At 43.1% G+C, this 108,871-nt stretch overlaps 1 pseudogene; it reads left to right on the top strand.

Moving 5' to 3' along the window:
* Positions 1-24,035: 24,035 nt before the first annotated feature.
* Positions 24,036-89,245, top strand: LOC141576079 (trafficking protein particle complex subunit 9-like; annotated as a pseudogene).
* The last annotated feature ends 19,626 nt before the right edge of the window (positions 89,246-108,871 follow it).

Genomic DNA, 108,871 nt, shown 5'->3' on the forward strand with positions numbered 1-108,871 from the left:
GATTGCCAGGAGGACAGATCCCAGGTCTCAGTCTCCCCTCCTGTAAACTGAAGAGGCAATACTGGATTCTTTCCTCTTCTAAAATGAGTTTCCATGAACTTATGCCTTTTGTTTATATTCAGGAGTATTTACAATTTCAGATTAAATGCTGAATACCACTCCCTTCCCCGAAGCAGAAATCAATATGTGCTAGATAAGCTTTTAGTTATCTGATTCTTCTTTCTTTTTTTTTTTAATTTATTTTCCTGAGTTATAGTCGTTTATAATGGTGTACCAATTTCCAGTGTAGAACACAATTTTTCAGTTATACATGAACATTCATATATTCGTTGTCACATTCTCTTTCACTGTGAGCTACCGCAAAATCTTGTATATAATTCCCTGTGCGATACGGAATGTTCTTGTTTACCTATTCTATATATACCTGTCAGTATCTACAAATTTCAAACTCTCCGTCTGTCCCTTCCCACACCCCTCCTCCCTGGCAACCACAAGTTTGCATTCTATGTCTATGAGTCTGTTTCTGTTTTGTATTTACATTCATTTGTCCTTTTCTTTTCTTTTTAGATTCCACATATGAGTGATCTCATATGGTATTTTTCTTACTCTTTCTGGCTGACTTCACTTAGAATGGCATTCTCCAGGAACATCCATATTGCTACAAATGGCATTATGTTGTCATATTTATGGCTGAATAGTATTCCATTATATAAATATACCACATATTCTTTATCCAGTCATATGTTGATGGACATTTAGGCTGTTTCCATGATTTCGTTATTGTAAATAGTGCTGCTATGAATATTGGGGTGCAAGTCTCTTTTTGAAGTAGGGTTCATTCTGGAGAAATGCCCAGGAGTGAGATTCCTGGGTCATATGGTAAGTCAATTCCTAGTCTTTTGAGGAATCTTCATACTGTTTTCCACAGTGGCTGCACAAATCTGCATTCCCACCAGGAGTGTGGGAGGATTCCCTTTTCTCCACAGCCTCTCCAGCATTTGTCATTTGTGGACTTTTGAATGATGGCCATTCTGGCTGGTGTGAGGTGATACCTTACTGAAGTTTTGATTTCCTTTTCTCTAATTAGTGATATTGAGAATTATTTTCATGTGTCTATTGATCATTTGTATTTTTTCCTTGGAGAATTAGTTGTTTATGTCTTCTGAGCATTTTTGGATTGTTCCTTTGTTTGTTTGATTTTTTTTATATTAAGCTGTATGAGCTGCTTATATATTCTGGAGATCAAGCCTTTGTCGGTTTCATCATTGCAAAAATTTCTCCCATTCTGTAGGTTTTCATTTTGTTTTCCTTATGCTTTCCTTTGCTGTGCAGAAACTTGTACGTTTAATTAAGTCCCATTTGTTTATTCTTGCTTTTATTCTATTACTTGGGTAGACTGGTCTAGGAGAACATTTTTGAGATGTATGTCAGACAATGCTTTGCCTAGGTTTTCTTCTGGGAGGTTTATTGTATCTTGCCTTATGTTTAAGTCTTTGATCCATTTTGAGATTATTTTTGTGTATGGTGTAAGGGAGTGTTCTAGCTTCATTGCTTTACATGCTGTTGTCCAGTTTTCCCAACACCATTTGCCGAAGTTGCTGTCATTGTTCCATTATACGTTCTTGCATCCATTGTCAAAGAGTAGTTAATGAAAAGTTTCTGGGTTCATTTCTGGGCTCTCTTTTCTGTTCCATTGGTCCATATGTCTGTTTTTGTACCAATACCATGCTGTTTTGATTACTGTAGCTCTATAGTGTTGTCTGAAGTCTGGGAGGGTTTTTCCTCCCGCTTCTTTCTTTTTCTTCAGTGATGCTTTGGCAATTCTAGGTCTTTTGTGGTTCCTTATAAATTTTATTATGATTTGTTCTAGTTCTGTGAAATATGTCCTGGGTAATTTGATAGGGATTGCATTAAATCTGTAAATTGCCTTGGGCAGTGTGACCATTTTAATATTGATTCTTCCAATCCAGGAACATTGGATATCTTTTGTTTTTATTTATTTCAGGCCCTACTGGGCTTAACATTCCTTGATTGTTTTTCCCCAATACTATAGCAGGCAGGTAGCATTGATGTGCCATCACTGCTTGGCTTATTTGACTAGATTGGGAGAGGAATGTAAATTTTAGCTTTCCATTGTTTTAATAAGTCTTTGCCCCATAGATTTATCAGCAAGTCAGCAATATAAAGTTGTATCTTAGCTGTCTGACCATCAGGGCCTCGACAATCAAGGATCAGACTGCTACATTTTAGTCCCTGGGTTCTCCCTAGACCCACAACATCAATATTTGCTGGCTGCGTTGGCCATCGACTCGGCAGTGAGTAGAATTAATGATAGAAATGTCCACTCCAGAATCAATTAAGCCTCTGAAAGATTTTTCTTGTATTTTCACCTTATGGACAAGATGTGAATCCAGAATCTTTTTGGTTAAAAACACCCCCACCTTTCCTGTCCTTCCAAACCCTTCGTTTCCTCGCACATTGTTGCCGAGACCTGCAGGGTAGTGTGGCAGCAGCGGCAGCTGAGCGGCTTTATTTCCTTTTTCTGCTTTTCATGGCTTTGTAGATGACATCATAACCTTAATTTCTCCTGTATAGTCACTATCTGTCACCCCAGTATGAACCCGGACACCTTGAGAAGTTAAACTCGATTTTCCTAATAACAGGCCCACTCTTCTGGGAGGAAGAGGTCCACACATTTCTGTTTCTATTAATGATGGTTCCTCTCCTGGCATAAGAATCAGTGAATTTAAACAGGGGGTATCGACTGAGGCACTCCCTGTGGTTGCTGGGGATAATTCCATGACATTGGGCTGTAATCTTTGTTCATGCTGGTATGTACAGGGAACGCTCTCTTTTGTCACGGGGCTGAGAGCAAGCCCCTTTTGAAGCTTTCCTGAAGCATTGTCCCATCCTTATGCAACAGAGACCTACATTGATTTGCCCAGTGATTTCCTTTTTCATATCTTGGACAGACTCCAGGAGATTTTTCCTTTTTATTTCTCATAAGATTTTCTGGTGCAGCCTTTTGTTTTGTATTTCTTCATTCCTTTTTTGTATGACCAATTTTTCCACAATTAAAACATTTGCCTTGAAAATTTTTTCCTTATTTCAATCCTGCCATGGCTTGCAACATCATACTGGCCTTAAAATTTCTGTTCCCACTCTCTGGCACAATTTTATATATTCAGTCAATGAAGCCTTCCCTTTAAAGGGACCGATAGCCTTTTTGCAGTCCTCCTTAGCATTTTCATAAGCAAGAAGTTGAAAAGTTTTTTTAGCAGTCTCCAGGCTAGTCTGCCAGGGAGATGGGAACAAGGTGACTAAAGCAGAGCATCCTGGGCAGGTCCCATACACCTGTCTCTGACACTGCCCCACCCCCAGATCCCTGACCTCACCAGGAAACCCTCCTGGGAGCAAGCTAACCAGGAGACTTCCATCCCTTGGACCTGGGGAAGCAGATGTTGACCCCAAGCCAGGCCTCATGGGAGATGGAAACCAACCCAGGAGCTCACACCTCACTTCTTATGCACATACTGAGAGTCCCTGCTGTGATAATGATGACAGTGGGGGTTGGAGCTGCCCAAGACCAACTGGGCACAATAATCAGTAATTACTTCATTTACTTTAACCCTCACAAGCCCTTTATGAAGTTGGTGCCTTTACTGTTTCCCTATTGGACAAATGAGGAAGATGAGGTTGGAAGAGGAGTGACTTTTCTAATACTAATTACCGATGATGGAGGTGGGGCCCAGGTCATCCATCTCCAAAGCACAAAGACCTTAACACACAGAGGATCCAGGAAAATGGGCATAGAATCTGCTGGGAGACCCTTTTCCAGTTGGTTATTTCTTCATCTGGTTTACCAAGGTGTTTTCAAGTTTTTACTTGAAATGTTAAGACTATCTTGACCTCCTTGCAAACTACCAACTGGATAGAAGGTCAGATACCAGATGGTCCCATGGTCCCTCTGACTCAGTGACATTGTGAACTGCTATAAATAACAGCCAGATACCCTTCAATCTTCCACTTCAAGAGGATAAGCCTGCACGTTATGTTCAGTCATTGACCCCTGAAAGTATAGGCTGTCTTCTCCCAGCTCCCCCCCCTTTGGTGGATATGTACAAAAATGATGCACATCCAAAACCAGGAGCTTGTGCTCCAATAATGACATAACTTATATGAATAGTATTTACATATTTTACATGCATTTCAGTAAACTGGTGAGTTTCCTAAACTCCAGGTGGTAGAAATGAAAACTTGCAACATAATGGAAAACTTTGGCACTGAAAAGTTGACTCACACTCCCTGTCCTACATAAAACTCTGTGCTTCTCAGGACACTATGAGGAAAACTGATGATGCAATAAGTGTAGTTCCTTCCCTAAAATAACTTGTGACTTCATTGATGAGATCATATATAAAGAAGGAAGCAAAACGCCAGCGTTAATACTTGAGTGCTGTGATAAGATCTGTAGGGATTGTCTCAGGCTGAGCTCCCCAGGAAGCAGACCCTCAGACAAAAATTTGTGTGCGAGCCTGTTTGGGGTATGTTCTTAGGAAGCTCCCTGGGGGAGGCAAAGTGAAAAGTGGAAAATGCTATTTCAAGTGAAGACAAATAAATTCACCAGCCCCCACTTAAACCATGTGGGCAGGCAGAAAAAATCCACTTTTTATATGGTTTCATTCATAGGGAACATCCAGGAGACGTAAAGACACCCAGAGAGGAAGAGGACTCGTGGTTGTCAGGGTCTGGGGGAGGGAGGAAGTGGAGTGTGTGCTTTGGATCCAGGATTTTACTTTGAGGAAAGAAATAGTGAGAAACTAGATAGTAGTGATGGTCGCACAGCATTGTGAATTCACCTAATGTTCCTGAACTGCACAATTCAAACGGGAAAAAGTCTATATTTTATTGCAAGGAACTAAAAACATAAAAATAAAGGATATCATAGAGGATGTGAGAGAAACAAAGGAAACTAAAGAGAAACCAAATGAAAACAACTCCAGGGGAAGGGAAATCAATTTCAGGTGGGGAGGGGATTGACAGTGGGAATTTGGAGAAGGTGTGGGTGGGCGCAGAGGGGGCTCAGCCCCAGGGGGTGGTGATGCCTGGACTGGTTCTCCATTGCCCAGCGGTCCAGATGTAGGTTCGGGAGGAGCAGGAGGAGCTGCAAGACGGAGCTTGGGGTCTCCTGTTGGGTCCAGATAATCCTTTTTTTGGTCTCTGGCATCTTCCCCTGCCCCTCCTGCTCTCGATCTGTAACTGTTGGACTTGGAGAGAGCTTTGAGTCTTGTGGGAGTGCTCATGCTGTGAGAGAGGAACAATTTACCCACGTAAAACCCTTTCCATGTGCTTTTTCAGGAACAAAAATCTTCCCAGAGCTTTTAAGACACGTCCCAAACAGGAAGTGCCCACAGGATGTCTTCTGTGACTGAATTCTTCCAGACAGGTGGTCTGAGGCCAGTGTTTGCTCTGGTCCCAACAGCAGCCTCTGGGGATGCCTCCCTGTGTGGCCCACCCCTCGGCCCTCCTTCACCTACACACATACACCCAGCCCTGACCTTCTCACTTTCGGGCTTGGCCTCAGTGGGTTCCTGGTCCTCCACCTGCCCCATAGGGAGGAGGGTACGGTGCTCCAGGTCGGAGCCGGGTGTGCTGAGCTGCCCGTCAGCCCCGGGCAGGACCCTGGTGAGAGGCCCGGGTGGTGTCTGGGCAGGAGGCCTGCCCTGTTCACCTATGGGCCGTGGTAGTGGGGACACCTCCATCTCCAGATCCACCCGGAGCCTGTGCTGGCTCTCAGAAGTGTGGCGCACCAGCCCTTCACTCGGGGATGTGGAATGGGTGTCCTTGTCCACCAGCTCCTGTGGTGTCTGGCTCTGCAATGACAGTGATCAGCAGCCACCCTGGCCCGGAGCTATCAGAGCCTTGCCCGGCCAGGACCACCCCTGTTTCTGCCCACTCGACCCTCTGCTGCCACATCAGACTGGGACCTTGGTCAGCTCAGACAGTCACCCGGGAGGGAAGAGACACACCCAGAGGGCATGGGCTCCACTGCGGGCATCAGGGCCCTGCCCCGGCTCTCCACATCCCAGCCAGCCATCTTGGACAAGGGTTGTGGACGTGACTGGCCTCACAGGCCTCTGACTCATCCTCAGCCTGCTCTCGCTTGAGGCAGGACCCTCCCACCCCAACATGACGGCCCCATCTGCACCAGCCTGGAAAGGGCTGTGGGGCTACCCAGGTGGGATCTGAGTGGTCCAACGGCCTGGGTAAGCCTGCCCTGGGCCTCCCTGTGTTACCTTTGGGTCCATCTGGCCAAAAGGCCAGGGGCGCCCGGGGTGAGGATTCACCCAGTGTCAGCACCGATGATACAGTCCCTCGCTGCGGGCTTTCCACTGGCCGCGGCCTTGGGGTGTTGTGATGCAGCAGAACATCTCTGAGTTGCACTGAGTTGACCACCCAAGTGAGCTGAGTAGGAGGCTCCTCTACAAAGTTGGTGTCTGGAACTTGGAACTAGGTTCCAAGTTCTGTTGAGCTCTATTGTGAGGTCACTTCCTGGGGTCCCCTTCCCCAAGCTTCCTCCTTAAAGCTCCCCAGGGACATTTCTGGGTTGCCGATGGCTCACTTCCCACCTCATGCCATGTCCACACACAGTGACACCAACTCAGCTCAGCCCATAGCCCTGGGGAGGCCTGGATGCAGCCAGGGCACCAGCTTTGGACATATCTCTGAGGACACAGCTGGGGTCAGACCCGGCTCCCCCCTCAGCAGTGCTATCACCCTGGACAAGCCACGTGCCTTTCAGTGTCTCCCCAATCCCTCATCAGCATAGAGGGCATCATTCTGGCCCCTGCTTCCTAGGGAAGCCATCCTGTCTATAGACCCTTGAATGTCCACTGCATATGTCATCCCAATGGGCTGGCATCACAGGGAGCTCCTTCACAGACCTAGCAAAGGAAGGACACCTCACAGGGCTGGCAGAGAGCAGAGCACACGCTACACTGGCTGGGGTCTGCCCTGGGGAATTGGGAAAGTCACCCTTCTTTCCGCCTGCTTCCCAGCTCCCTGTCCCCACGTTGAAATTAAATACAATTCTGAAATTGTCCACTCTGGCATACAACCTCCTAAGTCATTCTGTCATGTTCAGATTCAGGTTCAGAGTCTCATCTGGGCCTCTAGGGTGAGCTGCCCCACAGTGTCTTCCTGCTTGTTTGCCTTCTGGTCACACGTCCTTGTGTGATCCCCACACCCTCCCCTGCAGGGTGGATGGACATTGGGACCAGGTTCTGACATGTAGACTGACTTGTGAAAACGTGCATGACTTCCACACATTCCCAGCTCCAGTGTTCATTCTTTCTCTGTCTCTCAGTTTTTCTCTGTCTGTTTTGTCTCTCTCTCTTTCTGTTTCTCTCTCTCCCTCTACCTCTCTGTGTTTCAGCCTGTCTGTCTCTTTCCTGCATGTATGTGTGCATATGTTTACGTGTATATGTGTGTATTCATGTGTGTGTATTGTTAGGACCCAGGGCAGATCACTTCTGAAAATGCCTTGATGACATATTATGTGGTATTCATGTTATTGAAGAAAAAAAATCTTTGAAAGTTGTATAAACACTTTGGTGGTATCAGCTCTAAGGATCAGTACCGCTGGGGAAAGGATGCACCTGTGGCCCTTTGATGCGTCCTGCACACTGTTCCCCCAAAGAGGAGCGTCTGTTCCCTCTTCCCTCCAGGGGACCTGCTGGGGCCTCTGCCTCCTCACGTTGTCACCAGGCTAAAGGCCTGCCAGTGCGATGGTGACCAGTGCTGCCTCCACAGTGTGTCCGTCTGCCTGTGTCCTCACCTGAGATGTTAAGCATCTCGAGCACACTGGCCACCTTCACTGCCTCTTATTGGAACTGCCTGTGTGTGTTCTGTTTCTTTTTAGAACACTGGGTTTCATGAGGTTTTTGGTCCACAGGGATATGAAACCTTTCTCTGATCTTGGGTCATGAGGAAAGCTTTTTCCACGTTGTGGTTTGGCTTTCCAGCTGTCTTTCTTGGCCTTTGTTTGTTTTTTGGTTTTGTTTGATTTGTTTTGCCACAGGAAGACCTAAGCATCTCCCTTTTGGCTCTGGTTTCATAATTAGAACAGCAGTGCCTACCCCCAGACAATGCACAGAGTTATTAAAAGGGCTTTATTTTGTACATATCATCTTTAATTCATGTGGGTTTCTCCTTTCAAAATACAAACATGCTAATTCATGTAAACACAGACAAAAAAATCACCAGTCCCCTCTTAAGGTATGTGGGCACACACAAAAAGCCACCTTTTATATGACTTCATTAACAGGGAACCTCTAGGATAGGTAAAGACACAGAAAGAGAAAGGGGATTGGGGTTTTTCATGGGCTGGGGGAGGGAGGATGTGGGCTGTGCTTTGAATACAAGTTTTTACTTTAAGGAAGGAAATAGTCTGAAACCAAACAGTGGTGTTGGTCTCACAGCATCATGGGTGAACTTAATGCTCCTGAATTGCAGAATTTTAAATGGGAAAAGGCTAAACTTTATTCTTGTAAACTTAAAACATATAACTAGATGTTACTCTAATAGAAAAGAACAAACCTGACTCCATATTAGATCTGTTCTTTTGTCTTTAACCCTGTACCCTGTCTTCTAGGCTCAGTCTTGCTGGCTCTGCACCTTTTGTAAAACATTGTTGCCTTTAGCCTCTCTGGTAAATGAAAGAGATTGTTCTCAAGGCTCTGACCTTTAAGCATATTAACACTTTTGCACTGATATAAAGACAATAAGTTGCCAAATAGAAAATAACTTGTTTTCTTAGATGTTTTGCAGGGGTGGCATGACCTGACCCACGTGGACAGCTATAGACCAAGAGAATGGTAGACTACTTCCTGGAGAACCATCTTCCCCATGTCAGACTTCAGGTTCCTTTTGTATTGAAAAGGGGAGGGGCTGTGGTTCGTTACTGCAAACTTCTTGGCGTAGGATTTCTTTGTTCTTGGAATCCTTTGCAGCTGTCCACGTGGGTCGGATCATGGTATCCCTGTAAAACCTCGAAGAAAGCAAAGGTTATGTTCTATCCTGCAACTTGATATCTTTACAGGAGGGCAAAAGTGTTAATATCCTTAAAGGTCAGAGCCTTGAGACTAGGCTTTCATGCATATTTCAGGCTAAAGGCAACATTGTTTTACAAAAGGTGCAGAGCAGGCAAGAATAAGCCTAGATAACAGAAGACAGGTTTAAAAGAAAAGGAACAGACCTAATGTGGATTCAGATCTGTTCTTTTCTATTACAGTGCCTTTTGTTGAGAGGTAAGAGGATGTTTACAGGTGGGTCCTCCTCTGCCCCAGGCTGGGGTTCAGGCAGGAGTCCTTCCAGGTTCACCATGAATGTGGACTTGATCTCCTGCAGAGAAAGTAACAATTATTGGTGATAAAAATTGCAGTGAAAGTCCCTTCAATTGCCTGTAAACCATACCATGGCAAGAGACATCTCATAGGCCAGTCAACGGTCAGTCTCCCCTCATGCAAAGTACCAGCAACATGGCGGATTCCATGGTGGCCTGGCCATCGAAGCTGCCTGCTTTGTTCTCCAGCCTTGGCTTCCTAACATGAACACTTTAAAAGCTCACATCCCTCTTCCCTTTGGCCCAATGTGAATGAACAAGGTCTCTGCACCCACATGGGCTGAGCCCACGCCATGCACACAGCCCTGTGCACACAGCCAACTGCCTGCTCTTCATCTCTGAGCTTAGCTGCACCCTCCAAACTCCCCAATCCCTGCAGGTCCGCATTCCCAGTGCTTCTGCCCTAGGGGTCTGGATCACCATCAGGACCATCAACCACCCCAGGTCCACAGGCGAGTTGCGGCAGCCAGAGATCACCCTGACACTCAGACTCAGATGAGGCACAGCGCGCAGGGTTCAGTACACCAGGGCGGGAATTGTATCTGCCTCCAGTTCGGCCCGCCTCACCCTGTGGCCTCAGACACTAGCTATGCAGGTGCACACTAGGCCAGAACCCTCGCTGGTGGCAGTCACCATGGGGACTGGAGTCCGGACTACCAAACCCCAACCACGGGGTGAGTGGTGAGAGAGTCATCTCCAGGTAGGGATGCACTAGGAGTGAGGGGGGAACCCGCGGTGAAGGGGATACAGGCTGAGAGGTGACGGGCTGCTCAGAAGGAAATGACCCAATTGAGGGGTGAGGGGGACCACTTCGGGATGTTGGAGGTCCTGTGGTGAGGCATGAGGTTTGAAGTTGGGGTGTAGGGGCCATAAGTTAGGACCTAGCAGGATGGAGTATGTGGCAGGGACCTCGGTGTGAGGAGAAGGAGCCCCATCTTCGGGGTCTGGTGGGAGACTGGGCCTGTGCAGGATGGGAGGATAGTATCGGGAAGGGAGAGGCTAGCAAGGGGAGTGGGGCTGGAGCTGTGGCCCGGCCCAGGGCGGTCGTGGTTTTGAGCGCCAGGACCCCATTGGTGGTGGTATAGGGGCACTGGGGATGGAGATCTGGGTAATGGCGGGCAGCAGTGTGGCGGGCAGGAGGGTAGGCCCGCAGGAGAGTGGGCCTGCAGAAGGGTGGTGTCCCAGCCCACCGCCCCACCGCAGGGCCCCACCCAGGTCCTTCTGGCCCCAGGCGCCAATTCCGGTACAGCAGGAGCTCCAGCCGAAAGTCCCCTATGCCGGCGGGGCGGGGTGGGGGGGCGCGCATGCGCAAACGCACAGACGCGCGGACAGCGGAACCCGCGCAGAGCGTGTGGCAGGCAGGTGGGAGCCGGGCGCTCCTGGAGCAGCTCCCTGGAAAGGAGCGCGGCCTGGAGTCTGGGCCGACGCTTACAGTCTCCTCCGCTGCCGCCGCCTGGGAAGTGAAGGGGCGCTGGATGGGGCACGGAGCCGGCGAGTGCGGCCTGAGCTGCGCAGCTGGGGAGGTGCATGGGTAGGGGTTCTTAGTTGAGTCCCGGGCCACGAGGCCCATTAGGACCCTGAGGAGGGTCTGAGGCCGCCGCCTGGTTCGTGGTGCTGTCCCCTCTCCTAAGTGGTCCCTGAACCCCGCGTCTGCCCTGACTCTTATTCCCAGGTTTGGGAAAGCGGGTGTGGCCCCGGAACATCTCCAACCGGCCCTCAGACCGTGGCCTGCTCCCTGGAGGCTGGTGCGGTGCAGTCAGTGGGCGGCGGCTGAGAGGAGGGGTGCCTGTCCTCAGGGGGAGTAGGTGGACTTGCTCCCATCTCCTCCAGGGCCTGTTCTCGTGGCGGCCTCTGCTGCCCCGGGTTCAGAGACACATATTCATACCAGCCCGCTCCTGGGAGGAGGGTGCAGTGCTGTGTAGGGCAGCGTCAACAGCGGGCAAGGACTTGTGGAGGACCGGGCTCTAGCCCAGGGTAACTCAGTCTGCTTTCTTCTCTTGCTTCCTCAGGTGGTGGCAGTAGCGGCTTTTCCAGTATAGGTTATTGCCAGATATTGAATGTAAGTTTCTGTGCTATAGAGAAGAAACATTTTTTTAAAATCTATTTTCATATAGAGTGGCTAACATTTGTAAGTCTCAAACTCCTAAATTTATCCCTTCCCACCCCCTTTCCCTGGTAACCATGAGATTGTTAACTATGTGTACAAGTCTATTTCTGTATTGTAGATGAATTCATAGTGACCTTGTTTCTTTCTTCTTTTTAAGATTCCACATGATATCATGTGGAGTGATATCATGTGGTATTTTTCTTTCCCCTTTTGGTTTGCTTCACTTAGAATGATATTCTCTGGGTCCATCCATCTTGCTGCAAAGAGCATTATTTCATCCTTTATTTAATGGCAGAGTAGTATTCCAATGCATAAATATACCACAATTTCTTTTTCCTGTCATCTGTTGCTACATTATAGGATGCTTCTATGTCTTGCCTGTTGTATTTAGTGGTGCTGTGAATATTAGGGTACAGGTCCCTTTTCGAATTGGAGTTCCTTCTGGATATATACCCAGAAGTGGGATTGCTGATTCATAGTGTAAGTCTATTTTTAGTTTTTTGAGGCATTTCCATACTGTTTTCCATAATGGCTATACCAAACTGCATTTCCCAGTGACAGTGTAGGAGGCTTTCTTTTTCTCCACAACTTCTCCAGCATTTCTCATTCATGATGGCCATTCTGACTGGTGTGAGGTTATACCTCATTGTAGTGTTGATTTGCATTTCTCTGATAATGAGAAGTATTGAGCATTTTTTCATGTGCCCATTGGCCTTATGTCTTCATTGGAGAAATGCTTGTTTATATCTTCTGCCCATTTTTGGATTGGGTCCTTGTTTTGTGTTATGAACTTGTGTGAGCTGTGTATATACTCAGGAAATTAGGCCTTTGTCAGTCGCATCATGGGCAGATATTTTCTCCCATCCCATAGGTTGCCATTTTGTTTGCTTAAGGATTCATTTGCTGTGCAAAAGCCTGTAAGTTCAATTGGGTCCCGTTTGTTTATTTTTTGCTTTTATTTGCATTGCTTGAGTAGACTGCCCTAGGAGAACATTGCTGAGAAGTTTGTGAGAGAATGGTTTGCTGATGTTTTCTTCTAAGAGGCTTGTACTATCTTGTCTTATATTTAAGTCTTTAAGCCATTTTGGATTTGTTTTTGTGTGTGGTGTAGGGGAGTGTCCTAACATCATTGATTTGCATGCAGCTGTCCAGTTTTCCCTGCACCATTTGCAGAAGAGCCTGTCTTTACTGCAGTGTGTGTGCTTGCCTCCTGTGCTGAAGACTAATTTACTGTAGGTCTGTGTTTATTTCTGGGCTCCATGTTCTGTTCCATTGATCTATATGTCTGGTTTCATGCCAGTACCACACTGTTTTGATTATTGTATCTCTGTAGATTCATCTGAAGTTGTGGAAGGTCATTCCTCCAGCTTTATTCCTTTTTTTCAATATTGATTTGGCAATTTTGGGTCTTTATGACTCCATAGGAATTTTAGGATTATTTGTTCTAGTTCTGTGAAAAATGTCCTGGGTAACTCGATAGGGATTCCATTAAATCCGTCGATTGCCTTGAACAGTATGGCCATTTTAACAATATTGATTCTTCCAATCCAAGAGCATAGTATTTCTTTCCATTTCTTTTAGTCATCTTTAATTTCTTTAATCAGTATTTTGTAGTTCTCCATTTATAAGTCTTTCACCTGCTTGGTCAGATTTATTCATAAGTATTTTATCATTTATTGGTTGTGATTTTAAAGGGAATTGTTTCTTTACTTTCTTTTCTTACTATTTCATTGTTAGTGTAAAAACTGCTACTGATATGTTCATGCTAATATTGTATCCTGCCACCTTGCTACATGTTTTGTAGTTCTTTGTCCTTCTTTCATAATCTTCCCTTATGTGTAGTTGATTTTCTTTGTTGTTACATTTGTGCTTCTCACTTGTTTTTGCATAGCTAATGTACGTTTTTGATTTATGGACACCATGAGGTTCATATAAGTTGCTTTGTTACAATATCTGATTGTTTTAAAGTGATTGTCATTTAAAGTTATATAAGTTCAAAAAAGATCTGCTCTTTTACTCCCTCTCCACTCCTTTTTTGATTGTATTTTTTCCATCTTCATATGCATCCTATAAGTGTTTATTGTAAGTGTAGTTTTTACAAATTTTGTCTTTTAGTCTTTGTAGTAGCTTGTTTAAGTTTTTGATTCACAGCCATTGCTCCATTTTTGCCTTTAAAGTGCGATTTCCCCCTTCACATAAGTTCTTACTTCTTGTTCTTTTTCACATAATGAAAACTTTTTAATACTTCTTGTAATGTCAGTTTAGGAATGATGAACTCTTAGTTTTTGCTCATCTGAGATGATTTTTAATTCTCTTTCAATTCTGATTAATAACTTTGCTGAGTAGGTGGCCTAGATTCCAGGTTTTTTCCTTTGAGTACTTTAAATATATCATGGCTGTTCCTTCTGGCCTGCAGTGACTCTGCTGAAAGCCAGCTGATAGGCTTCCACCATTTGCCTCTCCTCATGACTACAGTGAAACCACAACTGACTGCCAAACAAGCATCAAAAAAAAAAAAAAAGACTGAATCCTAGCAAAAGATCTTCAGTGGAAACACAGAGATGGAACCACAGCAGTATGGTAGGTGGGGCATTCTCATGATATAGGTGGACCCCATATCCCTCACTGTGGGCAACTCACAAGGTGAAGAATAAGTCACAACGAACCTCCAACAGGAGTGTGAATTATAAGCCCAGCATCAGTTTCCCCAGCCTAGGGTTCTGGCATTGGGAGGAGTAGGGGACCCCAGGACAACTGTTTCTTTTTTTTAAAAATTCTTTTTATTTTATTTTTTTATTGAGTTATACTCAGTTTACAATGTTGCATCAATTTCAAGCTTAGAGCACAATTTTTCAATCATACGCTTATTCATTGTCACATCCTTTTCCACCATGAGCTACCACAAGAACTTGTATATATTTCCATGTGGTATGCAGTATAAACTTGTTTATCTATTCTATATATACCTGTCAGTATGTACAAAATTTGAACTCCCAGTCTGTCCCTTCCCACCCTCCTCTCCCCTGGCAATCACAAGTTTGTAATCTATGGCTGTGAGTCTATTTCTGTTTTACATTTAAGTTTATTTGTTTTTTGTTTTTTTAAGATTCCACATATGAGCAACATATGGTATTTTTCTTTCTCTTTCTGGCTTACTTCATTTAGAATGACATTATCCAGGGACATCCATGTTGCTGCAAATGGCATTATATTGTCATTTTCATGTCTGAATAGTACACCATCGAATAGGTATATCACAACTTCTTTGTCCGGTCATCTTTCTATGGACATTTATGCTGTTTCCATGTCTTGGCTATTGTAAAGAGTGCTGCTGTGAACATTGGGATGCAGGTGTCTTTTTGATGTCAGGTTCCTTCTGGATATATACCCAAGAATGGGATTCCTGGGTCATATGTTAAGTCAGTTCCTAGTCTTTTGAGAAATCTCCATACTGTTTTCCACAGTGGCTGCACCAAACTGTATTCCACCAGCAGTGTAAGAGGGTTCCTTTTTCTCCACAGCCTCTCCAGCATTTGTCATTTGTGGACTTTTGAATAATAGCCATACTGACTGATGTGAGGTGATACCTCACTGCAGTTATGATTTGCAAATCTCTGATAATTAATGATATTGAACATTTTTTCATGTGTCTATTGATCATTTGTATTTCTTCTTTGGAGAATTGCTTGTTTAGGTCTTCTGCCCATTTTTGGATGGGATTGTTTTTTTTTTTTTTCATATTAAGTCGTATGAGCTGCTTATATATTCTGGAGATCAAGCCTTTGTCAGTTTCATCTTTTGCAAAACTTTTCTCCCATTCTGTAGGTTGTTGTTTTGTTTTGCTTATGGTTTCCCTTGCTGTGCAAGAGCTTGTAAGTTTACTTAGGTCCCATTTGTTTATTCTTGTTTTATTTCTATTGCTTGGGTAGACTGCCCTAGGAGAACATTTTGAGATGCATGAGAGATAATGCTTTGCCTAGGTTTTCTTCTAGGAGGTTTACTGTATCTTGTCTTATGTTTAAGTCTTTGATCCTTTTTGAGTTTATTTTTGTGTATGGTGTAAGGGAGTGTTCTAGCTTCAGTGATTTACATGCTGCTGTCCAGTTTTCCCAACACCATTTGCTGAAGAGCCTGTCTTTGTTTCATTATATGTTCTTGCCTCCTTTGTCAAAGATTAGTTAATGAAAAGTTTGTGGGTTCATTTCTGGGCTTTCTATTCTGTTCCATTGGTTCGTATGTCTGTTTTTGTACCAATATCATGCTATTTTGCTTACTGTAACTGTAAAGTATTGTCTGAAATCTGGGAGGGTTATTTCTCCAGCTTCTTTCTTTTCCTTCAGTAATGCTTTGTCAATTCTAGGTCTTTTGTGCTTCCATATAAATTTTATTATGATTTGTTGTAGTTCTGTGAAATATGTCGTGGGTAATTTAATAGGGATTGCATTAAATCTGTAGATTGCTTTGAGCAGGGTGACCATTTTAACAATATTGATTCTTCTACTCCACGAGCATGGAATATTTTTTCCATTTTTTTAAGTCTTCTTTAATTTCGTTAATCAGTGTTTGTATAGTTTTCCATGTATAAGTCTTTCACCTCCTTAGTTAGATTTACTTCTGATAGTTTATTAATTTGGTTGCCATTTTAAAGGGAATTGTTTCTTTACTTTCTTTTTCTGTTGATTCACCATTAGTGTAAAGAAATGCAACTGATTTTTGAATGTTAATCTTGTAACCTGCTACCTTGCTGAATTCTTTGATTATTTCGAGTAGTTTTTGTGTGGACCTTTTAGGGTTTTCTATATGTGGTATCATGTCATATGCATATAGTGACACTTTTACCTATTGTTTTCCAATCTGGGTCCCTTTTATTTATCTCTCTTGCCTGATTGCTGTGGCTAGGACTTCCAAGACTATATTGAATAGGAGTGGTGATAGTGGCCAGCCTTGTCTTGTCCCAGATTTTAGTGGGAAGATTTTGGGCTATTCACCATTGAGTACACTATGCTGGCTGTAGCTTTTACTATGTTGAGATATGTTCCCTCTATACCCACAATGGTGAGAGTTTTTATCATAAATAGGTGTTGAATTTTATCAAAAGCTTTTTCTGCATCTATTGAGAAGATCATTTTTGTTCCTTCCTTTTGTTGATGTGAGTATTACATTGATTGATTTGCGTATGCTGAACCATCCTTGTGTCCCTGGGATGAACTCCACTTGATCATGATGTGTACTCTTTTTAATGTGCTGTTGGATTCTATTTGCTAGTATTTTGGTATGGATTTTTGCATCTATGTTTATCAGTGATAATGGTCTGTAATTCTATTTTATTTTTGGTGGTGGCATTGCTGGTTTTGGTATCAGGGTGATGGTGGCTTTATAGAATGAGTTTGGGAATACTCCCTCTTGTTCAGTCTTCTGAAAGGGTTTGAGGAGGACTGGTATTAGTTCCTCTTTGTATGTTTTTTAGAATTCCATTTTGAAGCTGTTTGGTCCTGGACATTTATTTGTAGGGAGGTTTTTTATTGTTAATTCAATTTCTTTTCTAGTGATCAGTTTCTTCAAGTGGTTAGTCTCTTTTGATTCAATCTTGGTGGACTGTATGTTTCCAGAAACTTGTCCATCTCCTGTAGGTTATCCATTTTGGTTCCATACAGTTTTTCATAATATTCTCGTATGATACTCTGTATTTCCATGTTTATTGGTTGTAATTTCTCCATTTTCCTTTCTTATTTTGCTTATTTGTGCTCTCTCTTTTTTCTTCTTTGTAAGTTTGGCCAGAGGTTTGTCAATTTTATTTACTCTTTCAAAAAACCAGCCTTTGGTTTGATTGATTTTTTTCTAGTTTTTATCTCTATTTTATTTATTTTCTCCCTGAGTTTTATTATTTCCTTCCTTCTGCTGACTTTTGGGTGTTTTTGGTCTTCTTTTTCTAGTCCTTTTAGCTGGTGGATTATATTGTTTATTTGAGATTGTTCTTCTTTTTTAAGGAAGGCCTGTATTGCTGTAAATTTCCCTCTTAGCATTGACATTGCTGCGTCCCATAAGTTTTGTGTGGTTGTGTTTTCATTTTCATTTGTCTCAAGGTATTTTTTAATTTCAACTTTCATTTCCTCAGTGATCCATTGGTTTTTTAATAGCATGTTGTTTAATTTCCATGCTTTCCTCTTTTTCTTCTTTGTTTCTCTGTAGTTGATTTATAGTTTCAATGACATTGTGGTCAGTAAAGTTGCTTGAGATAATTTCTTAAAGTCGTTGAGGCTTCTTTTGTGCCCAAGTACATGATGAATCCTAGAAAATGTTCCATGTGAACTTGAAAAGAATGTATATCCTATTGTTGGGGAGTGCAATACTCTGAAAATACCCAACAAATCTAATTTTTCTATTGTATCATTTAGTTTCTCTGTTGCCTTCTTTATTTTCTGTCTGGAAGATCTGTCTAGTGATGTTAATGTGGTGTTAAAATATTCCAACAATGATTGTATTCCCATCAATTTCCTTCTTTATCTCTGTTAGTAGTTGTTTTACGTACTTAGGTACTCCTATGTTGGGTGCGTATATATTAAAGATTGTATTGTCCTCATCTTGTTTTACTCCTTTAATCATTATAATATGTCCTTTTTATCTTTCTTTATGGCCTTTGTTTTAAAGTCTATTTTGTCTGAAATCAGTACTGCAACACCTGGTTTTTTTGGCTTTTCCATTTGCATGGAATATCCTTTCCATCCTTTCACTCTCAATCTATATGTGTCCTTCTCGCAAAAGTGTGTCTCTTATATGCAGCATATTGAAGATTCTTGCTTTATTATCCAGTCTGCCATTCTACGTCGTTTGACTGGAGCATTTAGTCCATTAACATTTACAGTAATTAATGATAGATGAGTATTTATTGCCATTTTTAACTTATTTTTGCATTTGATTTAGCATTTTCTCTTTGTTACTTTCTTCTTCCTTTTGTGATTTGGTAAGTTTCCTGTGTATTATCTTGGATTTCATTTAGTTTGTTTGACTCACTTGTAAGCTTTTGGCTTGTGGTTACCCTTTTTTGTAAGTCTATTAACCTATTACTGTAAATGTTTGTACTAAACAGATAGTAATATTAGCTCAAACCCATCCTACCGAGAACACATATTTTTTTAAAGAAGAAAGAAAAACAAAATACTGTATGTTTTCTTGCTTCCCTCTCCCACTCTTAATGATTTAGATGTCTTCTTTTACAATTTTATATTTATTCTATTTGTAATTCATGACAGTCATCTCCTTTCCAGTTCTGAGTTTCTCATTTTTGTAGCATCCTGCTTCTTTTCTATTTAGAGTAGACCTGTCAATATTTCTTTTAGCATGGGTTTAATGTTGTTAAACTCTTAGTTTTTGCTCATCTGTGACGTTCTTTATCTCTCCTTCTATTCTAAAGGATAGCCTTGCTGGATAGAGTATCCTAGGCTGCATATTTTTTCATTCAGGAATTTGAATATATCTTGCCACTCCCTTCTGGCCTGTAGTGTTTGTGTAGAGAAATCAACTGAGAGCTTTATGGAGGTTTCCTTATAACTCACATTTGTTTTTTCTCTTGCTGCCTTTAGGATCATTTCTTTATCCTTGACTCTGGCCATCTTGATTAGGATGTGTCTTGGTGTGAGTCTGTTTGGGTTCTTCCTGTTTGGGACCCTCTGAGCCTCCTGTACTTAGATATCTGATTCCTTCTTTAGGTTTGGGAAGTTTTCAGTCATGATTTCTTCAAATACCTTTTCAATCCCGTTTGTTCTTTCTTCCCCTTCTGGAAACTCTATTATGCATAGATTAGTGTGCTTTTTATTATCCCATATGTCCCTTTATTGTTTCCATTGTTTTTTATTTGTTTTTCTCTCAGCTGTTCTGATTGGGTGGTTTCTGTTGTCCTGTCTTCTAGGTCACTTATTCATTCCTCTGCATTATCTAGCCTGCTTTGTACAGCTTTTAGATCACTTCTCATTTCAGCCAATGAGTTTACCAAATATACTTGGTTCTCCTTATAGTTTCTATTACGTTTTTGACATATTTTATATCTCTAAACATTATCTCTTTTAGTTCCTTCAGTACTTTGATCACTTCTTTCTTTGAAATCTTGATCTAGTAGGCCATCAATGTCTATTTCCTTGATTGTGCTTTCAGGGGATTTCTCTTGCTCTTTTAATTGGGAGTGGTTCCTCTGCTTCTTCATATTGCTCATACCTCTCTGGCACTGTGACTTAAGGAGTATCAGTTATCTATTGTGGTCCATAAGGAGTGTATTTATTTATCTACCTAAAGCCTAGGCAGGAATAAAACAGATTATTTCACTTCTTTGTCTTTCGAAGAAGGTGATGTTCTGTCTGCGTTAAGCAGGTGCTCTGGTTGGCTGAGTGGGTCCGTAGATGTGAGTTTTGGTGTATTTGTTGGAGAGAGTGAGCTCCGAGCATTCTTCCACTCCTCCATCTTGCTTCTAAACTCCATTATCATGTGTTTTTTTAGCGAGAGGTATTACAGTGTTGAAAGCAGGGCTTGGTTCAGTTAAAAATGAGCTGAGGGCATGAGAGATGAGACATCCTCCATCCTCTCCCCTCCTAGGGTGAAACATATGACTGTCAATTTTGAAAAGATAGTCACAGTCCCTAACTAGCCCAGCTCAACTAGTGTATGTTAACAGGAGCAGCACCACCAGAGGCATTGGAGACCCAAGAATATTGCAGTCTTAAAGATCTCTTGGAAAATTTTTGTTCGGTTTTGGTTTTTTGTTTTTCTTAAAATGTGGGGCATACTACTAGTATAGAGGGAAAAATAGTTGTCAGGAAATGTTTTTTTCATATAACAGTTTCATTGCAATTTTGTTCACACACCATGAAGTCCACCCATTTAAATGGTACAATTTGGTGGCTTTTAGCATATTCACAGTGGTGCAACCATCATTATTCCAGAATGTTTTCATTGCTTCAAAAAGAGCTGTGGAAATGAATGACCCATCCAACCCTCCCCAGTTCTAAAGAAGTTTCTTGGCTGTTCCTGAGCATATATTAACTTGTTACATTCCATGAAAAATCTGGGGGGAATTCTAATCAGAATTGCATTGAATCTATATATTAGAATGGGGAGAATTAATGTCTTTATGACATAAACTTTTTCTATCCATGAGTATATCTGGGACCCTATCTTTTTATCTCTGTAGAGCATGGCTCATGGGAAGTCCTTACTAATTGTTGGGTCTGTGAATGATGAGATTATATACATCATTAGTTGTGACTGTAGCCTTTCACAGAAGAGAAAACTAACCTCAGTGAAGCCAAGTGCCTCCCTGATGGTCAGAAGGAGTGACAGCCAGTGCTGGAATGATCCAGTGGACATGGTGCTTGCAACCATTGTTCTCTCCCTCCTACAGCTAAGGAGATTACAGAGTTCTTTTAATTTTTTTAATGGTGTTGCTTTTATTTTTATTTATTTATTTGTTTCTTAAATTCTTATGTTTTATTGAAATGCAGTCAATTTAAAATGTTTGTTTCAGGAGTACAGCAGTGATTCAGTTATATTTATGCATATGTGCGCATATAATTTTCAGAGTGTTTTTAGTACAACTCATTACAAGAAATTGAATATAGTTCCCTGTGTTATACAGTAGGTCCTTGCCATTTATTTATTTTATATATAGTTATGTGTACCTGTTAATCCTAAACTCCTAATCTGTCCCTCCCCCCTTTCCCACCTGCTGACCACAGTTTGCTATGCCCATGAGTATTTCTAGCAGCATCCTTTTTGCTAGTAATATATGCTGGTTGGCTGCCATCACTTTTGTTATTCCAACTTATCTGTAAGTGTTTTTCTTCTGGTGGGCCTGCATGTGGTTTGCACACGTGTTCATAGAGATCTGTATTTGGAAGAACTCCAGGCCTCGTGTAGTGCCTGGCATGGAGCTCCCGCTGAGCTCATGCTTCAACTGGGAAAAAACATAGTAAAGTTTGGAATTTCCAGTACAATTTAGACTTCTGGGTTTCTGTAACCTACGCTTAGCCCACCTTAATGTTGGCTGCACCTGTAGTGGATCATTTGATGGAAATTCATGGTATGGTGGTGTAGAGACAGGGCTTCCTTTTTTCTAACACTCACTCTCCTGGGCCTCCCAGATCCTCCCCCAGCAGCGCTCAGGGCTGGCTTGGTGCTGCACTGAGGCAATATTTGTTAATAAGTCCCTTTCCTCATCTCTTCTGAGACTCCAGTTCCTTCTCTGCACAGTGAGAGCTTGGACTAGATAAGTGCTTTTTGGTTTCTTTTAAACCCATGTCTCCTTTTGAGAAACCAAGAACTCAAATCCCTCCCCTACCCTAACTCTTCAGATTTTGATACGTCCTCCAAGGGGTGACACAGCTATTTGTGGAAAGTTGATATGATTTTGGTTCTTTCCAAGTGGTGCAGAAAAGACTTCAGAGATTTATTTCAGGGAGGGGGCAGGAGAGGGACAGTATGTCAAACTTTTTGGTATAAGTGCTGGAGCAGGGGCTTTGGTTTAAATACAGCCTCTGACGTGGCCTCTCTCTAATCTTGCACAATGTGATAAACCTCTCTTTTCCTCCGTTTCTTCATGTGTCAAGTTGGAATGTTATTATTTTAGGGTTTTCATGAAACAATATACACAGAAGTCATTAGTTTCTCAGTAGAAACATGACCTGTTAGGGAGTCAGGGATTTCTTAAAAAAAAAAAAAAAAAAAAAGCCTTGTCCATAGCATGCTGTCTATGTGTATTTTGAAGTTCCTGGAGGGTGAGGGTTGAGTCTAAAGTCCATCATGGGACAGGTGGCCCCTGGGTCTGTGTGCCCCAGATTGCCCCCTCCTCCCCAGTCCTCTTCCTCTCAGTCCAGGATGAAGTTTCTGCCATTAAAATTACACAGAGTTCTTGTGGATATGGTTTTTAATTTTATTGTTTCACTGGGGAGGGCTGCTGTCATGATTTCCGTGGTCAGGTTTTGGTGACCTGAAGGCTATGCAATTGGGGGTTCGTATTTAAGTATAAGAAAACAAAGTTACAAATACAAAATTAGACCTAGGGTGGAGGCAGGGACTCTTGGAAGTGGGGACCATTAGCTCTGTTAGCTTCAGGTGCAGTGGCCTCTGGCCATGAGGACCCATCCTTGTGCTCTGGAGTTGGAGGGACCAGTAGGTTCAGTGGGAATGTTTACTGAGTGTATATCATAAGCTGCGCATTGTCCTATTTGTACTGTGTGTTCCTTATTTAAGAGAGTGAGCTCATTTAATCTCAATAGCCTCTTTAAAAAATTAGACTTTTTATCTTGAGATGTAATGAAGATTCCCATGCAGTTGTAAGAGCTGATATGGAGACAGCCTATGTACTCTTTGCCCAATTTTCCTTAATGTTTCCATCTTGCAAGGTTGGGGTACAATTCATTATTGACTCACTAACCTTTTGAGGTTTGTGTTATTACTCCCATTTCTATTCGTGATTAAAGTGGGGTTTAGAGAAGCACACAGGCTTTCCCAGGTCACCCACATGGTTAGTGTAGAGTCGGGAGGGAAACGGCTTGGGATTTCCAGACAGTACCATTATGATTGTGGCAGGGAGCAGCATTCACTTGCGTGTTTATTCATTCATTCAACAAACATTTATTGAGTACACTCTGTGGGTCAGATGCTTTCATACGGTTATCTAATTCTTCAGCAGTACTGAGAATCAGCTAACGTTTTCTTTTTTCATGTGTGAAAATTAACTCTCAGAGGTCATAAAACCTCCCAAAGGAAATACAGCTCATAAAGGAGGGATTAGTGAATTTGTACATCCCCCCTTTTTATGCAGGTGGTAACCTAGGCGTTTTGCATTTGCAATCTGCCTTGATCTAGATATATTCTTGTAAGGCAAGGTTTGTTTTTTGTTTTGTTTTGTTTTGTTTTGTTTTTAATTGAAGTATAGTCAAGTTTAGAATGTTGTGTTAATTGCAATGTTTTTTCTTTTTAATTTTTAATTAATTTTTATGGGGTAATTAAGTTTATTTTTTGTTTCATTTTTTTATTGGAGATACTTGGGATTGAACCCAGGACCTCGTGCATGCTACGTATGTGCTCTACCCCTGAACTGTACCCTCCTCCCCAGGGCGAGTTTTCTTATCCATTATTTTGCAGCATAGGAGTTCAAGTAAATTGGAGTTGAAATCCAGATCTTTCGATCCCACTGTGGTTCTTTTCATTATATTCTGCTGAGGGGTTTGGAAGCAGTTCCTTTGTTCATTCATTTATTCAGCATTTTTGAGCATCATGGCCTGGCTAGATGTTGGAAACAGAAAACAAGAAATGACCCTTTTCTGCAGGGGCTGGAACTTAGACCAAGAGCAGGATAATGTGATCCTGGCTACGGTAGCCATGTGCAGACTCTGAGGACAGACTGTACCCCCAGGTTTGTTTGGGCTTCCCTTGCCTTCTGGCTGGTACACACAGGTCACCGTATCCCAGAGGGGTCTGCAGCCCACAGCATAGCGTGTACCTCAGTGTCCTCTCCCCTCTTGGCGAGCCTGCAACATGAGCATTGCTGACTATGTGCAGTGTGCTGAGGACCACCAGACTCTCCCCATGGTGGTCCAGCACGTGGGGATTATCTTGCAGAAGAATCTCTTATGCATCTATAAACAGATATCCTCAGTGAGCCAGGTCAGGCTGTGCGGCTTCCAGCAGTCATTCTGTATCTGCTACAGGTACCACTACCCACACAAGAACGAGTGGGTAGACTTCAAGACCCACCGAAGGGTCATGGGCCTTGTCACCATCACTGACCACTTGGCCAAGGACTGGCTGCAGATCGAGGAGCTCCCTGTGCAGAGGAGCTGTGTGGCAACATGCAGGACGATTCGTGGCTCTTCATCTTTGTGCTGAAGGGCGAGCTCACAGAGCAGCTGCGCACTGATGTGGCCTTGTACCCCAGCTACGAGGACTGTGGGACGGTGGAGAAGAGGATCAAGGACTTCATCGAGTCGCTCTTCATCGTGCTCGAGTCCGAGCACCTAGACAGGGCCACCAACAATTTTGGGGACAAGATCCCCCTCCTCTGCATCCCATTTGAGAATAAGGACATGGTGGGACTGCACACAGCCAGCAGGTAAGCCTACGTGGAGTCCCGGCCGCCCTGGCTGTGTGCCTGGGTTGCTTCCCTACGTCCAGAAAGGGATCAGCAAGAAGGGGAGCTGTCTTGCAGCCAAGGGGGGAGGGAGATGCAGCCTGACGGCTTTCACAGTTTTAAAAATGAATTCATCTTTAGTTCAGAGAGATCCATTTAGGGTTAGTTTGGATACTTACTCCCCCTTTCCAACCAAGACCCCTGGTGGGACCCCTGGAGTTGCTGTCCAATAGGGTAGCCACAGCCAAAGAGGCTGGGAGTGCTGGGGAGGAGGCTGCTCTAAGCTGAGACGTGCAGAAGGTCAAATGGACATCAGACACTGAGACTTGTCTAGAAAAAAGAATGTAAACTATCTTGATAATTTCTATATTTACTACATGTCAAAATGATACTATAATACATATTACATTAAATTAGATCTGTTCTTAGAATCACTTTAAAGTGTTTGTTTTCCTACTTTTTTAAATGTGGCAACTGGAAAACTTTCTTTGTGTGACTCTCATTGCATTCCCGTTGTCCTTGGACAGTCTCATCCATTTGATGTATAGATTAGGGGCTGAATCCCTAGACGCAGCAGATCGAGGCACTAGCTGAGCTGGGGCTGGAGCCCATGTCTCCTGCCTCCCAGGCTGTTCTTCCTGCCCGACAGCCAGCATGTCAGGTAGGACATCAGAAACACCGCCAGGGATTTCCGAAGGAGCTCCTTATGCAGGGGAAGGCGTGTCACGGAGTATGGGACAGAGTATGGAAAAGTTCATTCTTACTTTGTCCCTGTGATTAGGTCAGTGGCCCCACTTTGCCCCAGAATTGCAGACGAGCTCTTCTGGGCCATCTGCCCCCTCCGCCACCCTCTGCTCTGCTTCCCTGTGTGGCCATCGTGCCGTCCCTCGGGCAGAAGAGGGCGAGATGCCTTTGCTGAGAGGTGGTCCCCTTTGCTGCGGAGAGAGAGGGAAGCTGTGTCCTCCGGCCTCGGGCCTCGGGCCTCGGGCCCTGAGTCTGCTCTCCCCGTGCTGGAGAGCACGCAAAGCGGTCTCATTAGGTGACAGTTGGTGGTCCTTGCACATCCTACCGGGCCAGCTGTAGAGTCGAGGCTCCGTAATTCTTGGACTTATCTAAGGTCAGACCATACTTTCTGGGTTTTGGTAAGTTAGAGGAGAAGACACCAGAGAACTGACAAAAAGAATGTCCCAGCCAGCCCTGCGAGTGAAAGGCACAGGGGACTAGAGTCCCACCTGCGTGTGGTGCCTGGCAGGCTCTGGATGAATTTTCAGTTCCTCCCCGGACATGCCTCTATGGCTTAAGGAAATGGTGAGACATGTTGTGGCCATGATGTGTTCTTGTCCTCGCAGGGCTCTGTGATCTACACACCTAACTCCCTCTGCTCCTTGGGGATGAGGTGTCACATTTAGGGTCCTGGGAACTGCTGAGGGCACAGCTGCCAGCACCAGGCCACTAACAGGCTGGCTCTGTTCACCTCACCTCTCACCTCCTGCTGAGCCCCCAGGCGTTAGGTGAGAGAGGTACATTGGTGATGCACTAAGGTGGGGCTGCTCATGCGCACAGTGCTGCAGCATCAGCAGGGACCATACTCTCCCCATGGACAGACTGGTGGGTGAGCGGTGGAAGCCTGGAACCCTGCTCAAGCCCCCTGGCCAGTGCCTCCTCTTTTGTCATAGGAGGCACTGGTGACATTTTTGCTCAGCAACTGCTTGGCTATGAGTCTGCGGACCCACTGGAAATTGCCAGCTTGTTTTTGCCTTTTGAAGTCTGTCCTCGGGATTTGGCAGAGGAGCTAGTTTCAGGACAGTGTGCTTAGTGCATAGTGATTGACACTGTCACCATTGTTTACCCAGAACCTCGTCTACCAGACACAGCTCTGGGCATCAAAATACAGCAGCACATTAAACCTCCCTCCTGTTGGATCTGTCTGTTCTGGTACCAGAAGCACTCGGCCAGCATCTGAACGTCAGTGAGGTAACGCAGCCAGTGAGCTCCAGTCAAACAAGTTCTCCTCCCATCACTTTTACTCCATTGTTGCTTTTATTCCATAGTCACCCAACTTTTAAAACAATGCTTTGTTGCAGGAGCAGAGCCTAATCCTCTCCTGCTACTCTTGGTGGGAGTGAGCAAAACTGTCAAGCCTGAAATGCGACCAAGTATTGTAGATCAAAAGCTGTCGAGGTGCATGTAGGTGGAGTTTTGGTTTGGGGCGCTGACGACGTTGGGGTCCCCATGGCAGTGACGCTCCCCTCAGGCCTCTGCCTTCCCCGGAGCAGGAGGTGAGGGTGGGTCTCTCTCTCCCCCATCTCTAGCCTCATCACACTCACGTAAATTCTTATATTCATGCTGTCAAAATTATTTTGGTTGTTGTGTATTTGTAACTTTTGCTTGTTCCTCTTTTCCTTTTACTCTCGTACCACCCTGTGAGCATGCTCTTTGGTCTGAAAAGGTGGGTTGTGCACACCCTGCATCGGAAATACCTACATTTCACTTCGTGCTGCCTCCATCACTTTAAAAAGCAAAAACTTAACAGCTGCCTTGATCCATTTATTATCCTAGTCATCCTATTATTTTCTAAAATTTTGGAATTTTTGCTTTGTTAACCCATCACGCACTGGTGTTTGATACCTGTTAAAATCCTTGCTTGGAGGAGCCTGTTTGGTCCTCCTTATATTGGTGACAAATGAGCCATTATTAATTTTGCTTATTTGTGTGTTTTGAGGAAGTGAGATGCGAATTGATTTAGGTGGCTTCTGAGGGAAGTTTTTCATGGGTATTTTCACTTGGAAAGTCAAAGTCTGCAGTACCTTGCTTGATTCTGTCTTTTACTCGCACGCGGTTCCTGGCCGTCGCTGTGTAATGAATCTGACTGGGCTTCTGGGCCGGCGGTCACAGGGGAGGACGTGGCCGGCTAGGGGGGTGAACAGCCCACAAGGGGCGCAGTTGGAGGAAGCAGTTTTCTTTTGCTTTTGCCTTCCCCATCCCATTTATTTTACTTTGCCTTCATAAAGGAGCAGAAGTGGGTCTAAAATCCATGTCACTCTTTTGTTCCCTTTATGACACTGGTTTCTCTGAGAATCAGGAAAATGTGGCCTTCTGCTAAGTAGCTGGTTCACTTGGATCTGGTGGACACAGGGACCGCTAACGGGGACCGTAGCTTCCTCTCTGCTTCAGCCAGTGGGCATTCAGAGCAGGGTCTGTGGTTTGCTTAAGCAGCTGTGCAGGCCTCCCTGCACCAGCCTTTACTTTTAACCCATGTTGGCAGTAAATAGCTGACTCCGTGTCTGTTGCAGTTGACGTCCCCCACTGACGGCCGTGTCGTTAGTTTGCGGTAGTGAGACTCCAACACCCAAGTCAGCCGTGAAGGGAGATGCTTTGTCCGACCTAGGACCTTGCATTTTCACCCCCCAAGCTGGTTCATCTCACCCGGGGGAAGGGTTGGGTTTGGCCACCACCGTCATGCTGGCCATGAGACCTTGTTTCTCCTTTCATGCTCTGGTCCAAATGTGGACACCTCACCCTTCACTGACTTGGTCTCACTTGAGACAGGCCAGACTTTCTGAAAGAGTCCATCACATTCTCGGGGGGAACAGAACAGAAGTAAGAGTCGCAAGTAGAAGGAGTCTAGGCTGTCCGGGTTGGCAAATGCAGGCTGGGATCTGTGATTCCCGGGCTGTGCCCTGGACACAGGCCTTTCTCGTGGCTCCCAAGAGCCCAGGGGTCAGAGTGAGGACAGCCTTGCCTGGGTTCCTCCATCCTCATCTGTTCACTGGCAAGTGTGTCTGCTTATTAGGAGCTCCCCCAGACCTCGGGGCCTTCAAAACTCAGACCATTGGAGAACCTTGAGTCCCTTATCCTGGGCCTCCTGTGTGAGAATCCAGTGCCTTCTGAGGTGACCGGCGGCAGGAGATGCCTCCCCCTCCAGGGAGCACCCTTCGGAAGTCTGTGACTCAGTGCACCTTGCTGTGAGCTTGTGGGGTTCCGGCCGTGGTCTCTGCAGAACCACACTTGAGATGGGCTTAGCGACGGAAATGACAGGACTAATATTCCAGGCCAGGGCTGGAGGGAGGGAACAGGTGAAATTGAATGTGACTTCAAACACCTAGGTGGGTGCTGGGTCTGTTACTAAAATGGGGAGCCTCGGAGGTACCTGCCAGGAATAGAATTCCAGAGTAAATGGTGGACATGAGACATTTTTAAGATGCCATTTGTCATCGAAGTTAGGACTTCAAAGAGGCACTGGGGTCTATGAGCCTGGGTCTGAGGTGAAGGAGCTGGACTAGAGATACACGTTGGGAGTTGTCATTCTTAGCTGGTGTTCACAGCCGTGCACGTGGATTAGCTCATCTTGAGAGATGCAGGCTAAGGCTGAGGGGGGACAGGGCTGTGCCTCGGTTGGAGGAAAGCCCAGACCATGCAATTTTGTTGTGTCAGTCAGCGGCGTTTGTGATTTTCAGAGCAATGCCATTTATCCTTAAGGGGCCGGGGGGTGGGCAGGGCCAGCCAGGAAGAAATCTGAAGGGAGGGTTGTGGCCACGTGTTCGCGTCTTGGGACGATGTAGAGGCTGCAGGGTCTGGGAGGGGATACTAATCAGAAGCTAGAGTTGGAGTGGGGAGTGGGGAGAAGGTAGTCACACTCACCTGTGAGGGAGGGAGGGAGGCCTAGGGAGTCCCCACCCTACCAGACTCGCTTTCCAATGAACAGAAGGCAATCAGACAGAGGATCTGAGGTGAGAAGTTATGGGCGCTGGGAGAGGAGCCAACCTGGAGAATGGTGCTTGGACAGTTCTGGAATAATCTCCCTGCAAATAGAGTTAAAAAAAAGTCAGACTCTTAAGAACAGTGATAGTGACTGGGGAGGAGACAGTTCTTTTTCTGGCCTCCTAAAGGTAAGGCATGTATCCGGGGATATACAGAAGATTCGGGCAGTCTATTCTGGGGGCTTGATCCTTACCAGGGTGAACAGTGCAAGTTTAAAGTTGGAGAAGGGCAGCGGAGGGAAACTAGCCAGGCCCCGTGTCAGGTACCAGTTGGCAGCCCTACTTGCGTGTTGCATTCACCCCCATGCCTCCCAGGTGGGCGGTGGCAGCACCCTTTTGCAGATTGGGAAGCCTTCTCAGAGGGGTTAAGGAATTGGTCCGTTTAGTGGCTAGTAAATGCTGTAACAGGATTCAAGCAGGGCCTTGTCAGACTTCAAGGGCATGTTTTCTCTACTAATTCTGTACCTCCATGTTGTACGTGGAATGGTGAAGTGGGTCAGTTTTGGAGCCTTTCAGAAAAAGTGCGATTTAAGTGCCTCAGGACTGTTTCACAAAGCTCAGTGTTATTTCACGGTTCGGAAGCACCACAGTGCTTTACGCCCCACAGAGGTAAGGTCTTACTCCTTTGACGATGACGTGGTTGCAAATGACGTACAGGTGCAAAACCAGAGTTAGCAGCTTCTGAAGGGAAACTCTCCAGTTCTCCCTTTCTTCCACGGGATGTAACTGTGCTGCAGCGTAGGCCTGAGCTTTCCATATGGACTGAGTGTTTGATATCCGAAGTTAGCATAAAAAGGTCAGATGAAGAAAATCGAAGTTGACAATTTATTTTTGGGTTTCATTAGACAAGATATACTATCAGTTAATGGCCCATATAGCAAATGAAATTGAGTACAGAACATTGCATTTCTTCCTTTCTATTTAGAGTTCTCTTACAGCATAAGGCTGCCTGCTTTGGAACATCAGCTCCTCCACCAGGGTGCTGTCTTTGTGTTGGTGTGATTGCATTTACACAGTGAATGTAATCTTGGCTTCCTCAGCCCCAAACACTCCAGTGCAGAATCACGGGCTGTAGCCATCTCTTAGTCATGCAAATACTTCTAAAATTATATGATGCCAGAAAAGAAAGAAGAGAGAGAGAGATTGCCTTTATCAAAATTCCTTTCAATTCTAACTGCAAAGTGTTGTTGAGCAGCTCTGGTTTCCTTTGGATATGAATATATACATTTCTTTGCATGTAACCTGGGTTTTGGACTAGAACATCAAGCTCTTGCTGTCCACAGGCCACAAAAATAGTAGCCAAATTGCACACGTGTGAAATATTTTATTCTTTTTCTGAGAAATAATCCTTGAATTTGGGACTTCAGATGTGATTTTTGCTTTTTGCTTCTCCCACCCGTCTTGTAATCTCTCACTCCTTCCCACGTGGACTCCAATAGGTCGTGGTCCCAAAGGAGCAAGCAAACACCCAGTTGGTCACCATGCAGTGGTGCTGTAGAGGGAGCCCTGCCAAGACCTAAAGGACATCATCAGAGAGGACTTCCTGGAAAAAATGGGCTCTACATTCAGTTGTGAAGACAGAGTAAGGGTCAGCCAGGAGAGGGAATCAAGAGGATGGCTCAGGTGGCAGGAGCAGCCAGGCAGAGGCCTGGAGGCTTGTGGGTGGGGACCCGGGGAGAGTGCCCTGTGTGGTCCAGGGTGGAGGGTGCCCTGCTGGGGAGGACACTGGGGAGGGCCTGGGGTGGAGGGCTTTGGAAGAGCTTGGGTTTTGCTAGAACTGACACAGGAGACAGTGAAGTGTGTCAGCAGGAAGTGACCCTCAGGACTGGTACTCCTGGTTTTGCTTCTGATGCTCTACAGAATGAAGGGTTCGGGATGGGAGATAGCAGCTCTGTCTGTCCCTTTGAGACCCACCCCTTCATTAATTTATTCATAACTTGTGCCCTTCTGAGTGTGTAGGGGAGAGGGATGGACCCACTGTAGTAAGCAAATCGTACTTGCCTCTTGCGAGCTTAGCTGTTTCAGAAGTTGACCCAGCGTAAAATGTTCTAGGAACACAGCAGGGACACCTAACTAAAAGTGTGGGGGTTGGAGGCAGGGAAGGCTTCCTTTACATACAGTGAAAATGAGCCTGGAGGCAAGTGGGAAGAAGCAGGTGGTCAGGGGGGCCCTGAGGTCACTGGGGACCTGGGTACTGCAGTGATGCTGGGCAATTAGGGGCAGGGGGGCTAGAACTCTACTAGGGAACCCCTGAAGGGCTTGAAGCAGGGGAGTGATGTAATCACATTTGTGTTTTGGGAAGGCTGCTCTGGCTGTGTCTGTGTGTGTGTGCAGTTGGGAACAAGGGGAGGGTGCCACTAAGTGAGAGGGTCATTAGAATACATTTCACAGGCTGGGAGATGAACAGTGGGAGACGGGCTTTGGGGCTGCCTGGGGACGGCAGGGGCAGTGCAGATGCAGTATCTCCTTATGGGGAAGGCTTGTTAGTGGGGCCGCCCTAGCGGCACCTTGTGGCTGGAAGAAAACAGATGGAGGCCTCCAGGTGGACTTTTCTCTTCTCTCCTTCCCTGTCTTTTGTGATGATCTTAGCTTAGCCAACATTTGGAACAGAAGAGCTAAGTTCCAGGGTAGCCCAGGAGTTTGTTGAGCTCGTTCGAGTGAGATCTGATAGGATTTATGTGTGTGTTGAGATCTGCACGTTCAGTTAGCTAGAAATGCCCCGTCTTTTGCATTTCCATAGGGGTTTTTATTCTTGATATAAATTGCTTTCTTGGTGAGAGGAAATTGAATACAGCTACTGTTTTTCTCAAAAACAAAATCTTATCTTTAAAGAAATTTTATATTCAAATAATAGGAATATTTAAAAATGGTAAAGAAAGGTTTTGGTGTAATTTCTTTGGTTTCTGAGTTAATGTGGTGTTAGAGCCTTTGCATTACTTTATAGCACATCCATGTCAGTATTTAAAGAGCTGTTAGTGAGCGCCCGAGGCCCCACCTCTCAAAGCATCACTAAAGCTTGCTCTGAAATAGTGAGGTCATAAAGGTCTTTTTTGCAGAATCCAAAAAGTTGGTTTATAATATGCAGCATAGCTCTATTTAGAAAATAACAAAAGGCTCAAAATTAAGAAATTGGAACATACTTGATTTTTTTTTAAAGCTGAAACATAAACATTTTTGTGCTAATGTTGCGACTGGAAATTTTGGAAAGAAAACTCCTACAGTAATATTATGTATGTGAAATACATATATGCCTTTCATGTTTGAAAAATAACTACGCAGTATTTTTCGAAGTCAGGACCATTCCAGCTCAGATACTGGCAGTGATGGTTGCTGGTTTTCAATGGCAGAGTCTAAATTTGCCTTCTTTGCTTTTTTTTTTTTTTTTTTTTGTAGTGAGAGGGTTGAGTAGTGCTTTGCCAGCATGCTTTCAGGGCAATTTTGGGGCCGATGTCGTGCACCAGCAGTGAGACATTTCTGTGCATTTTACTTTCTGGACATCACCTGGCCGGGACGCTTTAGGACTCCCTGGTCCATCACCATTTGTCCTGGAGCTGTCAGAGACAGTGAATGACTTTCTGTGACTTGGAGGTAAGGTGATCTGATGCAGATGATCAGATGTGTAGTTAAAGTGCTGTTACTTGAAATAAGAGGAAACCTAGAAAAATGGCTCTAAAATACAGGATGAGGGAGGAGAATTGTCTGAGCTGCCTGCAGTGGGGAAACTTCTCAGGTGACTCCCTCACTGTGTATCCTGTCACACTCCCTCACAGCCCTGCACAGCAGTCCTTCTGAAGCAAGCATGCACTTTCTAAGAAACGTGCTGAATTTCTTTGTGCCTCTGTTTGTTGGCCTTTTTTAAAAGCACATCTTGCCCTTTGCTTAAATGCCATCCCTGCTAGTCACCTCTGACACATATTGTTCCGGACCTCATCCGTATATAGCTGCTAAATTGATGAACAGAATGTAGTATCTCCATGTAGTGGAATATTATTCAGATATAAGAATGAAAAAAATGAAAAAGAAAAAAAAGGGGAAGATGAAAACAGCCACCTGCTCTTGGAACTCCACCCTGACTGCTCAACCCGCCCTTTTCCCTTTGAATCCCCACCACTTATGCTCCACTCTACTCTTTTTGATAGTACTTACCACCTTCTGATAAACTTTAATATTTAAAAAAAAAAACAAAGAAGATGCAGATACCACTTCAACATGGACAAGCCTTGATAACAGCATGTTAAGTGAAAAGAACCAGACACAAACTGCCACATATTGTTGATTTCAGTGATCTGAAATGTCCAGAATAGGCACATGCAGAGGCAGAGAGCAGGTGTTGGTTGCAAAGGGCTGGGCGGAGGGGGGGTGGGGAATTACTACTAGTGGACAGGGGGTTTCATTTGGGACGATGGAGTGTTCTGGAAATAGATGGTGGTGTGGACTGCACAACCATGAGTGTGCAGCAGACTACTTAGCGCTGTCTCTGGGAGTGCCTGTTGTTGGGGCGGCTTTATTTTGTTCTCACCTTGCAATGTGAAGAGTCTTCTTGTGCTGAGGCCGTTCTACTCGTGTGAGTGGTGAGACTCAGAGACTTTGCAGAGTCATGTTTCTTTTTCCCCCTTGCTAAGCGTAGGCAAAATAGGTTTAAGCCTGAGAAATTGCTCCATCTGCAGAAATGTCTTTCAGTTTGTATGGCGTAAAAGACTTGAGAGCTTTTTAATCATTGAAGACAGTCTGTGGAGGGAAACAGCCAGTGAAGCCTGGGTGAGTCCCGGAAGAGCCACGCTTCCCTCCCTGACACGGGTGGGGATTTCACCCCCGTTCAGGCATTGAAGGGCCCTGACCCGTGAGCGGAGTTGACAATCGTGAATATTTATGTGTATCTGCTGCTTCATCTTGGATATTAATTACAAGCTGAGTCAGTTTGTGGCGGCAGCCTCATCCTACATCAGGAATTTATAGTATCTGCTCTTTGAGGCGAAGACCGGACAGACTTGATTATTTAAGTCTCTCTTGAATTGTATCTCAGATTACTTTGTCAAAAGCAAAACAGCAGAAATACAGATGTCCTTTAATGCTGATGTGACCTGAAGTAGGTTTAGTCTCTGTGCCTTAGTGGCCTTATCTGCGGGTGGGGAAGATGATAACAGTGCTTCCCTCAGAGGGGCTGGTGAGGGGGGAGTGAGAAGCACAAATGGAGGACTTACACAAGATGCTCATGAATGACTGGATTTAATGATCTCAGCCTGGTGAGGCCTCAAGGGCAGAGATGTCAGAACAGAGTAGTCCCAGCCAGAGCTCTATCCATGTTGGCAGCTGTGATTATGATCCGTATCACCACTGTGGGTTATCAGGTAGTTTTAAGACTTGGTAATATGAATTCATGAATAATGTTAAAAGACTAGACATCTCAGATCTGGTTTACATAGTTTTCAAGATTTCCTCTGAGAAAAGGGTGTCTTTTTTCCCCAACTTAAATCTGAGTTGAGTCTGCAAAAGAATTCTGTAGTCCTCCATCTTTGTGCTTTAATTCTCCATTTCTTCAAAAAACGTTTTTAAATGGAGTTACTGGGGACTTAACTGAGGACCTCATGCATGTTAAACACGTGCTCTCCCAACTGAGGTATAATCTCCCCCCTATTTTTTTTAACTTTACTTTGTTAGTATTCAGAGTTTAGAGGCCTCTAATTCTTTTTCTTGAGATTTGTTCATGAACCTGGAAGTCTATAAATAATGGGCAATACTTGGCTTTTTAAAAAAATCAATAGAACATTCTGCAATCCATCCAAAAGGAAAAGCTCATTGACTTAAAATGTTTCTCCTTTATGGTGATTTCTACTTTTTAATCTAGCTTAATTTGTTAACAGCCGTCCTCATCATCATAATGACCAAATTCGCCCTGAATGGGCACCGACCAAAGACTAAAATGCTTTCCTCATGTTTTACTTTATAGCAGGTGTTTGGGGGTAGGTATCTGTGTCTCCTTTTTCGCAGCTGAGGGATTGAGATATGGGGCAGCTTGTCCCAAATCACATGAAGCTGGTGGTGGCAGGCTCAGAGCTGGAACCCAGGCTGCACAGGATGCCTTCTCAATTGCTCCTCTAATCAGCCTCCTGATGAGTGGTTTCCCAAACCCCTGTGAGTCCATAAATGACCAATTTTAGTGATCTCAGCCTGATGAGGCCTTCAAAGGAGAGACATCAGTGAGAATGTGAGACAGAGTGGCATAAATTAAAATTATACATTTTCACAAATGTTTTATTCTCGGCTAATGACTTAAAAAGTTTGTGTTATTTATTCTAGAGTTCTGCAAGCACTAAAAACAAAATATTAAAAATGATTATAATGCAAAAGAAAAGTGAGCTCTGAAAGTCCAACCACTGCTAATGACTCATTGATTGTTTTTCTCTAGTGGTGCTTATTGAGAGAAAAATTTACAAAGTCTGAATTGGTTTTATGTAGTTTTAGTATGAAAGAAAAAATTGTCAGTGAATATTGAAAGTAAAATCTTGACTCTTTTCTTTCCTGATGATGTATATGTAAGTTGTTTTTCATGGCTTAAGTACATTTCCTCATTTGTAAAATTTGAGTAATGCTGTTTAACTTGTCTTGACTGTGAGAGTTAGACGCCTTGTATACAAAGCACCCAAGAGGTGCTCAATAAAAAAATGTGCTGTCACAATGACAGTTTAGGAGAATCAGCTCTGAATACTAAAGAGGGTGGCTTATTTCTGATACATATTCGATATGTATATATATGATATATATGAATATTATTTACAGTAATAAATATTCAGTTGTTTTTTAGTGCAGTATGAAGTTTTGATGAAATGAATGTCATTCTTGTAAGATTGTGACTAGTTACATTGCCTTAAACAGACAACCTTGAAGATTATTTACACTGAATGTGTATTTTTACAACTCAGAATTCATATTGCCGTGTAACCATCCACTAGAACTTTTAAATTTGTAGGAATATGACCAGAACCATTAATTTAGAAAAATCAACATTAAATATTTTCAGGAAATAAGCTTATCTCTGTTGAGATTGAAGAAAATTTTGATTTTTTTCTGTACTCTTAATAGGTTTTAAAATATCAAAACATTGATTTGACATGTCACTTTTTAAATGGAGGGAATAAAGCTCAAGCTGTTTTAATACACAAATTAATCTTTTTGCATTTCAACAAAATGATATGATTTCCTGACTCTTTGGGAAGACTATTTTGCAAGACACTTAGATTACCTACTTTTGGAAAAATGCAGAAGTGACTTTTATGAATATAGACCTAGTACAGATATGTTGGCATCTGACATAGTGCAAGACATGAGGACTAGGAGAGCTTTGTTGCTGATTGCCAGGAGGACAGATCCCAGGTCTCATTCTCCCCTCCTGTAAAATGAAGAGGCTGGACTGGATTCTTTCCTCTTTTAAGATGAGTTTCCATATGCCTATGTCTTTTGTTTATATTCAGGAGCATTATCAATTTCAGATTAAATGCTGAATACCACTCTCTTCCCCGAAGCGCAATTCAGTAAGTGCTAGATAAGCTTTCAGTTATGTGATTATTCTTTATTTCTTTTTTTAAATTTTATTTTATTGAGTTATAGTCAGTTTACAATGTTGTATCAATTTCCAGTGTAGAGCACAATTTTTCAGTTATACATGAGCATGCATAAATTCGTTGTCACATTGTTCTTCACTGTGAGCTACCACAAGATCTTGTATATATTTTCCTATGCTATACAGTATAATCTTGTTTATCTATTCTATATATACCTGTCAGTATCTACAAATTTCAAACTCCCCATCAGTCCCTTCCCACCCTCTTCCTCCCTGGCAACCACAAGTTTGTATTCTATGTCTATGACTATTTCTGTATTGTATTTATGTTCATTTGTCCCTTTTTTTCTTTTTTAGATTCCACATATGAGTGATCTCATATGATATTTTTCTTTCTTTTTCTGGCTTACTTCACTTTGACATACTCCAGGGACATCCATGTTGCTGCAAATGACATTATGTTGTCATTTTTATGGCTGAATAGTATTCCATTGTATACCACTTCTTCTTTATCCAGTCATTTGTCAATGGATATTTAGACTGTTTCCATGTCTTGGTTATTGTAAATAGTGCTGCTATGAACATTGGGGTACAGGTGTCATTTTGAAGTATGATTCCCTCTGGATATATGCCCAGGACTGGGATTCCTGGGTCATAGGAAGTCTATTCCTAGTCTTTTCAGGAGTCTCAATACTGTTTTCCACAGTGGCTGCATCAAACTGCATTCCCACCCCAGTGTGGAAGGTACCCTTTTCTCCACAGCCTCTCCAGCATTTGCCATTTGTGGACTTTTGAATGATGCCCATTCTGACAGGTATGAGGTGATACCTCATTGTAGTTTTGATTTGCATTTCTCTGATAATTACTTATACTGAGCATTTTTTTCCTATGCTTATGGATCATTCATATGCCTTCATTGGAGAATTGCTTGTTTAGGTCTTCTGCCCATTTTTGGACTGGGTTGTTGTTTTTTTCTTACTAAGTCATATGAGCTGCTTGTATATTCTGGAGATCAAGCCTTTGTCAATTTCATCTTTTGCAAAAATTTTTTTCCCATTCTGTAGGTTGTCATTTTGTTTTACTTAGGTATCCTTTGCTGTGCAAATCCTGTACAATTAATTAGGTCCCATTTGTTTATTCTTGCTTTTATTTCTATTGCTTGGGTAGACTGCCCTAGGAGAACATTTTTGAGATGTATGTGAGATAATGTTTTGCCTATGTTTTCTTCTACGAGGTTTATTGTATCTTCTCTTATGTTGAAGTCTTTAATCCATTTTGAGTTTGATTTTCGTTTCTGATCCTACAGGCAATTTTTGTGTTGCATCTTTCCCAGCAACCTGGAAAGGCTTTTTAGCCATAGGTGGCGCTGTTGCACCTTCTTACAGTCTTAATTTTCCTGTTTGTAAAAGAAGGCTTAAACAACGTTATTTTATTTTGATTTCTTTGCTTAATGCTTCAGGATAGCACAATGTCCATTGTGTCTGTCTACCTGGAAAAATTATTCTACTTAGATCTTACTTTTATTCTGTCATCTCACTGTGAACATTTCAGTCTTGCTGTGCAAAGAATGGCAAAATCGGACTTTTTTTCCAGTGTTAGAAACCAGTGAGCCAAGATTTTATTAAACACCTAGAAAGCGGCCTCTGGGGCACCTTAAAGCTGAAAAGTGTACTGAGTTCCCTGAGTATTGACCCCGCCACTGTGTGTTAATTGGGAGGTGATTTGGTATATATAGGAAGGGGTGTAGATTTGTTTGCATGCACGCGCTGCCATTGAGCTACGTGAATTCGAGTCAGTTCGTTCTGTTTTTCCCTCGTCCGTGTGATGGGGATGCTCATAACTGCTTTGTAGAATTGTGAGAATTAGAAATTATGTAAAGAGTTTAGCACAGTGGGTATCTCAAGAGGGCTCATAAACTTTAGCTCCTCTTTTGTATGAAGCCATCATTTTATAGTCTTTGGCAATTTCTAAGAAATAGGAAAATAAGAAAGCTGGTTTTATGATGAAAGATATTTGAAGAGGTTCCACAGTTCCTATACTCATAATTTAGCATCAGCAGAGTCAGGAGCATTACACGGTCACCCTGAACCAACATTAAGCCACAGAATTTTTTGTTAATTAGTATACATTTGGGCTTAAGGGGATCCAATACTTATACACATGTTTTCTCCAGCAGCCAACTGAGAGATGACACAGAAAAGCAGGCAGGCGATTAACATCTCCTATATTACTGAGGAAGCCATGTTCTCCATGACTTCAGGGCTGTGGGAAAATGGGTGTCATGGTACTGTGTCCCAGAACTAGAGACTCAACCTGTCCCAGGTAGCTCTGGGCCACAGCGAGCCTTCCCTTGAGAGGATCTGCCCCATCATGCACAGGGCTGTCCTGCCTTGGAGCTGAGCATCCCGGGTGCTTCCCGAGGGTGGCCAACAAAGGAGAGAAAAGAAGGTTTTCACATGCCCTGCTTGTCTCCCGGATTCACAGCTCACTCTTTTAGTGTGACAAAGCCTAGCTGTGGGCCAGGGGTCAGGGGTATGAAGGGAAAAGCACTCTCCATGGCCCAGTGGAGTGGGGAGGAGGCATCCCCTCCCTCAGTTTAAACAGGTGGTGGTATGGAACAGAAGGGTGCTCCCCAACAGTTTATAAAAGGAGAAATAAGGATTTCCTTTGGGACTTAGTTGAGCCGGGAAACACTGACGATGATTGGAAGGAAGACTTGTAAATCACTTTAATATTAAGTTAACATTTGTTGAGCACCAAAAATACGCTACATTCTTTTCTGAGCATTTTATAGAAATGAATCCTTCAATCTTCAAAACAAGCGAGTAAAAAAGGTTTGATTGTTATCCCAGTTTTACAGTGTGGAAATTGAGTCACACAGAGGGTAAGTAATTTGGCCAAGGTCACAGAGCTTGTAAGTGGCAGAGCTGGCATTTAAACCCTGGCTGTCTGGTTTCCAGGCTCCCAGAGATGGGCTGTGAGTGTTTAGAAGTATCTGCATGCCTGGGTCTCTGTAACTCTGTACATCAGTTACCCCAGAAAAGACAGGGGAAGTAGAGTTACACAGGGGCTCACAGTTGTGTCTCAGCCACTGTCCAGGAGAGTTCACCGTGATTAACATTGTTTTCCAGGCAGCATGTCTGTTTGTATAACATTGAGTTAACCTAGAAGCCCTCCCTGCATTGCTTCTGTCCATGCTTGCCATATGACCAACTGCCCGTGATTGAGCTGTTGAGGAGAAAATGTACTGATGGTTGAACTCTGATATTTCAGTCTGGTTCATAGTTTCATGTCTCCAGTTACATTAATAAGTTAAACGTCTGGTTTTCTTGCATCAGTTTGGTTAATGTGAGACCAGTCCATTGGAGCCCAGGGATGCTGATGGTATAATTTCTGAGCACGATGTGGCACTTCTACCCATGCAGACCTGGCTGGAGAATGTCCCCCTTCCTCACTGATTTCTCCCGACAGCAGCGTCCTCTCCCAGGCCTGCACGTGAGGCTGGGAGCTCTCTGAGTAGGCCAGTCAGAGGCAAACTCTACAAATCAGAAAATGATGAAGTACCTGGAAGTGGGTTTAATAGATGAAAAGGGCTTCCAGGTCATCCGATGGACTCTTCGAGGCCGTTTGTTGAAAAGCTGTCCACTGCTTGTGGTTAAGCTACCTCTTTGTTGTTGAAAAGTCTGGATTAGATGAAAGGATTATAAAAAGCAGAAAGGAGTGATTTCAGGTGGTCCATCCACACTGGTGAGAAGTGATGGTTGACCGCCTGTGTGAGGCATTAACAGAGTCTTACAAGCTTCATAAGACAGCTTTAAAAGCTCTGCCATCTGAATGCACTTCATTTGGGGTCTAGTTCATCACTGGTAGCGCTGAGAGAGCAAAGAATTGATGATGGCAGAAAGGACATGGAGGCATCAGAAAGGTCTCAGTCGTGTTCCCTGTTTAAAGGATGTGGCACAGTGTAATATATTTCAGCTGGTTATTCACTGAACAGTTTTGAGTGTTTTCTGGGACTCCCCAGTCCCCCAAGGTTCCATGCAGCTCGGTGTCCCCTCAGTGCAGTTCTGTCAGTGCTTGCCCTGGGCTGAAGTGGTGTCACGGGGAGCAGGACTGTCAGCATCCCCGGCTCCTCTGAGCTCCGTCTCCTCATCCGCAGTGCCGGGTTGCTCATCCGTGTCTACTTAGTAGGGTTGCTGAGAATCACATGTGATGGTTGTCAGGTGTGATTTGTGGTTGTCCCTGTGTTCGGCATATAGTCAGTATTTGATAGACACAATTGTTTTTGTTTTTTGTTTTTATTATACTTGTGGCTCCTAGATTGCAGTGGTTTTTAATCTGCATTTTTTTTATAACTTTATTCTTATATATAAATAAGCACTTATTTTTATTTATTTTTATGTATCTACTGGGGATTGAAGCCAGCACATTGTGCATGCTAAGCAGGTGCTCTACAACTGAGTAATGCCCACCCTCCTTGTCTGCACTTAAAAATAAACATTGTAATACACAAAATAGCTCTTAAACACCATCATGGGACCTAGTCTCTGTATAGACAATAGAACACGTATTCTATTTCAATAAGGATAAATGTTGGGGCATATCTTTCTGAATCTGTTAATGGGCTTAAAAACGATCATAGCTAGTGATAAACACGAGTCTTGGATCCAGTACTTCTTAGGGTCTGCTTTGCCATCATGGGAAGTTACATTCTACAGAGAAGGCAAATTGAGTCTCATTGATAATTGGATGATTTAGCAGATGATCAAGGCTTTCAAAACCTGACAGTTTTGTATTTTAAACTAACTGCAAAGTTATCTTCAAGAAGTTGGAAGTCCTAAGCTTGTGAAGTGCCCAGTAATTCAGTGTGTATGTGTCTGTGTCAGTGTCTGAGAGAATGTGTGTGTGTGATTTCAGGAAGGTAGAAATAAGTTCCATATTGCCTTCTGATACATTTCTTCTCCAGTTTAAGGTGTAGGCATATATTTACACAAATAAACTGATATTCTATTTTTATTTGGCATATTGGTGAGAATACGAGGTTCTCATACTTGTTTCAGAAGGGTTGGGGAGCATGAGCTTAGGAAATGGGAGGAGATAGAGGCAGGGAGGTTCTTTACTCTTTGTGCAGGATGAGAAACAGTAGCTTTTCTTTTTTCTTCTAAAGCAAACTGGCACTGAATTGTAACATACTATTACTCAGAATTGCTTTTCTGATCAGATACGAGTGCCTCAGAGTTTTCAAGGCAACATGAATGATGAAATGTGTTTTAGCAGTTATCTTTAAAAGTAGTTTTATTTTTCAAGTAAAAGGCTACATCCTGTTCCTTCTTCCAGAGGTACAAGAAGTTCTCATTGATCTATGTACATAATCTATGTGCTTAGTTTCTTTGGGTTTTTTTTTTTAAGTGCTTGTTTCATTGTGGTTTGAATGAATGTTTAAAATTTCTGAATTTTTATCTTTAGAACATGCTGATTTATCAGAACTGTTAAAAACCTGATTGGTCTTTGGTCCTTGTTTGGTGGGGCTCCCTGTTGACTTCTGTTGTCTGTTAAAGAGGGAATCTCTTCCTCTAGCCTGCAGATCATTAAGTGAATGGTTTGCAGTGTGCCTTTAAAACTCTTTGAATGCATTGAGCATGTTTGTCCAGTGAATTTTGAGTTGACTCATAGTAATGACTTTGCATTGATTCTTTGGCTTTTCCTCCTCTCCACAAGAATTTGAATTCTCTGTTGCATTTTGTATATGTGTTCTTCACAGGGGAAGAAATTTTGCTTTATTTACAGAGGTGAATTTTATTATTCCCTCTGAATGCCTTCTGTAATTAATACAGCAAAAAATCTGTTATTGCAGTGCTTAATTATTTCATAAACTATTTTTTGTCTTAATCAGAAACAATGACAAAGAGTGATAATAAAAAATATGAAAACCTTCCTTCCTTTGAAGAATAGAAATCAGGTGGTCAGGCTCACGCATGCTTTGTGCCTGACACACTCTCATGTCTTTGTGTATCATGATTCGGAGATGGAGCTGCTTCAGGTTTGTAGATTTTTGTTTGAACATTTTTGTTGAATTCTTTCTCCAGGCTGATGTTTCCTGTTGGGTTTGTGGAAAGCGTAGAAGAAGGGAAACAAATGCTTTGTTTTGTTTTCAGGAAGCCTGAGTTTCTGATGAGAAAAGAGTTGAGGGTGGTCTGAGGAACAGATACTCCCTCTCCTCCCAGCTGAAATCGATGAACAATGAAATCAATTAGGTGTATCGGTATTTGACCAATAGATTTCAGCGAGCCCAAACTGGCTAGTTATGCCCAATGGAAAGTACTGAATTCACCTGCAGAATTAGGTGCTTTACCAAGTAGAAGCAGCTTAGAGGAATCAGAAAAATCAGTCCTATGATGAGATATAAAAAGAACATAATATCTTTTATTTCTGAAACTTTTCTATGTTAAGTTGTGTAGAGATAAAATTAAGTTTCAAGCACCAGGAGTTAAGAGTGTGAGTGGTTCTGTGGAATCGTTATTCAGGGATGTGCCTAGACCCTGTTAGAGTGGCCGAAGCTGGCAGGAAAAGACCCAGACCCAGGATTTGTCATCCCAGGGTGTTCTCCATAATGGTTCCATGTGGGAGCCCATGATTGGTTTAACAAATTATAACAGACCCCAGCCGCCTGTCAACTTTAAGAAGAAAAAACTGTGCTTAATAACTGCTTTGCAAGCAGGCGCCTGTGCATCCTCATTCCTGTCTCCTTGACTTAAAAAGAAGAGACAATTCTTTGCTTGCATAGTTGAGGTTTTAGATAGCATGCTGCTCGTTGCAAAGCAAGGACCCAGGCCCTCAGCTATAAACGCTGCGCTTGTGTGCTGTTAGATATTCAATTATCCCCAAAACAAGGACCTGGCTGGTCTGGTGGTCTGCTTTCTAATGAACATATTTAAAGAATGTATCTTGTCCCCTTCACCCCATGACTTCCTTAAAGATAAACTAAGCCTTTGTACTCAGTTTGGATTCTACAATCTCTATCTCATTCTGCCTTTCCCCAAGATCCTGCTTACTATCACACAACTCTTAATGACTTTTTCCTTTGATTATACTCAATAAATATGAGAGCACTTGAGAGGCTCATGGAGTTGGCTCCCTACTCCCTCTTGCTCTGTTAACTTTTTCCACATTGTCTTGAGTAATTCATTCCGTGTCGGTAAGACTTCTGCCAGCCAGTAGCCACAGTTCCAAGTGAGAAGGATGCAGGCTTTATCTCTCCTACCCGAGGTAGTGAGAGGAGAGAATTGAGATTTGCTCCCCCGTGGTCCCTTCCTGCCCCAGGGCCACTCCAGTTCACCTGCAGCCTTCCGGCCTCTGCTCACAGAGCCTCTGTCCCAGGACTGACTGCAGCCCGTTCTTCCCTTGTCAACATTTCCTGTGCCTTTCAGAAGTTGGTCTCTTCTCTGCAATTCAACCATGGCAGATGTGATGGTGGCCAGCGTGCTGGTGGGCAGTCACCTGGGGACAGCCAGGAGCCATGCTGATTCTCCTGAGTCTCTCATTCGGGGTTACAGAACTGTCGAGCACCGGAGGAAGCCCATTCACGTGAGGCCAGCACAGCATTGCATCACTTTCATTTTATTTTTGAAATTTCAGTGGAGAAATTATTTGTAGCAAACTGTTCCAGATTTTCGGCAGCCTGCTTTCCTCACCACTGTCTCCTTGTTGGCTCTGGTGCTCGTTTTAAGAACCAGGTTTCTTCTCTAGTCATTTGTAGCAGCTGGGCTTGCCGAATCCTTGATCTGCGTTTGAAGCAGAATTCTTCTTCGTGATGTCAAACTGATTTCCCTTGTCATTTCTGAATATTTCGTGTACACTCAGCAACTGTTTCAAGTGAACTGCTCTTGTCCAATTTCGGTTAACTCACATTTGCTGATCTGCTGCTTTCATGCTGAGGGCAGTTTCTTCTTCCTGTAATAAAAGTTAGCAATTTGCATTTACTATTGGAAGGTACTGGTCCAAGGTGCTTTTGTTCTTAACAGTTTTAATACAACTCACCGATTAAAATGTACTGCGGTTTTTACTCTATGCCGAGAATTGTGCAACCCAGTCAATCTTAGAACATTTTCATCCCCCCATTAGGAAGCCCCATACCCATAAGCAGTCATTCCCATCTTCCCCATCCTCCCCCATCCCCAGGGAGCCACTCTTCTCTCTCTGTGGATTTGCCTGTGCTGGACATTTCATGTAAATTGAGTCACTTCATGTAAGTGGAACCATCTATTGTGACTGACTTCTTTCACACTGAGTAACATTTTCAATGTTTGTCCACGTTTGTCCACGTTGTGGCCTGTCCCAGTACTCCTTGCTTTGCTATTGCTGAATAATATTCCACTGTATGGCTGGGTCCCTCTGTTTACCCATTCATCACGTGATAGACATTTGGGTTGTTTCTGCTTTTTGCCTGTGATGAATAATCGTGTCATAAACATTCCTGTAGGAGGCTTTATGGGGACATTTGCTTTCAGTTCTCTTACGTGTGTCCCCAGGAAGCAGAATTGCTGGGTCATTCAGAAACCAAATGTTCAACTCTCTGAGGACCTGCCAGGCTGTTTTCCAAAGTGGCCACTCTATGTTACATCCACACCAGCAACTGCTGTGAGCTCTGCTTCCTCTGTGTCATAATCTTTTTTTGATTATAACCTATTGTAGTGAGTGTGAAGCAGTTTCTACTAGTGGTTTTGACTTGGTTTCCTTTACAACTAATGATATTGAACATCTTTTCTTTGTGCTTATTGGCCATTTTTACATTTTCCTTTAAAAATAACTTTTCAGATTCTTTATTCATTTTTTAATTGAGTTGCGTTTTTATTGTTGAGTTGTTGGAGCTTTTTTTTTTATCTTGGAATTACAAATTCCTTATCAGATAAATGATTTCACAAAATTTTCTCCTGTGTGTTGTTTTTTCACTTTCTGGATGGTGTCCTTTGAAGCAAAGTTTTAAATTTTGATGAACTCCAGTTTATCTCTGTTTTCTTTGTTCCTTGTGCTTTGGGGTCATATTTAAGATATGAGGTATTTTATTTAAACTTTTATATATAAAATAACTGAATTCTTAGGACCATTCTAGGGATGGGTGTTGTTGTTGTCCCGAGTCTATGGATGAAGAGACTGAGATGCAGAAAATTTCCGTGAATATCAGTGTCACAGCTACCCAGTGGTGCTGTGGGATTTCAGACCCTCTTGTTTGTCCCCAGCATCTGTGCTCTTCACCACCATGCTCTACTCCTTCCTGGAATCGTTAATGAAAGTATTTCGTTCTTTGATTTCTTGTTAGTTTTTTTCTCATTGGGGACCTCATCTTCTCATTTTACTTGCAGAGCTCAGTGTAGGTTTATTTTAGGTCTCGTATAGGCAGAAGCATTGTTATCAGGTAACATTTTTATTACTCACTCTGCAGTGATGGCTGTTGCTAGTTGACCTAATCAAGTCATGCTTAAGTCTTTCCTGCTCATGACACTAACAGCAGAGCCATGACTTACAGAATGCTCAAAGAAGAAAGTACTTGATTGATTTTATTTTGCTAACCAATCAAATAAAAACCCCAGAGTTGCCATAGATTATAAGCCCTCCAGAATAGGGTCAATTGTCTTCCTTGTGTTTCATTTGTTTGGTCACAGTGTCTGGTTAGTGCCTTGCTGTCCAGCAGTATTGTTAGGATACGGTGCTCGTGAATTATTGTAAGGACATACTGTGTTGTTTTCCTAATTATTGACAATAGACTGTGTTGTTCATTTGATAAGGGAAAGGATAACATAAAATACTGCTCAGATCTATTTTAAAATTAAGCTTGGAAATTTGAGAAGATTTCAAGGAACCATACAAAGATATTTTTCACTAATTGTAGATCTATCTTTGACATATTATGGTTACATAGCAGACTCACTAATCAACTAGATTTGACAAGAGGGGTGTATTATTGATTATTTGTTTTAGTTGAAATATTCTACCTGGGATAAAGTAATCAGTGCCCATAAATGAACAAATGTAACTTTGTATTTCTATGCAACATGGGAGCAGACTTCATACATTTATATATACTATACATGGGTGTGTGTTTTAAACTGTCTTTCAGTGTTTTTATAGTTTTTCAGCAATGTTCTACCTTTAGAATTCTTCTAAGAAAATCACTCCCGTATCTAGTGCAGTTTGTACTGTGTTTCCTGTCTTATGCATGGAATCCCACTGTCCCCTCTGTGAGGAATTTCCTCTCCTACTGAGTTAGTAGCAGAGCTACAGAGACTGGGATTTCTAGGCCTTTGCTCTCCATGTGTTGGAAGTTGTGTGTCAATCACGATTTTCCCTTTCTTCGGTTTTCATTGTTCAATTAGAATTTTTGAAAATAACTATTAATATGTTGCAGCAGTCTCCCTAGATACTTGATGTGTTTGTGCTTTCCAGTTTTCAATTTATGAAAAATGTAAATGCACTCTTGTTTTTAAGTAGTCCTTTTTCACTAGGTATTTATTTACCTCTTTATAGTTAATTTTTTCCCCCAATGAATGAATCAGTGTGCATGTTTTAAAAGATACATTACTTTTTATTTTCTTATTGTAACAGTTATATTCATTGTAGGGAATTTACAAAATAAGGAATACCACAGTAAATAAGTTAAAAAAGGCCTGTAATCTCACCTGGAGATACAGTTGTAAGTTTTGAAATTGAGAATTACAAGTCCTCTCACGTTGTTCTACTTTTTCAAGATCAATTTGGTTACTGAGACCCTCGAATTCCCATATGATTTGTAGCAGCAGCTAGTCAGTTTCTGCAGAGGAGCCCGCTGGGATTGTGATCGAGACCACATTGAATGCACGGATCACTCTGGGGTGAACTGCCATACCAAGAGCATTGTCTTCTGACCCAGGAATATGCGTGGTGCGTCTGTCCATGTATTTAGGTCTACTTTAATTTTTTCAACAATGCTTTGAGTTTACAGAGTATTATTTTACTTTTTTTTTGCCTTTATACTGAGGACAAGTGTGTAAGGCACCGGGATCAGAAGTGTATTTGAGCCCCGCCCCTTGCTGCCACCATGGTCTCTGTGCTCTTGCTTCACCCTCTGTACAATCTTGCACAAGTAGGACCTCAGTAACTCTCTCTTGAATGAATGATTATATGATTGTTGGATGATGCTTGAGAGTCCTTGTGATGATTTTTTTCCCAGCCTTTCCCCACTTCTTAACTATGCCCTTCCCCTTCTTAAACTCCAGTCTTTGTTTCAGACTGCCTGTGGCATTGATTTTTCTTGTTGTAGACTCTTCCTTTCACTGGTTCACGATAATGTTACATGTGGGCTGTGGAAAATTGCTAGATGTCAAGAAATAGCAAATCCATTGCATGCTAGTATTTTTAGAGTTTGGTAATCTTTTATCGATTGAAATTAAATCAGGCTGATCCCCTGAGCCCTCCCGTGAGCTCTTTTCGCCTTCCTACAGGTGATACTGCTCTGGTTGCTGCATGTGCCCTTCCCCAGCCTTGGTTTTGGAGTTGAGTAAGTCACCATCAGTGGAGCCCTCTCTTTAAAAGATGAAGAGAACATTTGCTCCTTCTCCCTGGTTGGGGACTTAGATGAGACGAGGTACCAGATAAAAATGGAGCCCCACCTCATTCTGACCCCGGCTCGTTCCGTTCCTCTCTCCAGGGGAAAAGAGTACAATTCAATAGTATAAAGATTGATTTTGAGCTAATGAGACAGACAAGACAATCGATCATTTATTAAATATCCTTTCATGCCAGAAACAAATGTATTATACACACACAAAAAGCACATAAAGCATGGTAGTACTGTGGTTACAATTGTGAGTCTGAGTTCAAGTCCTGCTCTGGAGTGACCAGTCCTGTGAGATGGAGAACTGGTAGGTCGGCTTAGCCTCTCCAGGACTTGTTTTCTGTCCTGCAGAGATGGGGCTGGCTAGGCGTCCCTCCCCCGTAAAGGTGCTGTGGGGTGTAAATGACGCACGTGGGCAGCCCGAGCACAGCTGCTCATTCCTCGTAAGTGCAGGATAGCATAGCTTTTGCGGTGATGGCTTTATGACCACCCCGTGTAGACTCTCAGTGCTCCAAAGGGATGCTTTGTGGTTTGGAGTTGGGATTCTCATTTCTGTAAATACCGAAGGATTGTGTTATTGGGCCTTGCTGATTTGAATCTATTCTTTAGAAAGCATATACTGTAGATTTTTTTTCAAGCATGCATGATTTTTTCTTTTAATATTTATAGTTCTACACTCTCATCTCTTGTGTGATTTCTCATGGAAAGTAGGAAACAATCCTAAGCCACCTGCCCCTTCACACTTCTCCGTGGTGGATTTCCTCCCTGACTGGAAGAGGGTTTTGCATAGGAAATTTACTTTGTTTCCCTTTTCTTGGAGTCTCTCTGTCTGTCTGCCCATCTCTCACCTGTCCATCTGTCCATTTATCTACCCACTCATTCTTCTGACTTGTTCCAACAATCATTTCAGGCAGCTTACAGAAGAACAGATACCAAATAAGCAGGTGGGAAAATGGAGCCAAGTTCAGACCGTGAGGCTAGGAGGCGAGCCTGTGTGAGGGTTGCAGGGTGAGACACATGCCTCTACCCTGTGACTTATAAGATCAACAGCAAGTGTATGCCTGAGGCTCCCAGCAGACACAGGGAAACAGGGTTTGTGGGAGATGCTCACTGACTGTGAAATAAATAAGTGGCTGAGGAGTAGCCCAGCCTTTCCAGCTACTAAGGCTTAGGAGAATATTTTGAGTGTCTTCCAAAATCAGAGTATTGCATCGTTTCTTTTGTCACAGTTCTATGTGTAGTTGGTTACATTCTATACCTGGAAATTTCTCCAAAACTCCTTCCCATGTGAGTCCCATGGCTCAGGACTGGGGTGGTTCTGCTCATTGACAGGTATTGTCCAGAAACAGAAAATGACATCCTCAAAGGAGACTGGGACTATTCAGTCATGTTTTGTCAGTGCTGTTGACTTCACAAAATGCTTTCACTGTTTCTCTCCATCTGAGGTGGCAGCGTCCTCTCTTAGCAGCATCAGGAGCTCAGGGCCACGGGATGGTGGGGGTGACTGCATTGCCGTCAAGACAGCTGAGCTGGTCACTGCAGGCGTGGTGCTTTCACGTAGTGCATTTTATGTTCTTTAATAGAAGGTTTCAACAGGAAGTTAAGTAACTGAGTTAATTAACATTTTATAAATATGGTGCTTTAGTTGAAAAAACCGTTATTGGCACATTATAAGTTGTGAAGGTTTTAAAAACGGTTTCATTACTGAAATTTCAGTAGGGAAGGTACACAGTTTATCTTATTTGTGCCTCTCTTTACAGTAAAAAGGAAACAAGACAGAAAAGGCAAAAGATGCTTTCTGTTCTTCCTGTCTGTTTGCAGGTGCCCTCACCTCCAGCGACATTAATCCAGACACCAGCACTGACACTGGCTGTGCTCAGAACTGCCGCAGCCATGAAGACACAACTGTCAAATAGAAGGGGGCCATGCCCTGTTCCAGGAGGTGCTCTCAATTTGTGGGTCCTTATGTAACTGCGTGGTGTTATTCAGGATCACCCGTTCTACATTGTGTGACACTGCTGCCGTGTATCCTAGTTACTTGTTTCTGTAAGTACTCGTGTATTTTCTCCAATGCGTGGTACTAGACATCTAAAAATGGTTTTTTCAGATGAAACATAATGTGTATTTAATATAATAAATCTGAAAAAAGGGGCAAAAGATGGTATCCTTGTCCCACTACTCAGAGATAATAATTAATATTTTAACATCTATTTTCTGTTCTTTTCGTCAGTGTGTATCACCTCTGTCATAAAAACCAGCGAGCACTCTGTGCCTGTTTACTGTGTGGAGACCTCTATTTTCCATTCAGCTTATTACATGTTTTTCTACAATATTCTATCTCCCCTGGCATGATTTTTAATGACCAGTATAGCATTCTGTCTTGTGGAGGCATCGTCCATTTTACTTCGGACTTAAATAAACTTTTAAATTGCAAGTATACTTAACTGAAATACTGAAAAGAGAGCTGTGGTTGTAACGAAAGGCCCCTAACTCCCTTCCCCTTATTTCCTGAGAGTAAAAGCTGTTGACAATGTGCTGTATATATTTCATGACCTTTATGCCTATGACATATATATATATATATATGTATGTATACATACTTACATACATACACGTATATGAGAAATCTATTTATATGTGTGTGTATATATGCTTTATTAAAAAATAAGGCCATACTATATGTTTTCTGAAGCTCACTTTATTCACTCAGGGGTATATCATAGACGTCCTCCCACTCCAGACTCACGCGGCCCTTTCAGATAGAGTGGAGGGGTCTCCTGATTTGCAGGTGTGGTCTCTTGTGCAAGGACAACTTTGGTGGGAGAGTGCTGTGGACAAGGCCCTGGACCACACCGAAACGCTGGCCCCCTCAGAGCCCACAGCTCGCCGTGATTTACCACATCATTGTCTTAATGGTGGACACTTAAGTTTTCTCCACTTTCCACTGTCAGAAAGGATGTTTGACTGGCATCCTTCTTGTACAAACATTCCTGTGATCTTGTATGAGTATTCCTTTAGTTAAGTCTTCTGGAAATTTAGTCCCTGGATGTGACATTTACATTCATCACAGGCTCCTTTCAAGTGACTCTAGAAATTCCTTCTCCAGTGGGGAATGAAAGATGTAAAATTACTTATGTAACCAATTCTCTATCACTGGATATGATTTCACTTCAGCTTTTCTTCCCACCATTGTAAATAGTGCTGTGTAAATGCCCTGATGAGTACATTTTTTTGAGCTGATTTATTTTTTTCTAAATGAAATGATTCCTAGAAGTGGAGTTGAGTCAGTGTGTATGCACATTTTTTAGAGTTTACATATTCATTGACATGTCGTCCTCCAAAGAGTTTGCTCAGTTTTTTCTCGTACAGATGGACACTAGCTAGAATACCTTTTACAAATATTTGCAAATATGATGAGCAAAAGTTCTTTTTCAATGTTTTAGTTTGCATTTGATGACCAGTGAGGTACTGAGCATTTTTCACTCATTAGCCATTTGGCTTTTTAAAAATGAATGGTCCCTTTTGTTCTTTGCACACAGTTAAGTGAGGGAGCTTCTTGTTGCTTTGTGACAGCTCTTTGTATGTTATGAACATTAACTTCTTGTCTTCATCAACACGTGTCACAGAGGTTTTTCTTGTCATTTCTTGTCTTTCATTTTGTTCAGTAGGTTTTTTATCTTCATTGTGGCCCAAAATATTCTTAAGATAGTAAATGTCTTCCTTATGGGTTTTATCTTCAGCATTATTCTTAGAAATAAGTTCTTATAATGGAATAAATCTCTTCTGTAGGTTTTTAAATCTCTAAGATGGAGATGATAATAGTACTTGTTATAGTGAGGGTAAGTTGAGTTAATATGAGCAAATTGTTGTATTTACTGTTATTATTACTTTTTAATATTTACATCACTATCTGTAATTTTTCTTGTGGTCATTATGACAGGAATATAATTTATTCTTTCCAGGTGATTGTCTGATCTTCCCAGGACAATTATTGAATTCATATTTTTCTCTTTGATTTGAAATCCTACCTGTAAAAAACACTTATGTACACTAGAGTCTCTTTTTGAGCTCATGGTTCCTTTCTATCAATTTTCCTCTCTTATTCCAGCAACATATCTTACATATTGTAAAAATTTATTTAATATTTTACAATGAGATTTGTTTTTTATTCTTTTCTTGCATCCCAAATTTTCTTGGCCAGTATTATCACTTTATTATTCCTGAAGAATCCAAAAATATTTTGCTGAAGTTAAGAAAAATCAGATAAGTGTTTTCATGGGATTTTTTAGTAAGTCTTCAATTATCTTTAGGAGAACTTATATCTTTACAAAACTGCTTTCCTCCATGCAATATGTTGATGTCTCTACATTTACACCTCTTCTTTTACCCTTCAGTACAGTCCTGTAGTTTTCTTCATTTAGAACATGGGCATAATTTTTGAGTTTATTCCAGATTATTCTTGATGTTTTTGTTAATTTTGTAAGTGAGAATTGTTTGCTATTGTATTTTCTCACTGCTTAAAACTGACACCTAGGAAGGCAGATTCGGTTTATAAATACTCACTTTGTAACTTGTCATTTAAAATTGTAAGTATTAAGTACTTGTTCCAGAATCCTTTCTATTCTGTTTTTCAAAATTTGTTTCCAATATTATCAAAATGGTCATAGCTAAGTAGTATAGGTGGGGAGACAGATGGAGAGAGGTAGTGTGGCTCATGTACAAGCTGTGAGCAGTTTCATGGCTGCCTTTAGGCTGGAGAAGCCCCAGAAGAGCCCAGGTCAGACCAAGGTGGCTTTGTATACACTTGAAAGCCAGCCTTCCTGCCTTTATGGTGAAGCCTGGTGGGCGTGGCAGGTAGGTGATCAAGGTCCGATGAAGGTCATTGGCTGCACAGAGCGCTGTGTCTGTGAGAACTGGAGACCTCTGCCATGGGAAATGCTTGGTGCCAGGAACAATGCAGGGGAGCTGGGGAGCCTGTGTGTTAAGGATTGTCCAGTCCTGGGAGTGCGAAGATGAGACTCTGCATTCAGATCTGAGTTTGAATTCATCCTCTCTTGTTTACTGGTCCTCTGACTTTTGTCAAGTTATCTACCCTCTTTGAACTCCTGTTTTCTTGTCTCTCAAAACAGGAGAATTACAGCCTGCTGCTAGCGTTTGTTCAGGGTAAATTATCTGTGTCTATAAGATGCCACGTATAGTCACAAGCTCAGTGAGATATAGGCTGTCGCTTCTTCTGCAACTCAGTGCTTGACAAGACATCGGGAGAAAGACAGTTCCTAATTTGTATGTTATGCCAGTAGGAACAAAATTAATGTTTTGCCTTTCCCTAGCAGTATACTTACTCTTTTGCTTCATTTACCTCTTTCCTCCTTTCCTTTCCCTTCCTCCACCAAAAGATCCTGAGACTCTCTCAGAACACTAGATTCAAATTACTTTAAAAGTTGGCTCATCCCCTAGAAATGACAGTGACATAAAAAAATCTGTTCACATCCCAGACTTGACTGTATTTGATTTACACACACACACACACACACACACACACACACACACACACACACACACACATCTGGCTACCTCTCAATTCCTGAGGGAGAAGGACCACTTTTTCTGAGTTTTCATTCACTGAGCGTGAGAGCAAAGTCTCTTAAGCAGACTTTCTCCTGGCTTCATGCATGGTTTTTTATTGGATTTCTCTGTGGCCATAGAATTATTCTCCTACTAGAAGATAGGAAGTGGAGACATAGAGATTCTGCTTAGATATTAGTGTCATCATATTTGAGTTGGAAAGGACTTAAGACAGCATAGAGTCGTAACTTTTTATGGGTGAGAATCCATGATGGTGTAACTTGGACAAGAACCTGGGTCTCCTGCCATTGTGTCCACGTGGATGAAGAGGCAAATGGGTGTGGGATGGCAGGGATCCTTCTTGCTTGAGTTCCAGGGTCTTGCTAGTTTTCATTGCTCAGCTGCCTTTAGTTTAGGTCCATGTGGCCTCTCATGGGAAGGTCACTCTATCCTGATAGATTGAGTTTCTTATCAGCAAAAAGCTCTGTACTCACTCACATTGCCCAGAGTTTTTCTGCTGCCCTGCTGACACTTTATGTAAATGAGACCTAAGAAAACTGCTGGATATAAAACCCTTATTTTTATCATTTGCCCTCGAATTCCATAGGAATGGGGTGCTGTCTCAGGCTGTCTAAGGCTTGATCTGAACAAAGATAGGGTGATAGGTTGTGCTGCTGGACCATCACAAGTGGAATGGGATTTCCACCTTAGTTTTTAGAATCAGGCAGACGAGTTCAAATCTTGCCTTTACCAGTTAATAGCTTTGTGACATTGAGGAAGAAAGTTTACTTTTTTGTGTCCAATTTTCTTTATCTGTAAATAAGTTCAGTATTTATTTTAGGGTTTTTGTTTTAGAATTGAATGAGCTAATTGCCTCATTTATACCTAAAATACTGATTGCGTGGTTCTATGCTGGTGCCTAGGTAGTTGATTACTAAGGGAGTTGGCAATGAGAATGGGGGCGGGGGACCCCTGGATCATAGAGCTTATATTCCAGGATATGCTTGTAAAAGACTGGATGTGCAGTGGGTTTTTAGTAAATGTCTATTCTTTTCCTAATCCCCATTGATTGTATATATATATTTATACTAATATATGAACATTTTTGTTGCAATTTAAATCTCTTTGTAGTATTTAAAATATGTAGCTATAACAAAAATACGTGAAATAAAATGATTTGATTTTTATTTTCCTTTCAATAATGAAAACAAAAGAAAATAGAAAAGAAAGAATGTTTTGTAGGACTAGAAATAATTTTATTTCAATGGAATCAAGCCTCTATATTAAGTTTTTTGGTTTTGTTTTTAAACGGCATGTAAAATTAATAGGTTGTGACTTTAGTTTTGATAGCTAGGTGAGTTTCTTGTTATTGTTGTCATTGATGAATTATTTTCACTAGATCATAAATGATGTGCATGCTACATATTGGACATGAGGAAGAAGTGGAGACATACTAACTCCAATGTATTTTGTTACTGAGTCCAAACTCATTCTGCTTGCCGCATGACAGGCCAATAAACTGGGAGATGAGGTGTTGGGGCAAGGAATAGTGACTTTATCTGAAAAGCTGGCAGACCCAGAAGATGTCAGACTGATTTCCTGGAGAACCCTCTTCCCCAAGTCAGAATTCAGGCTCCTTTTATACTGCAAAGGGAAGGGGGTGTGGTTGGTTGTTGCAAACTTCTTGCTGTACGAATTGTTTGTCCTTGGTGTCCTTTGTCCTTGCAGCTGTCCATGTGGGTCAAATCATGGTGCCCCTGTAAAACCTTCAACAAAAATAAGGTTATTCTTTATTTTGCAACTTGAAACTCTCTACATAAGTGCAAAAGAGCTAACATCCTTAAAGATCAGAGCCCGGAGAATAGGCCCTCCTGCATATTTCAGGCTAAAGTCAACTTTCTTTCACAAAAGGTGTAGAGCTAACTAGTCTGAGCCTAGAAAACAGGGCAAAGGATTAAAGCCAAAGGAACAGATCCAACACGGAATCAGATTTCTTCTTTCCTATTACAATTTCTTTTTTCATCTCATAAATAATTTTAGTAAGAAACATAAGCAATTTTGTATTTTTGCTTCTTAATAACCGATAAGTGGGCTGACTACATTTTTGTGAGCAGGGATGCTGTGCGGGCCTTGGGGCCTCAGCAAACTATTGTTGATGGTGGTTGACCCCGCAACATGTCTAATGCCCCCAGGAGTGTTGGTGAGGGTCCCCCCAGCCTGGGGCTCTATTCAGGAAACAGCGTATGGGCATTGACCTCTGGAGACCTCTTTTTCGGCTGCAGGAAATTTTTTCAGATACTGTGATTGAAAAATCACTCCAGCTGGGGATAATTTGGGAAAAAAGGAAGAGGAAAAGTGTTTGGAGTAGAGTAGAAGAGAAATGCAGAAGATCAGGGAGACTGGGGGCTTGGCAGCTGGGCCTAGGGAGAGAGGGGAGCAGAGGTGTGGAGGGGCCCGGCTCCGGAAACAGCTCCTGCACCTGTCCCCGCACCCAAGCCACACAGCTTTTAATTGGCCTGGGCCACTCTCCTGGCTGGATGTCACCCTGGGCAGAACCTTGAGAACTGAAGTTGACGGGTAGGCAGCACTCACCTAGGAGGTCACTGAGGACTTTGTTCAAGTCCACAGTGCCTTTTCTGGTCATGTGTCTTCACTTGCCCTTTATCTCAGGATCTGAGGAGCAGGAGCAAGGAACTCAGGGAGAGACATCTGACTGTGTTAAGAGAGGACAGACAGAGTGATACGGGAAGCGAGGACTATCGCAGCAAAGTAAAACGACTTCACAACTATTGCATCAGACCTGCAGGTGTGAGAGAGCCTAAGCCTGTCTCAGAGTGCAGGGGACAAGCAGAAAGGAATGGTAAAATTTCCACTGACAATTGAAATTTTGCAAAATAGCCTGCTACTTTTGGTTGTATCACTTGAATGAATGCAGGTGTGTTTCTGTGGGCATTTATAGGTTCACTCAACCCCACCAGCCCCTCTTGCCCCCATCAGGGGTGGGTTTTCTCAAGCACAGTGCCACTCCTGCTTTAGGGGGCCACGCTGCAGGTCCTCGCCTGGGGCCGGACTGCTACAGGGCACTGAGTCCCCGAGGCGCGGCCTGAGAGACACGACAGGAACACCTCTGCTCTTGACTGAGGGCCTCCTTTTCCCCCTGCAGTGTTAGAATGCTGGTGACTCGGTTAGAAGCGTGCATCCAAGCCGTTCTTCCTTGTCATCACCATCTGGAAGCGGAACCTGAATCTTCTGAATTTCTCCAGAATGTGGTTTACAATCACCTTCGACAAGTGGTTGTGTGTCCTCTCACAAGTGGAGGTTTTACTGCCGTTTTCCTGGAACTTACCACTAGTCCATCTGATTTTTCTGTGCTAGGATTCAGTATGGCCTGCTAAAAATTCTGCAGTCAGATCTTGAAACCCTGATGAAGAGGATTATATTATTTTTTATATGATAGTCTTTTACTTTCAAAATTCAGAATTTTCTGTTCTTTCACTTTTTAGGGTGGATTTGGAGAAACAACTTTGCTCTTACTGTCCTTGCGACCTGTTGTTTTATGCCTCTAACCCGTCTTCTGTCACTTTTTTGGCGGTTCTATTCGTGACCCTGTCCAGGTTGTTCATATTATAAAACATAAAGTCTGTGAAAGTACAGTTCCTTTTATTCCGAAAGCATTCCACAAATACCACTGAAATCTGGGTGTGGTCTTAAGAAGACAGAAGTATTAGAACATGTACTTGCAGGTTGCTAGTGCAAAACCCCCAAATCAAAAGTCTAGCTAAATATCTAACATCTTTCTAATCTACCTCGGATTTGTATGGATAAGTGAAGCAGTTTGCTAAGAACTCAAGACCAGGGTTAGAATACAGGCTGGTGTAGCTCAGCAGGTCCTCCCGAGCTGATGCTCTGCCAGAGGGTGGGGCTGAGGGGAGAGGGCAGGTCCTCTCCTCCCTGAGCTGATAGTTTCATGGCAAAAACCTTCACCAGGTGAAGAACTTGGAGTTTCTTCTAAGAACAGTGGGTTTGAAAAGAGTCTTAAAAGCATGGGAGTGACAGAATCCCATTTGTGTCAAGTAGGGAAAAGCATCTGGGGGGCCACTGGGAGACTCATGATTCCATGTGGGAAGTATTGGTGGCTTCAACCTGAGAAGTGGGACGGTCAGTGGGAAAAAGCGAACAGACTGAAGTCATGTTAGATGGTAAAATGAAAGGATGAATGATGTCTGTGAGGGTAGGATGGAGTAAGGCCAGGGTTTTTGGGTGGATTAATACGGTAAATGATGGTCCTGCTGTGCTCTGAGGAGGGGAAGCTGCAGAGGGAGTTCTGGGGGAAAACTGATGAGTTCAGCTGTGGGTAAAATGAAAGGCTGTTAGATGTGTGGTCTGGGAGTTCAGGTGAGAGCCAGTAGTTAGTAGGGGTCAGGGGAGAGAGACCTTCAAATCATTTTCTCTTGTGAATATACAAAAATGTGTGAGTAATACACTTACGCCTCTATATTCTGGATTTAAAACCCATTAACATTTTGCTATATTGACTGCAGAGGTTCTTAATTCTTTTAATACAAATAAAATAAATAGAAGCAAAATAGTGGAGTTAATGAAAATCTTAGAGTTGATGTGTGTCCTTGTATGTATTTTGATACCTCATCTGTTTATAACCATAATCTATTAAAAGTTAACTAGTTTAGCATAAGAGTTAAACAGAGGGACATGACACACACTGTTGGGGGTTGAAGCTGATCTTCTCGGGCAAATTATGTCCCCTCTCTGTGCCTTAGATCCATCTTCTGTGACTGCCCCCGGGCCCCTCATCACAGCTGATTTCCTAGATTAGAAGTTGGGAGGGAGGCTGCTGTAGGGAGAGAGAAGAGGCAACTGCCACAGACCCTGACGAGAGAGACAAAAACAGATTAAAGCTGATAAACTGAGTACAAACAAATACCCTCCAAATAGAAAGAATCCCAAAGTCTTTTGAGCCACTTAGCGTAAGGGAAACAAAACCACGTGGACCCAAACTTCTTGAGTATGTGAGTATTGTGGGTGGAAATGTGTCATCAGAATAGATTTGAGAAAAGGCGATTTGGTTTCCCTTGATGTTTCCGGTAAGGATGGAGAGCAGAAGGGAAAACCCCCCGCTTCAAAGTGAAATCTGCTATTTTGTGTGAAACTGACCAAAGGTTGGAAACCAGTCATCAGCGGTGCTGGCAAGTGAACAGCCTTCTGGATTGGGTGGGGCACCTACTGTGACTTCCTGGTGACCTGCTGGGTAGGGGCTGGGAGATGGGCAGTAGTTCTTCCTGGTGACCCGGGCATAAACCTGGGCTCTGAAGCTGCTGGTCTGACTAGCAGAACTGGGCACAAACATTCTTAATGGGGCAGCTCGGGATGTGGCCTGGGACACCTGCCATGCTGAGGGCAAGAGGAGGGCTCCCCTGAGGGGGTGTCCTTCAGAGAGTGGAAAAATCCACCTGCAGGGATGGAAGAGCCTCTGAGCAGGGGGCCGGATACACAGGCATGACTGGACTGAGCACGGAGGGTTCAGTGAGCCGGAAGTCATACAGTGGCCGGAGCAGCCTTTTTCCTGAGAAACTGGAGGGAAAAGATGTTGAAAAGGCAGCCTGCGGACAGACCCTGTGGTGGGTTATCAGTGACCAGAAATGACTGGTCAGGCAGGCACGAGAGAACCCTGTGAGCATCCCAGATGGGGCGTCACGCTGAAGGGAGGAGCAGAGATATAGACTATGCCACCTATTAGCTGTATGACTTTGAGAAAGATCACCCCACCTCTCTCTCTATATATCGTCATCTGTAAAGTGACAGAGTGACAAGCTCATGTCATCAGAAGGCTTAGTTTAGCTCTGATCCTCTGTGTCCAGTCCTGTCAGTGCTGCCCTGCAAGGTTCTGCAGCGGCTGCTCTTAACCTGAGATGGGAGGGCATAGAGGGACATTGTAGCACACGAGGGCAGGAGGGGGTTCTTTAAAAACAGACATGTAGCCGCCTGCAGCTGCAGACCTGCAGGCAGTTTGATTGATGGTCCTGGAGAGGACTTTGGAGGCCTTAGCATCTTCTTAAGACTTGCTTTCTCTTGGGGACCCGGATTGCCTTTGCAGATTAATGTTGAAGATTTGAGCTTCTGGAAAAGCCGTTTTCAGAGATGGGTATATATGTAACATATCGTCTAAAATAAAATGCTTTTATTTAATGTGTGGGACTTTGCAGCTGTTGGGAACAGCTCTGTTGGCCTGGTCACGGAGGACACTAAGGGTCAGCAGAGTGTGCGGGGGGGCAAGAAGCCCGCAGTGCTGTTGTGGGGTGTTCTCCCCAGTAGGGTGCTCTGCTGAGTTGACTCTTCTCTGAGTTTGGTTGCCAGATGAGCAGACAGCAAAGTAATGAGTTCTGGTGGGATGGTATAATGACAGGAAGAAAGAGGGACCCGTAGTTTTCTGGACTAGGACACGCATTTTGTTCTTGATCCAGTGTGTTTCATTGCGAATTTGATGAGTTGTGTCTGTTCTGGATCTGATTTGGGCTAATCTGTATCTTTGGAAAGGAACTGAGATGGAATTATTGCAGACACCTTGTTCTTTAATGAGTCCTGTGCAAACATAAACACGGATGGAGCATACGTTTGAATTTAGTGGTGTAGGGAAGGATTTCTGCACATTACAGGTGAAGGCAAGGCAGACTTCCTCTTCTTTGTGGGTAGGGAATTGGGTCCACCTGTTTTTTCTGTAACGGCTTCTGAGAGCAGTTTATGGTAATTAACCAGCATTGACAAATGGTGGCACACATTACATTTAAGAGCTGGCCGGCTGCAAACTTGTGTATTGGACAGGTGGATTTCACAGAGAAGTGATGAGGTAGATGGGAGAGAGAAGGAGTACAGGCATGGGCACCCCAGCTTCAGGTTTAAATCGCCATTTCCACACCATAGGAATTTGGAATAGAATGTAACCTCACTTAACCTGTTGGTGAATCAGTAAAATGGGCATGATAATATTCACTTCTTCCTGGGTTTGTTGTAAGTTGTGTCGATTGAAATAAATGTGCAGCATAAAAGTTAAGAGTTAAGTTTTATTCGGTGAGAGGACTCCAGCGGGGATGACAGCCTCTCAGATTGCTCTGAGGGACTGTTCCAAAGACGTAGGGGAGGAGCTAAGATATATAGGAGCTTTACAACAAAGACCAGGTAGTTGGAACAATAAAAGATTGCTTGTTATCTAAAGAAAACCAGATATCTCAAGTTAAAGAATTTACTGCTTTTATATTTATGGGAGGAAGCAAACATTTGGGCTCACTGAATTCATTCATTTGACAAGCACCTAGCTATCTAGGGCCAGTATCCTGTCCTCTCTTATTCTGAGTCCCCTCAGAGGGCACCATTGTGAGTGGCTGCAGAGGCTGGGCTGCAGGTCTGTCCTTGCTGGGGGGTGGCGGCAGCCGCTGTTGACTTGGTTTCAGCATTCTTTGTTTACTGACATGGTTGCAGTATTTTCATTCAGATTGTAGTATTTTCGTTCACGGACTGATTATGGATAATCTGCAAACTTGGAAAGCAACTGAGATGGAATTACTGCAGTTACCTTCTAGTTTAATATGCCGTGTGCAAACATAAACACGGATGAAGCATATAAAAAAGATTTGGTGGTGTAGGGAAAGTGTTCTGCACACTACAGGAGAAGGCAAGGCAGAACTCCTCTTCTTTGCGGGCAGGGATGTGGGTCTACCTGTCTTTTCTGTAGCGGTTTCAGAGAGCAGTTTATGGTAATTAACCAACATTGACAAACAGTGGCACACATTGCATTTAAGAGCTGGCCTTTGCAAACTTGTGTTTTGGACAGGTGGCTTTCATAGGCAAGTGGTCAGGTGGATTGGAGAGAGACGTAGCCTAGGCCTGGGATCAGATTCAGGCTTAAATAGCCATTTCCTCACCAAAGGGCCTTGGACTAGAGTGTAACTTCACTTAACCTGTTGGTGAATCTGTGAAATGGGCATGATAATATTCATTTATTCCTGGGTTTGTTGCAAGTTGTAAACAATATTATAACACACATGAAGCACTTAACACACTGGCACTTAGCAGTGTTCACTGCGTCCGTCCGCCCCACTTAGCGTGTGTCAGAGCCATAAAGGCAGCATGTGTCTGTTGAGGACGCAATGGTGGCCCCTTGAATATGTTGTGAATTTGGTGATTTCCTTTAATCCTTGTAACCGTATGTGCCATGGGCAGTTATTTTCTTGGACAGATGAGGAACCTCAGGGTAAATAAGACTGTGTAATTTGCCCAAACTCAGACCATAATTTTGGGTGCAGGGGCCTCGGTTCAGCATAGGCCCCTGGGCCTTCTGGCCTCTCCATTCAGCAGGTGTGGGCTCGACTGTCTCCCAGCCCAGAATATCTAGCAGGCAGCAAGACATACCTGGCCCTGTGCTTCTTGAGCAAAACACAGGAGGGGAGGCAGGTACTAAAGGGATAAACATAAAAACAGACGACAGCAAACTGTGATCAGCTCTGAGAAGGAAAGGAACACACCTCGCTGTGCAGAGCTGGGAGCTTTCCCTTCGGGGCTGCTCTGGGGACGTTCATCTCAGCTAAACAAGCTCTGCTGCTGCACCAAGGCAGGAAGGCAGGGCGCTTGTGACCAGGTTGACTGAGCCTCACTGATCGTACTCATTCACCATTAAGCGGCAGCTGTCACGGGCACTTACCTTGTAGACAGATGTCGGCCATAATCATCACGCACATTGCTTGGTAGTTTTATTGGCCTCACCTTTGAGATGAGGTCATTGAAGCTGGGGAGTTTGCTGCATGCCCTTGTATACCTTGGAAATACCCCCCACTGGTCTTTTAACCTAGACTGGTGTGGCTGTCGTGTCCCAGCCCTGTGAATGGCATCGTGTTGCTTCTCCCAAGTGACCCAAATGACTGACATTGATTTTCTTAATTCTTAGGAAATGGTATGTGACAATAAGAGAAAATGGTAGTAAGAAATTGTTTGGAAAACTAGAAAAAAATCCAATTCTTCCCCAGCTGGGGAAGTGTACCCAGTGTCACTCACTCCACTCACTGCCTGACATCTCCTCCCTGCTGACTCCGTGTTCAGAAGCCACTCTGAGCCTTTGAAGAACATTTTGCCTCTTGACACTGTTGACTAGGACCTGCGACAATTCTGTCCCTGGTTAACTCTCTCTTCAAAGCCATTTAAATTTTATGCAGGCTCCTCAGCTCAGATGTAAGAATAGCCTCTTTAAACTTCTTGATGCAGCTCCTTAGTGAAGATCTTGCGAAGGAAAACTAGCCAAAACCTGGGAGGTATGCACACAGTGACTGCAACTTCAGCACTTTGTGAAGTTCAGAATCAGAGGGGTGGGAGACTCAGGAAAGGCTTTTTAAGGTAGAAAGGGGAAAGTGAAAGGACGCAGGCTGTGTGAGACTGAAACATCTCGGTCCCAGCCAGCAAGGCACCTGCGTTCAGGATGGTGTGTGTGGAGAGCAGAGTTCTCACAAAGAAAGAAGTGGTGGGATGGGAGGGAGAACAGTTAGGTTTTTACTGGGGAAGGAAAAAGTGGGCTGAACATTTCCTGGTTGAACAAGAGGACTGTGACATGATGTGCTTGTATTTTGGAGAGAAGGGTTTTGTGGGGACAGGCCTAGGAGAACGCTGTCTGGCTGGTGAGTCAGCACAACAGAGAACCACAGAGAACCGGGCCGACTCCAGGGCTGCTTCTGTCCCTTAGCTGGGGCCTAAGAGCTCCCTTCACATCCCAGTCCTGTTGATACAAGAAAACAGATGAGGGGCATGAGAAGGGCTGTGTCCCACGCGTTAGTTGAGCCCCTGGGATTTGTCCATCCAGATGTTGGTCCTTGGCTTCGTGTAGGAAACAATTCAAGAGCAAACAGCTGTTGAGTAAAGGTAGATTTATTCAGAGAGATACATTGAAAGGCAAGAGAATCGCCACGAGGTGTGGGGGTTGGGTGCTCAGATTAAAAGTAGGTACACACTCCACAGAGTGTGGGCTTCCTCCGAAGAGGAAGAGAGAGGGTTGACGGAGAGGCGGCGCTGTGTTGCTTGTTTTCTTGGGCTTGGTGGTTTCATATGCTAATAAGTAGAAGGACCTGCCTAAGGGGAAGTGGCTGGGATTCCCGGGGAGTTGGCCATTTCCCACCCTGTGACCTTTTGTGGCTAGCCTTGGGACTGCCATTGTGCCTGGGGGCGTGTTATTCACCATGTTACTATGACAATGGGTGCATAATGAAGCTCAAGCTCTGCTAGAAGTTAAATCTCTTCATCCTGAGCCTCAAGGCCTACTGGGGGTTGAATCCTTCACCATTTTGATGTTAATTGCTGTGGCCTTCCTTGAATGGCTGTGCCCTGCTCCCTTCCATCCTGTCTCGCTGTGATGACACAGAGAGAGCAAAGGCCAGGCCCTGCCTGTGCTCCTGCATTTAACAGGGGGAGGGGTGGGGTGGGCTGAGGATGACTCTGAGTGGTGAGACGGTTGTTTCAGATTTTTGCACGTGGGATATGGGGACCTTCCAGCAGCCACCGCGGATTTATCTCTCGGGCATTATCGCTTGTGTCACTCATCTTTTTCTATTTTTCTTTAAAGTATTTAATCTAATTAATATCAGGATTTTTTAGGAAAGAAATTTCTCTTTTTCTTTTCTTTGGGGCTTTTTTGGGGGGGTAGGTAATTAGGTATATTTATCTGTTAGTGGATGCCATGGGGCTTGAACCCGGGACCCCGTGCATGCTAAGAACACACTCTACCACTGAGCTCTCCCGCCCGCCCCATCATCTTTTTCTTTTTGCTTTAATGTTACAGAAACCACAGGCCAGCCAAGAAACAAGCACCACTCGGAGGGTTGGAGTACTCAGATGTACTATGCCGGCGGGCTCAGAGGGGCTTCTGCTCGGAAGCTCTGAGCACCTCCAAGACGTGCACATGAGGTTTTATAGGTTTAATTACAAGTATGGGGCTATTAGCCAATAAGGCTCAAACAACAAAAAGCAAGGAATCAGTACACTGGAGCTTATCAATTTGGAACAGATCACGTTACTGACACTTGTTGAGCTTGGATTTACGAGTTAGCTTGTTAGCCCAGTAAACTAACACTAAACTTCAGATTTACGAGTTAGCCCGGCAGAACTTAGATCACTAAACCGACACTTATCACACTTAGATTTTTGACTTAGCTCGTTAGCCCAGCTGGGCTTTTCCTTCACATCAGCTGCCAAGAATCTTACAGCTGAATTTCTAGTAGGCCTTTAACACTTATCCTTGCTTAATGGCATCCATTTTTATGACTTTACCTCCCCTTGGTTTCATTTAATTATTGAATCTCCATTTCCTCTTCACTCTCACTTTGTCTATTTGTTGTTATGGTTTTTAAGCTGTGTTTAAAAAATTGTTTAATTTCTCTTTTAGCAGGAGGCTGAAAGTAAATAAATATGTAAACAAACATCACACTTTAATGCTTTTATACATTCTAAGCTGTTTAGTATTTACTTAAAAACCAAATTGCCTACTAAAGGGATAACATTTTTAAATTTTTTTAAATTTTTTTATAAAGGTATAGCTGATTTACAATATGATATGTTTCTGGTGTACAATAGATGCACAATTTTTAATGTTATGCTCCATTTATAGCTATTATAAAACATTGGCTATATTCCCTGTGTTGTAAGTTACATCCCTGTAGCGTGTTTATGTTACATGGAGCAGTTTGTATAAGAAAGTTGGTTATTGCAGAGTCGGGGCATGGCTGTGTCTGACCCAGGGTCACGGTCACCCTGCCTGTCAGAGCCCAGGCTCTCACACCTCTCTGCAGGGCAGCGAGTGGAGGCAGCCCTCATCAGCGCTGGCACCACCCTCTGAGTGGCAGTGAAAGCAGTGACTGTCTGTGGACATGCAAAGTGTTGTTCCAGGAGCTTTACTTGCACTTCTGCATTTAATAATTAAAGCCCTCCTGTGAGGAATCCTTTTATGTTTTTAATGAATAATACATTTTATTTTGATATTGATAGACTTCAAACCTCTGGAAAATTTACAGGAGTAGTACAGTAAATGCTTAGATACAGTTCACCTAAAAGGGCACTATTTGTCCTTTTGTGTTTGGCTTATTTTAGCATAAAGTTTCAAGGTTCATCCATATTGTAGCCTGAATCAGTACTTTATTCTTTTGGTTTCATAATATCCTTTTTCTTTTTTTTTCATTATTGGTCTATTTAAAAATATTTTCATTGAAGTCTAGTCAGTTTATAACGTTGTGTCAGTTTCTTGTGTACAGCACAACACTTCAGTTATATAGGAATATACCTGTGTTCATTTTCATATTCTTTTTAAACATAAGTTACTATAAGATATTAAATATATTCTCCTGTGCTATACAGTATAAACTTGCAGTTTATTCTATACATAGTCAGTATCTGCAAATCTTGAAATCCCAAATTATTCCTTCCCACACCCTCTCCCCTCTGGTAACCATAGTTTGGTTTCTATGTCTCTGTGTCTGTTTCGGTTCTGTAGATAAGTTTATCTTTTTGTTTCTTTCTTTTTTGTTTTTTGGTTTTTGTATTTTTTTAGATTCCACATGTGAGGGATCTCATATGGTATTTTTCTTTCTCTTTCTGGGTTACTTCACTTAGAATGACGTTCTCCAGGTCCATTCATGTTGCTGCAAATGGCATTATTTTATTATATTTTTATGGGTGAATAGTAGTCTATTTTACAATTATACTACAACCTCTTTATCCAGTCATCTGTCAGTGGACATTTAGGTTGTTTCCATGTCTTGCTATTGTAAATAGAGTTGCTGTGAACATTTGGGGGCAGGTGTCTTTTTGAATTAGGGTTCCTTCTAGATATGTGCCTAGGAGTGGGATTGCTGGGTCATATGGGAGGTCAATTTTTTGTCTTTTGAGGAACCTCTATACAGTTTTCCACAATGGCTCCACCAAACTGCATTCCCACCACAGTGTAGGAGGGTTCCCTATTCTCCACAGCCTCTCCAGCATTTATTGTTTGTGAACTTCTGAATGATGGCTATTCTGACTGGTGAGAGGTGAGACTTGATTGCAGTTTTGATTTGCGTTTCTCTGATAATGATATTGAGCACTTTTTCATGTGCCTATTGGCCAATTGTATGTCTTCATTGGAGAAATGTTTCTTTAGGTCTTCTGCCCATTTTTTGATTGAATTGTTTGTTTTTTTTTCATATTAAGTGTAAATCTGTTTACATATTCTGGGAATTAAGCCCTTGTCCGTCTCATTTATTGCAAATATATTCTCCCTTTTCATAGGTTGTCTTTTTGTTTTGCTTACTGTTTTTTTTTTTTTTTTGCTGTGCAAAAGCTTGTAAATTTAATTATTTCCCACTTGTATATTTTTGCTTGTATTTCTATTGCTTGAGTAGACTGCTCTAGGAGAACATTGCTGAGATGTATGTCAGATGTTTTGCCTATGTTTTCTTCTAAGAGTTTTATACTATCTTGTCGACATGTTTAAGTCTTTAAGCCATTTTGAATTTATTTTTGTGTATGCTGTGAGGGAGTAGTCTAACTTCATTGATTTACATGCAGCTGTCCAGTTTTCCCTACACCATTTGCTGAAGAGGCTGTCTTTACTCCATTGTATGTTCTCACATCCTTTGTCAAAGATTCAATGACCAAAAGTTTGTAGGCCTATTCTTGGTAATTTTGTTTATCCGTTCATTGATGGATGGATATTGTTTGTAACCTTTGGCTACTCTGAATGATACTGCCATGAATATTGATGTGCAAGGTTTTGTGAGAATATGTTTTCATTCTGTTGGCTGTACAGTTGGTCCGCCTTATCTGTAGTTTCCACTTCATGGATGCAGATGGCTGATTGTAAAGGGACTCGAACTTCCTTGGATTATGTTATCCAGGGTGGGGGGTTCCTGAACCAACCCCCCGAGGATACTGAGGGATAAATCTATATGTAGGAGTGGAATTGCTGAACCATATAACGCTAACCTTTTGAGGAAACACCATAATTCTCCAAAGAAGCTACACCATTGTCCCTTTCCACTGGCTGCATATGAGGTTTCTCTGCCTCCTGAATGACACTTATTATTGTCCATGTTTTGATTATAACCATCCTTGTGGGTGTAAAAAGCGATCTCATTTTCATTTTGATTTGGCTATTGATGATGAGCATCTTTTCATATGCTTATTGGCCATTTGTATATCTATTTAAATCCTTGGCAAATTTAAAAATTGGGTCTATTTTCTTGTATTGTTCAGTTGTAAGCATTTGTTATATATCCTGGATACAACTCTCTTATTAGATACACGCTTTGCAAAATTTTTCTCCTATTCTGCAGATTGTCCTTTCACTTTAGATTTTTAAACATTAAAAAAAAATTCTTTATAGGGGAGGTAATTAGATGTATTGATTTATTTTATTTTTCTTGCTAAGCACGCACTCTATCACTTGAGATACCCCCTACCACTGTCATATCACTTTCTTGATGATGTCCTTTGTAAGAAAAAGGTTTAATTTAGATGAAGTCCAGTTTATCTGCTTTTTTCTTCTATCACTTGTGCTCTTGGTATTGTATCTAGGAAACCAAAGCCTATCCTAGGACCACAAAGATTTATACTGTGTCTTCTTTTTAAAAGTTTATACATTAAGTTTTTACGTTTCTGTCTGTGATCCATTTTGAATTAAAGTTATTTGTTATATAAAATATGGGGGTCCAGATTCCAGATTCATTCTTTTCCCTGCAGATACCCAGGTGTCCCTGCACCGTTTGTTGAATAGACTATACTTTCAATGAAGCGTTGTTGGCACCCTTGTGGAAAACTGAATGTAAATGTAAGTTTTTTCCCCCTGGGTTTTTATAGTGTCTCATAGATTTATTAATCCAAACTTATGCCAGTACCATGCTGACTTGAGTACTATAGCTTTTTAGTACCCTTTAAAGTGAGTCCTCCATCTTTGCTCTACTTTTTCAAGATTGCTTTGGCTGTCCTGGGCCCCTTGCACTTCCATATGAATTTTGGGATCAGTTTTTCAATTTTTCCAAAGAAGTCAGCCTGAATTTTCATAGAGATTCCACAGAATTTGTAGATCACTTTGGGGAGTCTTAACATTTTTAACAATATTGTCTACCATTCCATGAACATGAGATGTCTTCCATATATGTAGATCTTTTAAATTTTATTTCGGTGATACTTGAAAATGTTCAATGTACAAATCTTGTAAATTTTTGTTAAATGTATATCTCATTTTATTTTTAATGCTGTTGTAAATGGAAAGGCTGAGCTTCTTAAGGGTGGGACTATATATCAATTTGTTTATTTCTAGGATTCCCACACAGCAAATACTCTAGGTTTATATTTGCTACATAAATCTATCCACAACTCTTCTGACCCCCATGTTATAAGAAACCAAGACTCACATTAAGCTACCTGAACATCTATCTGGAAGTGAGAAATGAGACCCTTGGTTGAGGCTTTGTGCAGTTGATACTGAGAGCTTATTCAGGATGGCTTCATCTTAATTTCTTTTAAACAACCCTTTTGGTGTATTTAGTCAGATACATTAAGAACATGGCCTTTTGATGTGCAGAGGAGCTAAGACTATAATTTTCAAATAATTTCGAGTGAGAGTGTTGTTCTTGAAACCTAATTTGCATCAGTCTTTGAAGATTTATGTTTCAGGAGCTTTGACTAAAGAACAACTGTCTTTATTCAATAATGACAACTAAATGCTCAAGCAACACGTAAGAGTTTGAGCAAACTGCCCCCGCCCCGTAGTGCTGGTTGGCTGCAGCTGTAACTGGAGTCAGCACTTACCTCTCCCAGTACGCTTGTGCTGATCTGCTCAAAGGGGTTCGTCCAACAGTTTGTCAGTCTGTTGGAGAAAGCCATAAAACATTGATTTAAGGTTGCTGGAATGCAATATATTCTTATTAGTATTAAGTAAGCACATATTGAGTGCTTACTGTATGTTGGGAATTGTCCCTCAGCCTCACATGAATATTATTTCGCTTAAAACCTCTCATATTTCCTTGTTATTCACACTTTACAGATAAGGAGACTGAGAATTAGGTCTCTCTTTTGGGGGGAGCTCATTATAAATGACGGGAAGTTGTAAGGAAAAAGATATTGATTCATCCTGAGAAAATATTTTTCTGAGAGTCAGCAATGAAGAGGGTGACCACTGAAGAGGGTGATCATTGTTCGATTGAGATGAGCCCCGGGTTGTACGGAGTCAGCATCCCTGTCCTGGACACGGCACGTGTAGGGCTGCGTGCTGGGTGAGGCGGCGCGGCAGCGCTGGGAACGCGGATGCCGGGCCGTTGGGCTGTGCTCAGGCCTGGTGGGGCTTTCTCCTAAGGGATGTGGAACATCATTGTCAGATTTTAAGTAGGGGAGTGGGGTGCTCTCGTAGATCACTTTTGTCTTGTAGGATGCTTAGAAACATTTAGAAGGCTCTGCAGGAGGTGATGTGATGAGTCAGAGTAGGGTGGCTGCGAGGTGTAGCAGTGTTCAGTTTTCAAGTGGTTTTCAGTCCCAAGTTTGTGGCTCAGTAGCCGTGTCACTTTGGATGATGCACTCAAGGAAGTGAAACAATTTATCTAATCAATTAAAGCAGTGATGTACCGACTTCCCAGGACTGCTGTGGAGATCCAGTGAGATTACGTGTGCGCAGTGTGCAGCGTGGTCCCCAGCACAGTCAGTGCTGAGTGAGTTCCACTGGGTACCTCGTAGGACAGGTGTGGGTGGTGGGACTCCATGACTGAGGAAATCTGGGATCTGAAGGAGGGGTCCAGTCACATCTGTGAGTGATGGGCCTGAGCTGGGAGAGGCAGAGAGACCTTGCCCCCCGACCAGGGGCCCTGAGCAGGACGGCTATGGGAGGAGCACCGTGAAGCCAGCTCTTTGCAGGTGGAGTTGGAGGTGCCCTTGAGACATCTAAGTGCAATGTCACGAGCTCACAGAGGAGGTCTGGGCCCAGGCTGTGCATTTTCCTATAATCTCAATCCCTGAGGATGCCGAGGTTTGATCACTGAACGTGGAGACATACTTTACAGGACAAGTGAATATTAGCATCATCTCTGTCATCAAAGCTCACGTCTCTTTATTCATCACTCACTTTGTTAATTGGGTACTTACAGAGCTCACTTTACCGCCCTCACTTGGGTTCAGGCTCCATAGTAAAGAGCTGGTGAGCCTCCCACTTTTGCAGAAGAAGACACATTTAGTTGGTAGCCTTCTGTACCTCGCCAGACTTAGAATTTTAGTTTGTTGTATTAATTCTATTTTCTGTTGGCCATCTCCTGACAGGAGAGACGTTTTACCTCATGATCATGTTTCAATTAGCTGTTACTGAGAATTGCTGATCTGATCCATAGTGTATGTATTATATTAATTTTGTATAGTATTTATCATTTTTCTGTCTTTGTCCTTTAATTTTGTATACCCCTTCAATGTTCTATCCTATTTGGGGCGTTATTTTTTTTAATTAAAAAATGTCTGTTAGCAGTTAAGAAAACAAAAACAAAGAAAAACGCACATGATACCTAAATTTAGGAAATATCTAGTGTGTTTTCTGTCTCGGCAATGGAGTGTTCTAGAATCTCGTGAAAACCTTCATTACACAAGTTCCTTAAAATGCTGATTAAGAAATAAAACTTTCCTTCCTCATCTTTCAAGCTACACAGCTAATTGTCAAGAAAGTGAGGGGAAATCCTCAGAAGCCAAGACAAACCAGAAAACAGGGATTCTGGGAGATACGCGAGCCTTAGAAGCCCTCGGGTCCCTGTTGGCTCCTGAACTGGGTTTCAGTTGCCTTGACAGGAGGGCAGGAATTGAGCCCGAGGCCTCTCACACTGGGAGTTGGATGGCTGATCATATGTAAGGCCAAGCCCATCCTGAGAAGCCTGGTTTACTAAAGGTTGAACTAGGAAAAAAAATCCTCAAGGCAAGAAAGTAAGGAATGTCAATATTTTTGGAAGAGGGGAAAAGTAACAAATCCAAAGTAAGGATATAGTTTAAAGCTGTTCTGGCATGAGAGTGACCACAAACTCCTGGCAGAAAAGCACAGCTATTCCTGGAATGAGAAGTTGTGTTTGGAATGGATCAGTGAACAGCCATTCCGAAAAAGGCCTCCAGAGTATTGTGGATCAAGATACTGGACCGCAAACACCTCTCTTCCAAGGGTCATTTAAATAACCAGAAATGTTTTAAAGGAAAGAAGCCACAATCATATTTCTATTTATTGACATTACTATATGCTAGGAATTCAGAGGTGACTATGTGAAGGAAACTTATCATAGAAGCTGTGGATGTGCCTGCAATCGGGACAATTCACAGAAGTGGCCGGACTTGTCTGCAAACAGAAATTCCTGCCAAGGGACTCTGCCCGTTCCCAGGGGAAACATTGCTTGCAGGCAAGAATATTTATTAGCTCCTCAAAAGGAACAGGCCTGGGAACAGGAGAGTCTGAGTGTAATTAAGATAAGGAAGCCTTTGATGTAGTGCGCATGCGTCAACCTAAAAAATGTTTACTCTCTGTGCTTGGCAAGTGTTACTCCTTTGTGTAGATGGTATAAAAAATAAAGGAACCCTAATCTCGGGAGACATTTTGCACCCCAGCAGCTCTGTGATTCATTTCGTCGGCAACAACTATGGAGTTGTCTCCTATTTCATGGACCTTACTTTCTCTTTGGGGAGACAAACTGACATAGTAGGGGAGCTTGGTAGAGGGAGGTGTTAGTCTGTTGCAATTAGCCAGGAGAGGAGATTAAGAAAGCAGTGAAGGGTGGGTGAACTTTTTAGCTGAGGACAGACCGTCTTGTTCAGTTGGCTTTTAATTGCAGGCTCAATGAGTAGTCACTGGAGGGAATAGATCTTACGGAGGATGGACTTAGCTCTGGCCTCTTTAGAATGGACAAGTGAACCTGGAGAAAGACAGTCAAATCTGTGCAGACATTGAAGTTCACTTGAACGTGCTGTATACCTGAGCCAAAGATCGGACAAGTAGGCAGCACTTCTTGAGGACAGAGGAGTGGTTTTTAAGGTTCTCCAAGAATGAATCCCAGGGAACCGAGATGGCCAGTTGTCAAACTGTGACTTTGCTCTTTGGACGGTGTATCCACCAAGGTTATTGGCATTTTATGGGTTTCCATTTCTCGTTAATACATGTCAGGTGATGAGGATGTGGACACACGTGTATGACACCTTGTCGAGGTGACTTTGGGTTCCTGCCTAGAAGCACGGGCACAGCTGCGGCTGCGTCATACATCTTGCCGCCCATCCCGCTCCCCGGCTCCGTGATCACTGCAGAGTCATCCCTTGTTTACCTGTCCATCTCCTCTGTGACATCATAACCCATGAAAAGACCGGAGCGTATTAACTTGGCTTTCTTAAAGTCAAAGGAACAGATGTAATATGGAGTCAGATTTGTTCTTTCCTATTTCAGTAGTACCATGGAGAAGGAAGTTTGGGCAGCTTTTTGTAGGGTCCTGGAGGATTTCTCTCTCAACGTCTGGGCGCCTCTATTGAAAACCCTTCATAGCTGTCTGGCCTGCTGGAAAACCACTCCGCCTATTTTGCCCTGAAGATGTGTTCTGTCTATAACTCATCTCTACTTCTTGGAAAACAACTCAATAAAAACTCAGTTGGTTTTCCACCAGCCATGGGCAGGGGTGAGGGATAGCATGTTACTATTTTATAAAATTAATAATAATATTAATATTAATAATAATAATAATAATAATAATAATAATAATAATAATAATAATAATAATAATAAAAGAAGTTTTAAAACAGCACTGGGCACATGGGAGAGAGTCAATAAATGCTTCCTGGCTGAAATCAAAAGTGATGGCTCAGTGATTCCATGACTGCTGTATTCGCTGAGCTTGTTACTCCTTTGGTCCATTACACTTTTTTTAAACTGAAAAAGAAATACATGCATATGGTTAAAAACAATTCAAACAGCACAAAAATACACAAGTGAAAGAAGTTTTCCCTCATCCTCTGTTCTTCCAGCCCTCCCTGGAGATGCCACTGTTTACTATCCTTTGTGTGCTTTTCCAGATATGCTATGCACATTCCCACCTATGTATGTAAATTCCTTTAAAGTTTTAGTTATTTTTAACTTAAAGGGATTTAAATCCTCAAGTGGCTTCTGCCTCGGTAATAGAAAAGAACAAATCTGACTCCATATTAGATCTGTTCCTTTGACTTTAACTCTTTGCTCTGTCTCCTAGGCTTCATCTTGCTTGTAAAACAATGTTGCCTAGAGCCTGAAATATACAGAAGAGCCTATTCTGAAGGCTCTGACCTTTAAGGATATTTAACACTTTTCCATTCATAAAATGATAACAAGTTGCAGAATAGAAAATAACTTTTGTTTTATTGGAGGTTTACAGAGATTTGACCCAGGCAGATAACTGCAAGAACAAAGGATTCTAACAACAAGGAATTCCTACACCAAGAATTTTGCAACAACCAAGCACATAGGAAACGATCCTGAATTCTGACTTGGGGAGATGGTTTTCCAGGACATTATTTTGCCATCTAGCTCTACAGAAACTTGCTATTCCATGCCCCAGCAGCTGGTCTCCCAACTTATTGGCCTGTCCTTCACTGAGGAGAATGAATTTGGACTCGGTAACACTCCTATCTACCTAGCAAGCCGGACACTGGAACTGAGGACAGCTCTCCCACACCCAGGAACCTACTGTGAGCCCTTGATGTTTCCACTTGGGATAGGTGTGTTTTACCCAGGAGGGATAGGACTATGCACCAACACTCAGACAGTCTGCTCTGTCTGGGGCTCTGATCTTGTACCTACCGCTACCCGCAAGGCCAACACCTGCGACAGTGGAGCTAAGGCAGAGATCGTGCCTGCCTGTTTCCCAGCCTGTAAAAGGGGAATATGTACACTTCCCAAGGTAGTTCTGAGAGACAACACCTGCGGGTGCTTGGTTCCCAGAGCAACAGGAAACCCAGCTCCGTGTGGGGACAACGGGTGTGATCCCCGTAGGGGTTCTGCAGAGGCATAGGGTGGAGGGCTGGACCAGGGAGGTAAAACTTGAGCTGCGGGCCTTGAAGGGTTACAGAATGGTACAGAGGCAGGACTGCCACCTCCTTCGGGGTGCCCCAGAAGTAAAGCTTTTTCTCTACATCTCCGCTACTCCCCTCCCCTCTCCAGAACCCTACCTACTCTCTGCTCCTCCTGTCCATCTGTCTCCCTCCACTTTTCCCCTCCTCTCCTCCTCCCCCATCTTCTCCCTCCCTGGATGCCCCAGCCTCTATCACAGAACCAAGAGAGGAGCTCTGGCCCTCCTGCGCATGCGCAGTCGGTGCCAGCTTGACCGCGGGTTGGAAGCTCCAGCTCCGAGCTGGGAATCAGTCCCAAAGGCTTCTCAGCTCTGTGGCTTGGTAGGCCTTTGGCTCCTGCCCGAGGCCGGGGCCTCTGGCTGTGGAACTGCAAGGTGGGGGGCTCCCGGGAAAGGGGTCAGGCGGCTGCGGGAGGGCGGTCCGCGTGTCAAAGCCCGTGAGGGCGCGAGTCAGCGTGTGTTCAGCTGAATTGTTCCGGCCAGGCCCCTCTGCCCACGTCACTTGCCCCGGCGCCCTGGCCACAGCTGTCCAGGGCCAGGTGTGCACCTGCCGCCTCTCGCTCCAGCCGGGCTCCCCTCAGTCCGCGGCTGGCGACCCCTTCCCCTCTCCCGCCCTCGAGTCCTCACCTGCCGGGCTTCCTCTCCTTGGCCGCCGGCCCGTCCCCGCCCCTGGGAGGGCTGTGTCCCGGGCGGGCGGGTTCTGCGGACCCGAACGGGGGCGGGCAGCTGTGGCTGGGGCTGGACTCCGAGCAGGTCTGCAGCCCACGTACCCCCCCTTTCCCTGCCCCGCGACCCCGGGTCTGCCCTCCTTTCCCTTTCCCGCTCCCTGAGGACCAGCTCAGCGGCATGCGCGCTGCTCCCTGGGCTTAGAGCCTCCGGCTGTAAAGCCCAGTTTCTCCTGGTGGAGTCTGGAAAAATGAGCGCCAGTGCTGAGCGAGTTTCCGTCTCCCCCCTCAGTGTTTCTGCCCCAGGTAAGTACCTTGAACAATTTCAGGTTTTATGATGGCGGTGCTTGTTGATGTCACATGTTTTTATAGTGAGAGGGATTACAGTGTTGAAAGCAGGGTTGGTTCAGTTAAAAATGAGCTGAAGGCATGAGGGTGTGACATGCTCCTTCCTTCCCTCTCCCAGGGTGAAACGTGTGACCGTCGATTTTAAAAACATAGTTACAGTCCCTAACTAGCCCAGCCCAGCTAGTGTGTGTTAACAGGAACAGCACCACCAGAGGCGTTGGAGACCCAGGGACATTGTAGTCCTAAAAAGCTCCTGGCACAGTTTGGTTTGTTTTGGTTTTTTGTTTTTCTTAAATTGTGGGGTAGACTAGTTGTATAGAGGGAAAAATAATTATCAAGAAATATTTTTTCATATAACAGCTTTATTGTGATATTGTTCACACACCATGAAGTCCATCCATTTAAATTGTACAATTCAGCAGCTTTTAGCATATTTACAATGGTGCAACCATTATTATTACAGAACGTTTTCATCACTTCAGAAAGAACAGTGGAAATGAATGACCTATCAACCCCTCCCCAGTGGTGGTTCTAAAGAAGTTTCTTGGCTGTTCCTGACCATAAATTAACTTATATTCCATGAAAAGTCTGGTAGGAATTCTAATCAGAATTGCATTGAATCTGTCTATCAAAACAGGAAGAATAAATGTCTTTATGGCATAAACTTCTTCTACCCGTGAATATATCTGGGATCCTATCTTTTCATCTCTCCAGAGCCTGGCCCATGGGAAGTCCTCACTAATTGTTGGGCTTGTGAATGATGAGATTCTATACATCGTTAGTTGCCACTGTAGCCTTTCACAGAAGAGAAAAGTAACCTCAGTGAAGCCAAGTGACTGTCTGATGGTCAGAAAGAGTGACAGTCAGTGCTGGAGTGATCCAGGGGACTTGGTGCTTGTAACCAGAATTCTCCACCACCTACAGCTAAGGGGATAAGAGTGTTCTTTTATTTTATCTTAATGGCGTTGATTTTATTTATACTTATTTTTTAAAATTATTTTTATTGAAGTGTAGTCAATTTACAATGTTAGTTTCAGGTGTACAGCAGAGATTCAGTTATAAACATATGCATATGTATATACATATGTTTTAGATTGTTTTTAGCACAACTCATTACAAGAAATTGAATATACTTCCCTGTGCTATATAGTAGGTCCTTTCATTTATTTTATATTTATTAATGTGTATCTGTTAATCCCCCCTTTCCTGCCTGCTAAACACAGTTTGCTTTCTATGTCCATGAGTCCATTTCTAGCAGCATCGTTTTTCCTAGTAACATACGCTGGTTGACTGCTTTCAGCTTCAGTAATTCCATCTTATCTGTGGGCACTTTTCTTCTGGTGGGCCTTTATGTGGTTTGCACACGTGATAATAGAGATTTGTACTTGGGAGAACTCCAGGCCTCGTGTAGTCCCTGGAACAGAGTGCCCACTGAGTTGATGCTTGAACTGGGAAAAAAGCAGAGTAAATGTTGGAATTTCCACTATGGTTGAGACTTCCAGGTTTCTATAACCTGTTTAGCCCCCCTTAATATTGGCTGCACCCATACTGGTAATTTGGTGGAACTTCATGTTATGGTGGTGTAGAGACAGGACCTTGTATGCTTCCTCTCTTTCCTTTTTCTAACACTCATTCTCCTGGGTCTCCCAGATCCTCCCCCAGCAGTGCCCAGGGCTGGCTTGATGCTGCGCTGAAGCAATATTTGTTAATAAGGCCCTTTCCTCATCTCTTCTGAACTTCCATTTCTTTCTCTGCACAATGAGGGCTTAGACTTGATAAGTGCTTTTCAGTTTCTTTTAAAGCCATGTTTCCTTTGAGAAATAGAAAATGCAAATCTCTCCTCCCATCCCTACCCTTTAGATTTTGATATGTCCTCCAGGGAGTGACATAGCTCTTTGTGGAAAATTGAAGTTATTGTGATTCCAGGTGGCACAGAAAAGACTCTTCAGAAATTTATTGCAGGGAGAGGGCAGGAAAGGGGCAGCATGTCACACTTTCTAGTGTGAGCACTGGAGCAGGGGCTTGGGTTTAAATACGGTGTCTGACGTGGCCTCTCTCTAATCTTGTACAATATGATAAACTTCTCTACCTCAGTTTCTTAATGTGTCAAGTTGGGGTGATAATATTTTAAGGCTTTTATGAAACATTATACACATAAGCCATCTGTGTCTCGGTAGAAACAAGACCTGCTAGGGAGTCAGGGATTTCTTTAAAAAAAAAATCTTGTCCATAGCACTCTGTCGGTGTGTATTTTGAATTACCTGGAGGGCGAGGGTTGAGTCTAAAGTCCATCTTGGGACAGGTGGCCCATAGTTCTCTGTGTCCCAGATTGCCCCCTCCTCCCCAGTCCTCTTCCTCAGTCCAGGATGAAGTTCCCTAGTAGATTTACACAGAGGTCTTGTGGAAATGGCTTTTCATTTTATTGTTTCACCAAGGAGGGCTGCCATCATGATCTCTGTGGTCAGGTTTTGGTGACCTGAAGGCTATGCAATTGGAGGTTTCTATTAAATAAAAAAAATTACAAATACAAAATTAGAACAAGGGTGGTGACAGGGGCTCTTGGAAGTGGGGACCATTAGCTTTGTTAGCTTCAGGTGCAGTGGCCTCTGGCCACAAGGACCCATCCTCGTGCTCTGAAGTTGGAGGGATTAGTGGGTTCAGTGGGAATGTTAACTGAGTGTATCTCATGGGGTAGGCATTGTCGTACTTGTACTGTGTGTCCCTTATTTGAGACAATGAGCTCATTTAACCTCAATAGCCTCTTTAAAATATTAGACTTTTTATTTTGAGATGTAATGTAGGTTCCCCTGTACTTGTAGGAGATAATATGCGGAGGGCCTATGGACTTTTTGCCCAATTTTCCTTAATGGTTCCATCTTGCAAAGTTGGGGTACAATTCATTACTGACTCACTAACCCTTTGAGGTTTGTGTTATTGCCCTCATTTCTATCTATGATTAAACTGGGGCTTAGAGAAGCACACAGGCCTGCCCAGGTCACCCACATGTTTAGTGTGTAGTCGGGTGTAACGTGGGCTTGGGATTTCCAGGCAGTACCATTATGATGGTCTGTGGCAGGGAGCAGCATTCACTTTGCTTGTTTATTCATTCATTCAACAAACATTTATTGAGTAACCTCTGTGGGTCAGATGCTTTCACAGGCTTATCTGATTCTTCAGCAGTACTGAGAATCAAGTATTGTTTTGTTTTTTTAATCTGAGAAAATTAGCTCTGAGAGTTTATAACAACCCCCAAAGGAAATATAGCTCATAAAGGAGGGATAGTAAATTTGTACAGTCCCCCCTCTTTATGCAGGTGGTACCGTAGGCATTTTACATTTTCAAACTTCCGTAATCCAGATATATTTTTGTAAGGCAAGGTTTTTTTTTTTAATTGAGGTATAGACAAGTTTACAATGTTGTGTCAATTGCAAGGTGTTGTTTGAATTTTGAATTAAAAAATATTTTTTGAGAAGGGTAATTAGGTTTATTCATTTGTTTCATTTTTTAAAATGAGGTACTGGGGATTGAACCCAGGACCTCGTACATGCTATGTATGTGCTCTACCACTGAACTGTACCCTCTTCCCCAAGGCAAGTTTTCTTATCCATTATTCTGCAGTTTAGGTGTTCAAATAAATTGGTGTTGAAATCCAGATCTTTTGATCCTACTGCGGTTCTTTTCTTTATAATCTGCTGAAGGGGGGTGGGGAAAGCAGTTCCTTTGTTCATTTCTTTATTCAGCAGTGTTGAGCACTGACTTTGCATCAGGGTCTTGCTAGGTGCTTGGAAACTGAAAACAAGAAATGACCCTTCTGTGCAGGGGCAGGAAGCCTAGACCAAAAGCTGGGTAAAGTGATCCGAGCTACGGTAGCCATGTACAGACTCTGAGGACAAACTGTACCCCTGGCTTTGCTTGTGCTTCCCTTGCCTTCTGTCTGGTACACACCAGGTCACCGCAACCCAGATGGGCCCGCAGCCCACAGCACAGTATTTACCTCGATCTCCTCTCCCCTCTTGGCAGGGCCTGCAACATGAGCATCCCTGACTACGTGCAGTGTGCTGAGGAATACGAGACTGTCCCCGTGGTCGTCCAACCCGTGGGGTTCATTTCAGAGGACAATTTCTTTTGCATCTATAAACGAATCTCCTTGGTGAGCCAGATCAGCCCGTGCGGCTCCCAGTGGGCACTCTGTATCCACTACAGGCACCACTATGCATTCGAGAATGGGTGGAGTGACTTCCAGACCCACCACACGGTCGTGGGCCTTGTCACCATTACCGACTGCCTCTCGGCCAAGGCCTTCGAGAAGCTTTACGTGCAGAGGAGCTGTATGGCACCACCCTCTATGACTCTCGGCTTTTGTCTTTGTGCTGCATGGGGAGGTTACCGAGCAGCCGTGCACCGACGTGGCCTGCAAACTACGAGGACTGCAGGGTGGTGGAGAAGAGGATGGAGGACTTCACTGAGTCACTCTTCATCTTGCTCAAGTCCAAGTGGATGGATGGGACACCGACAAGTCTGGAGAAAGGATCCCCCTCCTCTGCACCTTGTTTGAGAAGGAGGACTTCATGTGACTAGACACAGACAGCAGGTAAGTCTACCTGGAGGCCCGGCCACCCTGGCTGTGTGCGGGGTTCCTTCCCTACATCCAGGAAAGGATCAGCAAGGAAGAGGGCTGTCTTGTAGCCAAGGAGGGAGGGAGGTGCAGCCCGACGGTTTACAGACATTTAAAAGTGAATCTGCCTTTGTTTCAGAGAGATCCTTTTAGGGTTAGTGTGGAGACTTCCTCCCTCTTTTCAGCCAGGACCCCTGGTGGGACCCCTGGAGTTGCTGTCCAATAGAGTAGCCACAGCCACTGATGCTAGGAGAGCTGGGGAGGAGGCTGCTCTGAGCTGAGATGTGCTGTAGGTCAAATGCACATCAGACGCTGAGACTTGTCTAGTAAAAAGTATGTAAATTATCTTGTTACTTTCTATATTGATTACATGTCAAAATGATAGTATTTTACATACAGCAGATTAAGTAAGATCTGTTCTTAAAATCAGTTTCTAGTATCTGTTTTTTGTTTGTTTGATTGTTTCTTTGTTTACCGTTTTAAATGTGGCAACTGAGAAGCTTTCTTTACATGGCTCTCATTTCAATTTTGTTGGGCAGCCTGTCCTGGGACAGTCTCATCCCTTTGCTTATAGATGAGATGCTGAATCCCGAGAGGCAGAACGAGTCGCTGGTTGAGCTGGGTATGGAGCCGGTGTCTCCTGCCTCCCAGGCCCAGCACCTGCTGGGTTCAGGCCCTCTCTTCCTCCCCGACAGCCAGCATGCCAAGTTAGGACATCAGAAACACCTCCAGGGAATTCCGGATGAACTCCTTACGCAGGGAAAGGCGTATCACGGTGTATGAGACAGAGCAGGGAAAGATTCATCCTCACGTTGTCCCTGTGATTAAGTCAACGGCCCCACTTTTGCCTTGGAAGAGCAGACGAGCTCTCCTGGGCTTACTACCCCCCCACCTTCTGCTCTGTTTCCCCTTGAATCTATCATGCTTTCCCTCGGGCAGAAGAGGTGAGATGCCTTTGCCCAGAGGTGGTCCCCCTTTGCTGGGGAGAGTGAGGGAAGCTGTACCCCCATGGCCTACGGCCTTGGGCCTTGAGTCTGGAGGGCGCTCATGGCGGTACCACAGGTGACGGTCGGAGGACCTGGCACGTGCTGCCCGGCCCGCTGTGGAGGCGGTGCTCTGTGATTCTTGAACTTACCTAAGATCAAATCCTACTTTCTGGTTGTTGGTAAGTTGGAGAAGATGCCAGAGAATTGATAAAAAGAAAGTCCAGACCAGCCCTGTGAGTGAGAGGCACAGGGGGCCCGAGTCCCACCTGCGTGTGGTGCCTGGCTGGCTCTGGATGAATTTTCTGTTCCTCCCGGACATACCTCTATGGCTTTAGTAAGGGGCGAGACATCTAGTGGCCATGATCTGTATTTGTCCTCGCAAGGCCCTGTGATCTACACGCCCACACCCCCTTCTTCTCCTTGGGGATGAGGTGGCAGGTTTAGGTGCTTGGGCACTGCTGTGGGCACAGCTGCCAGCACCGGGCTACACCGAGGCTGGCTCCGTTCACCTCACCTGTCACCTCCTGCTGAGCCCCCAGGTGTTAGTCAAGGTAGGTGCATCGGTGCAACGTAAGCAGGGACCACCTCCTCCCCCTGGACAGACTGGTGGGTGAGCAGTGGAAGCCTGGAGCCCTGCCCGAGCCACATGGCCAGTGCCTCCTCTTTTGTCATAGGAGGCACTGGTGACATTTTTGCTCAGCAACTTCTTGGTTCTGAGTCTGCAGACCCACCAGAGAATGCCAGCTTGTTTTTGCATTTTGAAGTCTGCCCTTGGGATTTTGCGGAGTAGCTGGATGTGTGCTTAGCCCATAGTGTTGACACTGTCACCATTGTTTACCCAGAACCTCGTGTACCAGGCATGGCTCTCGGCATCAAAATACAGCAGGCATTAAACTCCCTCCTGGTGGATCTGTCTGTTTTGGTACAAAAAGCACCCAGCCAGCATCTGAACGTCAGTGAGATAACACAGCCAGTGAGGTCGGGTCAAGCACGTTCTCCTCCAGTCACTTTTACTCCATTGTTGCTTTTACTATTCCACAGTCATTAATTTTTAAAACAATGCTTTGGTGCAGGAGCAGAGACTAATTCTCTCCTGCTACTCTCGTTGGGAGTGAGTAAAACTGTCCAGCCTGTAATGCGACCACATTTTGTGGCTCAAAAGCTGCCTAGACACATGTATGTGGAGTTTTGGTTAGGGGCGCTGACCACGTTGGGGTCCCCAAGCAGCGTCGCTCCCCTCAGGCCCCTGCCTTCCCTGGAGGAGGAGGTGAGGGCGGGTCTCACCGTCCCCACGTCCCTGGCCTCACACACTCACGTAAATTCTTGTACATGCTGTCAAAGTCATTTTTGTTCTTGTGTGTTTCTAATTTTCTCTTGTTCCTCTTTTCCTTTTTCTTGATTCCTTTTTCTCTTGTACCGCGCAGTTGCATCTGAAAAGGTGGCTGTGCATATCCTGCATTGGAAATAGCTAGGTCACCCTCCGTGCTGTCTCCATCGCTTTAAAAAGCAGAAACTTTTCAGCTGCCTTGATCCATGCATTATCCTAGTCATCTTGTTATTTTCTAATTTTTTGGAATATTTGCTTTGTTAGCACATCACCCACTGGTGTTTGATACCTGTTAAAATCTTTGCTTTGAGGAACCTGTTTGGTCCTCCTTATATTTGGTGACAAATGCACCCTTATTCAATTAGTTTGATTGTTTTGAAGAAGTGAGATGCGAATTGATTTAGGAGGCTGTTGAGGGATTCTTTTCATGGAGTATTTAAACTTGTCAACTCAAAGTCTGTAGCACCTTGCTCGATTCCTGCTTTTACACAAACGTGCTCAGCACGCGGTTCCTGGCTGTCTCTGTGTGATGTGCGTGACGGCGCTTCCTGACCGGCGGTCACTGGTGAGGAAGTGGCAGGCTCGGGGGTGAGCAGCTGCAGGGGACGCTGTTGGAGGAATCAGTCACCGTTTGGTTATTTAATTTTTTTTTTTTTTGCATTCAACATCCCCATGCCATTTACTTTACTTTGCCTTCATAAAGGGGCAGAAGTGGGTCTAAAATCCATGCCACTCTTTTGTTCCCTTTACGAGGCTGGTTTTTCTGAGTATCAGGACAACATGGCCTTCTCCTAAGTAGCTGGCTCACATGGATCTGGTGGACACAGGGACTGTTAAAGGGACCGTAGCTTCCTCTCTGCTCCAGCCAGTGGGCATTCAGAGCCGGGTCTGTGGTTTGCCTCAGCAGCCATGCAGGCCTCCCTGCACTGGCCTTTACTTTTAACCCATGTTGGCAGTAAGTAGCTGACTCTGTGTCTGTTGCAGCTGACGTCCCCCACTGACGGCCATGTCGTTAGTTTGCGATAGTGAGTCTCCAACCCCCAGTCAGCCATGAAGGAAGATGCTTTGGCCGATCTAAGACCTTGGATTCTCACCCCCACCCTTGTTCATCTCACCCGGGGGAAGAGTTTGGCCACCACCATCATGCTGATCATGAGGCCTTGTTTCTCCTTTCATGCTCTAGTCCAAATGTGGACACTTCATCCTTCCCTGACTTGGTCTCGCTTGAGACAGGCCAGACATTCTGAAAGAGTCCATCACATTCTGGGTGGGGAACAGAACAGAAGTAAGTCTCGCAAGTAGAAGGAGTCTAGGCTGTCCGGGTTGGCAAATGCAGGCTGGGATCTGTGATTGGTGGGCTGTGCCCTGGACACAGGCCTTTCCCGTGGCTCCCGAGGGCCCAGGGGTCGGAGTGAGGACAGCCTTACTTGGGCTCCTCCATCCTCATCTGCTCAGTGGCAAGTGTGTCTGCTAATAGGAGCTCCGCCAGACCTTGGGACCTTCAAATCTCAGATCACGGGAGAAATTTGAGTCCCTTCTCCAGGGCCTCCTTTGTGAGAATCCAGTGCCTTCTGAGGTGACCGGCGGCAGGAGATGCCTCCCCATCCAGGGAGCACCCTTCGGAGGACTGTGACCCAGTGCACCTTGCTGTGAGCTTGTGGGGATCCAGCCGTGGTCCCTGCAGAACCAGACTTGAGATGGGCTTAGCGACGGAAATGACAGGACTAATATTCCAGGCCAGGGCTGGAGGGAGGGAACAGGGAAAATTGAATGTGACCTCAAACACCTAGGTGAGTGCTGGGTCTGTTACTAAAATGGGGAGCCTCGGAGGTACCTGCCAGAAATTGAATTCCAGAGTAAATGGTGGACATGAGGCATTTTTAAGATGCCATTTTTCAACCAAGTTAGGACTTCATAGAGGCACTCGGGTCTATGAGCCTGGGGCTGAGTTGAAGGAGCCGGACTAGAGATACACGTTGGGAGTTGTCATTCTTAGCTGGTGTTCACAGCCGCGCATGTGAATTAGATCATCTTGAGAGCTGCAGACTGAGGCTGAGGGGGGGCAGGGCTGTGCCTGGGTTGGAGGAAAGCCCAGACCATGCAGCTTTGGTGTGTCAGTCAGCGGCGTTTGGGATTTTCAGGGCAATGTCATTTATCCTTAAGGGGCCGGGGGGTGGTCAGGGCCAGGCAGGAAGAAATTTGAAGGGAGGGTCATGGCCATGTGTGTGTCTTGGGAAGTTGCACAGTCTGCAGGGTCCGGGAGGGTAGACTCCTCAGAAGCTGGAGTTGGAGTGGGGCGTGGGTTGAAGGTAGTCACACTAACATGTCAGGGAGGGAAGGAGGCCTAGGGAGTCCCCGCTCTTCCTGACTTGCTTTCCAATGAACAGAAGGCAGACAGAGGATCTGAAGTGAGAAGGGATAGGCGCTGGGAGAGGAGCCAACCTGGAGAATGGTGCTTGAAAAATTCTGGAATAGTCTCCCTGCAAAGTAGAGGTTAAAAAAATCCAGACTCTTAAGAATATTGATAGTGACTGGGGAGGAGGCAGTTGTTTTTCTGGCCTCCTAAGGGTAAGGCATGTATCCAGGGATACACAGAATATTCGGGCAGTCTATTCCGGGCGTTTGGTACCAGGGAAACAGCACAAGTTTAAAGGGGGACAAGGGCAGCGGAGGGAAACTAGCCAGGCCCCGTGTCAGGTACCAGTCGGCCGCCCTACTTGCGTGTTGCATTCACCCCCATGCCTCCCAGGGGGGCGGTGGCAGCCCCCTTTTGCAGATTGGCAAGCCTTCTCAGAGGGGTTAAGTTATTGGTCCGTTTAGAGGGTAGTAAATGCTGTAACAGGATTCAAGCAGGGTCTTGTCAGACTTCAAGGGCGTGTTTTCTCTACTGATTCCGGTACCTCCCTGTTGTACGTGAAATGGTGAAGTGGGTCAGTTTTGGGGCCTTTCAGAAAAAGTACGATTTAAGTGCCTCAGGACCGATTCACAAAGCTCAGTGTTCTTTGATTGTTGTGAAGCACCGCAGTGCTTTACGCCCCACAGAGGTAAGGTCTTACTCCTTTGACGATGACGTGGTTGCAAATGACGTACAGGTGCAAAACTAGACTTAGCAGCTTCTGAAGGGAAACTCTCCAGTTCTCCCTTGATAGACTTTCTTCTACGGGATGTAGCTTTGCTTCAGCATAGGCCTGAGCTGTCCGTATGGATTGTGGGTTTGATATCCAAATTTAGCATAAAACAGTCAGATGAAGAAAATCAACGTTCACAATTTATTTTTGGGTTTCATTAGACAAGATATACTATCAGGTAATGGCCCATATAGCTAATGAAATTGAGTACAGAACATTGAATTTCTTACTTTTTATTTAGAGTTTTCTTACTGCACAAGTTTGCCTGCTTTGGGACATCAGCTCCTCCACAAGGGCGCTTGTCAGTGTGTTGGTGTGATTGCATTTACACAGTGCATGTAATCTGGGCTTCCTCAGCCCCAAACACTCCAGTGCAGAATCACGGGCTGTAGCCATCTCTTAGTCAATCAAATACTTCTAAAATTATATGATGCCAGAAAAGAAAGAAGAGAGAGAGAGATTGCCTTTATCAAAATTCCTTTCAATTCTGACTGCAAACTGTTGTTGAGCAGCTCTGGTTTCCTTTGGATATGAATATATACATTTCTTTGCATGTAACCTGGGTTTTGGACTAGAACACCAAGCCCTTGCTTTCCGCAAGCCACAAAAATAGTAGCCAAATTGCACACGTGTGAGATATTTTATTTTTTTCTGAGAAAGAATCCTTGAATTTGGGACTTGGGCTGTGATTTTTGCTTTTTGCTTCCCCCACCCCTCTTGTAATCTCTCACTCCTTCCCACGTGGCCCCCAATAGGTCGTGGTCCCAAAGGAGCAAGCAAACACCCAGTTGGTCACCATGCAGTGCTGCTATAGAGGGAGCCCTGCCAAGACCTAAAGGATATTATCAGAGAGGACTTCCTGGAAGAAATGGGCTCTACATTCATTTGTGAAGACAGAGTAAGGGTCAGCCAGTAGAAAGCGTGAAGACTGTGCCTCATGTGGCAGAGCAGCCCGGGTAGAGGCCTGGAGACTTGTGCAGTGGGGACTCGGGGAGAGTGCCATGTGTGGTCCAGGGTTGTGGGTGCCCCAGCTGGGGAGGACACTGGAGAGGGCCTGGGGTGGAGGGCTTTTGAAGAGCTTGGGTTTTACTAGAACTGACACAGGAGGCAGTGAAGGGTGTCAGCATGAAGTGACCCTCAGGAAAGGTACTTCTGGTTTTGCTTCTGATATTCTACAGTAAGAAAGGTCTGGATGGGTGAGAGCAGGTCTGGCTGTCCCTTTGAGACCCACCCCATCATTCATTTATTCATAACATGCACACTTCCGAGTGTCTAGGTGAGAGAGGTTGGACCCACATTAGTAAGCAAAATGCTCCTTGGGAGCTTAGCAGTGTCAGAAGTTGACTTAGTCTAGAATGTTCTAGGAACAGAGGAACAAATTGCGGAGGTTGGAGGGAGGGAAGGCTTCCTTGAGAAACATTCAAAATGAGCCTGGAGGCAAGTGGGAAGTAGGAGCAGGTCAGGGGGCCCCTGAGGTCACTGGGGACCTGGGTACTGAGGTGAGGATGGACGAACAGGGTCGGGGGTGGGGCTAGAACTGTACCAGGGAGCCTCTGAAGGGTTTGAAGTGGGGTGATGTAATCAAATTTATGCTTTGGGAAGGCTTCCTTTTGCTCCGCGTGTGTGTGTGTGTGTGTGTGTGTGTGTGTGTGTGTGTGTGTGTGTGTGTGTGTAGCGTGGAAGAGTGGGAGGGTGCCACCAACTGGGGAGTGACATTAGAAGACCATTCACAGGCTGGGAGGCCAGAAGTGGGAAAGAGGCGTAGGGGCTGCTTGGGGACGGCAGGGGCAGTGTGGATGCCGGATTTCCTTATGGGGAGGGCTTGTTAGCTGGGCCGCCCTTGCGGCGCCTTTTGGCTTGAAGAAAACAGATGGAGGCCGCCAGGTGGACTTTCCTCTTCTTTTCTTCCCTGCCTTGTGTGATGATCTTAGCTCAGCCACCATTTGGAAGAGAAGAGCTAAGTTCCAGGGTAGCCCAGGACTTTGTTGAGCTCGTTCGAGTGAGATCTGATAGGATTTATGTTTGTGTTCATATCTGCATGTTCACTTAGCTAGAAACATCCTGTCTTTTGAATTTCCATAGTGGTTTTTACTCTTGATAAAGATTGCTTTCTTGGTGAGAGGAAATTTAATACAGCTGTTGTCTTTCTCAAAAAAATCATATCTTTTAAGAACTTTAATATTCAAAAAATAGGAATATTTAAAGATGATAAAGTAAGGCTTTGGTGTAGTTTCTTTGGTTTTCTAGTTAATGTGGACTTAGAGCCTTTGCATTACTTAATAGCACATCCATGTCAGTATTTAAAGAGCTGTAAATGAGCGCCCCAGGCCCCACCTCTGAAAACATCATTAAAGTTTGCTCTGAAATAGTGAGGTCATAAAGGTCTTGTTTGCAGAAGCCAAACACTTGGTTTATAATATGAAGCATAGCTCCTTTTATAAAATAATAATAGGTTCAAAATTAAGAAAGTGGAAGGAAATTGAGTTTTTTTTAAAAGCTGAAACATAATCTTTCTTGTGCTAAAGTTGAACTGGAAATTTCGAAAATAAAAATCCTACTGTAATATCATCTACGTGGAATACATATATGCTTTCCCGTTTGAAAAATAAGTGCACAATGGTTTTTGAAGTCAGGACCATTCCAGCTCAGATACTGGCATTGATAGTTGCTGGTTTTCAATGGCAGAGCCTAAATTTGCCTTCTTAGGCAAATTTTTTTTTTTTTTTTTTTTTGTAGTGAGAGGGTTGAGTAGTGCTTTGCCAGCATGATTTTGGGGCAATTTGGGGGCAGATGTCGTGCACCAGCAGTGAGATATTTCCATGCATTTTATTTTCTGGACATCACCAAGGCACATGTGGGGTTTGTGCCTGCAGGCTGGGATGCTGCAGGACTCCCTGGTCCATCACAGTTTTGTCCTGGAGCTGCTCCGATCAGTGTATGATTTTCTGTGGCTTCGAGGTAAGGTGGTCTGATGCAGATGATCAGATGTGTAGTTAAAGTGTTATTACATGAAATAAGAGAAACCTAGAAACATGAGGGAGGAGAATTGGCTGAGCTGATTTCGATGGGGGGTCTTCTTAGGTGACTCCCTCCCCGTGATTCCTGCCAATATCCTCCCCAGCCCTGCACGGTAGTCCTGCCGAAGCAAGCATGCACTTTGCTCAGAAACGGACTGAATTTCCTTGTGCCTCTGTTTCTTGGCTTTTTTAAAGCACATCTTGCCCTTTGCTTAAATGCCATCCCTGCTAGTCACCTCTTACACTCATTCTTATGGACGTCGTCCATACATAGCTGCTGAATGGATGAACTGAATGTATTATCTCCATGTAGTGGAACATTATTCATTCGTAAGGGTGAATAAAAAGGAAAAAAAATAAAGGGGAAGATGAAAAAGGCCACCTGTTCTGGGAAGTCCACCCTGATTACTCAACCCGCCCTTTTCCCTTTGAATCCCCACCCCTTATGCTCCACTCTACTCTTTTTGATAGTACTTACCACCTTCTAATAAACTTTAACGTTTTTTTAAAAAAAAAAGAGAGAGATGCTGATACCACTTCAACATGGAAAATCCTTGATAATAGCACGTTAAGTGAAAGGAACCAGACATAAACGGCACATATTGTTGACTTCAGTGATCTGAAATGCGCAGAATAGGCACATGCAGAGGCAGAGAGCAGGTGATGGTTGCAAGGGGCTGGGTCGAGGGGGATTAGGGAATGACTGATAGTGACAGGGGGTTTCTTCTGGGATGATGGAGTGTTCTGGAAATAGATGGTGGTGAGGGCTGCACAACCGTGAGTGTGCAGAAGACTGCTGAGCGCTGTCTCTGGGAGTGCCTGTGGTTGGGGCAGCTTTATTTTGTTCTCACCCTGGAATGTGAACAGTCATCTTGTGCTGAGGCAGTTCTACTCCTGTGAATGGTGAGGCTCAGAGACTTTGCAGAGTCATGTTTCTTTTCTCCCTCTTGCTGAGTGTAGGCAAAAAAGGTTTAAGCCTGAGAAAGTGCTCCATCTGCAGAAATGTCTTTCAGTTTTGCCTGGTGTAAAAATCTTGAGAGCTTTTTAATCGTTGAGGACAGTCTGTTGGGGGAAACAGCCCGTGAAGCCTGGGTGCGACCTGGAAGAGTCGCGCTTCCCTCCCTGACATGGGTGGGGATTTCACCGCCGTTCAGGCAGTGAAGGGCCCAGACCCGTGAGCAGAGTTGACAATCGTGAATATTTACGTGTATTCGCTGGTTCATCTTGGATATTAATTTCAAGCTGAGTCAGTTTGTGGCGGCAGCCTCATCCTACATCAGGAATTTATAGTATCTGCTCTTTGAAGTGGGGACCAGACAGACTTTATTATTTAACAGTCTCCCTTGAATTGATATCTCAGATTCCTTTGTAAAAAGTAAAACAGCAGAAATACAGACGTCCTTTAATGCCAGTGTGACCTGGATCGGGTTTAGTCTCTGTGCCTTAGTGGCCTTAACTGCGGGTGGGGAAGATGATAACAGTGCTTCCCTCAGAGGGCCTGGTGAGGGGGGAGTGAGAAGCACAAATTGAGGACTTACACGAGATGCTCATGAATGACCGAAGTTAGTGCTCTCAGCCTGGTGAGGCCTCAGGGAAAGAGATGTCAGAACAGAGCATTCCTAGCCGGAGCTCGATCCGTGTTGGCAGCTGTTATGATCACTATCACCACTGTGGGTTATCAGGTAGTTTTAAGACTTGGTAATATGAATTCTTGAATAATGTTAAAAGACTAGACATCTCAGATCCAGTTTACATAGTTTTCAAGATTTCCTCTGAGAAATGGATGTTTTATTCCCCATCAAAAGTCTGAGTTGAGTCTCTAAAAAAATTCTGTATTCCTCCATCTATTTGCTTTAATTCTCCATTTCTTAAAAAAAAAAAGTTTTTAAATGGAGTTACTGGGGACTGAACTGAGGGCCGCATACATGCTAAGCACATACTCTCCCAAATGAGGTATAATCTCCCCCATAATTCTTTTTAAACTTTACTTTCTTAGTATTCAGAGGTTAGAGGCCTCTAATTGTTTTTCTGGAGACTCGTCCATGAACCTGTAAATCTATTATTAATGGACAAATCTTGGTTTATTAAAAAAATCAATAGAATATTCTGCAATCCATCCAAGAGGAAATGCTCATTGATTTAAATGTTTCTCCTTTATGGTGATTTCTACTTTCTGGTCTAGCTTAATTTATTAACAGCCATCCTCATCATCATAATGACCAAACTCACTCTGAGTGGACACCTACCTAAGGCTAAAATGCTTTCCTCATGTTTTACTTCATAGGAGATGTTTGACGGTAGGTATCAGTGTCTCCTTTTTTGCAGCTGAGGGATTGAGAGATGGAGCAGCTTGTCCCAAGTTACACGCAGCTGGCGGTGGCTAGCTCGGTGCTGGAACCCTGGCTGCACAGGATGCATTTTTAATTGCTCCTCTAATCAGCCTCCCGTTGAGTGGTTTCCCGAACTCCTGTGACTCCATAAATGGCCGATTTTAGTGATCTCAGCCTGATGAGGCCTTCAAAGGAGAGACACCAGTGAGAATGTGAGACAGAGTGGCATAAATTAAAATTGTACATTTTTACAAAAGTTTTATTCTCAGGTAATGACTTAAAAAGTTAATTTTTTTTTAATTTTAGTGCTCTGTGAGCACTGAAAACAAAACATTAAAAATAATTATAGTGCCAAAGAGAAGTGGGCTTTGAAAGTCCAACCATTGCTAGTGATGTTACTTGCTTTTCTCTAGTGGCCCTTATTGACAGAAATACTTAGAAAGACTGAATTGGTTTTATGTAGTCTTAGTATGGAAGAAAAGATTGTCAGTGAATATTGTAAGTAAAATCATTACTCTTTTCTTTCCTGGTGATGAATAGGTAAGTTGTTTTTATGGCTTAAGTACATTTCCTCATTTGTGAAATTTGAGTAATATCGTTTCCCTTGTCTAACTGTGAGAGTTAGACTCCTTGTATACAAAGCACCCAAGAGGTGCTTAATAAAAATGTGCTGTCACAATGACAGGTATTTTAGAAGGATCAACTCTGAATACTAAAGGGGGTGGCTTATTTCTGATGCATATTCAATATGTATATATATGATATATATGAATATGGCTTAAAGTAACAAGGATTCATTTATTTTTTTTAGTGCACTATGAAGTTTTAATGAAATCTGTATCATTCTATTGAGACAGGGATTAGTTAAATTGCCTTAAGCAGACGACCTTGAAGATTATTTACACAGAATGTGTATTGTTACAACTCAGAATTCCTGTTGCCGTGTAACATCCACTCAGACATTTAAATTCGTGGATTCTGACCAGATCCATTAAGTTTAGAAAAATCCACATTTATCATTTTCAGGGAATAATCTTCTCTCTTTTGTGATTAAAGAAAATTTTGATTTTTTTTCCTGCACTTTTAACAGGTTTAAAATATCAAAACATTGATTTGACATGTAACTTTTTTAATAGAATAAATCTCATGCTGTTTTAATATGTAAATAAATGTTTTTGTATTTCAACAAACTTTTACGATTTCCTGGCTCTTTGAGAAGTATTTTGCAAGATACTTAGATTACCTACTGTTGGAAAAATACAGACGTTACTTTTATGAATATAGGCCTAGTAAAGATCTGTTGGTTTTTGCTACAGTGCAAGACATGAGGCCTAGGAGAGCTTTGCTGCTGATTGCCAGGAGGACAGATCCCAGGTCTCAGTCTCCCCTCCTGTAAACTGAGGAGGCTGGACTGGTTTCTTTCCTCCTCTAAGATGAGTTTCCATAAGCCTATGTCTTTTGTTTATATTCAGGAGTATTAGCAATATCAGATTAAATACTGAATACCCCTCCCTTACCCCGAAACGAAGTGCAGTATGTGCTACAGAAGCTTTTAGTTATCTGATTCTCGTTTCTGATCCTACAGGCAATTTTGTGTTGCATGTTTCCCGGCAACCTGGAAGGTCTTTTTAGCCATAGGTGGCTCTGTTGCACCTTCTTCTCGTCTTAACTTTCCTGTTTGTTAAAGAAGTATTAAACAACGTTATTTTATTTTGATTTCTTTGCTTAATGCTTCAGAATAGCACAGTCTCCATTATGTCTGTCTATCTGGAAAAATTATTCTTCTTATATCTTAGTTTTATTCTGTCATCTCGCTGTGAACATTTCAGACTTGCTGTGCAAACAATGGCAAAATCGGTCTTTTCTTCCAGTGCTAGAAACCAGTGAGCCGGGAATTTATAAAACAGCTAGAAGCGGCCTCTGGAGCACCTTAAAGCTGAAAAGTGTACTGAGTTCCCTGAGTATTGACCCCGTCGCTGTGTGTTAATTGGTGGTAGGAGATTTGGTACATATAGGAAGGGGTGTTGTTTTTTGACTTGGGTTTGCGTGCACGTGCTGCCACTGAGCCACGTGAGCCTGAGTCAGTTCGTTCTGAGATTTCCCTCGTCTGTGAGATGGGGATGCTCATATCTGCTTTGTAGAATTGTGAGAATTAAAAATTAACTGTTTACCACAGTGGGTATGTCAAGAGGGCTCATAAACTTTAGCTACTGTTTTGTGAGAAGCCATCATTTGATAGTCTTTGGCAATTACTATGAAACAGGAAAATAAGGAAAGCTGGTTTTATGATGAAAGATATTTGAGGAGGTTCCATAGATCCTATACCCATAATTTAGCATCAGCAAAGTCAGAACTGTTACACAGTCGCCCTGAACCATCGTTAAGCCGCAGAATTTTTTGTTACTTCAAATATGTTGGGGCTTAAGGGGATCCAATACTTATACACATGTTGTCTCCAGCAGCCAACTGAGAGATGACAGAAAAGAGTAAGCAGGCGATATATGTCTTCTTTTTTACTGATGAAGCCACGTTCTCCATGAACTTCAGGGCTGTGGGAAAATGCGTGTCATTATACTGTGTCCCAGAAGTAGAGACTCACCCTGTCCCAGGTAGCTCTGGGCCACAGCGAGCCTTCCCTTGAGAGGATCTGCCCCATCATGCACAGGGCTGACCTGCCATGGAGCTGAGCATCCCAAGTGCTTCCCAAGTGTGGCCAGCACTGGAAGGAAAGGAACGGTTTCACATACCCTGCTTGTCTCTCCAGACTCACACCTCACTCTGTTAGTGTGATAAAGGCTAGCTGTGGGCCATGGGTCTGTGGTGTGGAGAAGCACTCTCCGTGGCCAAGAGGAGTGTGGAGGAGGCATCCCCTCCCTCAGTTTAAACAGGTGGTGGTATGGAACAGAAGAGTGCTCCCTAAGAGTTTATAAAAGGAGAAATAAGGATTTTCTTTGGGACTTAGTCTAGCCAGGAAACACAGAAGATGATTAGAAAGGAGACTTGTAAATCACTTTACTATTAAGTTGACATTTGTTGAGCACCAATAATGTGCTACATTCTTTTCTGGGAGTTTTACAGAAATGAATCCTTCAATCTTCTCAACAATCGAGTAAGGAATGTTTGATTTTTATCCCAGTTTTACAATGTGGAAATTAAGGCACACAGAGGGTAAGTAAGTTGGCCAAGGTCACAGAGCTGGTAAGTGGCAGAGCTGGTATTTAAACCCTGGTTGTCTGGTTTTGAGGCTCCCAGGGATGGGCTTTGGGTGCTTAGAGGTATCTGCATCCCTGGATCTCTGTACCTCTGTGCATCAGTTTGCCCAATAAGGACAGGGGAAGGAGAGTTACACAGGTGCTCACAGTCGTGTCTCAGCCACTGTCTATGAAGACTGCAACGTGATTAGCGTTAATTGTTTTCCAGGCAGTAGATCTGTTCGTATAACAGAAATTTAGTCCATTGAATTAATCTAGAAACCCTTCCTGCTGTGCTTCTGTCCATGTTTGCCATGTGACTGCCTGCCCGTGATTAGGCCGTGGAGGAGAAACTGTACTCATAGTTGAACTCTGATATTTCAGTCTGGTTCATAGTTTCACATATTCTGTTACATTAATAAGTTAAGTTTCTGGTTTTCTTGCATCAGTGTCTCGTGAGTTTGGTTAATGTGAACCAGTCCATGGGAGTCCAGAGGTGTTGAAGGTATAATTTCTGAGCACGTTGTGGCACTTCTACACGTGCAGTCCTGACTGGAGGATGTCCGACTTCCTCACTGATTTCTCCCAAGAGCAGGGTCCTCTCCCACCCCCGGATGTGAGGCTGGGAGCTCTCTGAGTAGGCCAGTCAGCGGCCAAGTCCACCAATCAGAAAATGATGAAGTACCCGGAAGTGGGTTTAATAGAAGAAAAGGGCTTCCAGGTAGTCCGATGGGCTGTTCAAGTCCATTTGGTGAAAAGCTGTTCACTGTCTGTGGTTGAGCTGATTCTTTGCTGTTGAAAAGTCCGGATTAGATGAAGGGATTTTAAAAAGTAGAAAGGAGTGATTTCAGGTGGTACGTCCACACCGGTGAGAAGTGATGGATGACCGCCTGTGTGAGGCATAGACAGAGTCTTACAAACTTCATAAAACAGCTTTAAAAGCTCTGCCATCTGAGTGCACTTCATAAGGGGTCCAGATCACTGGTCACGCTGAGAGGGCAAATAACTGATGATGGCATAAAGGACACGGAGGCATCAAAAAGGTCTCAGTCATGTTCCCTGTTTAAAGGATGTGGCACAGTGTAATTGAGCTGGTTTTTCACTGAACAATTTTTCGTGTTTTCTGGGACTCCCAGCTCCCGAAGTTTCCACGCAGCTGCATGTCCCCTCACTGCAGCTCTGTCAGCACTTGTCCTGGGCTGACGTGCTGTCATGGGGTGCAGGACGGTCAGCGTCCCCGGCTCCTCTGAGCTCCGTCTCCTCATCCGCAGTGCTGGGCTTCTCATCTGTGTCTACTTAGAAGGGTTGCTGAGAACCACACGTGATGGTTGTCAGGGGTGATCTGTGGTTGTCCCTGTGTTTGACATATAGTCAGTATTTGATAGAAACACATGTTTTTTATTATAGTTCTGGCTTCTATATTGCAGTGGTTTTTAGTCTGCATTTATTTATAACTTTTTTCTTATTTTTATATAAGCACTTTTTTTGGGGGGGGAATTACTGGGGATTGAAGCCAGCACATTGTGCATGCTAAGCAGGTGCTCAACAACTGAGTAATACCCACCCTCCTTGTCTGCACTTAAAAATAAATATTGCAGTACACAAAATAGCTCTTAAACACCATCATGGGACCTATTTTCTGTATAGACAATTGAATACATATGCTTTTTCAATAAGAATAAATGTTGGGACATAACTTTCTGAATCTGTTTACTTGTTTAAAAACGATCATAGGTAGTGATAAACACGAGTCTTGGATCCAGTACTTCTTAGGGTCTGCTTTGACATCATGGAAAATTACATTCTACAGAGAAGGCAAATTGGGTCTCGTTGATATTTGGATGATTTAGCAGATGATCAAGTCTTTCAAAACTTGACAGTTTTGTATTTTAAACTAACTGCAAAGTTATCTTCTAGAAGTTGGAATTCCTAAGCTTGTGAAGTGCTCAGTAATTCAGTATGTATGTGTTTGTGTCTGTGTGAACGTGTTTGTGTGTGATTTCAGGAAGGTAGAAATAAGTTCCATGTAGCCCTCTGATACCTTCCTCCTCCAGTTCAAGATGTAGGCATATATTTACACAAGTAAATTGATATTCTTTAGTCATTTGACATATTGGTGGGAATACGAGGTTCTCACACTTGTTTCAGAGGGGTTGGGGAGCATCGGGTTTGAAAACAGGAGGGGAAAGAGGCCGGGAGGCACTTCACACTCTGTGCAGGATTTGAGGAACAGTAGCTTTTCTTTTTTCTTCTAAAGCAAACTGGCGTTGAATTGTAACCTGCTATTACTCAGAATTGCTTTTCTGATCAGATACAAGTGCCTCAGAGTTTTCAAGGCAACATGAATGATGAAATCCGTTTTAGGAGTTATCTTTAAAGTAGTGTTAATTTTCAAGTAAAAGGCTATAGCCTGTTCTTTCTTTGAAGGGTAAAAGACGTTCTCATTGATCCAAGTGCATGATCAATGTGCTTAGTTTCTTTGGGGTTTTTCTTTTTTTTTTTTAAGTGCTTGTTTCATTGTGGTTTGAATGAATGTTTAAAATTACTGAATTTTGTTCTTTAGAACATGCTGATTTATCAGAACTGTTAAAAACCTGATTGATCTTTCGTCTTTGTTTGGAGGGGCACCCTTTTGATTTCTGTTGTCTGTTAAAGAGGGAAATTCTTCCTCTAGCCTGCAGATCATTAACTGAATGGTTTGCAGTGTGCCTTTAAAATTCTTTGAATGCTTTGAGCATGCTTGTCTAGTGAATTTTGAATTGACTCATAGTAATGACTTTGCTTTGATTCTGTGGCTTTTGCTCCTCTCCACAAGAATTTGAATTCTCTGTTGCATTTTGTATACGTGTTCTTAACAGGGGAAGAAATTTTACATTTTTTACAAAAGTGGGTTTTCCTATCCCCTCTGAATGCCTTCTATAATTGATACAACAAAAATCTGTTATTGCAGTGCTTAATTATTTCATAAACTAATTTTTGGCTTAATCAGAAACAATGAGAGTGATAATAAAAAATATGAAAACCTTCCTTCCTTTGAAGAATAGAAATCAGGTGGTCAGGCTCACGCATGTTTTGTGCTTGACACACTTACTTTCATGTCATTGTGTATCATGATTCGGAGATGGAGTTGCTTCAGGTTTTATAGATTTTTGTTTTAACATTTTTGTTGAAATCTTTCTCCAGGCTGATGTTTCCTGTTGGGTTTGTGGAAAGCGTAGAAGGGAAACAAATTCTTTGTTTTATTTTCAGGAGGCCTGAGTTGCTGATGAGAAAAGAGTTGACGGTGGGCTGAGGAACAGAGTGACACTCTCTCTCCTCCCGGCTGAAACTGATGAACAATGAAATCAATTAAGTGTATCAGTATTTGACCAATAGAATTCAGCGAGCCCAAACTGCAAGTTATGCCCAATCGAAAGTACTGAATTCACCTGCAGAATTAGGTGCTTTACCAATTAGAAGCAGCTTAGAGCAATCAGAAAAATTAGTTCATATGATGAGATATAAAAGAATGTAATACCTTCTATTTCTGAAACTTTTCTTTGTTAAGTTGTGTAGAGCTAAAATTAAGTTTCAAGCACCAGGAGTTAAGAGTGTAGGTGGTTCTGTGGGATCGTTATTCAGGGATGTGTCTAAATCCTGCTAGAGTGCCTGAAGCTGGCAGGAAAAGACCCAGAGCTAGGATTTGTTATCCTAGGTTGTCCTCCATAATGGTTCCATAATGGTTACATGTGGGAGCCCAAGATTAGGTTAACAAATTGTAACAGACCCCAGCCGCCTGTCAATGTTAAGAAGAAAAATGTGTGCTTAGTAACTGCTTTGCAAGCAGGCGCCTGTGCATCCTCACTCCTGTCTCCTTGCCTTAAAAAGCAGAGACAATGCTTTGCTTGCATAGTTGATGCTTTAGATAGCACTCTGCTCATTGCAAAGCAAGGACCCAGGCCCTCAGCTATAAAAGCTGGGCTTGTGTGCTTTCAGATAGTCTATTATCCCCAAAACAAGGACCTGGCTGGTCTGGTGGTATGCTTTGTAATTCACATATCTAAAGAATGTATCTTATTCCCCTCACCCCATGACTTCCCTAAAGATACACTAAGCCTTTGTACTCATTGTGGATTCTACAATCTCTGTCTCCTCCCGTCTTTCCTCAAGTTCCTACTTACTATCACACAACTGTTAATGACTTTTTCCTTACATTATACACAGTAAATATAGGAGCATTTGAGAGGCTCGTGGAGTTGGCTCCCTACTCCTTCTCTTTTTCTGGACTTTTCCCACAGAGTCTTGAATAATCATTCCATGTCCGTACGACTTCTGCCAGCCATAACCCACAGTTCCAGGTGAGAATGATGCAGGCTTTATCTCTACTACCCAATGGAGAGAGAGAAGAGAATTGAGATCTGCTCCCCCGTGGTCCCTTCCTTCCCCAGGGCAACTCCAGTTCACCTGCAGCCTTCTGGCCTCTGCTGTCAGGGCCTCTGTCCCAGGACTGACTGCAGCCATTTTTTCCCTTGCCAACATTTCAGAAATTGGTCTCTTCTCTGCAATTCAACCATGGCAGATGTGATGGTGGTCAGCGTGCTGGTGGGCAGTCACCTGGAGACAGCCAGGAGCCATGCTGATTCTCCTGAGTCTCTCATTCGGGGTTACAGAACTGTCGAGCACTGGAGGAAGCCCATTCACGTGAGGGCAGTGCAGCATTGCATCACTTTCATTTTATTTTTGAAATTTCAGTGGAGAAATTATTTGTAGCAAACTGTTCCAGTTTTTTGGTTGACTGCTTTCCTCACCACCATTTCCTTGTTGGATGTGGTGCTTGTTTTAAGAACCAGGTTTCTTCTCTGGTTATTTCTAGCAGCTGGGCTTGCCGAATCCTTGATCTGCATTTGAAGAAGAATGCTTCATCTTGATGTCAAACTGATTTTCTTCATTCTGAATATTTCGTATACACTCAGCAACTGTTTCAAGTGAACTGCTCTTGTCCAGTTTCGGTTAACTCACATTTGCTGATCTCCTGCTTTCATGCTGAGGGCAGTTTCTTCTTCCTGTAATAAAAGTTAGCAATTTGCATCTACTATGGGAAGGTACTGGCCCGAGGTGCTTTTGTTCTTAGCAGTTTTAATACAATTCACCCATTAAAATTGACACTGGTTTTTACTCTATGCCAAGAATTGTGCATCCCAGTCAATCTTAGAATATTTTCATCCCCCTAACAGGAAACCCCGTACGCATAAGCACTCATTCCCATCTTCCCCATCCTCCCCCATCCCCAGGGAGCCACTCTTCTCTCTCTGTGGATTTGCCTGTGCTGGACATTTCATGTAAATCGAGTCACTTCATGTAAGTGGAATCGTCTATTGTGACTGACTTCTTTCACACTGAGTAACGTTTTCAATGTTTGTCCACGTTGTTGCCTGGGTCAGTACTCCATGCTTTGCTATTGCTGAATAATATTCCACTGTATGGCTGGGCCCCTCTGTTTACCCATTCATCAGGTGATAGGCATTTTGGTTGTTTCTTCTTTTTGGCTGTGATGAATAATGGCGCCGTGAACATTCCTGTAGGAGTTTTTATGTGGACATTTGTTTTCAGTTCTCTTACGTGTGTGCCCACAGAGCAGAATTGCTGGGTCATTCAGAAACCAAATGTTCAACTCTCTGAGGTCCTGCCAGGCTGTTTTCCAAATTAGCCATGCAGCATTACATCCTCACCAGCAAGGGCTGCTATCTCTGATTCCTGTGTGTCCTCATTAGTTCTTGTTATTCTTTTTTTAATTATAACCTATTGTAGTGAGTGTGAAGCGGTTTCTCCTAGTGGTTCTGACTTGATTTCCCTTACAGCTAATGATTTTGAACATCGTTTCATTGTGCTTATTGGCCATTTGTATAGTTTCCTTGAAAAATACCATTTCGGATCCTTTATTCATTTTTTAATTTAGTTGTCTTTTTTGTTGAATTGTAGGAGCTGTTTTTTATTTGGAGATACAAATTCCTAATCAGATAAATTATTTGAAAATATTTTCTCCTGAGTGTTGTTTTTTCACTTTCTGGATGGTGTCCTTTGAAGCAAAGTTTTAAATTTGATGAACTCAAAATTATCTCTGTTTTCTTTGTTCCTTGTGCTTTTGGGGCAATATTTAAAATCTGAGGTATTTTATTTAAAATTTACATATAAAATAACTTAATTCTTAGGACCGTCCTAGGAGACGGGTGCTGTTGCTGTCCCCAGTCTATGGATAGGAGGCTGAGATGCAGAAAATTTCACGGACTTATTAGTGTCACAGCTACCCAGTGCTGTGGGAGTTTCGAGCCTCATGATTGTCCCCAGCATCTGTGCTCTTCACCACCATGCTCCACTACTGCCTGGAATTGTTAATGAAAAAGTCTTTCCTTTTTTGGTTTCTTGTTTGTTTGTTTTCTCATTGGGAACCTCATCTCCTCATTTTCCTTGCAGAGATCAGTGTAGGTTTATTTTAGGTCTCATGTAGGCAGAAGCATTGTTATCAGTTAACTTCTTTATTACTCACTCTCCGGTGATGATTGTTGCTAGTTGACCTAATCAAGTCATGCTTAAGTCTTTCCTGCTCATGACCCTAAAAACAGAGTCATGACTTACAGAATGCTCAAAGAAGAAAGTATTTGATTTTATTTTGCTACCCAATCAAACCAATCAAATAAAAACCCCGGTGTTGACACAGAGGGTAAGCCCTCCAGAACAGGGTCACTGTCTTCCTTGTGTTTTATTTGTTTGGTCACAGTGTCTGGATAGTGACTTGCTGTCCAGCAGTTTTGTGAGGATATGGTGCTCGTGAATCATCGTAAGGACAGAATTTTGACAACAGACTGTATTGGTCATTTCATGAGGGAAAAGATAATATAGAAATACTGCTCAGATCTATTTTAAAATTAAGTTTGGAATGTTGAGAAGAGTTCAAGAAACCATACAAAGATCTTTTTCACTTATTTTAGATCTATCTTAGGCACATTATGATTACATAGCAGAGTAACTTATCAACTAGATTTGACAAGAGGGGTGTATTATTGATTATTTGTTTTAGTTGAAATATTCTACCTGGGAAAAAGTAATCAGTGCTCATAAATGAACAAATATGTTTGTATTTCTATGTAACATGGGAGCAGACTTCATCTGTTTCTATATAATATATATGACTGTGTGTTTTAATCTGTCAGTGTATTTATAGTTTTTCAGTAATGTTTTAACTTTAGAATTCTTCTAAGAAAATCACCCCCGATTCTAGCGCAATTTGTACTGTGTATCCTGTCTTAAGCATGGGATTCCACTGTCTCCTCAGTGAGGAGTTTCCTCCCCTACAGAGGTAGTAGCAGAGTTAAAGGAACTGTGATTTCTAGGCCTTTGCTCTCCATGTATTTGCATTTGGCTGTCAATCGCGGTTTTCCCTTTCTTGAATTTTCATTGTTCAATTAGAATTTTTGAAAATAAGTGTTAATATGTTGTATCTGTCTCCCTAGAAACTTGATGTGTTTGTGCTTTTCAGTTTCAATTTCTTAAAAATGTAAATGTACTCTTGTTTTTAAGTAGTCCTTTTTCACTAGATATTTGATTACCTCTTTATAGTTAAAATACTTTTTTTCCAATGAATGAATCAGTGTGCATGTTTTAAAAGATACCTTACTTTTTATTTTCCTTATTATAACAATTATATTCATTCTAGAGAATTTAGAAAATAAGGATAAACACAGTAATAACTTAAAAATGGCCTCTAATATCACCTGGAGATACAGTTGTAAAGTTTCAAATAGAGAATTACAAGTCCTCTCATGTTGTTCTTCTTTTTCAAGATCGTTTTGGTTACTGAGACCCTCGAATTCCCATATGAATTATAACAGCAGCTTATCAGTTTTTGCAGAGGAGCCCGCTGGGATTGTGATCGAGACCACGTAGAATATACGGATCACTCTGGGGAACACTGCCATTTCAAGAGCACTGTCTTCTGATCCAGGAATGTATGTGGCGTGTCTGTCCAGGTATTTAGGTCTTCTTTAATTTTTTTCAGCAATGTTTTGAGTTTACAGAATATTATTTTACTTTTTTTCTTTGCCTTTATACTGAGGACAAGTGTGTAAGGCACCGGGATCAGAAGTGTATTTGAGCCCCGCCCCTTGCTGCCACCATGGTCTCTGCGCTCTTGCTTCACCCTCTGTACAATCTAGCACAAATAGGACCTCAGTAACTCTCCCTTGAATTAATGATTATATGATTGTTGGATGATGCTTGAGAGTCCTTGTGATGATTTTATTCCCAGCCTTTCCCCACTTCTTAACTATGCCCTTCCCCTTCTTAAACTCCAGCCTTTGTTTCAGACTGCCTGTGGCATTGATTTTCCCTGTCTGTAGACTCTTCCTTTCACTGGTTCACGATAATGTTACATGTGGGCTGTGGAAACTTGCTAGATGTCAAAAAGAGCAAATCCATTGCATGCTAGTATTTTAGAGTGTGGTATTTTTTATCAATTGAAATTAAATCAGGCTGACCCCCTGAGCCCTCCCGTGAGCTCTTTTCACTTTCCTACATCTGATACTGCTCTGGTTGCTACATGTGCCCTTCCCCCAGCCTTGGTTTTTGGGTTGAGTAAGTCATCATCAGTGGAGCCCTCTCTTTAAAAGATGAAGAGAACATTTGCTCCTTCTCCCTGGCTGGGGACTTGGATGAGATGAGATACCAGATAAAGAATGGAGCCCCACCTCATTCTGACCCCTGCTCTTTCCATTCTGTTCTCCAGAGGAAAAGAGTACAATTCAACAGTATAAAGATTGATTGTGAGCTAATGAGATAGACAAGACAATCGATCATTTATTAAGTATCCTTTCATGCCAGAAACAAATGTATTATACACACAAAAATCACACAAAGCATGATAACATCGTGCTTACAGACGTGGGTCCGAGTTCGAGTCCTGCTCTGGAGTGACCAGTCCTGTGAGATGGAGAACTGGTAGGTCGGCTTAGGCTCTCCAGGACTGGTTTTCTGTCCTGCAGAGATGGGGCTCGCTAGGCGTCCCTCCCCCATAGAGGTGCTGTGGGGTGTAACTGTCACACGTGCACAACTGCTCGTTCCTCGTAAGTGCAGGATAGCATAGATTTTGCGGTGACGGCTTTGTGACTACCCCGTGTAGACTCTCAGTGCTCCAAAGGGATGCCTTGTGGTTTGGAGATGGGATTCTCATTTCTGTAAATACCCAAGAATTGTGGTATTGGGCCCTTCTGATTTGAATCTATTCTTTAGAAAGTACATAATGTAGATATATTTTTCAAGCATGTGTGCTTTATTTCTTTTATTATTTATAGTTCTACCCTCTCATATCTTGGTGTGACTTTTCATGGAATCCAGGAAAGAGTCCTAAGCTACCTGCCTCTTCACTCTTCTCCGTGGTGGTTTTCTTCCCTGACTGGAAGAGGGTTCTGCATAGGAAATTTTCTTTGTTCCCCTTTTCTTGGAGTCTCTCTGTCTGTCTGCCCATCTCTCACCTGTCCATCTGTCCATTTATCTACCCACTCATTCTTCTGACTTGTTCCAAAAAGCATTTCAGGCAGCTTACAGAAGAACAGATACCAAATAAACAGGTTAGAAAATGGGGCCAAGTTCAAACTGTGAGGCTAGGAGGCGAGCCTGTGTGAGGGTTGCAGCCGTGAGACACACGCCTCAGCCCTGTGACTTATAAGATCGACAGCAAGAGTGTACCTGATGCTCCCAGCAGACACAAGGTAACAGGGTTTGTGGGAGATGCTCACTGGGTGTGAAATAAATAAGTAGCTCAGGAGAAGCCCAACCTTTCCAGCTACAAAGGCTTAGGAGAATATATTAAGTGTCTTCCAAAATCAGGGTATAGCATTGTTTCTTTTGGCAGAATTCTACGTATAGTTGGTTACATTCTATACCTGGAAATTTCTCCAAAACTCCTTACCAAGTGAGTGCCATTGCTCGGGAATGGGGTGGTTCTGCTCATTGATGGGGGTTGGCCAGAAACCGAAAATGACAGCTTCAAAAGAGCCTGGGATTTGTCAGTTATGTTTTGTCAGTGCTGTAGATTTCAGGAAATGCTTTCACACTTTCTCTCCATCTGAGGCGGCAGCGTGCTCTCTTAGCAGCATCAGGAGCTCAGAGCCACGGGATGTTGGGGGCTGACTGCACTGCCGTCAAGACAGCCAAGCTAGTCACTGCAGGCGTGGTCCTTTCACGTAGTGCATTTCATGTTCTTTAGTAGAAGGTTTCAACAGGGATTTAATTAACTGAGTTAATTAACATTTAATAAATGTGAAGCTTTGATGAAAAGATGGTTATAGGCAGAATATGAGCTGTGAAGAGTTTAAAAACGGTTTCATTACTGAAATTTCAGTAGGGAAGATACACAGTTTATCTTATTTATGCCTCTCTTTTAAAGTAACAAAGAAACAAGACAGAAAAGGCAGAGGATGATTTCTGTTATTCCTCTCGGCTTGCAGGTGCCCTCACATCCAGTGACATCCATCCAGACACCAACACGGACACTGGCCATGCTCAGAACTGCCTCAGCCCTGAAGACACAAGTGACAAATAGAAGGGGGCCGCGCCCTGTTACAGCAGGTGCTCTCACTTTGTGGATGCTTATGTAACTGCGCGGTGTTAATCAGGATCGCCTGTTCTACATTGTGTGGCGCTGCTGCGGTGTCTCCTAGTTATTTGTTTCTGTAAGTACTCGTGTATTATTCTCCAATGTGTGGTACTACACATCTAAAAATGCTTTTTTCAGATGAAAAATAATGTATATTTAATATAATAAGTCTGAAAAAAGGGACAAAAAAGGCTATCCAGGTCCCACTACTCAGAAATAATAACTAACACTTTAACATCTACTTTCTGTTCTTTCCATCAGTGTGTATCATCTCTGTCATAAAAACCAGCGAGCACTCTGTGCCTGTTTACTCTGTGGAGACCTCCATTTTCCATTCAGCTTATTACATGTTTTTCTACAATATTCTATCTCCCCTGGCATGATTTTTAATGACCAGTATGGCATTATGTCTTGTGGAGGCATCGTCCATTTTACTTCGGTCTTAAATAAACTTTTAAATTCCAAGTATACTTAACTGAAATAGTGAAAAGAGAACTGTGGTGGTACAGGAAGGCCCCTACCTCCCTTCCCCTTATTTCCTGAGTGTAAAAGCTGTTGCCAATGTGGTGTATATATTTCATGACCTTTATGCCTATGACATATATATATACCCATACATAGATACATACATACATACATACATACATACATATGAGAAATCTATGTATATGTGTGTATATATGCTTTTTTGAAAAATAAGGCCATACTATATGTTTTCTGCAACTCGCTTTATTCACTGAGGTGTATATCATAGACGTCCTCCCACTCCAGACTCACCCGGCCCTTTCAGATAGAGTGGAGGGATCTCCTGATGTGCAGGTGTGGTCTCTTGTGCAAGGACACCTTTGGTGGGAGAGTGCTGTGGACAAGGCCCTGGGCCACGGGGAAACGCCGCCCCCCTCAGTACCCACAGCTCGCTGTGATTTAACACATCATTGTCTTGATGGTGGACACTTAAGTTTTCTCCATTTTCCACTGTCAGAAAGGATGTTTGACTGGCATCTTTCTTTAACAGACATTCCTGTGAACTTGTATGAGCATGCCTTTAGTTAAGTCTTCTGGAAATTTAGTCCCTGGATGTGACATTTACGTTCATCACAGGCTACTTTCAAGTGACTAGAAATTCCTTCTCCAGTGTGGAATGAAAAATGTATAATTACTTATGTAACCAATTCTCTATCGCTGGATATGATTTCACTTCAGCTTTTCTTCCCACCAGTGTAAACAGTACATCTATTTGAACTGATTTTTTTTATAAACGAAACGATTCCTAGAAGTGGGGTTGAATCAGTGTGTACACAAGTTTTTCAGAGTTTACATATCCATTGACACTTCATCCTCCAAAAATTTCGCTCACAGTTTGTTCTCTCACAGATGGACACTACCTAGAATATCTTTTAAAAATATTTACCAATAAGATGAGCAAAAATGCTTTTTCATTGTTTTAGTTTGCATTTGATGACCAGTGATGTATTGAGCATTTTTCACTGATTAGCCATCTGACTTTTAAAAAGTGAATGATCCATTTTGTCCTTTGCACAAATTTAAGTGAGGAAGCTTCTTTTTGCTTTGTGACAGCTCTTTGTATGTTATGAACATTAATCCCTTGTCTTCATCAACATCAATCACAGAGTTTTTCCTTGTCATTTCTTTCGTTTCATTTTGTTCAGTAGGTTTATTTTTGTTGTGGCTCAAAATATTCTTAAGATAGTAAATGTCTTCCTTTTGGGTTTTATCTTTGGTATTATTCTTAGAAATACTTTCTTATAATGGTATAAATCTCTTATGTAGGTTTATTTAATGTCTAAGATGGAGATGATAATAGTACTTGTTATAGTGAGGGGAAGTTGAATTAATGTGAGCAAAGATTTGTATTTGCTTTTATTAGTATTTTAATATTTACATCACTATCTGTAATTTTTTTTTGTGGTCATTATGACAGGAATAGAATTTGTTGTTTCCAGGTGATTCTCTGATTGTCCCAGGACAATTATTGAATTCAGACTTTGCTCTTTGATTTGAAATCCCACATGTACAAAGTACTTATGTACACTTGAGTCTCTTTTTGAGCTCATGCTTTATTTCTGTCAATCTTCCTTACTCCAGCACTATATCTTACATATTGTAAAAATTAATTATTATCTGACAGTGCGATTTTTTTTTGTTCTTTTCTTCCATCCCAAATTTTCTTGGCTATTATTATGACTTTATTATTCCTGAAGAATTCTAAAATATTTTGTTCAAGTTAAATAAAAATCGGATAAGAGTATTCATGGGATTTTTATTAAGTTTTGAATTATTTTTAGGAGAACTTCCATATTTACAAAACTGCTTTCCTCCATGCAATATGTTGATGTCTCTACATTCACACCTCTTATTTACCCCTCAGTACAGTCCTGTAGTTTTCTCCATGTATAACATGGGCATTAATTTTGAGTTTATTCCAGATTATTGTTGATGTTTTTGTTAATTTTGTAAGTGAGAATTTTTTGCTATTATATTTTTTAACTGTTTAAACTGACACCTAGGAAGGCAGATTCGGTTTGTAAATACTCACTTTGTAAATACTCACTTTGTAACAAATCATTTAAAATTGTAAGTATTAAGTAATTGTTCCAGGATCCTTTCTTCTGTGTTTTTAAAAATTTGTTTCCAATATTATCAAAATGGTCATAGCTAAGAAGTATAGGTGTGGAGACCGATGGAGAGAGGTAGTGTGGCTCATGTACAAACTGTGAGCAGTTTCATGGCTGCCTTTAGGCTGGAGAAGCCCCAGAAGAGCCCAGGTCAGACCAGGGGTGGCTTTGTATGCACTTGAAAGCCAGCTTTCCTACCTTTATGGTGAAGCCTGGTGGGCGTGGCAGGTAGATGATCAAGGTCATTGGCTGCACAGAGCACTGTGTCTGTGAGAACTGGAGTCCATCGCCATGGGAAATCCTTGGTGCCAGGAAAACTGCAGGGGAGCTGGGGAGCCTGTGTGTTAAGGATTTTCCAGTCCTGGGAGTGGGAAGATCAGACTCTGCATTCAGATGTGAGTTTGAATTCATCCTCTCTTGTTTACTGGTCCTCTGACTTTTGTCAAGTTATCTACCCTCTTTGAACTCCTATTTTCTTGTCTCTCAAAATAGGAGAATTACTGCCTGCTGCTAGAGTGTTTGATCAGGATAAATGGTTTGTTTCTATAAGATGCCACGTACATTCACTAGCTCAGTGAGAAATGGGCTGTCACCTCTTCATCTGCAACTCAGTGCTCGACAGGACATCGGGGCAATGCCAGTCCGTAATTTGTTTGTGATGCAAGTAGGAACAAAATTAATGTCTTGCCTTTCCCTTGCAGTATTCTTACTCCTTTGCTTCATTTACTTCTTTCCTCCTTTCTTTTCCCTTTTCCCCTCCTCCACCAAAAGATCCTGTGACTCTCTCAGAACACTAG

Source organism: Camelus bactrianus, chromosome 36, assembly GCF_048773025.1.
Source record: "Camelus bactrianus isolate YW-2024 breed Bactrian camel chromosome 36, ASM4877302v1, whole genome shotgun sequence".
Classification (NCBI taxonomy): Eukaryota; Metazoa; Chordata; class Mammalia; order Artiodactyla; family Camelidae; genus Camelus; species Camelus bactrianus.